This window comes from Schistocerca piceifrons, chromosome 3 (assembly GCF_021461385.2).
Source record: "Schistocerca piceifrons isolate TAMUIC-IGC-003096 chromosome 3, iqSchPice1.1, whole genome shotgun sequence".
NCBI lineage: Eukaryota > Metazoa > Arthropoda > Insecta > Orthoptera > Acrididae > Schistocerca > Schistocerca piceifrons.
Window position 1 is genome coordinate 894,260,292 of NC_060140.1, and position 121,896 is coordinate 894,382,187.

The window sequence follows — 121,896 nt, forward strand, 5'->3', positions numbered from 1 at the left end:
CCCTTTCACTCGCGTTAGCAAGTTTATGGTGTTGCATTTCCCGAAAACGTAATAGCTACAAAAATACTGATTGCTTTTGATTGAGAATGCTCGCCAAATATTAAGTCTGTCGGTACCTAATGCAGTCACAGTTTTTAGCCACCGACCTGCTCAATACGCCACGCGGAATATATCTTTTCTCGTCACAAAATTCACTTAAAAATTCCGAAATTTCTACACGCCCATCGGAATAATTATGCCGTCACTTTACCACACTTTTGATGTAGGAAGCATTGCTCGATCCGGCAACTTATCATTTCCATCGGAACTACTACTACACACCTCCGAACTGTTTCATGTATAGGCTCCGACTCCTCTCTAGAAGTCTTCTCTACCAGCAGAGAAAGGTGCACGAAGAATATTGCTTTATCATTGGTCAGTTTACTCAACAGCCAATAGCAAAACAACAATCTCCCGCGTCAGTCCGCGCTTTTCATCAATAACCAATCGCAAAATGGTAAACCTAACGACTGCACTTTTTACCGACGTAATTATCTAATATGCTGAAGTTTTGTTTATGCATAAAGTTGTTTACTATTGTTATTTATAACTGAATTAACTTTCCCTTTACCATAAACTTACTTTACAAATCTATTCTACAAAAATCCCCTTTGTCCACATCCATACTTCTTCGAAATGTTCCCACACTAAATCCCACTACATAACTCGTTAAGCAGTTATCTTCATATTAACCTTAAACCACACTCACTCATCATTCATACTGCTAAAACATATTTATAACATTTTACATACACAAAAAGACACAATAACACTTTATGAAAATACTAGAACAGTTTATGTAAAACATTCTATTACTTTAGTGCACTCTAGTGGGCACAATAGAAAGTAAATCAGTCCCCTATCCAGTATTGTCCTCTATCGGCTGATACATAAACTACATGCGCGTCCAGTCTCGCGTCACCATATGTCACTATCCAAGCTCTGAGACACATCTCCCACTTAACCGCCTCCAAGGCAGGATCGGTATACGGCGCTACGCCTCACCAGGAGTCGGTTCTCTGTTTAACTGCTCAAGGTATTTTTCAGATAATGTACTTACAAAAAATTTCACTGGATTCTTTGTCCCTGCCACACATTATAAACGTATGAGTCTCCCAGTCTATATCTGGCAAAATAAAGTCTCGCCGGCCGGTGTGGCCGAGCGGTTCTAGGCGCTACAGTCTGGAACCGCGCGACCGCTACGGTCGCAGGTTCGAATCCTGCTTCGGGCATGGATGTGTGTGATGTCCTTAGGTTAGTTAGGTTTAAGTAGTTATAAGTTCTAGGAGACTGATGACCTAAGAAGTTAAGTCCCATAGTGCTCTGGTCGGGAAATCTACTCGAAATACTTTCCAAATTTTGCTTCATGGTGCTCTGCCACAACAGCTGCTGAGCCAGGGGGCCAATAGACACATCCAATTACCATGTTTGCGCCAGCTTTAACCGTGACCTTTACCCAAATTATTTCACACTTCGGATCTCCGTCAATTTCCTTCGATACTATTATACTTTTTATCGCTATAAACATGCCTCCCCCGTCACGGTCCAGCCTGTGTCTGCGGTATACATTCCAATCTGAGTTTAGTATTTCATTACTGTTTATCTGGTTTCAGCCAACTTTCTGTCCCTAGTACTATGTGGGCATTGTGGCCGTTTATTAATGAGAGCAGTTCTGGGACCTTCCTATAGATGCTCCTGCAGTTTACTACGAGGGCTACCCACAAAGTACATTACGTTTTGGAATTAAAAATAAATAAAGTATTGGAAATTTTTTTTATTATATACAGACAAAAGCCACACTTAAATACTACTTTTCTACATAGTTGCCATTTACATTAAGGCACTTATCGTAGCGATGGACGAGCTTGGAAATTCCTTCGTCGTAAAATTCGGCCGCCTGCGCCTTCAACTACGTGGTTACTCTTCTTGAAGCTGTGCGTCGTCATCAAAACGCTGCAAAGCCAACCACTTCTTCATTGCTGGGAATAAGTGGAAGTCACTCGGTGCCAGGTCGGGACTGTACGGCGGATGAGGAAACAACTCCCACTTAAAAGATTCGAGAACTTCACGAGTGGCATTTGCCGTGTGGGCCCGGGCATTGTCGTGAATCAGCAAGATCTTTGAGCCCAACTTTCCCCTGCGCTTGTTTTGTATTGCTCTTCTGAGGTTGATCAGAGTTTGGAAATTACTTTTTAGAGTTTATTGTAGTGCCTCTTTCCAGGAAATCCTCAAAAATCACACCTTTTCTGTCCCAAAAGACATTCATTACGTGGTTGAAGGCGCAGGCGGCCGAATTTTACGACGAAGGAATTTCCAAGCTCGTCCATCGCTGCGATATGTGCCTTAATTTAAATGGCAACTATGTAAAAACGTAGTATTTAAGTGTGGCTTTCATCTGTATATAATAAAAAAATTTCCAATACTTTATTTATTTTTAATTCCAAAACGTAATGTACTTTGTTGATAGCCCTCATATTAGCACATTAATATTGTATTTCCTGTTGCGTTTTGCCTACTACTACCTTGTCGCGTCTCAGGAGGCGTCTTGTCGGGCCTAGGGAGGGAATTCTCTAACCCACATGTGCACTACACACGTACTCCAATACCCTTGTAGCCGCTTCCTGCGTGTAGTGCGCGCCTGACCTATTCAGGGGGACCGTACATTTCTTCACCCGATAGCAGAGGTCGAGAAATTTGCACCTCAGACCGCAGAATCGTCTGAGCCTCTGGTTTAAGCCTTCCACTCGGCTCCAAACCAGAGGACCGCGATCGGTTCTGGGAACGACACTACAAATAGTTAGCTCAGATTCCACTCAGCGAGCGAGGCTCTCCGCCTTCACCAACTCCGCCTGTGTGAACTGAGGATGACCTCTGAACCCAGCCGGCAGGAGTCATTGGTGCCGACATGAGCAACAATTTGCATTTGGGTGCACCCAGCTCTCTATTGCCACCGGCAGGGCCTCCTCCACATCTCAGATGAGACCCCCCGACAAGCAGACAGAGTGAACACTGGCCTTCTTCCCCAACCTTTCCTCTATTTCCGCAAGGGGCTCCATCACCCGCCCAACATTGGAGCTCCCAATCGCTAATAAACCCCTGCCCCTGTGTGCCTGCTCGGACTGTGCTGAAGGTTCGGACACATGTCCACTCACAGGAGAGCGGGCGATGCCACACGGCCAGCCTCCACATTGACCCTCCGCCTCGTGCACCGCGAACGCCGCTGAACCCGCCACTCCCCTTGGGGAGAGGGTGGCCCAACTGCACCCGGTACCCGCGAAGATGTCTCGACAGCAGGGACCGTGGGTGAAGCATGTAACACCTGGGGTGTATCATGCGACGCACCAGACTCCCCACTGCCGCTACACTCCGAGGCAGCAGCCTGAAGACGGCTGACCGCGGCCATAAAGACGTTCAGCTGTTCGCGAACAGTGGCCAGCTCCTCCTGCGTCCTTACGCAGCAGTCACACATCCTATACATCCTAAGAAATCAACAATTTACTCTACAGAGTTAATCAACTTTTAACTAGGCTGCTAATTCACTAAAGGCGGCTGATAGCTGACTAAACTGTGGTTACTAGACACTTCTTGTTGAAAACAATGAAAATAAGCACTACCTGTCTCTGGACTGTATTCAAAACAAACACTTGCACTACAGCTGACTAAATGGACTCTCTCTGACTGTATTCAAAACAAACACGAAATCTATGGACACGTTTACTAGTACTCGAAAATTAAAGCTTCCTAAAAGCAAAAACACACGGAAAAAGAAGTGACAAGTAAAAAAAAAATACAGTTAATACTTAAATTAACGTAGCTCGCTATACAGCAGATGTGAAGCAGACGGCAGTTGCGAAGGTGGAAAATTTGTGCTGGACTGTGACTCAAACCCGGATTTACCAATTCATAAAAGTGGTTGTCTTAAACGTTTCAGCCATCTGAACATGGTCCGTGACCGACTCAAATTTCCAACTTATCGCCCGTTGCAATGCAGTGTACCTCTTCCTTTACGCCCCTGCTCGCAAATTATTTATTCCCGTTGGGGTTCAGATGATATTAGTGGCTCCGCACTGAAACAAACGTCAAGGAGCGGTCGCTCTCTGACAGAAATGTATATATTTGAGTGGTGTCAATACTGTCAGACTTGTTATGCAGTTAAGGCAAGCGCTTATGACGATAGATCCGGGTTCGAGTCCAATTCCAGCACAAATTTTCTACTTTTGCCATTGCATTACCACAATACCCTATGCAGCTGGAAGTCATGAATTCCCACCCACATCTTCCGTTTCTGTCCGCATTTGCTGTTTTATGTAAATATCGATTATTTTGTATTGCTCACTTACTGATATGGTTTTAGATGTGCAACATTTCTCAGTCCATAAATTTTCTTTGTTTTTGGACATACTAATCTGTAGCCATTTTCTAGTATCTCAAGTGGCTCAATATACACGTCAAAAAATTCATATAGTCACTGTTATTTCCTTTAGATTTCTCGTAACTTTCTCCTAGAACAAGGTCATCAATTCCACAACGTGTAACCTTCACTTTATTGCTATGCTTCTGTTTTCTCCTACTATGATACTGTTCCGGGATTTTTCTCTCATCAGCAGTAATGTTTTTATACAAGTTTATTCAGTTAATTCATTCATCTGATTAGGAATTTTCTTATCTGAAAGTAAGTCACATGGAGCAAAATCTATGGTTTACTGCTGTAAATTCTTCAGTATATCTTCAAAGTGATTAATGTATTCCATCCAGTTTGAATGATATTTACTACAGTAAGTCCTACACAACTGACCTATTCCGTCACATACCTCTCACTTGAATTACATGATGAACCATGAACTGAAACTAGTACATGTATTATGTTTCTCTCATCAACAAAATTTTTCATGTTTTTGAGCCAACTGACTCCCATTATCTGAAAGAATTACCTTAGGAACATCTACATTTTGAAAGTAATCTTTAGTGATGAGTACGATTTTATTGCTCATCACTTTTGCAAAATTGTAGTATAAATCTACCATAACAAATATATAACTGCACCTCCCCTTTGCTTTGGGTAGTTGCCTGGACACCTCAGTTCCTATTAAACACGAAAAAGGGATTAGAAGGATTTGTAATCAAATTATAAGGAATAAAAATCATGATGAAAACTGGAAACTAGTGAAAAGCTGTTTAGGAAAGAAGGAGTATGAAAAAGTTCAGCAGTATTATCAGGTATTTAAGAGAATTTCGATGGCATAGCTCACATGGTCACAGCTGGAAAGTTTGTTGGCCAGAGTAACACGCTGATACTCTTGTAAAATGCACACATGAAAGTTTTTTAGATACATGGGTCATTAAAATGTGTTCAGAAGATTCAGGAAAATTTATATTTCTACAGCATTTCTAAGAGAGTTAGAAAGTGATTAGCTACCTGTAACAGGTGACAATGTGTAAAAGTAAGCAACCAAACCTGAAAAGGACATTTACAGAGCATAGCTCCGAAAGAACAGACATATACAGGGTGGTCCATTAATCGTGACTGGGCCAAATATCTCACGAAATAAGCGCCAAACGAGAAAACTACAAAGAACGAAACTCGTCTAGATTGAAGGGGGAAACCAGATGGCGCTCTGGTTGGCACGCTAGATGGCGCTGCCATAGGTCAAACGGGTGTCAACTGCGTTTTACCAATTGGGAACCCCCATTTTTTATTAAATATTCGTGTTGTACATAAAGAAATATGAATATTTTAGTTGGACCACTTTTTTTCGCTTTGTGATAGATGGCACTGTAATAGTCACAAAGTATAAGTGGGATCTCGTAACATTCCGCCAGTGCGGACGGTATTTGCTTCGTGATACATTGCCCGTGTTAAAATGGACCGTTTACCAATTGTGGAAAAGGTCGATATCGTGTTGATGTATGGCTATTGTGATCAAAATGCCCAACGCGCATCTGCTATTTATTCTGCTCGGTATCCTAGACGACATCATCCAAGTGTCCGGACCGTTCGCCGGATAGTTACGTTATTTAAGGAAACAGGAAGTGTTCACCCAGATGTGAAACGTGAACCACGACCTGCAATAAATGATGATGCCCAAGTAGGTGTTTTAGCTGCTGTCGCGGCTAATCCGCACATCAGTAGCAGACAAATTGCGCGAGAATCGGGAATCTCAAAACCGTCGGTGTTGAGAATGCTACATCAACATCGATTGCACCCGTACCATATTTCTATGCACCAGGAATTGCATGGCAACGACTTTGAACGTCGTGTGCAGTTCTGCCACTGGGCACAAGAGAAATTACGGGACGATGACAGATTTTTTGCACACGTTCTATTTAGTGACGAAGCGTCATTTATCAACAGTGGTAACGTAAACCGGAATAATATGCACTATTGGGCAACGGAAAATACACAATGGCTGCGGCAAATGAAACATCGGCGACCTTGGCGGGTTAACGTATGGTCCGGCATTATGGGAGGAAGGATAATTGGCCCCCTTTTCATCGATGGCAATCTAAATGGTGCAATGTATGCTGATTTCCTACGTAATGTTCTACCGACGTTACTACAAGATGTTTCACTGCATGACAGAATGGCGATGTACTTCCAACATGATGGATGTCCGGCACATAGCTCGCGTGCGGTTGAAGCTGTATTGAATAGCATATTTCATGGCAGGTGAATTGGTCGTCGAAGCACCATACCACGGCCTGCATGTTCACCGGACCTGACGTTCCCGGTTTTCTTTCTGTGGGTAAAGTTGAAGGATATTTGCTATCGTGATCCACCGACAGTGCCTGACAACATGCGTCAGCGCATTGTCTATGCATGTGCAAACATTACAGAAGGCGAACTACTCGCTGTTGAGAGGAATGTCGTTACACGTATTGCCAAATGCATTGAGGTTCATGAACATCATTTTGAGCATTTATAGCATTAATGTGGTATTTACAGGTAATCAGCATGCGTTCTCAGAAATGATAAGTTCACAAAGGTACATGTATCACATTGGAACAACCGAAATAAAATGTGCAAACGTACCTACGTTCTGTATTTTAATTTAAAAAACCTACCTGTTACCAACAGTTCGTCTAAAATTGTGAGCCATATGTTTGTGACTATTACAGCACCATCTATCACAAAGCGAAAACAGTGGTCCAACTAAAACATTCATATTTCTTTATGTACTATACGGAGATGTAATAAAATGGGGGTTCCTATTTAAAAAAAACGCAGTTGATATCCGTTTGACCTATGACAGCGCCATCTAGCGGGCCGACCATAGCGCTGTCTGGTTTCCCCCTTCAAGCTAGACATGTTTCGTCCTTTGTAGTTTTTTTCGTTTGACACTTATTTCGTGAGATATTTGGCCTGGTCACGATCAATGGACCACCCTGTATATGTCTGTTCTTTCGGAGCTATGCTCTGTAAATGTCCTTTTCAGGTTTGGTTGCTTACTTTTACACATTGTCACCTGTTACAGGTAGCTAATCACTTTCTAACTCTCTTAGAAATGCTGTAGAAATATGTATTTTCCTGAATCTTTTGAACACATTTTAATGACCCATATGTCTAAAAAACTTTCATGTGTGCATTTTACAAGAGTATCAGCGTGTAACTTGGCCAACAAACTTTCCAGCTGCGACTATGTGAGCTATGCCATCGAAATTCTCTTAAATACCTGATAATACTGCTGAACGTTTTCATACTCCTTCTTTCCTAAATAGCTTTTCACTAGTTTCCAGTTTTCATCATGATTTTTATTCCTTATAATTTGATTACAAATCCTTCTAATCCCTTTTTCGTGTTTTACTCCTATCATGTACATACTTCTGAAACTTTTCTCTCCATCCCCATTACCATTCACACCTTCAACCCCCCCCCCCCCCTCTCCCCGCCAATTCAGATAAACTATCTTCCAATTTCATTTTCCTTCCATTTTATGTATTTTACTGTTTAATCAAACTGTTGCAGGTAGGCCGCCCACCTTGTCATTCTACTGTTATATAACTTACACTCCTGGATACAACATAGAGTTGAAAATAATTGCTGAATTCCACAAACCCAAAACAATAGCCATAATTTCCTTGTCAGTAACTATGCAATTCTTTTCAGGTTTTTAACATATTCAGCCTGCAAAGTAATTGAGTTCGGTTCTGTTTCCCCAACAACTATCTTCTCTTAGCATAGGTGTACTACTAATCTGGAATGACTACTGCCTGCCATCAAACAAAATGGTAATATTGAAACACGTATGTATTCATTACCAGCAATGGCGAGGCATGACAGAATCTCTGACCAGAGAGTTATTTATCGTTGCTAGTCTGCGCTTGACCGCGCGAGAGTTCAGTAGTGTGTGGCGAGTGGGCAGAGAGAGAAGTCAGTTGGAGAGTAGTAGCAGTCTGGAGTAGTTGCATGTAGCGAGTGGACGATTGTACTGAGCGGGCGTCGGCATGCGTCGACGGCGTGCTGTTCTTCCGAATCTGGTTAGGATTGTGATGGACGATGTGTATTATTGTTGAAGGTAATGAAGCAGCATTGCGCTCAGCTAATAATGTATAGTAATTGTAATTAATTTGTTCAAGAAATGCCCCAAAGTAAAGTAAATGCCCCCAAAGTAAAGTAAATGCCCCCAAAGTAAAGTAAATCTTTTAAAGAAAAGTAATCATTTTAATTTAAAGAATTTTTACACCCTTTTGAAGAAAAAGCATTCATTTCAATTTAAAGAATATTTCCTATGCATTTCCTCCAAGAATGAAAATTAAATATACGCCAGCATTGCACGGAGCTGTGCCGAAAAATAAGAGCAGAAATAGATGCAGTTTACTGAGGTAAGAATTTTGGTTTTTGTGTTCAGGTTTAATTATTTCACAGGGCCGAAGGTCAGTGCTGCTGCCCTTATAAAATTTATCAGGTTTAATTATTGCTGTTGAGATGTTACATTCAGTTGATAGATCATTATTTAATTAATATTATTGTGGGTTCAATGATCAATCATCTTAGTGTTAATTTTGTGGGGAGTTTACATTTGGGCCATTATTATTCTTTAATTTTGCAAGGAGGTTACGCTTGGGTCATTTTTATTATTCAGTTTTGTGCGAAGACAACATTTGACACATTTTTTTTCATTAACATTGACTTTCAAATTTCTTGTGGGGAGGTTACACTTGGCGACATCCGGACCAGGATCGTATTTCTTTGTGAATCTTCTGGTAAGTAGTCAGATATCTGCTCTTATTTACTTAAATATAATTAGCAAAGCTTCTACTAACTTTGTCACTTTCTTCCACAGATCATCGGCAATTTGTTGCTCTTTATTGGATTTGTGTTTGTTGCATTTTGTATTGTCTTTGTTTCATTATTGAATAATTGTGATCAGTGTTAAAATGCCGCGAAAAACTGTCAATAGTACATCTCGAGGTATAGTGAGTGAAATAACCGAGTTAAACAACTTGACCGATAGTACTTGCGACATGCAGTATAATGATGACAATCCTCCATTTGCAGACGATCAGTGTGTACCGACCACCAATGTTGATTTTGATCCTAGTGATGAACAGATAAATTCAATTGTGTCGTCTGTTAATTTAACAACAATTGATGACGCGGGGCGTTCTGTTGCAATGAGCGCTGCCCAGCTTAACACAATCGGTTTGTAAAATTCACGTGACGAACAGACAAATTTTTCTAAGAAAATGAACAGAACACTCAAAGTAGGACAGATTTATTTGATTCCGAGGTAGTGACTAACAATGCATGTCCGATTAGCAAACATTTTCAAGAATCACAGAATATCCAAATGGATACACAAAACGTGACAATTGCAGATACGCCATCAAACAGCACAGAGAATAGAGTAGGTAGTATTGGCATGGATCAAATTATGGCAGTATTGCTACAACATAGTGCATATTTCGAACAACTTAACACGAATCTCAGACATGACTTTAGTGAAAATTTCAAACAACAGAAGAAAGAACAAGACGAGAATCTCAAACAACAATTTAGTGAAAATTTCAGACAATTTAGTGAACAGAACAAACAACAACTTAATGAAATTAATAAAAAACGAGACAATCTTAAAGAAGATTTTAAACAACTTAGTGAACAGAACAAACACCTTAATGAAAAATTAGACAACAATTCCAGACAGCTTAGTGAACAGATTAGAGCCGTTGCCGCGCAGTGTCATGATACTAAGGAATAATTACGTGAGGAAATTGAGACTTGTGCTAGGAAAAGTTGTGAAGAAATTAGATCTGTTGCCCAAGAATTAAGGGATATGCAAACAGCTACAACAGAATCACTTAGAGACGAAATTAATGCAGTCGGTAAACAATGCTCTGAAAAGGCAACACAATTACGCGACGAGTTTAAATTAATGACAGCAGAAATTTCGCGCACAATGGATGCAAAGATAGACACGAAATTCGACCAACAGAACACTCAAATTGATGAACGTTTTAATCTTCACCTACAAAACAGTGATACGCGTTTCCGTAAATTCATACAGGAACAGAATAAAGTAAAACGACAAGTCATGGAAACAATTACTGCACAGAGACAGGAAGACAAACGTAAATTGTTTGCGAAAGCAAAAACATACGTAGACAACAATATTGCTACAGTATCGGATAAAATTAATACCATCGAACAGTTGAACACCGAATTGCGTGATGAAATTTCCGATCTTAAAACAAAAACAGATACACACACAGTAGACTTTCAGACAGTGACCGACAGACTTGAACAATTAGAACTAATTCAGGATCCCGATGTCATCAAAGCTGACGTTAAAAAATTGAACGAAACCACACGTAAAATACAAAAACAAATTAATGCTTGTGACACTAAAAACGATGATCAGGTAAAAATACTGACTGAAAAATATGATGAATTGGCCAGTCGTATTGATGTTATCGAAAGTAATAATGATAACAAATCAGACGATACTTCACCGATTTCGTTTAATCAAACACCTGAATTCCAAAATTTACAGCAGACGATCAGTGAGATAGATTCGTCCAATAATACATTACGTAGAAAACTGTCGACTTTACAGCAAGAGGTGACAGAGATAAAAAATATTTCAGTCAATAACACGTCACAGCATACGGCACATTCCGAATATTTGTCACACTCACACAGCCAGTATAATGTAGGTAATTTACAGAGAGTACATGACTTAGATTCGAACAATCACAGACAAATAGATTCTCATACAATTCTGAACCTGTTCAAACGTACAGAGACGATAATTTTGATTACAAACATTTTCTATCAGTGAGAAAATTTAAATTATATAAAAATGACAGAACACAGATTCACCCCTTGGATTGGATACAACAATTTAGCTTTGCTTTTCCACCGACTTGGCCCATAACGCACAAACTTGAATTTATTTGCAGTTTTTTGGAAGGCGAACCGGCAACTCGTATGAGACCGATCACGAGACAATGCTACTCGGTAGAAGAATTTCAGAATGCTTTTCTGTCAGCGTATTGGTCGAAGACGACACAGTGCAGAATTAAGGATCAACTAATTAGTTTACCGAATTATGAGAACTCAAATTTTTCTACTGTCACGCAATTTTTTGAGCACATGGTCCAACAAAACCAGTACCTAAGTGAACCTTACAGTGAGTCTGCACTTATTCAATTATGTATTTCTAAATTACCACGGTCATTAAGAGTGTCACTTTTAACGGGTCAGCAGAAGGAAAATATTTCGGCATTCAGAGATCTGTTACAGCTTTTGGAAATGCAGCAATCGGATTATTCCTTTATAAACAAAAATTTTTCATATAGTAACCAAGGCCAACAAACTTACAATAATTACGATCAGCCACGCAATTTCAATAGCAAAGGTAATAGACTCTTTAGGAACGACAACCACCAGAACTCTAATAACAGAAAAAAATTTAATTATCAATATCGTCAAAATTATCAGCAACAGCAAACACATTTTGGTACAATAGAAGTTTTCCTGCGCAACAGCATGAAAGGCAGCCGGTTAGCATACCTAACCAACAATACAGTGTGCAAGGTCAGCCAGGCTTTAATGTTTCGCCGCGTACGCGTATAGCGTCAGCCCCAACAAATGGTAGCGCACAGCAACAAGGAAATAACTACGTGCAGAAAACACAGTACTTCAATTCCTATCGCAATGCACCGTATAGGAATGACTATCACGACAGACATAAAAACAATGAGCACAATTTTCAGCGTACATTTAATTACAGTCGATCTAATCAGCAGCAAGAACATCTGTCACAGCATATAATCATGAATGAATCAGACAGTAGATATCATCCAAAACGTAATACGTCTGGAAAAAATAATAGAACAGTTCAAATAGTCGAAATGCCACAGCATCTTCCCGAAAATAACAACACGTCAGATAGAATTTGACTAGATACAGTACAGGTTGCACAAGCACTATTTTTGACATGCAGAATGTTGTTCACGAAAATGTTATTACTTTTGACGACATCCGAGACACTCTTTTGCAGGAAAGACCAGTTGTTCAGAAAACCATTTCACATCCTGTCATCGAAATTAAAATTGGTTTATCGAAATTTTCAGCAGTAATCGATTCCGGATCACCTATGTCAGTAATAAATGAAGAAACTTTCAACGAGTGTAACAAAGAGATTACCTATCCTACATTACCATTAGGCAAAACGAAAGTAAAAGGAGCAGTATCTAGTAAAGGAGTAGACGTTAAATTACAGACACATTTATCATTTTGTATTGCAGGTCACACATTTCACTCAAATTTTTGGATTGTTCCCTTATTGACAACAGACGTTATTCTAGGTACGAATTTTCTGGTACAACACGACGCAGTTATTGATTTTCAAAATTCTATTTAATGTTAAAGGATAAAAATGTACAATTGGCTTTAGAATTTCAGCACTCATTATCTGCAGAAGGACAAACAATTAATTGTACTGAGGTCATTTCCGTATCACGTAGCATAGACTGTAATTCCACATTGTTCACAGATACGTACGTACATATTTATAATACTCCAGACTAAGCTGACTATGACGTAATACAGATGATTTCTGATAAAGTTAAACAGAGCAGTGCAAATACAGACGACGAACTCACGCAACTACACAAAATTCTTTTACAGCAAGCTCCAGTTTTCGACAACATTCCTGGTACTATGTCCGGTTTTATGTATGAATTTCAAGTCAAACAGCACGACACATTTAAAGCCAAACATTATCCTATTCCGTATATTCATAGAGAGCAAGTTAAGAAAGAATTGCAAGATATGCTCGACCAAGGAATTATTGAACCAGCAGTTAGTCCGTACATAAACCCGCTCCATATTGTTAATTTTAAAGGATGGCTCACTTCGCCTCGTGCTTGATTCGCGTCACATCAATGACATTATTATTAATGAAACAGATCGACCACAGACACTAGAGGAACTACTACAGAAATTTCACGGTACTGCTATTTATTCTACATTAGATCTGAAATCGGGATTTTGGCAAATTCAGCTCCATCCGAACTGCAGAAAGTACACAGCATTTCTCTGTTTTGGTGACTGTTATCAATTTTGTAAATTACCATTCGGTTAAACTATTTCTTCAGCAGCTTTTATTCGCGGTTTGAATACAATACTTCCGACAGAATTTAAAGACAGAATTACAACGTATGTAGACGACATTCTTATTGCAGAAGCTAACTGGTCTGAACACAATCTGATTCTTGAACAACTGCTGCAAACTTTTCGTGCACAAGGACTCACAGTTAATCTCAGTAAATCGCACTTTGGTAAAACGTCTATAAAATTTCTTGGACATGTAATTTCAGCAGAAGGCATTACGCCTGACCCGGAAAAACTTCAAGCTCTACGTGACATTACTGTTCCTACGACGAAAAAACAACTACGCAGCTTTTTGGGCTTAATTAATTATTTTCGTAAATTTATTCATTACTCTGCTTTAGACACCCCTAGATTATGTCAATTGACAGGTAAAAACACTATTTGGTCCTGGGATAGGCAAGCACATTCTGAATTTGTGAACCTGAAAGAAGCCTTGTTGAATGCACCACTTTTATCACACCCAGATCTTACCAGAAATTTTTCTATTGCCACCGACAGCTCTAACACCGCTTTAGGCGTACATATTTTTCAGGAAATTGAACTGGTCTGAACACAATCTGATTCTTGAACAACTGCTACAAACTTTTCGTGCACAAGGACTCACAGTTAATCTCAGTAAATCGCACTTTGGTAAAACGTCTATAAAATTTCTTGGACATGTAATTTCAGCAGAAGGCATTACGCCTGACCCGGAAAAACTTCAAGCTCTACGTGACATTACTGTTCCTACGACGAAAAAGCAACTACGCAGCTTTTTGGGCTTAATTAATTTTTTTCGTAAATTTATTCATTACTCTGCTTTAGACACCCCTAGATTATGTCAATTGACAGGTAAAAACACTATTTGGTCCTGGGATAGGCAAGCACATTCTGAATTTGTGAACCTGAAAGAAGCCTTGTTGAATGCACCACTTTTATCACACCCAGATCTTACCAGAAATTTTTCTATTGCCACCGACAGCTCTAACACCGCTTTAGGCGTACATATTTTTCAGGAAATTGAAGAAGATGGCTCTACAATAATTAAAAACATCGCATTTGCAAGTCGCATTCTGTCACCTGCTGAAAGAAATTATTCTGTTACAGAACTGGAAACGTTATGTGTTGTTTGGGCTTTTACAAGATTTAGGCATTTTCTTTATGGAAGACATACCACCGTTTACACAGACCACAGAGCGATACAACTTTTGCTTTCGGCTAAATTTACACACGATAGATTAAGCAGATGGAAACTTTATCTACAGGAATTTAATTTTACAATAGTTCACATTCCTGGCACACAAAATGTTCTAGCAGACGCACTGTCTCGTTCTCTCGGCAACAATCAGCAAGACATCGCAACCAACTTCTGCAAAGCAAATTTCAGCGTCATGTACATTCAACAAGTTGCATTTGAAAACTTCATTTCGTCGTCATTACAGGACATAGCACAAGAGCAGAATAAAGACAACGTGTGGAAAGAGATTAAACACCTCTGGCAAGATAGGAATAATGTTACGATTAGAAACCATTACACTGTACGCAATGACATTCTGTTTCGCCGCTCTCATCCTGACAGCAACAATTGGTTATTATGCATTCCTGATGAGCTTGTTAACAAATTAATCTGGTATACTCATTTAAGTTACGCACATTACGGCGCTAGAAAATGTTTTCTTATACTGAGACAGAACTGTTATTTTGCCAACATGGAGAAACGTATAAGACGAGTTTTAGCGTCATGTAAAATCTGCCAGAAAGCTAAGTCAGACACAACTTCTCATATTCCTCCATTACACCCCATTGTACCTGTTAAATTAAGACATATGGCCGCTGTAGACATTTTTGGCCCGATTCCCAGAACTAATAGAGGTTTTTGCTTCATCTTTGTCGCTGTTGAACTCACTTCAAAATTTGTTACCTTCACTCCATTACGCAAAGCTACTGCTAAAACTGTTTCGAAGGCATTTGTAAAACATTTTCTATTTCATGTAGGGCATGTGTTGAAAGTAATTTCCGACAATGGACCACAGTTTCGATCTGCTATATGGACACGTATGTTACGAGCTAGAAACATTTCTCTGATCTATATATCAAGGTACCATGCTTCTTCGAACCCTTGTGAACGATTAATGAAAGAAATTGGTAAACTGTGTAGAATATACTGCCATAAAAGACATATTGATTGGGACACACTCATACACTCATTCCAGGATGTAATTAATTCCATACCAAATGAATCCACTATGCTATCTCCATCTGTTATACTGAAAAATGTTGAACCACATAACAAAATTAAAGAATTAGTAAACTTTCCTACATCTCGTCGACTACGACACCATGAAATAATTGACATTGCGCTGAACAACATCAAACGTGCCGCAGAGCGCCGGAGAAGACAACAAAAACAGGTTTGTATACGCCGTGACTTTCACGTTGAACAGAAGATATTAGTACGTACACACTATTTATCCAACAAAATAAAAGGTAGGTGCAGTAAATTTGAACTTCTATATGCAGGTCCATATCGGATTCGCAGCATTCCTCACCCCAATGTTGTACACTTCGAAACTTTGAGAACCAGAAAATCCAAAGGAAACCACCACATATCGAATATTAAACCTTTTATTGAATGACGATACTTTATGATTTAACATGCTGTAGTGCCATTTCATAATTTTTATGACCACTTATGCAATTATATTCACATGAATACTTACTAATGATTGTCGTATTTTTCTTGGCAAGTGCCCGGCAAAGTAAGGTTAGCAGGTCGCTTTCCTTGTCGTTACACATCAGACCGTGCATATTTTCCAGATGAATTTACACGTTTTATGACCACTTATGCAATTATATTTATATGACTACTTACTGATGATTGTCGTATTTTTCTTGGCAAGTGCCTGGCAAGGTAAGGTTAGCAGGTCGCTTTTCTTTTCGTTTCACATCAGACCGTGCATATTTTTCCAGATAAACTTACGTATCTTATGAATAATTATGCAATTTTGCCTAGTGACATATTAATTTTAATTTTATTAAATTCTCTCTCCATTAAAGTCTTTAATTCTCGCCTCTATTAACTACACAACATACAAGCTGGACACAAAGAAGGTCACATTTCTTGTCATCATTTTTTTATGTATGTACAATTGTTTTCATGTTTTGTTTGTATGCACTATGAAATAGTTAAGATATAACACACACCAGTTGACTTTGACATTTTTGCCCTATGATATCTCAACATCGTGACTATTTTACATTTTTTGCTGCTGCATTGTGATATTCTGTGTACATTTTTGCATCTGAACACTGTCTATTTTTTTGACATATTATGTTTTCTGTCATGGTATGCTGTATGCTCAATTATGGTACTATAAACCAGTTTTTATTTAATGGGTATATGATTTAAATGCAAGACATTGATCTTTGTTCATCATTTTCAGAAAGAAATAACGTGTAAAGGAAATAAATTAAACAGAAATGGAATTTTACCTTCGGAATAAACGAAAGAAGATGCAAAAACCTTATGAGGAAGAGTAAATGGATCAGGATTAAGAAGCATTAACAAGAATATACTATACACATCGTAAAATAGCAGTCTTAACTAATTTTTTCTTTCAGAATACGAAGCGGTTGATGCAGGCTGACAGACAGAACTTCACATCTTAGTTTTAGTGATGAAATATGATAGAAATAAGGAATAGTATAATGAATAATGAAGTGACTTTTTGCAGATGATAATGAATGATGATGAATAATGATGAAGAATATGCTACTATGAATAATGAAGTTTTTCTTTACAGGTGATGATAATAATGGAGTTATGACAATATGGATAATGAAGTGATGGATAATGAAGTTTTTTTCTTTACAGATGAGGATGATGTTGAAGTTTATGTATTTATGCTATGTAGTTATTTAAGTATTTGTTGCAGTTCGTTTTGACAGTATGTGTTATATTGCATACTAGGATGACTGAATGTTTTGGAAAGGACAGCTAGGGAACACATTTTTTATACACATTTCACTACCTGTTAATTCGAAGTTCACTACTTTTCAGCATAAAATGCGTTTCTTCTTTCAGTTTAATAATCCATTTTTGTATATTTTGCAGGAGAAATTATTTATGAAATTGATGTGCTATAAGCAGTTGTTCATTAAACCCATGTCATTCAGGAATGTGATTACATATACTCTACTTGTTTCATAATCTTGCTACAGCTGACTCAAGACGAATGACGTTACACATCTTCATTTGCAGCAGTAATTTAAAAGCAAATATTTTCATTCCCCAGTAATTACCTAACGTAATGCATTGCTAGCAAAAAAATGAATGGCAATGATTACTTTCATTAGATTAATTATGTGCATTATTCTGTAATACTATGATGACTTCTGATGGTTTGCAATTAGGCAATGAGCGCCAATGTTCTCTGTAAAAACAATTCATGAATATTATTATGTAAACATTATTCTGTAATACTATGATAACTTCTGATGGTCCGTAATTAGGCAATGAGTGCTAATGTTCTCTGTAAATGACTTCCGATGGTTTGCAATTAGACAATAAGTGCCAATGTTCTCTGTAAAAACAATTCATGATTATTATTATGTAAACATTATTCTGTAATACTATGATGACTTCTGATGGTTTGTAATTAGGCAATGAGTGCCAATGTTCTCTGTAAATGACATCTGATGGTTTGCAATTAGGCAAAGAGTGCCAATGTTCTCTGTAAAAACAATTAATGAATATTATTATGTAAACATTATTCTGTAATACTATGATGACTTCTGATGGGTTTCAAATAGGCAATGAGTGCCAATGTTCTCTGTAAAGTGCCAATTTTCTCTGTAGATGACTTCTGATGGTTTGTAATTAGGCAATGAGTGCCAATGTTCTCTGTAAATGACTTCTGATGGTTTGTAATTAGGCAATGAGTGCCAATGTTCTCTGTAAATGACTTCTGATGGTTTACAATTAGGCAATGAGTGCCAATGTTCTCTGTAAAGTTACTCATGAACATTATTCTGTAAAACTACATACATGGTACAGAAATGTTCAATAACTGGGCAATGAGTGCCACCCATTACTAGTGTAATTCTCAATGAAGACTAGTATGTGACTTAATGTCCTTCACTTTCTAACCTAATTACCTGGAATTACTGCAATATCCGTTTGTCCTGTATATCCTCATGATCATGGAGCACTATATTTGGTTTTTGCACTAATTCTACGTTGTTGTAACAGACAAGAACGTGGTGTTGACACGACATGCTGTCCACCACCATGAGCGATGAAGATGCTATTATGGTCCCACTGTTTGGTGTACCTAATGTACTACCAAAAGGATAACATGGAATATTACTACAGCATTTCAGTGTCTTGGCTACGCTGATTAATACTTCTGGGAAAAGAACTTTAGATTGCCTCACTTGGTGTTGTGCTTCTGTAGAAAGTTATGGACTTTCAGTGCAGCTGCGTGCTACAACCATGACGCAATCCTTCCCTTTCCTATCCTAATTCTTGTGACATAGTAAAAAAACATCATTTTGCTATCATGACTTGTATTTATGGCCCATACATTTTTTTTGTGATTTGCAAATATGTTCTGAACTACAGTGCATGTGCACTTTTGTCATTTGTAAACATGATTTCTACTCATTGCATATACATTTTTGTGATTTTGCCATTTGTGAATATGTTCTGTACTCATTATATATATATTTTGTCATTACCTGATATGTTCTGTACTCAGTGCATGTGCACTATATTTACTTCATGTTCTACACCTATATATTTGTATATTCTGTGATTGTAAAGTTAGTTAGTTAAGAAAAAATTTGTTGCTCATGGCAAGTCCAAATGACTCACCATCGCTGCCAAATTTTTGCCCCCCCCCCCCCCAGTGGAGGGTTATGAAACACGTATGTATTCATTACCAGCGATGGCGAGGCATGACAGAATCTCTGACCAGAGAGTTATTTATCGTTGGTAGTCTGCACTTGACTGTGCAAGAGTTCAGTAGTGTGTGGCGAGTGGACAGGGAGAGTAGTCAGTTGGAGAGTAGTAGCAGTCTGGAGCAGTTGCATGTAGCGAGTGGACGGTTGTACTGAGCGGGCGTCGGCATGCGTCGACGGCGTGCTGTTCTTCCGAATCTGGTCAGGATTGTGGTGGACGATGTGTATTATTGTTGAAGGTAATGAAGCAGCATTGCGCTAATAATGTATGGTAATTGTAATTAATTTGTTCAAGAAATGCCCCAATAATAATTTTTTTATAAAGTAAATCTTTTAAAGAAAAGTAATCATTTTAATTTAAAGAATTTTTACACCCTTTTGAAGAAAAAGCATTCATTTCAATTTAAAGAATATTTCCTATGCATTTCCTCCAAGTATGAAAATTAAATATACGCCAGCATTGCACGGAGCTGTGCCCAAAAATAAGAGCAGATATAGATGCAGTTTACTGATGTAAGAACTTTGGTTTTTGTGTTCAGGTTTAATTATTTCACAGGGCCGAAGGTCAGCGCTGCTGTCCTTATAAAATTTATCGGGTTTAATTATTGCTGTTGAGATGTTACATTCAGTTGATAGATCATTATTTAATTAGTATTATTGTGGGTTTAATGATCAATCATCTTAACGTTAATTTTGTGGGGAGTTTACATTTGGGCCATTATTATTCTTTAATTTTGCAAGGAGGTTACGCTTGGGTCATTTTTATTATTCAGTTTTGTGCGAAGACAACATTTGGCACATTTTTTTTCATTAACATTGACTTTCAAATTTCTTGCGGGGAGCTTACAATATGAAAGATCAAAAGATCAGGTTTGTGCAGTATTTCACTTTTACAATGTTGTTCCATTATCTCATCGAAAGCTACCTGACAGTCCAAACTCCACACCCATACTGTATTTTTCTGTAAAAACTTGTTCAGATATGTCAGATCCAAGGACTATGTTTTTACATATTTTCTATAAAAATTAGATAACCGAAAAAGACCATAATTCTTTCTTTGATCTTCATTTTGAAAATTTTACTATGGCTAGGATTTGATCACTCTCAGCCAAAATTCACTCTTCAGTAATGCTGTTCCCATGAAAATTTGATAGTCTCACAGTACATTTGCATTGTTCTAGTTGTAATGTCATTCCCCCATTCTTAATTTCTCTCCAACTTAGCTTCAGTTTGGAACATTCTGTTATCATTTACCAAAATGTCATCCATAGAAATAGTCAGTTTTGGAAAAAATTCACTTTCGAAAACAAAGTGCAATGCCTGAATAAATTCTGCCCCAGAAATTTTTAAGTCAAGTGGTACTACACAGTATTGAAAACATTTCCAATTATATGAGAATGGAAAGGATATTCTTGAATCAAATTTTAATGCAATTTGATGGAATCCATAAGCAAATCGAAACTAGTCATATATTTAATATCTTCCAATTTATTTACTAATTCATGTCTCTTTTCAGGGTGATTTGTTTCCCCATCTAAAAATTTATTTTAGTATCTGGAGTCCGAAACAAGCCTTTCTCCCTCACACATTTTTGAGACTACTACTAACAGGTTACCATACCAATTACAACTTCTCTCTATTATTTTCCAAATTTACCTCTTCTGTAGTTCACCTTCCTTTTGCGGATTGGTACACCATAAGGATTGATAAAGAATGGATCATGTGGTCTCAGCTTCAGCTTACATTGGTAATTCCTCACCCTCCATAGTTTTTCATCAAGGATGTCACAATAATCTTACAAAAAATTTGCTGCTTCCTTACTTACATTCTGAACATGCGTCGTATGTACCTAAGCCACCTCCCATCTAAAGCAAGTCATGTTAATTGTGCATGTCATTTCACCAATAAGTGTAGTATGTGACCGACTATTATTGGCTCTTGTATTCTGATCCTTGTGTGGAAGAAGGAACAATTAATCATTTTGAAAGTGAAGTTAACAGAGGATAGTGACATCCTATTGCTTTTGATGCCTCAGGGTTCATATGCACAACACATTTCTGCAGAAAAATCTCTCGAGGGGATAAAATTACCCTAGGTTATATTAATTTTCTACAAGGTTGAGATGTACTGTCCCTAATAGGAACCTAGTACTTTCATCAATGAGAAGTCTATGGGACAAAAAGCTTTGTGCATGTGTAAGCTTTTCTCTTTGCACAAGGTTATTAACTGCTTTGGAGTCACCAGAAGAAATACTTCTGTGCACTTGAAACAATGCCACCTTGTTGACATTGGTCGAAACTACACTGCCAGAACTTTTAGAACTTCCCAATTCACTCAAGATTTATTGTTGCAACAATGCATATGGAGTGCATGAACTGATAACATTTACAAATCAGTAGCACATGTGATTCTGCTGTACCACCTATCAATGCATACTGCAAAACCCATTTTAGTACATAGTGTAGCCTCCATGGATGGCGATTCAGGCGCTGACTCTGGCTTCCAATCGATCAGAAAATGACAAGTACTACCCTGGGATGCATTATCCCACACCTTGTAGCGTTGCTCTTGGGGGACGAAAATAAAAAGAACTGTTACTTTGTTTTTTAATGTCGAAAAAGTGAATATTTTGGTGGGCCACTTGGCAACAGAATCAGGGATTTATTACGCTATTATAGTAACATACGTTGACCATTAAATACCTGAATAAGAGCAGCATATTGATATATATATATATATATATATTTGAGATTGCTCGGAAGAAACATCATTTCTGTGCATTTTTATAGTCGCGATGTAGTCATACCCGGAACAACACTAAGGGACCAGAAGATTTATAGACTTTAAAAGAAATGCAACACTACACGGTTAAAAAAAAGTTGGTTCAGAAATAATAGGAAAACGATAATGTTCCTTCTGCCTCATGCTGCGTTCGGCCCATCAGCGTGATCGTAATTTCTGATGAAGTAACACAAAAATAATTATCATTCAGTTAAATCAGGAGATGGAATCATCAAGGTTAATTTACGAAAATAAGCACACTTATCTTTAACACACTTTTTTTTAATGCTACGTACCTTTTCATATTAAATTACAATAGATGACCATTGTGGTTAAATACTTTATACATAACAGTCAAAATGTCCTCTTGATGCTGTCTGTTCGATATCAGTTACAAGAAACTACATCTTTTCTGATTAAAAAAAAATAACAATTAGCATATTTTCACATCAAATATAAAATACATTTGTGGAACGCAGCAAGTCCGCGTCCGCCTCTCATGGAATACAAACAGTAAAAGGTGAGGCGCGAAAAGCCTCATTTGTCTTGAAACAACAGAATTCTTTTTTTATACCATTAATCGATACATGTACATAGAGATTTACTGGCACCGCGCAAGAACGGCAAAGATAAAGAATAATAGATTCTGTCACTGCTATGCGATGATTCATTTCTTTTACTTTACAATTTTTCGATAACTTTAGGCCATCAGGCGTTTACTATTGAGCGTATATTAATGTTTGTGAGGCGAAAATTACTAATATTACACTGCCTCCCATGAGGAGGGAAGGAATACCGAAGGTATTACTTTCATCCTCATGCCCATTGGAATATTTGTAATTTTCGAGTGTAACATACAGGTTATTAAAAGTTTCATTTTATATTCATTCCATAATAAAAGAATTAACGTTTCAATTTGTAATTACTGACGGTGGATCATTGTGAATTTGTTCTGTTTTCTATCAGTGTTTGCATGGATTCAGTCTTTCTTGGTGATTCTTAAAATTAAGGCTATAAGTACACATATTTACAAAATTTATAAGGAAATAGAGTCACACTTCATTTTTCATCGTTGCAAAAGTAATTTGACTATCACAACTGGTACACAACTTTCTGTTTTGACAGTATTCATTACATTGTCATCGTCTTGTCGATTGATTGCCTTGTCCGTCGTCGCACTTAATTATACATTTATTTTCGTCGCACATACACTATTTATGATAGACTTGGATTGTAGAGCGGCCACTGGTGATGGCTTCGAAAAGGAAGTCCATATCGTTCACTTTCTGGGCTCGAGTGTGGCTCTCCGAATTATTTCACATATGAAACAGATAAAATGTCTTATATTAGAATAGCTTACAAAACTAATTTTATATACATGTGGGATGGGATATAAAAAGGATTGGATCCTTTGACGTATTTTCGTGTGCTTATTTTCATTCGTATCGTGACCTCTCGTCAAAGTTTACATTTCAACAGTGTTCAGAGGTGACCTTGTCACTTGTGTCTGTGTACAATCAGTCATTATAATAATTACGTTAACTTCTCTATCTTAGAGTCTCTCGGAAGGTTTATGATACATACAAAATGTTTTCAGTACTGGGTGTGAATGTTTTTACCACAGAATGTAGCGCACAGCAACTGTGTTGGCGGTTGAACGTTTACATTATTTCGTCACGTGGTGGCTGTCCGCCTCCACTGTTGCGAGCAATCTTGAAATTCAGTCTGTGCGCGCGCACGTGACCGGAGCTTTCTTGCAGAGCGTTGATTTCGCGCTTGAGGTGCCGTGCGTCGCTTTTGTTCGGCGGATCGTGGCTTTGTGATTTTTAGATTGCTGGAGGGAGCTTCTGCCACCGAAACTGCCTCACATCACTTCCTGTCCACTATCCAATTACGGATTCACAGGTAAGTGGTAGCTACCACTGCAACTGCATGTGTGGAATGACACTGATTATTACATACTGCACACATCAACGAAATTGTTCACACATATGGTGCAGTATAATACTGCCACTGAAAACCGTCGAACTTTAAAACTTCACTTGCACTGTGGTGAGCGTCTGCGTGAACGGTGTATTAAAAGAAATTCTCACGTCATAACATCACACGGTGTTTACAAGTTGATTTACATACTAATATTTACAGGAGTTCATTTAAATCGATAAATAATCTAATTGACCACTTTGAATCAAAACAATTGTTTCTCAATTAGTCTTTTTTTTTTATTTATGCCTACGGTCACAGGTAGGCTATTATGAGTCCTTTTTCTTTGACCAAATTCATTCCAATCTCCTTTACAAATTAATTTCATTCATAGTAATCTTTATCACGCTTGCTTATTCATTTTGTAGGCCCAATAAATTTTTTTAGTGCTCATCTTATTTAGTGACTTGTGGGGGGAGCTTCATTTATGTCAAAAGTTTTTCTCGTATGTGCTTGTACTTAAAGAAAGTTCGAGGACAGATTTGAAAATAGCAATTCCGCCTCTGAGTTTCGTGTAGAAATACAAACAGTCGAAAAAAAAAATGGGAAAAGCGGGCCTACTCGCTGATCGTCGACAGAATTTAAATTACTCCTCAACCAGGTCGAAAATTTAATTTACCTTGCGCATTACAAAAGCAATATGCGCGTCGCGAACCTACTCATTTTTATATGTAGTGCCTCACTTCCTAAGCACACGTGCATCTTTACAAGTTGATCCTGAGGAGTGGATAGGATCAAGGATCTTAAAGGATTTGCACTTAGGAAAGGGATTCAATAATCACATAATCACAGAGAAAACAATAAATATTGCAGTGCACACTTAAAATGAAATCTATCACTTCAAGCATGTATATCTAATATGTATCTTGCTGCAGCTTGCTTACTACTCGTTGCTCATTTCTTAGACTAAGCCAAGTTTATGCATTACGCATTTGGGTATTAATTATCATTTGTATATATAAGCCTCTCACTAGCGTGTTGTTGTTTGCTGCTGTCGCTACCTGTGAAGCTTGGGCGAGATCCTTATTCTATGTGCTGCTAGCTTGTGAATTTGCAGTATCGCTAATGCTCAATAGTACCGTGAAGTTGCCATAATAAACCATGTTACTCATATCTTCTTTTACTCAGCTTGTTTATAGTCTGGACTCATCTTACTTTGCGTTATATAATAAACTTCCTTTTTATTCCATCACGCTTTTACTTAAGGTTAACGTCAGGCCTTTTTAGAACAATTGCACTGCGTTATCAATCTGTTCCTGCTTAATCCTACGTATCTGTTCACTTCAAAGAGATGTTATTTTATCGCTGGCACAGCACTGTGCTGGAATTTACAAGTTAAATCTACCGACTGTTTTACGCTAACAGGTGGTGCCTTATTTACGTCACCTTTGAAAATAGGGAATAACCTCATGGAATCGAATCTTTCACACAACTTTCCTCTTTTGTCTGGACGTTTAAGTATTTCCTTTTAAAACAGATCATTAATTTGTCCTCGATTAAATTTCACTTACTAATACTAAGCACAGATAATCATAATTTTCATATTACTATTTAGTGAGAGAAGTGCATTATTCGCTCCTTCCTGCTCATTCTCAAATTACTATTTAGCGAGAGAAGTGCATTATTCGCTCCTTCCTCTTTCCTCATTTTAGTACCTCGGGGCTAATTAATACCTCTCGAGTACATCATTTTCCTTACATACTAACTTATAACTAAAATTGAAAATCGCCTCTAGGACATGTCCTCCTGTTTGCATAAAGATTATTCATGTAAATACTTGTCTACAACTTATTCTGTATTTTATTTTCCAGACGCGTTGTTTTAATACATAAGGTTTCCTTTCAGCACCGGTTAACGTCCGTAGTCAGTTCAGTTCCGTTCTTGTTACTCATTGGTTAATCCTGATCTCCAATACCTTAGAATTTTCATACAGCTTAAATTAACTTAATTCCTGGCGTTATAAAATTTTCTTAAATCCTGATGGTGGAACAATCCTTTGATTTTATTCGTGGCAGGGTCAGATAACAAATAGCTACCAATGTGTGGTTTCCTCATTATCACAAAGGGACCTTCATAAATGTGTTGCCACTTATGATTCTTCTTTAACAACAGGGATGGTTTAAAGTGAGTCCTGACTAATACCTTTTCTCCTTCTTTGAAATCTATAACTCTGTTTACCTTCTTATCAAATGCCTTTTTTCGGAGGTTAGCATACGTTGTCAATGATATGAGAGCTTGCCTGATTTTTGCGTCTAGGTCCAATTCGTTGTCTTGTAACTTTGGAAGGGGGTCTATCCATTCATTCCTCTCTTTTGATCTTGACATTAACTCATGTGGCGTGAATCCGGTCGACAGATGAGGAAGGTGGTTTACAATCTGTTCGAATGGTGTTACGAAGTCTACCCACTTAGATTGCTTATTCGGAATGTACGTCCTTATAAATCTGTTAAATTCTTTGAAGATTCTTTCTGTCGGATTCGATTGCGGTCGAAACAGGGATATCAAAATTTGTTTGATTCCATGGCGAGCAAGAAATGCACGCCACGGGCGTGATGTGAAATTTGAAGCATTATCAGACAAGATTGATTCGGGAACCCCGAATCGTGGGAAATAATCATTTTCAATGCGACGAATTATTGGATTTGCACAAGAAGATTTTACTGCGTACAGTCTTATGTGCTTAGAAAAATTGTCCAGGATTGCTACTAAGTATTTAGCGCCTCCCCTACCGGTGGGTAGTGGACCTGCTAAATCAATACTAAGAAGCTGGTTCGGCCTTTCAACAACTATTGGATTTAGTGGAATTGAAGTGGAAATGTTTAAGGATTTTGCCTTTTGACAGATGACACAGTTTCTCAATAATTTATGAATTCTCTGGTGTAGATTCGGAACATAACAGTAAGTCGAGATTTTCCTTTTACATTTTTCTGGTCCGTAGTGACCCCATGAAATGTGAGTGTACCACAGAAGATGTTCAATGAAATTTCGAGGGATGCAAACACACCACCTCTCAGATGACTCAGACGTCTTATGAAATAGCACTTGGTTATGAACTTTATAAAACTTGGACAACTTGTGGGCTGGATTTTCGTGAAGAATTTGTCTAACCTTTTTCCATTTTGGATCTGTATTTTGAAGAATCTGAATCTGCCTACATAACTGAAGAAAATACTTTCTGTGAATTGGATCTTTCATTAACAAAACTTTATAATTAGACATTTGTTCCACCAGTTCGCTGGTTTCTAGTAAGCCCTCAGGTGAGCGAGAAAGTGCGTCTGCTATAACATTATCTTTACCTTTTATATATACAATGTCAAAGTCATATTCCTGCAGGAATAAGCACCATCGAGTAAGACGAGGGTGTTGCAACTTGCATGTAAGGAGGAATGATAAGGCTTGATGGTCTGAATAGACTTTAATTTTTCTTCTATAGATATAATAGTTAAATCGCCTAAAAGCCCATATTACGGCAAGTGCCTCCAACTCCGTAACCGAATAAGACTTCTCACACTCTGATAACACTCGACTCGCAAAGCTAATCACTTGGATTTGCTCGTGTCCATTTACTAATTGAATCTGGAAAAGACAAGCGCCGATACCCACAAAGGAAGCGTCTGCAGTAATACAAAATTCCTTATCCATCTGAGGATGATGGAGAATGTTACTGTTAACCAGACTGTCTTTAATTTTCTTAAATCCGTCTTGGCATTCCGGCGTCCAATTCCAATGTGAATTCTTTTTTAAAAGGTTGTGAAGAGCGGGATTGTTCAATACCTGCTTGGGAACAAAACGTCTGAAAAATGACGTAAGACCGATAAATCCTCTCAGTTGCCTTTTTGTAACAGGGGTTGGAAAGTTTTTTATAGCAGACAATTTTTCCGGGTCGGGTTTAATTCCTTCAGGGGTGATGATGTGTCCTAAAAATTTAATTTCACTTTTTCCAAACTTGGATTTCTTAAGATTTGCTGTAACACCATACTCTCTGAATCGTTGAAATATCTTTTGCAGAAGGGCCACATGATCTTCCCAATTTTTCGATGCTACAAGAACGTCATCCACATAGACTGTTACCTCATCTAAAAGTTCAGGACCTAGTACATAGTCAAGGGCAGAAATAAAAATTCCGGAACTCACATTTAGTCCAAACGGTACAACTTTGAAATGGTAAGATCTACCTGCAAATATAAACGCAGTGTACTTCCTTGACTCCTGCACAAGTTTTACTTGCCAGTAACTGCTTTTCAAATCAAGGGTACTCAAATACTTAACTCCATGAAACTTCTGCAGATGCTCTTCAAGAGCCTCTAGTCTCGTTCTTATGGGTACTATAATTTTATTGATTAATCTTGCATCTAGGACTAGCCTTACGCTACCATCTGATTTTAGCACAGACAATAAAGGACTCGAATAAGGTGAATGAGATACTTCTATCACATTTCAGCGTAACATTTTCTTGATCTCGCACTTGACAGCTTCGCGTCTCGCATATGGAATGGAATAGCTTGTTCTACAGTAGGTTGAATAGGGCAGGACATCCATTCGATATTCAAAGCCTTTTATTAGTCCAGGTTTCTTAGAAAATACTTGAATGTAATCTCTTAACAAATCGTAAAGCTCATTCTTCTGTTGTTTGGATAATTCAATGGACTCACTAGCTTTACCGTATAATTCATTCTGACCGGGAATTAGGTCTTTATACTCATCGTCATTAACACTTTCAAGATCTGTCATGTCTTCTGTCTGACTGTACTGTTGTCTTTTAGTCCATGGCCGTACTGCTATTTGAAGCACCCCAAAGTTTGTCTTCACCTTACTTCTTAACAAATTTACAGTTACTTGTTGCTGGCTCGCTACTAGAGTACAGATTCCACACTCGATGTCAATTTTAGCTTTCGTCTGCCTCAAGAATTCCATACTCAGGATACATGGCACTGATAGGTTTTTAACAATAAGAAAAATGCACGTTACTGAAATAGACTCTATCTGGATTTGAAGCTGAGTCTGAAGATTTACACGTTGTGTTAGTGGACCAATTGCTCCCGATACGGTGCAACCTTGAATTGGAAGTGATAAAACTTTGCATACAGAGGATATTTCCTTAAATAAACATAAAGATAAGACATTTATATTAGCTCCTGTATCTACAATGGCTGTTACTGGTATGTTGGCAATTGATACTCTTATGGAAGCTTGAACTTGTTCGTCCCATACGTCATCATTGTCTTTCGTCTCAGTGTCTGCTACTAGATCATCCTGTAAGTTTGTCTCTTTGTCATACCTAATTGCTTTAATTTCGTGTGGACTAAGGGACAGGGTGCCCCCATTCAAACCTGCAGCATCCTCTAGGAGGCTCAAAGGTGCTGCTTTTAATTTTCCGCTCGACGCTTACTTTCCTGCTGATTTATATTTCTTAATGTTTCTTCCGTCTGGAACTGGTGTTGGTTTTGTGGTACGAACTCGGTTGGAAACGGATCTTGTTGTCCTGGCGTATTCGCTTGCGCATAATAAATTTCCGTATTATGCGGGCGTTTAGGCTTCAGAGTTCCCGAAGGTCCGTTCGCTTGTTGCGTGAAGTGTATATTTTGTGGCTGAAAGGTATTTTGCTGTGGCTTGTGTTGATTGTAACCGTTACTGAAAGGTGTACATTGGTCTCCACCTTGATTATGCCATTTATTTCTTTTCCACTGACGATTTGAATCGTAAGACTGATCGTTTTGATAATTACCGTTGATCGGTTGCGTGTTTCCATATTGCTGGGGCTGTGTGTTATAATGGGCATTTTCGTACTGAGGTGGTGACGAATTATATATTGGATTGTATCTCTGGCCGTTATTGTACTTATTTTTGTATTTGCTGTTGGAGTACGTAGTGTGTTTATTTTTGAAACCGTTGTGGGGTTGGTACTGGCTGTCGCTGTGACGCGCTTTCGCTCGGCCACCATTGTTGCCTGCGTATTCTGTATTGTGCTGGCCGCCTGCACTGAAGTGGGCGTTGGCAACATCAACTCTAGCGTCCTCGTAAATCAGATCTAACGAGTCTAACACAGATAGGAAAGTGTCCGTATCGTCCTCAGACACGTTTACTAACTTTTCTCTGATCGCAATCGGGAGCTTAGTTTTTAGAATCATAATAACGTCTTTGGCGGTGATCGGCGAATCCCAGAACTTGATTTTCGCTAAATACTTTTCAAAATATTTTCTCAAACTACCGCGCTTACTGTTAAACACTTCGGCGTTGTAAACCTCTTTTCTCAGGCGCTGCTGCACACCAGAACTCCAGAATTTAGCTAAAAACATCTGTTCAAACTCTTTGTAACTCTTACAAGAGTCGACCATTTCGGTTCCCCATAAGGCAGCATCGCCTACGATAAATCCACTAACGAATTGAATTCGCTGGCGGTCACTCCAGCTATTCGGGAAAATTCCTGAAAAATTTCGGAGGAACACGATAGGATGAATTTCTCTTTTCTGTGGGTGAAAGGTCGGAAAAATACGATGATTGATCACGCTTTCCTCCTGCATCAAACTGACAAAAGTGGGTGGGCTGGTACTCTGGTTAGCTTGTGCTTCTATAGAACTATGAGTTTGAGCGTTAACAAATGGTGAACGGTAATGTACCTGCTGTTGTTCATTACTTCGTGGTGAATTATTCCAGTCTCCTGACGTGGGTGGCAGGGAATTTTCAACTTGACATTTTAGTGTACGAACTTCATCAACTATCTGTTGACGCCATTCAGGTAAATCTTGAGCTAACGTTCGTCTTATCTGGCCTAATTCTGACATCACCGTGTCTCCTGTTTTTCCAGGGGCTGCCAATATTTCAAAGGTCACGTTTTTGACAGTTTCCCTGAGTTCGTTCTTGGCCTTGTCTTCTATGAATCCGTCTTTGTTTCTAATCCACTGTTGGTAGTGGTCGGACAATGCTTCAGCATGTGCCTTAACAGTATTCTTTATTTGATCCTCTACATTAAGAGTCTCAATCTGTTTGGAAAGATCATCAACAACATTCTCGATCGTGTCTACTGCGGTTTTAACTCCTTTGACCTCATCAGAGATTGCAGTATAATCTTCTTTTAAGGTCGCAGCTTGTTTTTGATATTGCATCACTTTTGAATTTATTTCTCCCTTGGCTGCTTCGATTTTTTCATCTAACCGTTTTGAAATATCCTCTATTTTTGACTCTACTTGTGTGTTAATTTCTAGCCTCATGGTCGTGATCTGACTACTGATTTGGCTTTGGACATTACCCAACAGGGTATTTAAATCAGCTGTTATGTCTGCCTTTAGTTCGGCCTTTACCGAATTTAACCGTGTATTTAGGTCATTTATCTCCGTTTGCAGATCTGTTTTTACTGAATTTATGTCTGCTTTTACTGAATTGCACAAATTTGTAAGGACCTGATTTTTATTATGCCGTCTTTCGGCCTTCTCTTTTTCCTCGCGGGCCTTTTCATCTAATCTTTCCTGTTTTTGGCTTTCGAACTTGCGTTCCATTATTGCTTCGATCATTGCAGCCAAGTCATTTTTTTCAAAAGCGGGAATAGTTTGCACACTAGGACCAGCTTCTAAAACTTCGGTCGAGGCTGCTTCTGCCTCCGCTCGTGTACCTATCGCGCGTGATCGTAATGGATAGTGAGGTCCATTCGCATCACCGCTGTCGTCTGGTTTTGTTTGTGTCCGCTGTTTACCGTCAGCCATGTTCATGAATTATTTGTCAAACGTCAAAATGCTACAGATATTGTTTGTCACTGCCGTCAGTCGTTTGTCTGTGACGTAGTGCTATGGCTTACTGGGACCTAAGATAAAATTTTAACTCTGGGTAACAACTGACGTTCATTTACGCCAAGAAGACAAGATGGTTCCTACTAATTACAAACAAATGAAATATCACCCGTTTTACCAGTTTTGAGCGTAGTTATCCGCCATATCGTAATTTTTTTTTATGCACTGACAACAATGGTACACTTTCACTGAATTTAACTACATAAGAATGGACTATGGACAAATTGAAATAAAGCTGTTTCAAGGCAAGGAAAGACAGGTTTACGTTCTGATCAACTCGAAAGATGCTACATCACTACGAAAGCTTGGCTACTGCGTATAAAAATTTGACTTACTATGGCTGTCTTGATACAGCTGGATACTCGCGTTTTTTGGTAATTTCATCAATCGTTATCCTGAATTAATTAAAAGGTTTTCCCACTTCTCTTTCTCAGTTGAATTGCATCCACATGAAAAAATGAAACAATTATTAGAACAAGAACTGAAAATTTTTTAAACACAATACATGAAATGATTTTTTGATCAAGTCCCTGTTCGGGCGCCAAGTGTAGCGTTGCTCTTGGGGGACGAAAATAAAAAGAACTGTTACTTTGTTTTTTAATGTCGAAAAAGTGAATATTTTGGTGGGCCACTTGGCAACAGAATCAGGGATTTATTACGCTATTATAGTAACATACGTTGACCATTAAATACCTGAATAAGAGCAGCATATTGATATATATATATATATATATATATTTGAGATTGCTCGGAAGAAACATTATCATTTCTGTGCATTTTTATAGTCGCGATGTAGTCATACCCGGAACAACACTAAGGGACCAGAAGATTTATAGACTTTAAAAGAAATGCAACACTACACGATTAAAAAAAAAGTTGGTTCAGAAATAATAGGAAAACGATAATGTTCCTTCTGCCTCATGCTGCGTTCGGCCCATCAGCGCGATCGTAATTTCTGATGAAGTAACACAAAAATAATTATCATTCAGTTAAATCAGGAGATGGAATCATCAAGGTTAATTTACGAAAATAAGCACACTTATCTTTAACACACTTTTTTTTAATGCTACGTACCTTTTCATATTAAATTACAATAGATGACCATTGTGGTTAAATACTTTATACATAACAGTCAAAATGTCCTCTTGATGCTGTCTGTTCGATATCAGTTACAAGAAACTACATCTTTTCTGATTAAAAAAAATAACAATTAGCATATTTTCACATCAAATATAAAATACATTTGTGGAACGCAGCAAGTCCGCGTCCGCCTCTCATGGAATACAAACAGTAAAAGGTGAGGCGCGAAAAGCCTCATTTGTCTTGAAACAACAGAATTCTTTTTTTATACCATTAATCGATACATGTACATAGAGATTTACTGGCACCGCGCAAGAACGGCAAAGATAAAGAATAATAGATTCTGTCGCTGCTATGCGATGATTCATTTCTTTTACTTTACAATTTTTCGATAACTTTAGGCCATCAGGCGTTTACTATTGAGCGTATATTAATGTTTGTGAGGCGAAAATTACTAATATTACAACCTGCTCAATCTTTTTCACATACTTCCATGCGAGTTGTTGATTGATTAGTCACATGAGTCACTAGTAGTAGGGTGCTGGCAATATAAGTGCAGTTTGTTAATGTAGGTTGCATACATTCTGGGGTAATCATACAATCAGGGCAAACTGGATTGATTTGTGACATCAACCTATTGTTACACTAGTTGATTTATGAAACCCTGAAGGTTGATTTATGACCCCCTGGAGATAATAAGTCCTTCTGAGAAATTCTGACTCTTCCCCCTCCTCCTCCCCCACCCCTAAGGGAAATCCCAAATCCTCCCACCTCCCTCTCGGCGATACAGGCACACTTTTGATATCAAATTAATTGACTAATTGATCAAAGTGATCAATCGATTACCCCTCCTGCTGCTGGGAAATCTCCCAGGCCTCCTCTCCCCTTCCCCACTTCTCACCTAGAAAAAATTGGCAGGATAACCGCTCAATCTATGCAGAGCTGTTGACGTGGAAGGTGCAAGTGATATCATGTCCATCAAGTAAATCTCCTAATTATGTAATTAAACTGCTGCAGATTAGAGGCATCGTTTAATTGGAAAATTTCCTTGTGTGTGCTCATATTGAAGTGCAGGGATCATCTGAGGTAGCGCATAGTGTCACTACCAGAGGATGTCCCACCCATTAGCCCCTCCCTCCCCAACCCTCCCAGAAAAGATTGGCGGTAAAAATCGCTTAGCTGCTGGACTGGAAGGATACCATGACAGGAAATTCAGCTACATTGCAGAGGGTATAATAATATATTGTTTATTTATAAAATGCAATTTGGAGGGATTTGCGAGAAAATCTCATCATTCTCTGTTGTTTTAGAAGATGCAGGTCTTGTAAAATACATCGAAAAGAAGTAATTAAACGCTCATTCTCTGCTAAGTTATTGGACTGGAAGGTGTAATTATTATCTTGTCCAGCGACTTCATGTCCTAATTACATAAATAAACCACTGCAGTTTGGAGGTGTTCGCTTGTTGGAAGATTTTCATATGTGTGTTCACCTTGACATGCAGGGATCGACTGAGCTAGTGCACAGTGCCACCACCAGAGGATGTCTCACCACCACACCACATGTCACCACACTCCCCACATATTCCAGAAAAAACTGGTAGGAAAAATCGCTGAGCCACAAGCTAAGCATCTCATGACACGAAATTCAAATCAGTATCAATAATATATAGATCGATATTCTTTATTTAATCAGTTTCTGGGAGACAGGGCTTCCCCAAGTAGGTAGAGCTCATGTCTGGACCCCCACCTCCGTTTCCCCTAATATAATAACTGTAAGCATCAAGGATTGGAATGAAGTGCGGTATAGTGGCCGTCATTTGGAGTCTCTCGCACGTGTGTCTGCCGCCCGCACGCTGCCAGATAGGTCGAAAACCTCCCAACGTCCTAATTACAGATCAAGATACTAAATACCACCGAACATGGACTGGATATCGGCCTCCTTCGACCTCGTGGCCCCAAACAAAGCATCAAGTGGCGACAATATGTTGATCTGGAAATTCCAGACTCGCTTCCTGTCTCTGTCTCTCTCAAGAGAGAATGTGTATGTGGACCAAAGTCTCAAAAACGTGCAGATGGAAGTTTTCATCTCTCCTTAGAATGCTGTGTCCCTGTCGGACAATGCTGAGGACAATGGAAGAGCAGACGCATATTCGACATCAAATACCTAGAGAAACAGTCCATGTGCACTACCCTATCATATTTCTTGTTTAACAATTTATGGCAGTCAGATAGATCGTTTTAAACACTCACTACCACTTTACACTGATACTTCTTTGTAATAAAAACATTCATCAATGTCTGAGAATCACACACAAACATTTTGCAAATCAAGTAAGTAAATTTCCGCCACAAATAGATCATAGTGCTAAATATATCTGAGGTTTGTATGCACCAATGTTTGATAGCGCAAGCACGCACCTCCACCACAAAGATTCCACTAAAAATGCCTGGTGAAAAAATCGTACCGATCACACACAATGGCAATTACGAAGAGCATACCATCCATCGACTACTGAGAGCCGCGGCCGCACCACTGGCTGGGACAATGTGTCGTTCACAGGCTCCAGTCAGGAGAGACTCGAAAACGCATTGGCAGCTGCACGCCTATCCCCAACATCCACACACTGGCCCTACCAAATATTCAGAGGTCGGAGAGACTGTCACCAGACAGCTAACCTATCAGATTACATGGGGGAATTATCGTCCAATGCAAACACACATCACATTGAATTTCTCACGCAACAGGCACATCTGCTTCTGTTGCCACTCACCCAGCATGTTGGTCACTTCTCCGTGACTTCTGGTCGACCGAAACCTTGTGCCCAGTTATGACAATGGCAGCGGCACATTGCAAGACAAGCAGGCATGGCTAGGACATATAGTTCTAATTGCAATTCCACCCTAACATAGACTCTCCCCAGTTTAAAAAATCAATATCACCCAATCCGAGACAGGGTTGCTGTTGACCAAACACATCGAATCTCTCATGTGAAATGTAGATTTCTCCCTTTTATACGAGTTATTTCCGAAGAAAGAAGAAGTCGGGGTATACACGCGTTTTTCACATCGCTGAAGTATCGTTACATGTTGTGAAAATCCGATAAAATATGGCACAAGGTATATTTCCTCTAAGAATTCTCTCACCAGGTAAAAAAAATCTCTTTGTAATCAGCTTAATATCTGTTATGTCGTGCATCACACGACTAGAATATTAAACTCATTTTTGGCTCATGACCGAGTGCTTAGATCTACCTCTGTCACAGGGTGCTTCCTCACTTTCAAACTCTGTTAAAACAACCACATACTTCGTCACATATGAAGCCTCTTAAGATAGCAGTACCGAGAAATAGTAAATATTAGGTTAATACTACATTTCACTTTATAAATTCGGTAATATAGCTGATTTATTTGATAGTCTTCTCTCCCTGTGTAGGTGGGAGGCTGAAATCTAGGTAAAAGATATCGCTGCAACGAAAAAACGCCTGATTACTGCTGAAACTCTCGAACCACATCCATGGCACTATAGCACTCACTTCCACTCATGCAGCAGTAGATCATTGGCATCAAATTGATAGGCTAATTAATTAAAATAATCATGAGAATTACTTTGCATGACAAGTAATTTTTTCCAGTAGTAAGATCAATTCGCCAGCTAGCTCAAATGGGAATCCCTGGAGGGAAGGCGATGTTCTTTTCGAGGAACACAGTTGAGAACCAACATTTGAAGATGACCACGAAAAGATTCTTCCACTGCCAACATACATTTTGCATAAGGACCACAAGGATAGGATACAAGAAGCTAGCGCTCATAAGGAGGCACATAGGGAGTCTTTTCCCCTTTCTTTATTTGCGAAAGGAATAGAAAAGGGAATGACTAGTAGTGGTACAGGGTACCCTCCACCACACTCTGTACGACAACTTGTGAAGTAAGTATATAGATGTAGATGTGGATTTAGTCTACCTAGTGAGATGTCACTCCATCTATTTACAGGCACACAAAACTCACAGAAGAATGTTGTCCTTTATTTATTGAGAAAACAAAAGATGGAACTTCTGCCACTGATTGTCTCACAGTAAAAATCTTCATATTAGCTCCTAATTTTCTCACTGCAGTCACTTTGCGAGACAAATGTTTGCCTGCAACACTTAGAAGAAGCGGTATAGAGCTCACCTCTTAACTCCCCTTTCATCAGAGTATAGTTTACCTGACATGTCCTACTGGATCTTTCAGTCTTCGACATATAGCATTTGAATCCACATGATTTACACAAGTAAGAGATCTCCCCTGCCAAATGAAAGACCTTTACTAATTCTCTCGAAATCCCATCACGTTCTGACAGCACTGTTCCATTAGTTGGAAGGCTATTACAACGGGAAAAAATGCAATATTTTGTGTAATGTAATATCTTGTACAGACATCTTTTATTAACCTGACACGTTCCACATCATTGCGAAGTGTCGTATTCATGATCTATGGAACAAGTATTAAGCTAATCTAATCTAATCTAATCCAGGAAATATATATTTGCAGCACATGACATCCTCCCAACCTGCAAGTTTTCCATCCCACTCACTATGTTGAGAAACTTTAAGATGGTAAACTACAGCCTTCAACACCAAAGGAAGCAAACATAGAGTCTTTGTGATCCATGGACTGTATTGCTTTCTGGAGGTATATGGCGTCAACTGTTCACATCCAATTATGGTTCGGAAGTTGTGCTATGCTCTCATCAGTCATATGAAATGATTGTCAGCAATGTAAAATGCATTAAACAATAGTATCTTGCGAGGAAATAGACAAATGCATAGCGGTGGTGTTTGATATGTGAAGTTACACACCATACTGCTCTAAACCCATGAATAGAACACAGTCTCTTCCACACACAGCATCTATCAAGCAAATCACAGGGATTTTAGTGCCTCACAAAACCCATCACTAACTTAGAATCACTGCAATTATGAAACCGAAGATTCAATTTACATGCAAGATGTGGCAGGCGAATGGTATACTTTGCATACATCTTCGTTTGTCTAGAGGAGGGTGCCTAAATAGATTTTACATCAGTTTGGTAGACATGATTCATTACAGATGCATCTGAAGTCCTCTGCTTACTGTGGTATGGAGAGGCTTGCTGATACCATCGCAGGTAGATAGTGCTCTAAGTCACACACAGAACAACGATTGCATGCATGTCGAATGTGGGTTGTACCACACAACTGATACATCCAGAAAGGACAGCGAAAAAGAATGGTTAAATGTGTGACAAATGCCCTGCTGAAATGTCTTCCTTTCTCTTGAATGAATCAACAGTCTACCTCAATAGACATACAACAACAACTGTTTTACAAGGTATTTGTTAGCTGACACTACGTGATTGTGATTGGTAGACAATACAGAGAAGCACATTGTAAATACTGTTTTTTAGACTTTAAAACATGTAAACAGTTAAACAGTCTTACAGACGGTCAAATATGTGATCCATTCTGTAGTTGTATGTTGCAGCCCCCAAGCTGGTAATACAATGTTCTTTAGTTAAGAACATTTTATAAAACTCAGTAAGGTGATTGCCGATAACTTTGGGGTCACAGCTAGGCTTGTGATCCGACATATATAAATTTATTTTATTGGTGGTCATCCACTTTAAACAATCTATTCCATCCGTCTCACTGCTGTTCTCGAAAAACTTCAGTTTCCCTGGTTCCTGGTACTTCCATGTGAACTTTTTCTCATGTTCTTCTTAATGTCACATATTCGTTACCATGTACAAGACTTCCTGCACCAAGCAAACATGTGAGTACGCACTCATTCTCCTTCAATTTCCCCACATTTTTGTGTATTTTCCCTCAATTTGTACGTATTTTCCGTCAATTTTTGTAATTTTACCTATTTTATATCACTTCTGCTCATGTGATCGTGACATCACTTCTCGCTACTTGTTCTAAAGTTGCTTAACTGTAATACAGTTGTCAACATCTAGCGCAATAGCACTGTTTTCTGTATATGTGTGCGCCTGTATCAGTTTCACTTGGGGGCTCACAGACCTTGCTCCGAAACCAGCGCCTGTGAATCCACCTTCAGGCACAACCCTCGACATGAATTCAACTCCGAACACTACCCCAACCATAATGCATGATGGATCCACCCTCGGCGCCTATCCCTGGCGTAATGTGTGGTGGATTTACCTTTTGGCTATATCCTGATCCTATCCTGAACCTACCCTGTGCCTTCAGATAACTGTTTGGCAACACTCCACAACGCTGGATACTCTTCCAGTTTCCATATATTGAGATGTCTTTCACGTTTTCCTCTGTCTTTTATTTCAACCATAGTGTGTGTTGTGAGAGCAGCTTAACTTACACAGTGCGATGTCCCGCATTCTGTGAGTGGTGAAACGTGTTAATGCCGGTTCAGCACCTGACACAGACTTCAAGGTCATGTTAGTAAAACAAATTATATGATAGTGTACAAAGCTGTAGTCATATACTGCTTGGATGTGTTACAGCAGAAAAGCAATATACCAAACTGTTTATGAAAGAACAACACAGTTACTCTCTCTTCTAATTGATAGTCTGTGTGATATGGTCCTGCTACACTCAGGTTAGTTTTACTCTGTTGGATGTTATAAAAATAACGAGGAGAGAGGGAGAGGGAGAGAGAGGGAGAGAGACTGTGCTGTCAGCGAAGTCTCTGACACCATTACACTGTCATATTTCTAATGTAGTAATCATAGGATAATAGTAAAGGATATCAGGACATGTAGAGGATGATATGTATAGACCATCAACCGATACTAATGAATTATAGGTGTTATGCTTCTGAATTTCTTTGCGCAGTCTGCGTATACTCTGCATGATTGTGAATTTTCTCCTGTACATTAGTGTGTTATTTAACTCTTTTTGATAGCCCTCTGCCTAGTCAGTGACAGATGAAGGATTAGACAACCTTCTGACTAAGGGAACAGTGCTGTCAGAATGTGACAGGATTTCGAGAGAATTAGCAGGGGGCTGTGATTTGGTATGGGTCAGCTCTTACTCATAGCTCTGACGCATAGTCTTCGAAAATAAGCTGTATAACAGGGAGAAATCTTCATTTTGTGTTAGAAACTCTAGGTGTATGGTCGACAAAATCCCTGTCTCCGATTGGGTGAAGTGAATTTTTTAAACTGGGGAGAGTCTGTATCAGTGTGGAATTGCAATTAGAACTATAAGTACAAGCTATGCCTGCTTGCCTTGCAATGCGCCGTCGCCAGAGGCATGAGTGGGCACGAGGCTTTGTTCTACTGGAAGTCATGGATTAGCTTAGTCTGTGATGAGCACTTAGTTACAAAGAATTCTCTGACCAGTTGGCTATTGACTGCAGCCAAGCCAACAAGTCCCTGTGGCGGCACTCTTTGGATGTCTGACTAGTGAAGTGACCATTATGCTGGGTAAGCAGTGACAGAAGCAGACATGTCTGTTGCGTGCGAAGATTTAATATGATGGGTGTTTGCAGTAGGCGATTATTTCCCCAATGCACTCTCATAGGTTGACTGCTCGGTGACAGACTCTCCCACCTCTGAATGTTTTTTAGTGCCAGTGAATGGATGTCGAGGGTGGGCATTCTGGTCTCTCCTGACTGGCGCCCACTTGGTACCTTCTGGCGGCGCATCTGTCAGCAGTGAAAGGTGGCATGATCTTCACAATTGCGAGTGTGAGATTGGTGGGATTTTTCACCACATATGTTCAGTAGAAACGTTGTGGTGGAGGAGACTGCTTTATAAAATCTGGAGGCACATATTCATCTAAATGTAATAACTTATGTTCTACAGGGTGACACATGGGAGACGGACGGTTTTTAATGAATTAATACTCACCCAACTTTAAAATTACTGCATGTTTATTTACACAAAATCAAAGCTCATTATTTGCCATTTTAGTTAACAAAGTTATTTGTGAAAAATAATGTCGTCGAGGTGATGTCCATCATTTCGAATGCATGACTCAAGTCTCTTCTCAAAATCCTCCATCACATGGACTAAAATCTCTGCAGGGATGGCAGCAATTCCTTGAATGATTGCATTCTTCAACTCGTCCAAATATCGTAGTGTGTGGTTATAGACAGAGTTCTTAAGGTACCTTCACAGAAAAGTCACATACTGACAAGTAGGGTGACCTGGGAGGCCAAGTTACATGGCCAAAACGTGAGATAATCCGGCCGGGAAACATACATCTAAGAACTGTCATTGAAGTGTTTGCAGTGTGTGATGTTGCCCCGTCCTGCTGGAAACAAACGCGTTTTAATGGGATTCGTCGTCTTCTTAGTTCTGGTTTCAAGAATGTTTCAAGCATACAAATGTAACAAACCGAATTAATAGTAACTGTGGTCCAATTCCCTTCAAAAAAATAAGGTCCAATAAGGCCAACAGAGCCAAGAGCCTGACGAAATTTTGAAATTAACATCCTTTTTCGTTTGCACACAGATGTAAAGAAACATGCATATGGGATGAGGGGGTGGTTGTCTATCTGCTAACCTACTAGCATGTCCTCTTCCATACCTGCTACCTGCGGGGCATTTCCCCACCAGTGACTCACACATGTGCTACTTTGTCAACACAGGATGCATCTTCATCCATGTTTGCTCACTTTCTTTGTTTCATTTCAGTCAGTCAGCCAGACTCACTGTGTTGTTGCAGTGCTTGGACGTTGTGTAATAGATAACTCTGAAGGTCACACATTTCCCATCATTTACATGCGTGGTTAAAGGTATGTAAATATATAAAATTTGTTTTAATTCAGGAACAATGTTTAATTAGTCAACATATTAGATCCAAAAGCGACATGTGCATGTGTTATAGTAGGAGTGGCTATATGTGTGGCTACATGTGTACTTGCCTTTAATGGGATTGTACACAAGCTTAATTTCTTCAGCAATGTGTTGCCAGTAATATGGGCATTTGAGTGGGTAATACAGCTGAAAAGGAACTGTCCTGTCTGACTTGTCGAAACCTGCCCTGAAATATTTTGTGTAGGAAGAATACTCTGGAAGAAACAATATGTCAAAATTTTAACAGTGAGACACACTGCAAATATTTTTAAAACGCCTAATTTGCCAAATCCATAGCTTGCCAGGCAGCTGGAAAAATGTATACCCCTACAGTAGCTGTAGCAGACAGCGTATATCCAATGGGGGGGGGGGGGGGAGGGGTGCATATCTTTGGTTCAGGGCACATTGGTAAAGAGATAACACAGCACGATCATGCGATCATGATTTTATGTAGGTTGACTCTTACGTAGAAGATAACAGCAACCATCCACTTTTTACAGTGTTGTTTATTTATTTAAATAGCGCCATTCCCGGTTTCAATCCAACAGGTTTATCATGAGATGGCTAGTTCACGTTAAAATATATTTTACATTATCTTTCGCCATTTGTTTTCCCAACTGATGCAATTTCCTTGGATTGTTGATGCTGATGAAAAATCTTAATGTGAGATAGCTGTCTGAAGATAAACCTGTAGGTTCGAAACCGGTAACGACGCTATTTAAATAAATAAATAGCATTATAAAAAATGGCTGATTGCTGTTGTCTTCTGTTAAGAATCAACCTATATTTCGAACACAGTCACGGGCTCAGAATGTCAGTTTTCAACAAAATAGCGATCATGATTTGTAAAGTGAATTTTAGTTCCTGTTGATAGTTTCTCTGACACAATGGTTCACAGATACTATATGCTCAGATTTGCATTTAATATCTGTAATAATTATCAGTTTCAATTGTGGTATCACTAATTGTTAACTGAATTAATTTTGTTTCTGATTTCCTCATATATACAATATATACAATAATTTTATACACTTGAAGATGGGATTTTAAAATCCCAGAATCAGTCATGGTTTGAATTACAAAGCTGAAATATGAAGAATGTGGTACACAATCAAAATCACCTACTTCTCCAGAAGACCTACATAAATTTAATAAACGTAAACATGGTCCATAGTAAGCTGTAATGCGATGTTTATTTAATTCTGTGATTGGCTAATTTTGACTAACCATAAGCATCATTGTTAAACATATTTGTAACATTTGTATTTCATGTCATTTTAAGATCACTCTTAACTACAAGTAGAAAGTAGCCATATTCTATCATTTTATGAAAGGATCCACATTACTGTGACGCCTTTTAAGATCGATGCCTAGTAGAAATTAGCTAGACACACAACTAAATAAACATTGCATTACAGCCTACTACGGACCATGTTTATGTATATTAAGCATTTGGAGCCTCTAGATCCCCGAAAAAACAAAAACAATCTACATACATAAGTGTTATTTACTCGTTAATTTCTTGGACAATAACTTGAATAGTGTCGACATTTCGTTAGAAATTGTGTAAACATTAGTAGAAACAGGAAATAGATCAGTTGATTAGGTGAATTGTGGTTCGAACAATGATGGCAATGTTAGTTCAAGTTTATAAGGAAAACAGACTACCTTCCAAGCCCAAACAAAACATGTATAGTAATGGCTTTCAATGAAAGACAACAGGTTATAAATTTTTAGTTAAAGAGAGGAGGTAGAAAAAGCTTATACATTAGCAGAATACAAAGCCAGTTTCGTTTTGTAAAATCTGAACGCGAATTGTAAAAACGGAAAAAAATTAAGCGAGGCACAAAATTTGTGCAAAAACAAAACTCTCAAAAGTATTAAAAAAAATTATCCGAAACCTTTAAAATTTCTTTTGAGAATCACTGCATTGTTACTGAGGGAGAGCTAGGAGACTGGGTGCTCTGAATTGTAAGTGAGGTGAACGTTACTGATTTCCTGGTTAAACAGATTCAGAAATTATATGGAAATGGAAGTCGCAAAAATACGAATTTTACCTCGAGTAAGCATATGTAAGAAGTCTGAATAATAGATAGTACTATATAGAAAGTCGTAGCTGACGTAGAAGCGAACCCCTAAAATATTGTGTATAAGGCCAATCAGTCAGGTTTCGTGCAAGACCTGCATACATACCGTATTCTATCATTTTGAGTAGAAAAAGAAAAGAGTTGCTTTGTAGTAGATGAATGCTATGACATACACTAAGTGACGAAAAATATTTGGTCACCACTAAGAACATACGTTTTTTATATAAGGTGCATTGTGCTGCCACCTGTTGCCAAGTCCTAAATATCAGCAACCTCAGTAGTCAGTAACATCGCGAGAGAGCTGAATGGGATGCTGCGCGGAACTCACGAACTTCGAAAGTGGTCAGGTGATTGGGTGTCACTTGTGTCATACATCTATACGCGAGATTTCCACATCCCCAAAAATCCCTAGGTCCAATGTTTCCGATTAGATAGTGAAATGGAAACACGAAGATACATATACTGCACAAAAGCGTACAGGCCGACCTCGTCTGTTGACTGACAGAGACCGCCGACAGTTGAAGAGGGTCGTAATATATATAGGCAGACATCTATCCAGACAATCACACAAGAATTTCAAACTGCATAAGGATCCACTGCAAGCACTATGGGAGTTAGTCAGTTGGTGAGAAAACTTGGATTTCATGGTCGAGCGGCTGCTCATCAGACATACGTTATGTGGGTGAATACCAAACGACGCCTCACTTGGTGTAAGGAGCGAAACATTGGACGATTAAACAGTGGAAAAATTATTGTGTGGAGTGACGAATCATGGTACACCATGTGGTGATCCGATGGCAGGGTGTGGGTATGGCGAATGCCCAGTTAACGACATCTACCAGTATGTGTAGCGCCAACAATAAAAACTGGAAGCAGTGGTGTTATGGTGTGGTCGTGGTTTTCATGGAGCGGGCTTGCACCCCACATTGTTTTGCATGGCACTATCGCAGCACAGGCAGACATTGGTATTTTAAGCACCTTCTTCCTTCCCGCTGTTGAACAGAAATTCAGGGATGGCGGCTGCATCTTTCAACACAATCGAGCACCTGTTCATAATGCACGGCCAGTGGCGGAGTGGTTACACGGCAATAACATCCCTGTAATGGACTGACCTGCACAGAGTCCTGACCTGAACCCTCTAGTACACCTTTGGAATGTTTTGGAAAGCTGACATTGTGCCAGACCTCACCGACCAACATCGATACCTCTCCTCAGTGCAGCACTCCATGAAGAATGGGTTGCCATTTCCCAAGAAACCTCCAGCACCTCATTGAACGTAAGCCTGCGAGAGTGGAAGCTGTCATCAAGGCTAAGGGTGGGACAACACCATATTAAATTCCAGCATTGGCGATAGAGGGCGCCAGGAACTTGTAAGTCATTTTCAGCCAAGTGTTCAGATATGTTTGATCACATACTGTATTTGTATACAACAATATTAGTGGTAAGTAATAGCGGATTACTGTTTCTACAGTTTTATGTCTTTATTCAGGAATTGCAGGACAAATTTTGGAGCAAAAATTTAAGAAAACAACTGTTTCGTTGAAAAATCATGTACTTGACGCAGCAAAATCTGGAAAAATGGGGGAAAATAAGTTACAGTCTTACATCTGATACATCTTCTGACCAGTTGCAGACAATAATTCATTGCTTTTGTTGGACTCTTGGTCTGGATATAGCAATACCTCTGTCTTTAGCAGGACAATGAAAAGACTGTCAATGTAATTTGTATTCCACCAGGAACAAATTGTGTGATTCAGCTTCTTGATAAAGAAAGTCTTCTGCAGTGTGAAGAATTTTTCAGAAAATTGCCAGACAATATAATTTCTCATAGCTCTTTTTCATTTAAGGTTCATCATTCGATCGGTATTGTTAAACTTGAGACATTTGTGCCTTGTCATTTTACGAATTTGATCGAGTATACTTGGTAAGCAGCATAGTGTGCAGAACAATGCCCACGACCATTTCTTACTCGATCCCAGTTTTTTGTAAATAAAACTGGTAATTACTGTGAAGTGTCTGAATGCATTAATTTTTCTTTTATCATGCGTGCCTGGTGTAAGGGAAATGTTTATATTCATCATCCAAGAGACACTTCACATATTTGTGAAGACTGCAACAAATGAACAAGAAACTATTTCACTGTTAGTAAAATATAAATACGTGTTATTTTAAAATTTTCAGGGATTGTTGTAAAATATTTCATATCTACAAATTGAAGTCCCAATTGATTTGGTCTGCAGTGGAACATCATACATTGCTCTGATTCTCTTTCCTCTACTAGTCACTTGTGTAACAAAAATATTTGCAACAGTTTAGATTTCGATATTAGCTGCAAGTTATTCAAACAGTTAATGATTTGCAGCATTTTTTGTGAAGTCTAAGGCTTAAATCTTGCGGATGGGCACTTTGGCTTCGCGCTATGTGCCGCTACATTCTCTAGTCATTGCTACGCCTACTTATTCTCCAATTCGCACTCTCGGCAGGAAGGGCTGAACAAACCATGCGACAAATATGACCAACTTAAGAATTATTTTAAATCCTTGCAGTGCACCTTAGGAGCTAAAATTTTGACAGTGTATTTATTTAGATGAATTCTTCCTACGTGAAAAATTTATACAACCATTCCCTCTTGAGTTGCCCAGATTATGTTTGCAATGTTTCTGGGATTGCTGCAACATACCGAGAAGACGCCTAATATGGCGGTCATGTTGCTAGTGCAATCGCTTGTTTGGTGGACAACTATGGCAACTATTGTTTATTATTCACTCTTTCACATACATTTGTCTCTATCGCACATGTTTCGCATAGACTTTCATGATGTGGTGTTGAATGGATGGCGGCAACGTTGCCTGAAAATGAGGCTTTTGTATGAGCTCCAAACACCCTGAAATTTATTTTGCACTGTAACCTTGTGAACTGATGTCAAATTATACATCCATCTGTCCCTCTCTGAAATTTGTGGAGATAGGAAAGAAAAATTAAATTGTACTGTAATTCAGGTTTATTAAAGAACGAATTCGCCTCTCAACTACTTATTTACCCATACTTTATTTTATGTTTGAATGGTCAATAACTTATGAGAGTATTTATAATTTTGTTCCAGAGGATGTATGCAGTTATGAAGATCAGTATGTTTGTTGGCTGTATTGGCTCTTAATCAGTCAGTGAATCAACATCAGGCAACTACAGGAGTTGGTTGTTCGTAACTATCAGTGCTGTTATCAAGTACTGCTTAGGCAGTGTCAATGATATGATATGAAAAGTGTAATTTATTAATTTTTATGTACACATAAAATACCTCGGACCTTTGGAGGTGACGGAGTCCCACCTCTAATTGAAAAACCAGGGACTCCTAAGATATGACTTGACAAACGAATGGTAACGAGATGGGGAGCTATTAATATCAATGGGGGCTATTCTGGGAAGAAGGTAGAGCTGGCAGAGGCTGCAAGTAAGATGGGGTTGGACGTTTTAGCTGTTAGTGACATTCGGGTAAGGGGTGAGAAAGAAGAGGAAGTGGGAGAATACAAGGTCTACCTGTGAGGTGTCAAAGCAGGAATAGCACAATGGGGTGTAGGGCTTTTCATCAGGAAAGAATTGGAACCCAGCATAGTTGCAACAAGGTATGTAAACGAACGACTGATGTGGATAGATTTGACAGTGTCTAGCAAGAAAATTAGTATTGTGTCAGTATATTCGCATGGTGAAGTGACAGATCAAGATAAGATGGATAGTTTTTATGACGCACTCAGTGATGTAGTTGTTAGAGTAAAGGACAAGGACAGTGTTCTGCTCATGGCTGATTTTAATGCTAGGATTGGAAATCGAACAGAAGGGTATGAAAAGGTTATGGGTAAATTTGGAGAGGATATGGAGGCCAACAGGAACGGGAAAGAACTCCTGGATTTCTGTGCCAGTATGGGCTTAGTAATCACAAACTCCTTTTTTAAACATAAGAACATTCACCGGTATACTTGGGAAGGCAGGGGAACCAGATCTGCCATTGACTATATAATAACAGATCAGGAATTCAGCAAGGCTGTGAGGGACACACGAGTATTCAGGGGTTTCTTTGATGATACTGATCACTATTTAATCTGCAGTGAAATTGGTATTGTGAGGCCGAAAGTGCAAGAGGTCAGGTCCATGTGTAGAAGGATAAGAGTGGAGAAACTTCAGGATAAGGAAATCAGACACAAGTACATAACAGTGATCTCAGAAAGGTACCAGTTAGTTGAATGTAGTCAATTGCAGTCACTGGAAAAGGAATGGACAAGGTACAGGGACACAGTACTAGAAGTGGCCAAAGAATGTCTTGGAACAGTAGTGTGTAAAGGTAGGATGAAACAAACAGCTTGGTGGAATGACACAGTCAAGGCAGCCTGTAAAAGGAAAAAGAAGGCATATCAAAAATGGCTACATACTAGAACTCAGGTAGACAGAGAAAGTTATGTTGCAGAAAGAAACAAAGCCAAACAGATAATTACAGCATCCAAGAAGAAATCTTGGGAAGACTTTGGAAACAGGTTGGAGACCTTGGGTCAAGCTGCTGGAAAACCATTCTGGAGTGTAATTAGCAGTCTGCGAAAGGGAGGTAAGATGGAAATGACAAGTATTTTGGACAGGTCAAGAAAACTACTGGTGAATCCTGTTGATGCCTTGGGCAGATGGAGGGAATATTTTGAAGAGTTGCTCAACGTAGATGAAAATACGATCAGTAATGTTTCAGATTTCGATGTACAATGGGACAGGAATGATGATGGAAATATGAGGAAGTGGAGAAAATGGTCAATAGATTGCGGGGCAACAAAGCGGCTTGCATGGGTGAAATTAAGTCGGAACTCATCAAATACGGTGGAATGTCAGGTCTTAAATGGCTACACAGGATAACTGAAATGGCGTGGGAGTCAGGACAGGTTCCATCAGACTGGACGAAAGCAGTAATCACACCAATCTTTAAACATGGAAACAGAAAACATTGTAACAACTACAGAGGTATCTCTTTGATCAGCGTTGTGGGTAAAATCTTCTCAGGTATTGTTGAAAGGAAAGTGCGAGTATTAGTTGAGGACAAATTGGATGAAAATCAGTGTGGGTTTAGGCCTCTTAGAGGTTGTCAGGACCAGATCTTTGGCTTACGGCAAATAATGGAGAAGTGTTACGAGTGGAACAGGGAATTGTATCTATGTTTTATAGATCTAGAAAAGGCATATGACCATGTTCCTAGGAGGAAGTTATTGTCTGTTCTACGTGATTATGGAATAGGAGGCAAACTTTTGCAAGCAATTAAAGGTCTTTACATAGATAGTCAGGCAGCAGTTAGAGTTGACAGTAAATTGAGTCCATGGTTCAGAGTAGTTTCAGGGGTAAGACAAGGCTGCAACCTGTCTCCACTGTTGTTCATATTATTTATGGATCATATGTTGAAAACAATAGACTGGCTGGGTGAAATTAAGATAGTTGAACACAAAATAAGCAGTCCCGCATATGCAGATGACTTAGTTGTGATGGCAGATTCAATTGAAAGTTTGCAAAGTAATATTTCAGAGCTAGATCAGAAATGTAAGGACTATGGTATGAAGATTAGCATCTCCAAAACAAAAGTAATGTCAGTGGGAAAGATATATGTATATATATGGACTGAGTGCCAAATAGGAGGAACAAAGTTAGAACAGGTGGACGGTTTCAAGTACTTAGAATGCATATTCTCACAGGATAGAAACATAGTGAAAGAACTGGAAGTGAGGTGTAGCAGAGCTAATGCAGTGAGCGCTCAGCTATGATCTACTCTCTTCTGCAAGAAGGAAGTCAGTACCAAGACTAAGTTATCTGTGCACCGTTCAATCTTTCAACCAACTTTGTCGTATGGGAGCGGAAGCTGGGTGGATTCAGGTTACCTTATCAATAAGGTTGAGGTTACGGATATGAAAGTAACTAGGATGATTGCAGGTACTAGTAGATGGGAACAATGGCAGGAGGGTGTGCACAATGAGGAAATCAAAGAAAAACTGGGAATGAACTCTATAGATGTAGCAGTCAGGGCGAACAGGCTTAGATGGTGGGGTCATGTTACATGCATGGGAGAAGCAAGGTTACCCAAGAGACTCATGGGTTCAGCAGTAGAGGGTAGGAGGAGTCGGGGTACACCAAGGAGAAGGTATCTGGATTCGGTTAAGAATGATTTTGAAGTAATAGGCTTAACATCAGAAGAGGCACCAATGTTAGCACTGAATAGGGGATCATGGAGGAATTTTATAAGGGGGACTATGCTCCAGACTGAATGCTGAAAGGCATAATCAGTCTTAAATGATGATGATGATGATGATGTGAGTATAGAGTATTAAATTAAATGTTTCTTATTTCTATCCATTACTGTATATAAACTGTATATTTGACATATTATTGTATTTAATTACTGTATTGTTACAAATTTACATCATATTAACTTTAATTTGTTTGTTTTATATATGTGATAAGGTCTGTTCGCAAACACTACTACATAAGATGCTTTTATTCTTTTTTTTTGTATCAACATGCAACAAATTATATATCACTATATACAATAAAATAGATGCTCAATAAATAATAATAATACTAATAATTGTAGTTGTTAATGCAGTCATGTCATCCATGAAAAAATCGTAAGTTGGCACAGAATGTCATGCATTCAAAAGGAGTTGGTCTGAAGCATATTTTGTGATTGTCAAAATGTAAACATACTGTGTCTCATCTGTTATGAAGGAATATCAGTTTGCATGGAGTACAACATAATACACCATTATTCTACAAAACATACTTCCCACTACAATAAACACAGTAAACAAATAAGACCACTGTATCAGTTCATTGGCTGATCAATGACCGATCAGTAGGCCTTGTTAGAACATATCATAAGAGAACTCAGAAATTGTAAGAAAACTAAGCTTTAAGATAGCAGAAGCTATTGCCAACAAAAGAACACATTTATCTTATGGAGAACCCATCAAAGAATATTTGTAAATATTGGCAGCAGAACTGGTATGATTAGTGAAAAATACAGGCTTGTCACATCAAACCATAGCATGATGAGTTGATGATATGTCAAAAGATATTGTAATTTCAATCAAAGCACAACTAAAGGAATGTATATTTTACAATTCAGTGTGTGGTAACTACTGATGTTTTAGATACAGTCCAGCTGGCAGTCTTTATGAGAGGATGACAGCGAACTATCTTACAATGTAGATATTACTTGACTTGCATTTAGTGAAAGGTACAACAGCAGGATGAGACATGTGGTATATAAATAAGTAAAAAGTTGTATGGAAAAGGTTATTGTTCAAGGCGAAAATCGCTCTGGCATAGCAACAGGCAGTGCACCAGCGATGACATTGAGAACTATGGATTTGTGACTGATGAGTAATAACATGACACATACGATTGTAGAACACCACTACATTATTCACCACCAAGCGGCTGTGTGCCAAAGGTAGCGATTTGTAGAAAGTGGTGGAAAATGTAGTATGGATTGTCAGTTTCATATGCGCAAGACGACTAAATCATAGAGAAAATTTCAGATTTTCCTGTCTGAAGTATTCCCAGTACATGATGATATAAGGTACTCTGGCTGAGTACACTGGGGAGAAATAAAATCCTCTATGACTGGCAACGGACTAAGTTTCAGCTTTTTGGAGAAGGAATATTGGTTGAATGATCTAGCGTTTTAGTTGACATGACTAGGTATCTTGTCGACCTAAATTTGAGTTTCCAAGGTAAAAGTCAAATACATGTAGAAATATATGGACATACTCAAGCACTTTAAAAAAATGTGATCTCGTTCGAGTAACAGTTAGAAGAAAGACAGCTGGGTCATTGGGAGATGTCGTCTACACGAAATCAGTAGACACTGTATCTCGTCAAGTATGTATTTCTGCTGAAAGAAGTAAGAACTGAGTTTGATGAAAGAGTCACAGATTTTTTTTAAAAAAAAAACAAGAACCCTGTGTGAGAATGGTCCAATACCCTTTTGAGGTTAATATTGAAAACGCTATGTTACATGTGCAGATGGAATTGACTGAACTTAAAAGTAGTGAAAGCCTACCATAGTTGCCTGCAGAATGGACTAATTGAATTTTACAAAAAGACATACAAACATCGATCAGTATCTCAGTCTATCCAAGTTAGCACTTCAGCAGGTATCCCTATCCAGAAAGCCACACAGCTGCGAGCAACTCCTATCATGAGTGAAAAATTTAAAATCTAAAATGAGACCTTCGCTAAAGACGGACATCTGAGAGTTATTTCCAGAATTTCGACATTGAACATATCTCAAAATGCCGAGGAACTGTGCTATTAAACTTATGATTTTGTCCTGTCTCAATACGTGTCCGGGAAATGCTAGATTCACCTTAGTAACACTTCTTCTTTACACCATGATGACGCATACATCCCCAGTTCCCACCGTCGGGGATGTCTATCGATTTTCATGCTCGTATGACCGTAGACTGTGGTCATATCACGTTTGAGCACAGTGAGCCTCCTGTGGAGCGGTCATCCCTCTTAAGATCTTATGTTTATAGAGAGCTATCACCGCAGTGAGCCTAAAGTCTGCCAGTTTGACTTGGGAGTCCACACCAACATCTTGTTGATACATGCCATCACCTAGGACATGTTTTTGTAATAGGATTTTAGCGATGGGAAGTAACATGACTGGCTGCTAATTTCAATATGTAATAGTTTCCTAGTATTAAAGTAATGTGTGGATAACGAAGTTACGTTAATTTCAGAAATAATCCGCAAATGCTCAGTTATCATGTGTATCTCATTGGTATTTAAAAAAACTGAAACAGATATATTGGTAGAACACAGAAATGTAGAAGGGTCTTGAACACACAATTCTTCATTAAGCGTTAAGTGTTCCCAAATTTCGTCATCAGTCTGAAGCTGTGGAATTAAGTGTACAAGAAAATTAACGATAGAAAACACAAGTATGCATCTAAGTATTTCAATACACAGAAATTTCAGTTAGTATTGTACTTACATAAAAATCAAACTTTTGTACAAAGCTCACGAAAGCGAGCGCATAGACTGAATACAATATAAGGTTCATCTCATTTATGCATATTTGATAGTGCCATTGTCAATTCGAATAGAAGCAGTGCCAAACTGAGTTTGACAGTTAAACTATCAAAGAGGTAAGTGATGGCCAATAGGTGGCACTAGCATTAACCATGGCAAGCAAGTCAAAGAGTAACTTTACAAACTTATTAAGTACGTACATGCATGCAAGTCGTGAACAACTTGACAAAATACATTTATGCTGCTTTTATGGAAGAGAAAGCCATCCTAACAGTATGAAAAGTGCATCGTTAGGTAACACTGTAAATAACTGAAGACTACATCTGTAACTTCAGATTACATATGTGTGTGTGTGTGTTCAACCGACTTTACTTCGCCCTCACATTGAAAAAGGAGACACATGTACTGCTATGGGAAAACTTATTATCTTCTACTTGCTCCCAGTTAATTAAAGTACCACAGCATAGGAAGATATAGCCTGCATTGTCCCTGGAAGCAACGGAAATTTTTCTATTTCTTTTATTTCATTGCACTCCTGCCTGTATGCTATGCATAATACTGTGATTTTGTTCATAACTTCTTGCTTAGTATGTAGGTGGGAAAGATGTGATATCCCTACCATTTTGGAAACTGTTAGTGCTATTTTATTTTTTCCTTGATCGTAGTTTACATACCGTAGTTATAGTAAATCACAATACAGTCAGGTAAATAGTAATAAAGCAATTTTTCACTAACATATGAGGCGAATCATCGACACAAACAACGTTCTTCGTATTGTCAAACTTTCTGTTAATCAAAATTCCTGTCAACAAGCTCCATGCTTGACAAGTACATCAAACAGTACTATACACATTCAAATATTTGCCAAGCATAGTTAAGTTTGACAAAATGTTTAATCATTTTTAGGGGCCTTAAACATGAGGTGTAGGAAGTGGAAGATTGGAATCTCGTCAAATACCGCAATATTTTTTTGTTTGTAAATCTAATCAAAAGGCTTTGATGATAATTTTTATTGAGTTAATTGGTTTAAATTATTTTTTTATTTCTCATACCTTACCACGAAATTTTCATCATCTTCTTGACTTTTTTATTTGTTTTTATTTTCCTTCTTATCATTCTTTATTTCGTTTGGAATCTGTGTCGTTTATAATCTTCACCCAAGTGCCATCCAGGATTGCTCATTGGCTTGTAATGTGCAGCATAGTTTCAAATAACCAATGACACCGAGAAATTACAGTTTGCTTTTAGTGTTAAAAATGAAATTTTGCTGCGAAAGATGGCTTTGCAAACAAACATATTATGATCTTTTTCTGTCTCGATTTTGCCTGTAGAGACTACCCTTCAACAACAAGATCAAAGCGATCATGACTTTAGTTCTGCTGCAGACTGTTGATCGACGTTTTCTCGGTTACAGTCCCCATCGCGGTGCTGTGGTCATGAGTTTGACTTCAGGGCTAGAAAACCTGCCGTCTGCCACACTTCAGTCATTGTTAACTTAAAATCAGCCGTCGATAGAGCACCTACCATCTCCGTCATACCTCGCGGCGGCTGCTTCCAACATTGCTCTGGATCACACATTAAGAGCATTTCTGAAGTGACCTGCTGGTTTTCTGTGTGGCGTGTAGCCGAGCGGTAGTCGGCAGCGAATGTGCCAACACTGTAGCGGCAAGTAACAGACGTTATCTATCAAGTAATTTTGATCAGACAGGATCATGTTTTTGAAAGGGCTCGCAAAGATTTTGTGTGAGCCGTGCATAGGGTGTCTTTGAAATTATTCATGAAGAAGGACAAGCAATGGAACAGTTCTGAAGCTTCAAGCAGCAGCATGAGAAAATGATCAAAGCTCCCGTAAATTGAAGAGAAATAACAAAATAGATGGTCATTGTGTTGTCCTAATAAAAGAGCAAAGACGTTACATTTGTACCGCCCATTTGCATGACTTTTTATGCCACTGTGCAATGGCTGAGTTTGGGCATTATCAAAATATTTACAGAAGGAAATTTAAGTTTTTTTCATCCTTAAATTTGTAGTTTCTACGAATTTTTTTCGATAGCATATTCCCAGTTTAGACATTTATGCAAGGCCAAAATAAAGACAAAAAGTGAAATATCGTTGATTTCATAAAAACACAAAGTTTGTTAGTACTGTTTCAAAGTATCATAACAGAAATAAAACATACTGTTATTTCCATTGTCATTTCACAATAGTTACCCGTCCATCTGACCCACGACGAGAAAAGTTACAACTTTTCACGACTATGGCTGTAACAACCCATTACGTTTGAAAAAAATCCTCGAAGGCACATTCCTACCTCAAGAACAATTACGGTTTACACATTTATAATGTTGAGGTAAGATAAGGGCAAAATTTACACGGGCCCCTTTTTATATATATACACCATGAGTCCGTGTCTGGATACTAATTGCTTTTTTTTTTCGTTGCCAAGTCTTTAATATGCCGGTGCTTCGAAGAGTTCTGTCTCGCGTAGTTTGAAAAAAAGATGTTCTGTCAGTGTAACGCCCCTGCATTTCTTGAAAACATGAAGTCATCATGACAGTTTACATCAGCGCCCATATATATCGCAGAGGCTATAAACTTATAAAGGGTAAGAAAGAATTACGCATTAGGAAGAACCAGGAAATATGTACCGGTGCATGATTTTGAGCTTTGCATATAAAATTTAGAGTCAATTTAAACGTAGGCCGTCAGTGACAATTGAAGTCCTTCCTACTTTGAAGAAAACACGTTTGGAATAAAAAGCAACAAACAGTAACCCAAACACAACTTTAGTTCGAAGGCAGGTGCACCAATTTCAAGAAGCACTAATTGTGGAAGCAGCATTTTGTGATGGAGATGTTATTACAAATTGTATTTTAATCCCGTGTGTGCTAATACATGCGTTAACCCCCACAATGTTGTACTCGTGCACTTGTATTAAATAGTAAATATGTACTCTTGTTTCTGTACCGAGTTCCGTGAACGTTTTGTTGCATTATTGATCATAGAACAAACAAGAACGTGACAAGAAGCTCTTAATGTAGTTTTGTTACTGAAACACATGAATATATGTCTAAGAAATCAAATAGTTATTCAAAACTTGTTAAGGAGCCACAGTTGTTACAATTGGATTTATACTGTTTATATTAAGAATTGGGTGGTATGTGTGTGTTACAAAAATTTCGTGTGTCCAAAAATGTGAAGTTTTCCATTTGTATTTTCATTTACTTCGAAAACGAATGCCGAAGAAAAATGGGTCCATGAGGCGAAAGTGTTAAACAGAAAAAAATGAATCGAAACAGAAATATAACCCGTACAGTTGGTGCATGAGATTGCTGTCACTTTCGGTTGGTATTGTGATCAAAGAAAAAATATGCACACAGTGCCAAGCAGGTGATTTTCATTATTTACTACCACATACTACATCTTAATCATTATCGGAGTGATTGCATCAAATTTACGGAACAGAAATACTATTAGGAATATACATACAATAAAATAGAAACACATTAATAGAATATATAAGTTAGTGTAAAAATTTATAACAAAGGAATTTAATGTAGGCTATTACTTTTCTGAAACTGGCATCAACTTAAATTACGAAAAAAATCATTACTCATAATGAAACAGCACTTTTTGAGTGGCCTTATATTTTGTCAATTCCACACCTCCATTTTGCAGTAACAGTGTAAAAATATTAAACTAAATACAGAGGTCACAATCTTGGAGTATTAGGAGTTTGGTTCTGAACTTTTTCAGTGGTGAGGATAGTACTTCAGAAGGTAACAAATTAAACATGTTCAGTGCTACCAGAGAAAAGCTGTCACATGTTTTACATAATTAATAGCACAGGATGCGTATGTTGTCATGTTTCCAAATGTTGTAGTTGGGACATTCATTCTTGATTCTAAACGTTTCATGATTTTCTTTCCCATAACAAAGGTTGTTGAAGGCATGTTCACTGAATATTGTAATTATTTCTTGCTGGATGAAGATAGGTCTCCAGGGATTCATTTTCTTGCTTGATACCATAATATTTTTTCTGGAGGAATACACACTCATTCTTCTGAGTAGCCCCACAACTGTAGTTCATAACTAATGTAGTAGTGAATGGGTGTGTGATATGCTATTAAAAATTATTTTGCTGTTGTTATACAAGGTGTATCATAATTAATGGCGTAAATGCATACAGTTGAAATGCCATGATACTAGAAGCAAAAAAGTCTCGGTAAACATAGGGTTGAAAATGTATACCTTAAGAGCTAAGAGCAATTTTTCATCTTCGATACTGTGAAGCAAACCTCTTCTACTGCAAGCAAGCTCTCTGCTTTCCATATTTTGGGAAATGATAGTGTGGACCAAAAAAGAAGAAAAATCCAGTAAACACGTGATCTAAAATGCATACTTTAAGAGTTATGAGCATGTGCTCATCTTTGCTACGTGGAAACACAATTCTTCTAATAAACAATTGCTCATAACTTTTGAGGTATGCATTTTAGAGCAAATGTTGACTGGACATTTTTTCTTGTTTTGGTCCATACTACTACTTCCCAAAATGTGGAAAGCAAAGAGCTTCCAGTAGAAGAGATTGCTGCTAGATACCCTCAAGTCATACAGTTATGTTTGCCTTAACTATGAGCCTACCAGGCAGAATGCCTCCCTAGATAATGTCATATCAAACATTTGCAAAGATGATGTAATCTTAAATGTTGTTAAACCAATGCTCTCTGGCCATGATGGAATTTTGCTAAAATTAATGGCATTCAAAAAATAACAGGCTCAACCAATAGAAACCAGGACAGTGAGGCAGTTAAACCCATCAAGTATAACAAATCTCATACAAAGACTTATGATCATGGACTGGTGTAATGCTGTCATGGAAAATGAGTCATTAAGCGTTGCTTTTAATTATTTCTTAGACACTATTACCACTATCTTTAATGAATATTGCCCCTTCATCATTAAACACAATAGACTAAATGCAAGGAGAAAACAGAAAAGAAAAGTAACTGACTGGTATACACCTTACTTAAATAACTTAAGGATTCTATTAAGAATTTTCTATGATAAATCTTGCTTGAATAATGAGTATATACACGCATATGCCAATTTAAAAAAGAAATCATTTCTGCAAAGAAAAAAGCTAATGAGAACTATATTTATCAGTCCAGCAACAAATATAAAGCAGCATGGAAAACAGTTAAAGCAGAAACAGGGCTAATTGCAGAAAATTTACCTGTTCCTCCAAGTGCAGTTGAACTAAATAATAGTTTCATAAAGTCTGGAGAATTAGCTATGACAGATGAAAGTAATTTAGATGATAGTGAGGACAGACTTCCCAAATTGCAGGAAACAGTGTTGACAGGAGACTTGCGAAAATTTGAATGGAGTACCATTTATAAGGATGTAGTCAGATCACTAAGCAACTCCAGAACTGGGGACATCCATGGTTTTTCTAATTTTACCATAAAGAAAATAATAGACACTATATGCATTCCATTGTCTTACTTAATCAATAGGATGTTTACAGAGGGAACATTTCCAGGCTGCCTTAAACTGACAATTGTATTGTCCACATACAAAAAGAAAGACAGAAATTCACACAAAAACCACAGACACATAGCAATAGTACCAATATTATCTACAATTATTGAAAAATTAATGAAAGACCAATTAAACGACTTTTTGGAGTGTCACAACCTTCTCAATAAGGCTCAGTATGGATTCTGAACTGGGCTATCAACAATAAAAGCAGTTCAGGAAGTTGTCTTATCAATATACAACTTTAGTTGATTTAACCAAGGCATTTGACACTGTCTCACATAGCATTTTAATTAAGAAACTAGACAAATATGGAATAACTGAAACAGAACTATTACTGCTGAAATCATATTTGACAAACAGGAACCAAATGATCTATATAAATTCAAATAACAAATCTGGCCTTCTCAAGGTAAAATATGGAGTCCCACAAGGATCTGTACTGGGACCTTTCTTATTCATTGTGTATGTGAATGACCTGCCCAACACATTACCATATAAATCTGTAATGTATGCGGACGACACACTTTTATCATGTCACATAATGATGTGAATGTTGTCAAACAAATGAACAAATCCATGATGGAAAAGGCAGTTCACTGGTTCCATGAAAATAGGCTGTCATTAAATAAAAAATAAAACTGAACACATCCTCTTTTTCCCTTAGAGATATTAATAATGGACCTAATGAACTCAGACATTCAGTAAAATTGCTAGGCATTTATCTTGTTACCAAATTGTGCTGGAATACCCATACAGAAAATCTGCGCAGTAAGTTGGCAAGAGTTCTATATCTCCTCTGGAAACTGAAGGATTGTGTCAGTAAGGAGTGCATACTTATGGCATACCATGCCTATTTTCATACTCATCTGCATTATGGAATACTTCTTTGGGGAAACTCTGCTGGGGCAAAAGATGTTTTCCTCTGGCAGAAGAAAGCCATTAGATGTATTTTTGATGTGAGCAATTTAACTTCTTGCTGACAGTGCTTCATTGAGCACAAAATTCTTACAGTTCCCAGTCTGTACATACTTAAAGCACTTATGCATGCCACAGAGAATGCCCACATGTATGAAAGCAGGTCAGATGTGCACTCATATGAAACCAGAAATAGGAACTTATTAGACAGTCCTTGGACACATTTGAGTTAAATCCAAAATAATTTTTTACATGCTGGCAAAACATTTTACAACAATACATCACGTGGAATGAGGGAATTGCATGAGAATAGATTTAAAATGGTGGTGGAGACACGGTTGAAAGAGAAAGCATTCTATAGCATAAGTGAATTCCTACATAATGAAAAAATATGATTCTCTATTATTATAAATGTGATTGTGATCAAAGAAACTGTAATTTTTGTCATACAACCATACTGACCTTTTGTATAATCATATACCATATGTTAACATTTGTGTAATCATTTGTCCACAATCTGTAAAACTATGAAACTACTGACCTTATGTATAATCATTTGTATAACCATCTGACAATGCCTATACAACACAACAGTTGTCTACAGGCAAATAAATAAATAAATAAAAGTATCATAGATGAAAAATTGCTCATAGCTCTTAAGGTATGCATATTTGACCCTGTGTTTACTGAGACTTTTGTGCTTCTAGTATCGTGTACTGTCACCTGTATGTGTTTACGTAGTTAATTATGATACACTCTGTATTAAGAGATATGCAACACATGAAGAGTTGAGGATATGTGCGAGCTTTTACAGTCAGGTGACTTCTTGTGGCAGAATGGTTGAAAGGGACAGAAGAGGGATGAAGGAAAAATACTGGCGAGCTTTAGGAAGTGTGGCGAGTCTTGAAAAAGTTGCCCAGAACTCCTGCTCAGGAGAGACTTACTGGACAGGATGAGAAGGAAAGACTGATTGTTAGGGATTGCACTGGATGAGATTTGAAAACCTGAGAGGTCAATTGTGGAAGATAGGGTAATAAGCACGACAGAGATTACTGACAAAACATTGTGCAAAAATTAATAGGAGCGGAAAGCCAAGTACATTATATGCGATAGACATGAGGTGAGCAGGTGGGGGAATGGAGAGTTCAGAAAATGAAAGATAGAGAAAATGAAAAGAGTGTGAAGAAAGAAATAGTTAATTACAATAAATGCTGAGACCAAGAAAATTAATGTAAATTAAGGCCATATGGGTGGTGAGAACTAAGGATATGTTGTAACTCCCGTTCCCACCTGCATAGTTCTGAGAAACTGGTATCGGGGGGGGGGGGGGGTTACGGGTGAACCAGATGGTACAGATGCTTAGTATGTGTGGTGAAAGAGGCACCGAGGTCATGCCTGTCGTGCTATAGAGCATGCTCTGCAACAGGACATTTTGTGTTATCAGTATACATGCTATGTCTGTGCCCGTTCTTGCTGACTGATAACTTGGTGCTAGTCATACCAATGTAGAAGTCCAAACAGTGTTTAAGTAACAGTTCGTACACAGAACACACCTTTTTACAGTTGGGTCCCCCGTTGATAGATTGTTTTGTCAGTTACAGGGCCGTAATAGATGGTGGTAGGAGGGAACATAGGGCACAGTGGGAGCGGGCAATGGTGCAGGAGCCATAGAGTAGGAAAATGGAGAGCAGAAGAAGCATAGGGCGTGACTAGGATATTGAGGAGGAGGAGGAGGGGGGGGGGGTCAGCGAAAAGGTATTCTAAGTGTTGTGAGACAGAATGGACCTCGTTTCAGGACAAGATGTTAGGGAGTCCAGCCTTGTCAAAGTAGCTGATTGATACATTCAAGATCAGGATAGTATTGACTGACAGGAGGTGTACTCCAGAGCTGTTTGTTTAAAGGGATCAGTGAGTATTGTACGTGATGACCCAGATGGTAGTGGATTTAGGCTGGTGGGTTAGCAACGTCCAGTGAAGGTTGAGGTGTGAATAGTGGTGTATTGCTGTAAAGAGTCTGATCCTGAAGAGACATGTTTGCCTTGAATTCCAAGGCTGTGTGGGAGGAAAAATTCGGGATGAAAAGGATGGCAACTACCGAAATGTAAGTACTGTTTTGTCAACAGAAGTGTGTAGCTGACCCTTAGTGTGGATGAGCTCAATCTCAAGGAAAGTGGTTTGGGATTCAGGAAAGGACCATGTGAAATTTAGTTGAGAAGAGTTTATTGAGAGATCCCAAAAATTTTAACAGGTCATTCTCACCAGGAATCCTTATGGCAAAGAAGTTGTCAGTGTATTTAAACCAAAACAGGGTTCAAGGCTAATGATTCCCAGGAAAGTCCCCTCCAAGTGGTCCGTGAAAAGGGTGGCAGAGGAAGAAGCCATCCTGGTTCTCGTGGCCATGCCCCTGATCTTTTGAATGTCTGCCCCTCAAAAAGGTAAAGTAGTTGTTCGTAAGTATAAAGTTGGTTAAGGTATTTGAGGCAAACTTACACCACGGTCACCTTTGCAGAATGATGTGGTACCCATTGATGTGCATATTGATTTTCCATTGTTCTTATTCTGCATTTTGACATGTTCTTGGAGATGGAAATAGGCTTTGTCTTTCTACAGAATATTCTGTGGTCATTCTTTGTCAACTTTTATGTGAGCAAGAAATTCCAGAGGGAATGTTTGTCTTGCTAGCAGGAAGCAGCATCTGAACATGATTAATTTTGTATGGATAGCAATGCAGGATGTTTTGCAGAATTTTATGCAATGTAATGATGTGGCCAAAGCTTCTACAGGTGTCAGATCTTTTGGAATTTTGTTATCATTTTCTATAGATCCTTAAGCAAATCATTTTCTCTACATCCATAGCAGACATCAGACCAATGCCGTTTTTCATACATTCAGTATATGGAACTTATGCAGGTCTACTGGCACACAGTCAATTTTCTTGTAAAAGAGCTATACCAGCAGTGTGTGATCATTCATGGTGACAGTTACGTTTGGTATCTTCGAGTTGAACTCCCAAGGGCTTAAGTCAGGGGAGTGCAGTAGATTGTATAGCACTTAGCAGCCCCATCAGTCAAACAAATCAGTAACAGCTTGCACTGCACGTGCTTGAGCATTGTCCTGCCAATTGATGGTCAGGTCCTGCAGAAAGTGTCATTACTTCTGTCTCTAAGCTGGTTGTCGGTTATGTTCCAAAAATGAACAGTATAGAGACAGAAGTGATGACACTTTGTGCAGAACCTGACCATCATGTTGCATGACAATGCCCAAGCACATATTTTACAAGCTGTTATTGATTTGTGTGACTGATGGGGCAGCTAAATGCTATACCATCTACTGCATTCCCCTGACTTAAGCCCATGTGAATTCAACTCGATTTATAAACTGAAGGAAACACTTCACGGCATTCACTTCAGAACTGCTACAGATTTGTCAGGCAATAGACCACACCACTCTGTCAACACAACTGGCACTGCTAAGAGTATCCTACGACTTCACATCACTGGCAATGGGCTATACTCAGTGCTGGTGACTACTCTGATGGTCAGTAAAACTTTGAAACACCTATCTATTTTGTACAAGCTGTAAATAAATAGTTGCCACTATTAAAGTTCCAACCCTCGTATTTTACAAGTACAAACTGATGCAAGATAAGATAATATGAAACAGGAACCAGTTGATTGCTGTAAGTGTCGTGTCTGTAAGGTGTTTCCAGGTACTCATGAATTTTCTTTTTGTGCAGTCTTGCTAAATGAGGTCCAATGTTTCTTTCATAGTTCCACAGCCACATTGGTCATCGTCGGTCATTGCCATTTATGTAGTGTTGCTTTGGTCATTTCCTGGTCAGTTCTGACACAGCTGAGGGAGTTCCACATTTTTCTTTTCAGATTCACTCCTGGGGCTTGAATGGTCAGATGTGTTTTACATTTCTTCTTTTGACCATGAATTGAAATCCACTGATTTCTCCAGTCTACTCTTAGTTTATATTCTCAGGCAAGTTGGCCACTGTTAACCCATATTGGTTCTCAATACTTTAACTGAGTGCACAGTAATGGACAGTTTACACTAATTGGTATCCAATGCCATGTTGTGTCTGAGTATGGGTTTTGCACTGGATTGAGTGACGTGTGCTCGTGCTAAAAGGAATTCAACCTGTTGACCAAAATGACAGGGAGACTTGCTTGTCCAACTTATATTTCCCAAGGTGGATATGTAGGGTCGGAGGATGAGGAGGAGAATAAGCTTCTCAGAAAATAAAGATAACTTCTAAGTTTTATTCAGAATCTCAGTTACCGAAATGACTTCCCCAGCAGAAGTACTTTCACACTAGTAGCCAAGCCGTTCTCAATAAGACAGTGATTGTTTATCACAGTTTTATCTGGTTAATGAAACCCTCATATAAGTTCTAAGACCAGCAGAGTTCTGCAACTTTTCTATTCCCAGCAAATCCAGATTGTAAATAGGGTCTGTATACTAGTTCTGAACTAGAAGTATCAATGGGGACAATAGGAGGTTGGTGCTTTTAGAGGAGCTAAATGTCAGAACCATAGAAACATACTGCTGTTACTTAAACTGTTTTAGGGAAGAGGCAGCAATTATAAATCAGGCTGATTGGATGATGCTTTGTATATGTGTGCTCCCAAAAGTCAGTCCAATTATTTATCCTTTCTTCAATAATTAGGAGACCAAAAAGCTCAGAAAATGTACAGGTAGTTCCACATAATGTGAATAGCCTAATATTGCATAAACACTTCAATATGCTGAAACAATGTTTTTGACAAGTGGTAGTATGCCAAGGAATTTGCTACTTTTCTTGTCTGTTCTTGTGCTCCATCTTTAATGACCTTGTCACCAATGGGACATTAAACCTCTAATCTTCCATTTCCAGGACTAATATTTTGCTATATCATCAGCAGTGCAACTTTTTTTTATATCTTGTGTGATATTTAATCAATTGTGATTTCACAAATGGAACTTGCATCTTATTTAGCAGCATTCTGAGAGCCACTGAAGATAGTTGCATTTTGCATCACAGGACTTTACTGGAAGAGTGGTGTGAGAGGCCACTTACAAGGGTGTAGGCACAAAGGGGATTCAAAAACTGTGTAGGAAAAAAAATGGTTTAAGAAGTAACCGAGATATAGATGTGGGTTGTCCTGCCTCTTGTGTCCGTAACTTCTGCTAATGAGGAGGCAGCTTTCCCTTAGTTCACAACTCTAAGCACACTCTCTTGTCACAGTATCACTATGTCCATGAAATAATGTGATTTATAAGGTGACAATACACATGGATCACACACCACCACCTGTACATTTTGCTCATGGTCCACAGTTGACTTCTTGCTGTTACTTCACTGTGGTATTGTAACATCTCAGAGGTTGGCAAGGGGTGCAGAAAAAAATTGCTATTTGCCTAAAGGCTTCCAATATCTGCCATCTGAGGAATGGAGGGAGACTTTTGATCTGCTATGGTATAACTAGAGTTCTTCATAGTACACTGGTGTGCAAAACTTAAGGACCAAAGTAACGTTCGCATGATGTGTCACTGCTAAGTAACATAGACTTGATGAAGCTTGAACCATACGTAGAAAACGCTGCTACAGAATAGTACAGAAGGCCATTGAAAGACATACACAATGAGCTGAACAGAAATGGCACTTTTATTCTAAGACAATAATTATTTATTTATTTATTTATTTATTTCTTGTTCCGTAGATCCAGTTAGTGAGTCAATCACAAGGATATGGAACGTGTCAAATTGTACAGGTTTCAATTTTAAACTTACAATAAATACAAGGGCAATTCAATGGCAAATTGTACATAGTTTAAGTAGGACATACTATAAATACAGTAACAGATACAATGTCAGCTAGATAACATAACTACCATTTGACAGAAAAAGGAGTTTCAAATAAAGATTAAAGATAAGAGCACAAAGTTAAATCAGATATTAGGCCTACAAGAGTAAATACATGTTGTTACAAAAAGTGCGCTAATGCCCAAATGCACAATAAAATCAATTGAACTACTTCTAGACACAATAAGTTTAGTGATGGTATACATTTTCTTTCAGGTATTCATCCACAGTATAATAAGATTTCTCTGTCAGGTAATCTTTGAGAACTTGTTTAAATTTTGGCAGTTCTGTATGAACACATTTGATATGTAGTGGTAGAGCATTGAACAGCTTAATGCTGGAGTAGTAAACTCCTTTTTGTACCAGAGTGAGACGTTTCATTTCTAAATGTAGATTGTTTTTGTTTCTGGTGTTATAACCATGGAATTTACTGTTGTCTTGGTAGATGGAATAATTTTTGCACACAAAGGTCAGCAAGGAAAAAATATACTGTGAGGCAGTTGTTAGGATACCTATCTTCCGAAACAAGTGCCTGCAAGAGTGTCTTTGATGGACCCCACACATTATTCTGATTGCTTTTTTTTGGATGATGAAAATTTTTTTTGCAAGTGGTTGGTTCCCCCAAAATATGATAGCATATGACATCAATGAGTGGAAGTAGCCAAAGTAGGCAACCTTAATAGTGTCAACTTCAGCCACTGAAGAAATTACCCGTAACGCAAATGTTGCCGAGCTAAGTTTTTTGCATAGATGAAGAATGTGAACTGACCAATTACATTTACTGTCTATGTAAGCTCCCAGGAATTTTGTGTCTTCAACTTTCTGTATTGGTTGATCTCTACATTTTATGTTAATTTCATCGGGATTACTTTGTGATGTATGGAACCTCATATAATGAGTTTTATCTGCATTGAGCGAGAGACCATTTGAGGAGAACCAATTTAAGATGTCATTAAAAACAGTATTTGTAGTTTTTTCAAGATCATGATCAATCAAATGGTCAATTAGAATTGTGGTATCATCGGCAAACAGGGTAAATTTGCTGTTTGTCTCAGAACAAAGAGGAAGATCATTAATAAAGATGAGGAAAAGCAGTGGGCCCAAAACGGAGCCTTGAGGCACACCACACGTTATCGTGCCCCATTCAGACGAGGCAGGTTCTCCAGAAGAGCCATTTAGCATTACAGTCTGCTTCCGATCATGTAGATATGATTGTAGCCACAAGCCAACAGTACCACCTAAACCATAGTATTCTGCCTTTTTCCAAAGAATTTGGTGGTTTACACAGTCAAAGGCTATCGTAAGATCACAAAAAATACCCACTGGAGACATTTTTTTGTTAATGGCTTCCAAAACTTGGTTGCTGAAAGAGAATATTGCTTGTTCAGTACAAAGACCGGCACGAAACCCAAACTGATTTTTGCTTAAGATACTGTGGAAGTTGAGATGGTCTACAATCCTCCTGTGCATGAGTTTTTCTAGAATTTTCGAGAAGGTAGTTAATAGGGATATTGGGCGATAGTTTGTAACAATGCTTTTATCCCCTTTTTTAAAGAGAGGAATCACTACAGCCAACTTAAGTCTGTCAGGGACAATCCCATCTTGTAGGGATGCATTGTATATGTTGCATAAGACGGGACTAACAAATTTATAACAGTGTTTCAGTATTTTACTAGAAATATTGTCCACACCAGCAGAATTTTTATTTTTTAATGATCTAATTACTCTTATGACTTCGCTTACAGTAACTGGAGATAAGGATAACTGTGGGATTCTGTTGCTAATAGCTTTCTGTAGGAGGGACAATGATTCTTCCATAGAACCATTACAGCCTGTCTTCTCTGCTGCTCTCAAAAAGTGGTTATTAAATATTTCTGCAACCAACTCAGGTTTCTTTACGATACTGTCCCCTGTTTTAATCTCTACCTGAGACATGCTCCCTGTTGTCCTGCCAGTTTCCCTCTTTATTACATTCCATATAGTTTTAATTTTATTTTCTGAGCTTTCAATTTCTGATTTTATGCACATACTTTTAGATTTATTTATAACCTTCTTGAGAATGCTACAGTAAAGTTTGTAGTGTTGTTGTTTCTTTGGATCATTACAAGTCCTGAGAGAACTGTATAACATCCTCTTTGTTCTGCACGATGTTATTATCCCTGTAGTGATCCAAGACTTCTTGGCATTGCCTATATGACTATTTCTAACTACTTTTTTGGGAAAGATGGACTCAAATACAGACATGAATTCACTTAAAAATGAATTGTACTTTTTGTTTACATCAGTTTCCCTATAAACTCGGCTCCAGTCTATCTCTTTTAGGCTATCATTGAATTTTTTAAGGCCCTGTTCATTTATTATCCTAAAAGATTTCCAAGAATGCTCGGAACTGTTGCATACACTGATGTAATTGAGCCTAAGCAATTGACCACCATGATCAGAAAGGCCAAGGATTGGATGTACAGTGATCTCACTGCATTTAGACTTATCTATAAATATATTATCTATCAGACTTTTACTGTTAACAGTAATCCTAGTTGGGAAATCTACTATTGCCATCAGATTATAAGACTCCATTAAATGTACTAAATCAGCTTTACTATTGCTCTCATTTAGGAAATCAACATTAAAGTCACCAGTAATTATTAAGTTCTTGGACTTTGAGTACAGTATGGATAATAAAGAATCTAAGTGCTTAAGAAATACATTCAAATTCCCTGAGGGAGATCTATACAGTGCTAACACTACAGCTGTGAAGTCATTTCCTGTAATCTCAACACCACATACTTCAATTTGTTGCTCTATACAATGGCTCTTTAAATCTAATACACTGATATCACCACAATGTATGGTCCCCTGCCCTTTATAAAAGGCAGGAAACGGTTCTTTGTAGGGTATGTGATCGCCATGGATGGTGAAGTATGCTCTGCAGTGTGCTCCCATGCTGCCAACAAAGTTGGTAAGGAGTTCATGTGGTAGCACGTTCCATTCCTCCACCAGTGCAGTGGACAACTGCTGGGTGGTTGTTGGTACAAATGGAAATACTGCAATACATCTCCCCAAAGCATCCCAAATATGCTTAATGTGATTTAAGTCCAAGGAACCAGCAAGCTAGACCACACACCAAATGTGAGGGTGGTTTGAAAAGTTCTTGGAATGGAATACAAAAAAAGTTCTTAAATCCCTAAACTTTCTTTAATATTTCAATGTAATCTCCTTGTATATTAAATCACTTGGTCCAACGACATTCCAGTGCCTGATCCCATCTCGAAAATGAGTTTTCTCCAGGCCTGCAAAATAGTTGTCAACTCCGGCTATCAATTCTTCGTCTGAAGTGAGTGTTCGTCCTCCAAGAAAAATTTTCAGTTTTGCAAAGAGATGGAAGTCCAACAGAGCCATATCAGATGAATAAGGTGGGTATGGCAACAATTCATTCCTTAGTTCGTGTAATTTTGCCATGGCGACGCCACGTGTGCGGGCACTCATTGTCTTGATGGAAAATGACTTTCTTCCTTGCTAAAATTGGCCCTTTTTTTTGCATATCTTTTGTTGCAAATTGTCCAGGACGTTGGCATAGTATTTTCCAGTAATTGTTTATCCAGTGGGGAGATAATCTACAAACAGAATCCCCTTCACATCCCAGAAGACTGATGCCATGACCTTTCCTGCCGAAGGAATTGTCTTTGCTTTCTTTGGTGCGGAGAATCAGCATATTTTTTCACTGCTTTGCCTCTAGGGTCTAGTAGTGCACCCAAGATTAATCTGTGGTTACAAACCGGCACAAAAATCTTGTTCGTTTCTCCTAAAACAGGCCAAACATTGTTCTGATATGTCCATTCTCATGCATTTTTGATCCAGTGTCAAGAGTCGCAGCACCCGTCTTGCAAATAGTTTCTTCATTTCTAATTCTTCACTTAAAATGTGATATACCCTTTCAGATAAAATCTGGCAAGCGTGATCAATTTCACGCACTTTCAATTGATGATCCTCCATGACCATTTTGTGCACTTTTGCATTGATTTCTGGAGTAGTGGCACATCTTGGCTGACCACTGTGTGGATCATCATCTAAGCTCTCCCGGCCAAATTTAAATTCATTTGTCCAGTTGGCAACAGTTGAATATGAAGGAGCAGAGTCCCCCAGTGTATTCTGGAAATCAGCACGAATGTCCTTTGCTTTCATACCTTTCTTTATGAAGTACTTAATCACTGCTGGAATCTCAATTTTTTCCGTCTTCGCATATCACTATGCGGGAACAACAACAGAGCTACATCACCGCCACAACTCTCTTCCAGGAACACTGACGTGGCACGTGTTTACAGTCAACAGTCCAATGAATATCACGTGAATAACTCATTGCGCTAGCACTGACCTCTCGTGGTGAGTCCAAGAACTTTTCAAACCACCCTCGTATCCTCACGTTTCAAGAGCTTCTCCACATATTTAATTCGATGCATTGTCCTCCACAAAAATGAAGTCAGGGCTGCATACACCCCTGAAAAAATTGCACATGGGGAGGGTGCACAGTGCCATAGTAACATTGAACAGAGAGCATACCATGTCTGATGATTTGGAGGTCAGTACACTCTTGCAATATAGTGCCTCACCACACCACAATACTTGGGCCACCAAAAGAATTATGTTGGACAATGCTGAACGTGGCCTCATAGGGCGAGAGGCGGGATCACATAATGAGCCCAGGAACACTGTTGGACATGATCATTGTGATTGTCAAGGTGTTGTGCTGTAGGGGATACTATGTTACATGGGCATACTGACCTCCAAATTTTTGAGCACAGTACTTCTTCTCCATGTTCATCTTTTGAACAGCGAAGGTGGAGGAGCTCTTGGAAGGAGAGGATACTAAGTGAATGCACTGACCTGCCTGTTCTCCTCAACTTAAAACAATCGAGCAGGTGTGGGATGTGTTGAGGAGACATATTGCAGCATGTCCACCTGCACCAATGACCGTCCAGCAATTGTGGAGGAATGAAATTGCCTACCACAAGAACTCCTTACCAACTTTGTGGCCAGCATGGGAGAAAGTTGCAGAGCATGCATTGCTGCCCATGGTGATCACACACACTATTAAGAATCATGTCCCATCATAAATCGTGGTGACTTCAGTGTAATTTTTGTCTTTGAATAAAAATGTAATTTCTGTTAGTCTCATTGTGTATTTATTTCAGTTATCTTCTGTACTATTTTGCAAATGTCCTTTCTATGTATGGCTCATCAAGCTACGTTACTTGGCAGTGACACATCACGTGAAAATTACTTTCATCCTTAAGTTTTGCATACCAGTTTATCTAATAGAATAATTAGTGAAATGGAAAATATATATCACACTATTTCATCAGACTTTTATTTACTTGTCAGAAATGCCTTAACTGTAAGTTATGAATATCCAACTTATTTTGGTGTCAAATATGCTAGGGTTTTTGATACAGCTGAACTGCTTCCAAGATCCAGGTGATAGAACAGATGAATAGCATTGGCACAGCTTCCCTTTTTCATATTTTGTAGTTTATTTTCAGTGTGTGGGTTAAGAGACGATATTTTAACATTGAAATAGCTTAGAGGATATTTAAGACAATGCCAGTGTCTGCAGCAAATTGTGAACATATGTTCAGATGATAGAAAAATCTACTTAAAGTCAAGTACAAGTGAAAACACATTTTCAGATTTAGCCACGTATCTTGTCAACAGAATACGACTCAGCTGTTAAACTTGACCTCAGCAACATAATAAATGCAAGGGAATTAAAATTAAAAGTATAGCTCTATTAATAACTACCCGAGCAATTAAATAAAAATTCAGAATGTGGTAAAAATTAAACATTCCTTTGAACCAAGAATCAAATCATTACTGCTGCTGTTTGTGTTTAAGTACAGAAGACATAACTTGAATCAATCTAATAATCTTCTCAAGTTAGTTGGGTCCACAGCCACAGTGCAATGAACATGAATGGATGCCTTAGTTGTAAACAGTGTAACAGTCCAGGGAAGCCTACAGAACCAGGGTGATACAAGTAATGCAAATGGTATCACAATAAGGTCATCTGAAAGGGAAACTATATTAAAATCTGACCACACAAGTATTTAATAACAATTCCCTTTGTTCGTAGTGTTGGCTTTTTCCCCTTTAGCACCCTTATCTTAAAACTGTGAACTTAATGTGTTCCCCATTAAGTGTTAGCATTAAACTGTTGAAAGCTGAATTCCTGCCACTAAACCAGATACCAATTAATTAACCAACAATCTAAAAGCTAAACTACACTAACAGTTACAACATTAATCAAATAAAAAAATCTTAAAGGGAAGTAGCGTACTAGATTTCAGCTTCTAGGCACAATTCTCAGTAGCCACTTGCATCTCAGTAATGAACAGTTTGACAAAAGAATGGTGAGATCACTCGGCTTCACTGCAAATAAAGGCTTGGTGTGAGCTTATCTACATCCAAATGCTTGTGTTCACACATAAAGCAGGCCAGCAGTGCTGCCCCCAGTCACCACAGCTGTAGCACATGCTGACCTCTACAAAGTAATATAATTCAAGAACATACAGAAATTAAATCTACTGTTTGAAGACATTTATTACAACAAACACTGACACGCATTAATATGGTAACCTGGTGCTCAAGACAAATTATATGCGGCGGTCTTTCATTGACTAGAATACACAGATTGGCTAACAGGGCCCAGCGAACTACGATAAGCAGCAGTTATGTTTACTAATACCCTCACACATACAGTTTCCACTGCACGTCCAGCTGCACTCCTCAGTTGTGCAGTATCAGAGCTATAAAACATTAGCATCAGTATATCTGTCAGCCAAACCATCATCAGATTTCAGCTATATAAAATGCTACCATCACACACTGTCAACCAGTTCCTTACAGTACTCTTTTAACAACCTTGTATCATGTCATACATGTTGTACCATTCACTGCTGCTGGTCATATGTTTTTCTGACAGGTCGTTTCAATTGACTCCATGTCCACTTCCTCCTGCCACTGCCATCAGATGATGCTCATGTTTGGTCATCCTGCACCGCGCAACAATGTGCCCGTACCCTGACACAAGCAAAGATGTGGCAACTTACAGCACATACTCCCCCCCTCCTGCCCCCCTCACACACACACACACACACACACACACACACACACACACACACACACACGGAGGTCGGGGCCCACATCTGCAAGGTGTGACTGCCCCATTGTTAACTATTTATGGCTGTAGACACTGGCTTCACATGGTAGAGATGAGCTCTAATTGTTTTCTTTCTCCTTTGGTCGAACAATAACAGGATGATAGATATCAAAATTCTTATGATTTCCCAAGATTCAGTCTTCCTTGGTAACAATTTCTTCACAGTGTTATCAGTTGCCTTAGTAGTTACTCCCAGGATATACACAATCACCAATCTGGTCGGGGTATGACTGCCGAATTGTTGTCTCTCTGCTTTTCCATCTGATGGGGTTTTCTTATATTATTTCTGGCTCACCTCCACTGTGTAATGATTTACCGAGTGGTTGTCCTCTCCAGCAACAGGTCATCTATGAACCACAAATTACTCAGTGGGGTTGTAATCTTAAAACTTTAAAACTGAGGAACAACTTTGTGTGTGTGTGTGTGTGAGGGGTTGGGGGGGGGGGGGGGGGCGGTTGGCTCAGTGACTCTTATGTTTTATTGTATTAAAGGCCAACTTTAGCTAGGATTGTGATTAATCTGTCACCCGTTGATCCCTGCTATGTAGCTTATTAAAGCAGAGCACAAATTCCAATTCACTCCTTCGTCATAAGATGGATTGGGATCATATGTGTGGGTTGTATTATGACGGATATCAAAGTCAGTATGAAAATGTGAAACAGGTGGCATTGTCCATTACTATGTTTGGTTGGCCTGCATATTCCTGCTATGTTTTTAAGAGAGGAAATAGTAGAACTGGATGTGGCAGTCCTTGTAGGGAAGAACCACATGAAATGTGAAAATTCATCTACACACATGAGAATATAGCAGTTCCCTTCCCTAGAACTTGGTAACTATCCCACGAAATTGACATAAAGCCTGTCAAATATCCTTTCAGTCAGGTTAGATGCTAATAGCCCGACCTCTGTATTCTGTGCTGGTTTGCTTTCAGCACTTCTTACACACGTAATTCTGTTGTGAATGTCGGCGTCCATCTAATGCCATATAAACTTCTCACATATTTTATTCCTAGTTTCAAATAATTCCAGGTGTACACCTATTGGATATTCATGGTAATATTAAAAAGGCACAGTACCAGATCTTACGGCACAACTATTTAGTGTTCTTGTTGTACATTTCAATACAACACACCACACTCTGCTTCATCAAATACGACCTAACATTCACTCCTTATTGAAGTTTCTCCCTGATGTCGCAGAGCTCCTTATCATTATTCTGGTAATCATTGATACCTTTAAATAACAAGGCGGCATGTCAACAAGAATTATGTTAATAGTTGTGGTAGGTAGTTTATCTGTTTCCCCCAGTTGGCTTCAAACATTCTACTGAACGTATCAGCAATAATGCTCCTCAATGTTAACCACATCAAACTGAAATGCCAGTATCTGCACTGCCCATCTAGCTATGCACCCTTATCTTTTTTGGTCTTCCCAAGACTCAACACCTGTTTTTTTTCCCCTAACCATAAATGAGTATGTTCCAGAGTTCCAGATGTACTTTGATCCTTTCTTAGCCAGACAGAACAGCTAATGATTAGACTTCATATACTGAATATTTCTTTTCCAGGTCACTAAGTGCTCTTGAAACAAAAGCTATTGGTTGCCTTCCTCCCTCCACCTCATGTATCAAAATTTCCTCCCACCCCCTGCATTGAGCCATATGTCTGTAGTATAAATTGTGTATCAAAATTGGGTAATGCTAACACAGGGGCAATACTGTGCACTTGTTTTAGGGCACTAAAGGCCTCTTGTTGCACCTCTCCTCCTTTTAAACTTTTGTTCTTTTTATGTCAATCACTGAGAAGGACTGCTTTTTTGAGAAAATCCTGAACTGAACCTACGAAAATAATTAGCCATTCCTATGACTTGAGCTACTGCTTTAAAATTATTCGAAGGAGGTAATTCAACTTTAGACAGCAGTTTGCTAGGCTTAGTAGTCACTCCTTTCAGTGCTACCTCATGGCCAAAAGACTGTATGGTCAAACAAGCTATATTTATCTTTCCAGAGATAAGAGGGCGTCCCACCTTTCTGAGACTCATAAACACTTTATAGAGATGGTTACAATATTCATCCATATTCTCGCCATGTTATGAGCTCGTCCAAATAATTGTAGTCATACAAAACTTAATATCTAAAAATATCTGACGCATCAGTTGTGTAAGCACGGCAGTCCTGGTGTACAAGCTGAGTGCAAATCCGTTGAACTTGTAAATGTTCCAGTTGGTGGTAAACATTGTTATAGGTTTCAATTTTTCTGGCAGGGATATCTGATTATACGGTGTGTAACAGGTGTAACTGCAGATTTTTTTATACATTGTACCTTAATATATACACACGCCATTGTGTTGTTTGTTTTCTCTCTGTGTCAAACAATCTTCCCACAAACACGTCACACAATTTACGATCTGATATAGTCTGCATGGTTGTAACTGCTCCACTAAGTGGACTATGCATGTCAGTGTAGACTAACTGTTTTGTGTCCACACTTCAACATCTGACCTGCTTCTCATGGGGAAAATAAGCGGCACTGGTGGCTTTCTTGCCACATGAGTTTGGAGGTAATACCCTACCTAAAAACATGTAACTTTTAATAGCTATAATTATTAGTCTGCAAATGATGTAAATATTGTTGTAACATTGTTCAGTACACCATCCTCAGTCACCAATAGAAATATCTGCACTTTTACCCATTACACACTGTTCGGATTGAGAGTGAGAAAGTTCTTGGGTCCCTTGAACCACTCAAAACTAGACTGCAGGTCAGGCAAGGTAACTGATTGTATAATTACCTTCTTACTCAACTCCCTGTAATTAACTACAGGCCTGTGCTCACCATGATATTTCAGCACTATGAAAATAGGTAGAGCATACAGGGATTTTGATGGTGTATCATGTTTTTGTTCAACATATCAACCAGTTCTTTTAGGATCTTCATTCCTGGTGACATGAACTGATATGGTAGCTTGTCCACTGGAATATCATCTGTTACCCTTGTAGTGTACTCAACCAACAATGTAATCCTTAATTCAGCAGTCAACACATCCACAAACCGTTGGCAAATCTGTCTAAGCCTCTCTTTGTCTTCCGTCCTCAAGTGGTTTAAAGGATCAATATTATCCCTTGTGGAGTCATCAATCTGTGCTACTTAATTGTTACCATTTTCATGTTCTGTTTCCTATTATGAGCACAGACTTGTATGACATTATCCATTTTTTCCTGGCCAATCTGATTTCAATCTTATGTAATCAATGAAGTCAGATCCCAATATACATGGGACAGCCAAGCCTTGCACTATCTTAACTGGATATTTTTGTGTGTATTGGCCAATTCTAATCTTAGCAGTAATCTGTCCTATTATTCCTATCATTGTTGTATTGGTGGGCGCGTATTTCTCCTTGGCTAATATATTTCCAGTTGCAATGTACTTGGCTGTCCCTACACCACTGTTCATCAATGATCGTGGCATCACTCTGTGAATTCAACAGTGCACATATTGATTCTTCATTGACTGAAATCCAAATGAATGGTAACCTACTTGTGTCCCTATTTGTTATCCCCCAAATTCCTGTTCGTGGGGTTGCCTTATTTTTTATTACTACCTCCATGCCCCCACTGTCAGTCTTCTTTTTCCTGGTTGTGGTTAGCCTTGCACTCTTACCAATAAAATGACCTCCTTTCCCATAATGCCAACACTGTTTCCATGATCCTGTTTGGTTTGTCCTGTACTATTACCCTACTCTATGTGCACAATCACAGCTAATATGGCCATTCCTACCTGTGTAAAGCATTTTAACTGTTCCTGACTATGCTGCTGTGTGTGTTGCTTTTCCCACCTTCCATCAAAATATTGTATCACTGGCATATGATATATGGTTCTATTCAATTATTTGAAAGTTAATAAGCTTAGTATCAAATACTGCTCTCTGCCTGTTAGCAATGATAAATCCATCTGATAGATGCTGTGCAATATCTACTTCCATATGTGGTAAAAACAATACTCTTGCTTTTTCAAATTCTGTCTACATCATTCCTAATATCTTCTGTTGTTCCTTGTTCCCTACTGTATCTTTTGCATATCAGTTCTTGCAATGCCCTCTGTTCCTTCTCTACAAAGTCCTGCTCATAATTCACTGATGCTCTGCTTTTGCTCTATCACCATTATCATCCATTCTGCTAACGAACTTTTTACAGTGCTTGCACCTACATGTGGCACATTGTATATGGATATGTTGTTGTTGTTGTTGTTCTGTTCTTCAGTCCAAAGATTGGTTTGCTGCAGCTCTTCATGCTACTCTATCCTGTGCAAGCCTCTTCATCTCCAAATAACTAATGCAACCTACATCTTTCTGAATCTGCTTACTACATTCATCTCTTGGTCTCACTCTACGATGTTTACCCCCCACATGCCCTCCAGTACAAAACTGGTGATCCCTTGATGCCTCAGAAAGTGTCCTATTAACCGATCCCTTCTTCTAGTTAGGTTGTACCACAAATTTCTCTTCGTTCTGATTCTACTTAGTACCTCCTCATTGGTTATGTGATCTACCCATCCAATCTTCATCATTCTTCTGTAGCACTACATTTCAAATGCTTCTATTCTCTTCTTGTCTAAACTGTTTATTGCCAGTGTTTCACTCCCATACAAGGCTACACCCCATACAAATACTTTCAGAAAAGACTTCCTGACACTTAAATCTATACTCAATGTTAACAAATTTCTCCTCTTCAGAAATGCTTTTCTTGCCATTGCCAGTCTGCATTTTATATCCTCCCTAATTTGACCATCATCAGTTATTGATTGGTAGTTATTTGGATATACACATTCCTTTTATGCCACCTTGTAATTGTGGTATTACCTCTAAGAACTGAACATACTATGTGTCTGTTCGTGTTGCATCAGCCATCTGTTTTCTACTTCCGACTCACTAAATCCCCTCTCTATAATTTCTAACTGTGCAGTTTCACTAGCTTTAACACTGCTGATTTGCTTTTGCTTACTAGACTATTCATCTAATGATGGGACATCTCTATTATGCCGCACTACAAATCATGACAGTCACTGCCCCTGTGCATGTTAAATAGTTCACTCTCCCCCCCCCCCCCTCCCCCTCCTTCCACTCTAGCCTGTGGTCTAATACTATAGCCAGCCACGGGACTGAGGTGAGTCTTTAAATAACACTTAATTTTGGAACATTTCAGTAAGCACCATGCGAATTGTCATAATCTCTTTGTGTCTCTCTGTCGTCGTCTCCTGTGTCACAGCCACAGTGCCCTTCATTCGGTCCTACTACAACAGTTACCTCTCATTGTCACGTTCTCCCTCTTGCTCTCTCTTACTGCTGGTATCTCATTCCTTCCTTTCTTCTTACTGCTGGTGCCTGCTCTCACTGTCACTAACTCTCTCTTCCTCATTTTGTCATATACTTTGCCTCTCATTATCATGGACTCTCACCCACTCTAACTTTCTCTTTTTCTCTTCCTCCCTCCCCCTCCTCTCGGCACTGTCTGCTCCTCTCTTTTCTTAGCACTATTCCTTCATTGTCCATTGCCAGTGCGTCCCGCTCTTTCTCTCACATTTCCGTTGTTCCCTTCGTTCTTTCTACACTCCTGGAAATTGAAATAAGAACACCGTGAATTCATTGTCCCAGGAAGGGGAAACTTTATTGACACATTCCTGGGGTCAGATACATCACATGATCACACTGACAGAACCACAGGCACATAGACACAGGCAACAGAGCATGCACAGTGTCGGCACTAGTACAGTGTGTATCCACCTTTCGCAGCAATGCAGGCTGCTATTCTCCCATGGAGACGATCGTAGAGATGCTGGATGTAGTCCCGTGGAACGGCTTGCCATGCCATTTCCACCTGGCGCCTCAGTTGGACCAGCGGTCGTGCTGGACGTGCAGACCGCGTGAGACGACGCTTCATCCAGTCCCAAACATGCTCAATGTGGGACAGATCCGGAGATCTTGCTGGCCAGGGTAGTTGACTTACACCTTCTAGAGCACGTTGGGTGGCACGGGATACATGCGGACGTGCATTGTCCTGTTGGAACAGCAAGTTCCCTTGCCGGTCTAGGAATGGTAGAACGATGGGTTCGATGACGGTTTGGATGTACCGTGCACTATTCAGTGTCCCCTCGACGATCACCAGTGGTGTACGGCCAGTGTAGGAGATCGCTCCCCACACCATGATGCCGGGTGTTGGCCCTGTGTGCCTCGGTCGTATGCAGTGCTGATTGTGGCGCTCACCTGCACGGCGCCAAACACGCATACGACCATCATTGGCACCAAGGCAGAAGCGACTCTCATCGCTGAAGACGACACGTCTCCATTCGTCCCTCCATTCACGCCTGTCGCGACACCACTGGAGGCGGGCTGCACGATGTTGGGGCGTGAGCGGAAGACGGCCTAACGGTGTGCAGGACCGTAGCCCAGCTTCATGGAGATGGTTGCGAATGGTCCTCACCGATACCCCAGGAGCAACAGTGTCCCTAATTTGCTGGGAAGTGGCGGTGCGGTCCCCTACGGCACTGCGTAGGATCCTACGGTCTTGGCATGCATCCGTGCGTCGCTGCGGTCCGATCCCAGGTCGACGGGCACGTGCACCTTCCGCCGACCACTGGCGACAACATCGATGTACTGTGGAGACCTCACGCCCCACGTGTTGAGCAATTCGGCGGTACGTCCACCCGGCCTCCCGCATGCCCACTATACGCCCTCGCTCAAAGTCCGTCAACTGCACATACGGTTCACGTCCATGCTGTCGTGGCATGCTACCAGTGTTAAAGACTGCGATGGAGCTCCGTATGCCACGGCAAACTGGCTGACACTGACGGCGGCGGTGCACAAATGCTGCGCAGCTAGCGCCATTCTATGGCCAACACCGCGGTTCCTGGTGTGTCCGCTGTGCCGTGCGTGTGATCATTGCTTGTACAGCCCTCTCGCAGTGTCCGGAGCAAGTATGGTGGGTCTGACACACCGGTGTCAATGTGTTCTTTTTTCCATTTCCAGGAGTGTATAATGAAACCACTGTCTGCTATTTTCCAGTATTTATTACTGAATTAACCAACAATCTAAAACATAAGCTATATTAACAGTTACAACATTCATCAGATAATAAAATCTTAAAGGGAATTGGCAGTGCTAGATTTCGGCTTGTAGGCACAGTTCTCAACAGCCCCTTGCAGCACAGTAGCAAACAATTTCACAAAAGGACCAATAGAAGATCAGGTGAACTCTCTCAGCTTCACTACTAACAAAGGCTTACATCCAAGTCCTTGTGTGCACGCATGCACTGACCCCTTCAAACTAGCATAATACAAGGTCATACAGGCATTAAACCTACTGTCTGAAGGCATTTACAACAAACACTGATGCACCTAATTAATGACAACCTACCTCATAACACAAGTTACATGCAGTGGCCCTTGCATCAATTAGAATACACAGATCATCTAACAAGATGAGAAACAGACATAATGTTCACCAAAACCTTCACGCATACTGTTTCCACTGCATGTTCAACTGCACTTCTCGGTTGTCAGTATCAGAGCTTTAAACTATTAGCTTTAGTATATCAATTGGCCAGACTATCAGATTTCAGCTGACTCTTTGCATGTCTCCTCCTGCCCCCCCTCCCCCCCCCCCCCCCCCCCCCCCCCCCAGAGTGGCGCACTTGTCTTTGGCCAGCCCACACACCACGAGGATGTGCCAATCCCCCAACACAAGTAAAGATGTGACAACTTAGGCACAGCTCATTTGTAATATGTGCGTTATTAAAAGTTTAGGAGGAACAATAAAAATCTTACGTTTATTACACATCATAGATGTTGTACAGTAGTTGCCATAAACAATAACATGTAAATCTGGCCTTCCTTTAAATATTTTTTAGAAAGTCTATTCAACTTGTAATTTATTTAGTACGTTGATTAATTTGTTGTGTGAAATATTTTATAGCAATGTAGTACATTCAAGTAACATTTTTCAGCTATGCTCAGTTTTTGCTAAACCTATGTACAAAATTATAAAATTAGTTAAATTTGCACAAAAAATGGAGTAATGTAGTTTGTGGGGGGGTCAGAATGAGTTTTAAGTGACCTCTCCCTTTTCAGTCTTCTCCAACTGTCCTTCTTTCCTCCATGAAGAAGGAACATTTAGCATAAGAATTTTGATAGGATTAATATTTTTCATTTTAAGTGTTAAATGTTCGCAGCACTAGGAATTTCTTCTCTCGGAAGTATCTGCTGGCCAGTGAGTCTACCCTGTTGTTATTTTAACTGGTTGTAATGGTATAATGGCTTTTTATGTTTACAGTAAACTTCTTTCAAAACATACTGGCTAAGACTTCCAGCACAGTGCAATTTCCGTCTCTTTATCCTGTGTTACAAGTATAAAAGCAAGTGAATCTACACTGTGGTTGCACTTGTGGACACCAGAGCACATTGCCCCCATTTTTACTGCAAACTTGAAGAAGAATTAGACCACTGTACTCATATTCTCAGACTGTCTAGAATCTTCAAAAAGTAGGTAACTGAAAACAATGTAGCATTTGCATGGCTGGGAGACTGGTATGGTTGGTTCACTACCCAAATACTGCAGTTTCCATATCTGATTTTTACACCTTTCATCTTTGGCAACTTTAACTAATCACTCATTGTGGGCCATTTTCTTGTTGGTTGTCATCCTGCTCACAATCTTATGTACACAGACTACCTGTTCTTGCTCTTGTATTTCCATCCTTTTTCCTCATCAGAATACCTTCCTAGGGCTTTAAACTTCTTACATTAGTGGTGTGCTACCTTAATTCTTCCTTTTCCTAACATATTGTAATGATTGTTTTATTGAAACTAATTCTATTGCCCTCATTGTTGTGTTGCATACTTCTGTAGTTTGATCACAGTTTCATAGCGCTGTTGAAGACTGGAGGTATTTGCTACATCACATCAGTTTTTGTCACTTGTCTGCTGCCAATGTGCACATTCTGTACAACCTTTGGAAAAATGAAATATTTGCAGTGCATATTGCACTGAATCATTATGTTTGATCAAAACTATGTGCCAAAATGAGAGTTGAAACTGGATTTTTGTCTACTGTTACATCACTATACGCTTATGGACTTTTGAAATATAGGCCAGAGGTAGTAAGTTGGTTATTTGCCTTTTCCATGAACTGTAATTGTGCTCTGTCACTGTGCTGTGGAACTTGTCAGTTAATTTGCCAATATAATACACTTTCACAGTGAAAAAATAAGGCTGCGTGCCTACTATGTATTGGTCTTAATCTGCATTAGTTATTTTAATTAACACTCCAACAGACACTTATAATATCAAAGTGTCACAAATTCTTCTGTTGAGTACCAGGTGTGATTATTAACATATTATATGTGACAAGTTAAAATTTTGTGCTACAGTTGGACTCGAACCCTGATCCCATCCAAATTTGGGTAATGTGCTACCAGTTGCATAATCTGATGAGAAGCAGGCTCTATAAGCAATGACTGTAAAGTATAGTAACAATCAAGTATGACTAAATGATCTACACATCAGAGGCTGCTACTAAGGTAGCTGACTGTGTGTGGCCTGCATACAGTGGTTTTTTAGATTAGACGACTCTCCATCCAATCCAGGTAACGATAGCTCTAGGAAACCCAGAAATATCATTGTTAGATCGAAAGAAATGCCTCCTATAGCTGAGAGTATTAAAATCCTAATGGTAAACTGCTGAAGCATTCGCAACAAAGTGCCAGAGTTTCAAGTGCTTGTGAAAAACAGTGAGGCTCATGTAATATTTGGTACATAAAGGTGGTTGAAATCTGAAATTGATAGCAGTGAGATTTTTGGGGTAAATTTAATGTTTATTGAAAGGATAGGCAAATGGGAAATGGAGGTGGTGTATTTCTTGCAGTAGACGAGAAACTCAGATCCACTAAGGTAGAAATTGAAGCTGCATGTGAGATTGTGTGGGCCAGACTCAGTATCACGGGTGGCACAAAATGATGATTAGATCCTTTTATCGCATACCTTACTTATTTTCTGATGTAACTAAAAACTTGAGAGGAAACCTCAGTTCACTTGTACATAAGTTCTCCAGTCATAATGTAATCATTGGTGGAGACTTTACTCATCCAACAGTTGATTGGAAACATTACAGTTTTGTTAGTGGTGTCCGTGATAAGACATCTTGTGAAAATTTGTAAAATGCCTTCTTAAAAACTGTGTTGAACTAATAGTTAGGAACCCCACTCATGAATGAAATATATTGAATTTAATGGCAACAACTAGACCTAATGTCTTTGAGGATGTCCATATCGACATTGGTATCAGTGACCATGATGAGGTTGTGGCAACAATAATTACTAAACTTCCTGGCAGATTAAAACTGTGTGCCGGACCGAGACTCGAACTAGGGACCTTTGCCTTTCGCAGGCAAGTGCTCTACCATCTGAGCTACCCAAGCACGACTCACGACCTGTCCTCACAGCTTCAATTCTGCCAATATCTCGTATCCTACCTTCCAAACTTCACAGAAGCTCTCCTGCAAACCTTGCAGAACTAGCACTCCTGGAAGAAAGGATATAGCGGAGACATGGCTTAGCCACAGCCTGGGGGATGTTTCCAGAATGAGATTTTCACTCTGCAGCGGAGTGTGCGCTGATATGAAATTTCCTGGCAGATTAAAACTGTGTGCCGGACCGAGACTCAAACTCGGGACCTTTGCCTTTCACGGGCAAGTGCTCTACCATCTGAGTTACCCAAGCACGACTCACTCCCTATCCTCACATCTTCAGTTCTGCCAGTATCTCGTCTCCTATCTTCCAAACTTCACAGAAGCTCTCCTGCGAACCTTGCAGAACTAGCACTCCTGGAAGAAAGAATCCCCCAGGCTGTGGCTAAGCCCTGTCTCCACTATATCCTTTCTTCCAGGAGTGCTAGTTCTGCAAGGTTCGCAGGAGAGCTTCTGTGAAGTTAGGAAGATAGGAGACGAGATACTGGCAGAACTGAAGCTGTGAGGACGGGAGTGAGTCGTGCTTGGGTAGCTCAGATGGTAGAACAACTAAAACAAGCAGAAAGATATATGTGATCAGTAAACTTGATAAGACATCAGTAGTATCATATCTCAGTGAGGAACTCGAAACTTTCAGCACAGGTCAGGAGCATGGAGAGGAACTTTTGACTCAAGTTTAAAAGAATAGTTGACCCCACACTGAATAGGTATGTACCTAGTAGAACAGTTCATATATGGGAGGGAATCTCTATTGTATATGAAGCTGGTGTCTATACAGATACCATTGGTGATCTTGCAGCTCCTGAAGAATGAAATTACAATGAAATCAGACCTTTAGCTGCTTACATGCATTGATAAATATCAACGGGGGCAGTCGAAAAATGTGCCCCCCGACCGGGACTCAAACCCAGGACCTCCTGCTTAAATGGCAAACGCTCTACCCGACTGAGCCACCGAGGACACAGAGGACAGTGTGGCTGCAGGGACTTATCTCTGGCATGCTCCCCATGAGACCCACACTTTCCAACTTTCTGTCCACTCACTACATTTCTAGTGCCCCTGTCCACCATACTCATTACTCGCGGCAGTCAATCTACTGATTCCCGTAAGAGTTCGGGCAATCTGAGTGCATCCACACTGAAGAAGATCATTGGCCGGTAAGCCTTATCTCTATAAAGGTGATATCTGTTTTTTCAGATATGTCCGAAAAAACAGATACCATCTTCATATAGACAAGGCTTACTGCCAATGATCTTCTGCAGTGGGGCTGCACATAAGTAAAAAATGTCTAGGAAACATGGAACCTTAACTGCATACCTTAAGGGCTATGGGCACTTGATCGCCTTCACTAGTGTAAAGTACATCTCTTATACCGACAAAGTGCTCATAGCTTGTAAGGTATGCATTTTAAAGATCATGTGTACTATTTTTTTTAAATCTATACTACCTTCACCCAAAATATGAAAAGCAAAGAGCTTCCAGTAAACGAGATTTGTTTCATAGTATTGAAGATAAAGAAGTGCCCATGTCTCTTAAAGTACGTGCTTTAGAGCCGTTGTTTACTAGATGCTCTCTTCTTATTTTGTTGTAAGGAACTTGTTCCTAAAGTTGGAGTTTTTTGGGACACAGTGTATATATGCTATGAGAGGTATGGGATTTAACCCAAGTATTTGGAGGATCCTAGTCTAGTGGTGAGGTACTTTGTGCTACATATGCTCCTCTCTTTCCCACCCTTATATTGGTGGTAAGCTAGGACCACCAATCTCGAATCAAACACCACTGCACTAACATAGTTACCTCAGCTACATAAGCTGGTCATCAGTTTCAAATGCTTTCTATTTTCCTCCTTTTGCTTCATTCACTACATTACTACACTTTTGTTTGTATCTCTTTAATGGAATATTGTAACAAATAGAATAATATTTTAGTTGTTCTGTTTTACAAGGCAGTTCTACTATCATTCAAGTTGTATTTCATATTTTTGTAGTATCAGTAGTCTTATAAGAAAGATGAAATGAAACTTCCTGGCAGATTAAAACTGTGTGCCAGACCGTGACTTGAACACAGGACCTTTGCCTTTTGTGGGCAAGTGCTCTACCATTTAAGCTACCCAATCACGTCTCATGACCTGTCCTCACAGCTTCAATTCTGCCAGTACCTTGTTTCCTACCTTCCAAGCCGCAAAAGGCAAAGGACCTGAGTTCGAGTCCAGGTCTGGCACACAGTTTTAATCCATCAAGAAGTTTCATATCAGTGCACACTCTGCTGCAGAGTGAAAATTTCATCCTGGAAACATCCTCCCAGTTGTGGCTAGGCCATGTTTCTGCAGTATCCTTTCTTTCAGGAGGGCTAGTTCTGCTAGGTTTGCAGAAGAGCCTCTGTGAATTCAGAAGGTAGGAGCCGAGGTACTGGAAGAACTGAAACTGTGAGGACAGATTGCGAGTCGTGCTTGGGTAGCTCAGTTGGTAGAGCGCTTGCCTGTGAAAGGCAAAGGTCTCAAGTTCAAGTCTTGGTCCAGCACACAGTTTTAATGCTTCAGGAAATTTCATATCGGTGCACACTCTGCTGCAGAGTGAAAATTTCATTGTGGAAAGATGAAATGAGTTAAGCAAAAATTGATCATTGTGCAGTAGTGTTTATGTATAATAACAGAATGATTTATAGTTCATCTGTTAATATGCAACACATTATATACATTCTTATTTTCTTCTGATGCTTGGTGGTTTGTTACAGGTGCTGTTTATAGATTGTTTCTCCATAAAGCACCTGAGGTGTGAAGAATGAGCCAAAAATGTTTCTTAAGAAAGAGAAGGTGCCAAGGCAGAACTACTTATAGTTATGGGGCAACTGGTTTAATTTAATAATGTAGAAATGAAGTTTACTGATACCATTATCTTGCCAAATGTAGCATAGCTCACATTTTAGAAAGATTTATCTAGTGCCTTATTTTGTATCATACTTTAAGAAACTAGTCATGTTGAATGTATCAGATTAACTATGTTGTAATTTACTTGTTTGAATTTACAATTTTGAAGAACAGATGCTTGTCATATTAGCCAAAGAACACAGTTTATTTTAATTCTGTACTGAATTTTTACTTTTAAATGTTATTTATACAAAGCTTTTGCTATTTTTATGCCATATCATCTCCTCCTTAGAGGTGTAAAGCTAAACCAAATGTGCCAGTACCAAACACCAATGAGTTTAGAAATTAAGAATTTCAGTGATATCAGACAAGTGCTTTAAATGTGTCAGTTATATGTGCAGGTACAAAACTGCACGCATAGCGTACTATTCTTGTACTTCCTGCTTGGCAGTCGATGTGTGTGTTGTAAAAGTTACAATTGTATATTCAATACCCACCAGAGCAATAAAATGTGACAAGCTGCACAGGCACAAGTAGCCATATTGTTCCTAAAAATAATCTGAGAGGAAAATTTTTATTCTATTGCCACACTGAAAAACTGAGAATAGCATTAAACTGGCAATCTGCATTCTTTTTGTGACATTTTTCTTGATTACTGTGTAATCTTCTCTGTAAGCCATAATACAAGACACTCTGCCAGCAGTTGCTTGTTATAATTTTTGTGCAGTTTAAGATTTTGAATTGTCATGGGTAAATTGATTAAGATGAACATGAAGAAAGAAAAAGGCAAGAAACGTAACAAGAATCACAAATGCCAGTATTGCAGAAAGAACTTCGCAGCAGCAGGTGATTTAACAAAGCATTTGAGAACTCACACAGGAGAGAGACCTTATGAGTGTGCAGACTGTGGTGCACGGTTTGCACAGGGTGGTGGTTTGAAGAACCATATTGTGGCCAAACATACATATCCTGAACCATTTACTTGCCACCACTGTGGACGGACATTTCCCATCAAGGAACGCTTAAGGCTGCATCTGCGTACACACACTGGTGAGCGACCATATGCCTGTCCACAGTGTCCACGCCGCTTTGCTCGTGGGGGCCAGCTGCTGCAACATACCATAACCCATACAGGTGATAAACCATACCATTGCACACGTTGCCCAAGGCAATTTGCCTCCCAGAAGAATCTCAGTATGCATCTGAAACGACACGATGGGACACGTGATCAGACATGTGAAATTTGTGGTAAATCATTTGTTCGGCGTGATAGTCTCATGAAACATGTTGCTTGTATCCACAGTGGAATCCGTGCTTTCCGTTGTGACATCTGTGGAAAAGAGTTGAAAGGTCATATTGTCCAGCATTTACGTATCCACATGAGTGAAAAGCCATTCAGCTGTAAGACATGTGGAATGGCATTCACACAAGCCTCTCATTTAAAGGTTAGTTTCTCTTCAATGAAATATATTTATGGCCAGTTTACAAATAGTAAGTTGTGAAAATAGTTACTTTTGTGGGAATTACTGTTCCCTCTCTTTTTATTTTAGTACTTTAGTGTTAAATTTGAAGAAATTTTAAAGAAAACAACAGCCCAAAGTAATGAAATTGAGTTAAAAAAGGCTGTTTACCAGTTGGAAGCAAATTAACAGATACATATCTGTGAAATTGTTGTCACTTTATTTTCTATTCTTTTGCTTTGGTTTCTGAAATGGTTAGAAATAATGCACATTTAAACATGGCAGCAAAAATTGTCACAATTATAAATGTGTTGTCATTGGCACATTTTCAAATACTGAGTGATAATTGTAGGGTTTCTAGTTGTGGAAGTAACAGTACACTGAAACTTATCTTGCCATATTTGCTCTTAATGGAATTATCATTACAGAAATAACAAAAGATGTCCTGTTAATGAGTGATTAATGCTGTACAAATGTTGAATTAATGTTTTTTTTTTCTTTGAAAAATTACTTCTGCAGTGAGGAAGAACGTCTTTCACCAGAAATTTCTAAAAGGTGTTATTTTGATGCTCTGTTCAAAGAAGAGGAACTTCAAGATATGAATATGAAATTTTTATAAAGTTTTAAGTCTCATTTTTATGAAGTCTTTATACAGTCCGGTCAGCAGCCAAAGACAGTGGTCATGTTATGTGTGAGGTGCATTTGTGTCAGTGTGTGTGTGTGTGTGTGTGTGTGTGTGTGTGTGTGTGTGCACGTATGTTGTCTATTTCAGGAGAACTACTTCTGGCTGAAAGCTTACGTGTTTAGTAGTCTTTTTTGTTGTGTCTGACTACAACTCAACATCTCTGCTATGTGGTGAGTAACAATCTATCCTTTTCATAATATTGTCATTATTCAATCCTGGATATTCCATTGTTAAATTTTTAAAATGTTTCAGTCAAAGGCCCCTTCCTCAATTATGGCATTAGAATGGTCAGTATAATGTGCAAAGTATTTATTTTGGAAGTAGTGGGTGATTTTAAACTAATAAATATTGAAATTTTAGTATTCTATTGTTTGTTAATGTTCAGTAAAAGTGTGGGTATTCACTCTGTATCAGGAGACCTTTGTTTCTACAGCAGTAGAAAACTTATGAGGTAAAATCAAACAATGGAAAATCCAGAATGGAATAAACACAATTTGAAAGCATTAAATTGCTATTCACCATAGAGAGGAGATGTTGAGTGCCAGACAAGCAAATTGAAAAAAGACTGCTAGATATTATGAAGGAGATCTCCTGTTCCTTGCCTTCCCTGTCAACTATCATCCCCCACATAGCTTTCTGTGCCAATAAAGGAGCTTTCCTCTTTCGATTCTATACCACCCAGGACTGAGCAACTGAATCATGTTCTCTGCCAGGGATCTGGCTACCTCTTGTTGTGTTCTGAAATTAGAAGTATCCTCCCTACTATACTCCTCACTCCTCCCATAGTGCTGTTGTGCCTCCCACCCAACCTAAACAATAATATTGTCTGTCCCTATTCACCCCTGCTCCCAACCCTGTGCCACATGGCTCTCACCTTTCAATAGGCTTAGATACAAGATCAGCCCCATCCTCCCACTGCCAACTACTACAGTCCTGTCACAGATATCTCCTACCCCACATGAGGCAGGACAACATATGAAAGTAGTCTTGTGATCTATCAACTTAGCTGCAACCACTGTGCTCCATTTTATGTTGGCTTGACCACTAACAAGCTGTCTATTCATGATGATGGCCACTGCAAATCTGTGGCCAAGAGAGAAGAGCTGGACAACCTAGTTGTGAGCATGCTGTCCAACATGACGTGCTCGACTTCAGTGACTGCTTCATAGTCTGTGGCATCTTGATTCTTCCCACCAACATCATCTTTTCTTAATTGCACAGGAGGGAGCTCTCCCTACTACATACCCTTCATTCCCATAATCTCCCTGGCCTCACCCTTCGCTAGTCCCTATCCTTCGCCTCCCTATCCCCTTCCCTGCTCTCACTCCAGCCTTACACATGCGTTTTAACCTGCCAATGCACCTGCATAGTCCTTTCCACTTCTCTCCTCTCCCTTTTGCATCCCTCTCTCCTCCCCCTCCCCCATTTTCCTCAGCACAGCCTTCTGATTCAGCACCTATCATTGTCTGTCCCCACCAAAACCCTGCATGCTCCAAAAGGCAGCACTAACATCTTACTCTGTTCCAACCCTGCTATGGTGGTGTAAGAATGAAATTTTAAATTTTCCGTTACACTGTTTAGACGTAATACTTTAGCCTGAAACTAACAAATTATTTAAGAACACACACACACACACACACACACACACACACACACACACACACACACACACACGCGCGCGCACTTGTCTCCCTACATCGTATCCAACTGCCAGCTCTTTTCTGGCCCACAGTGAGTGTAATAGGGTGTGATGGGGTGCAGGATGGGGTGGGGTGGGGTGGGGTGAGGGATAGAGAGAGGCGGGAGGCAGCGAGGGGGTTGGGGGAGAAGCATCTAGTGGCTCAAGGGAGAGTGGGGAGCTGTCTGTGGATTCGCTAGGGGTGCACATAGAGGGGGCAGGTGGCAGACAGCTGCGCATGCGATTTCACAGATTAGGTCGTGAGACTGCAACACACAACTAGCTGACACATATTGGGTGGCATTTCAGGGCATGATGATAGATAATCAAAACCCTGATGAACGACGTGGTTCAGTCGTTCTAGTCCTGGGTGGTGTTGGGTGAAAGTGGGATACTTCTTTCTCATTTGTTCTTGGGATGGATGTGAGGATCAGATGCGTGTGAGTATATGGCACGGGAGATCTGTTTTTGTGCTAGATATGGTGGTTATTGCCTGTCTCCGAAGACCTTTGTGAGGCCTTCAGCATACTGGGTGAAGGAGTTCATATCACTGCAGATGAGTCTGCCACAGTTGGCCAGGCTGTATGGGAGGGATTTTTAGGTGTGGAATTGGTGGCAGCTGTCAAAGTGCAGATACTTTCCGTGATTGGTGGGTTTGATGTGGACTGAGCTGTGGATGGAGCCATCTGAGAGGAGGAGATCAACATCTAGGAAGGTGGCATGATGGTTGGAGGAGGACCAAGTGAAGTGGATGGAGGAGGTGGTGTTAGAGATTGTGGGGGAATTAGGATAAGGTGTCCCTGTCTTGGGTCCCCATTAAAAATATGTCATCAATAAACCTGAACCAGACCAGGAGTCTGGTTTTTTGGGAGGCTAGGAATGTTTTCTCTAGGTAGCCCATGAAGAGATTGGCATAGGAGTGTCCCATGCAGGTGCCCATGGCTATGCCACGAATTTGTTTGCATACATTTCCTTCAAAGTAGTTATGGGTTAGGATGTAGTTGGTTAGTTGTATGGGGAATGAAGGGGGATTTTGAGTCTGCATGGTGTTGGGCAGGGTGTTGGGAGAGGTAATGTTCAGTTGCGGCAAGGCCATGGTCATGAGCAATGTTGGTGTATGTGTAGCTTTCATCTAAACTGACAAGTAGAGACCTGGAAGGTAAGGGCGTGGAGATGGTGGAGAGCTAGTGCAGGAAGTGGTTGGTATCTTTAATAGGCTAGGTTTTGGACCATTGGTTGCAGATGTTGATCAACAAGGGCTGAGATTCTTTTGGTGGGGACACTGTAACCAGCCCTAATGGGGTGCCAAGGATTTTTAGGTTGTTGGACTTTGGGGAGGGTGTAGAAAGTGATTGTGTGGGCTGTTGTAGTGGTGATCAGGGAAATGGATTCAGGGGAGAGGTTCTGGAAAAGCCTAAGGATTTTAGCAGGGTTGGAGATTATGTTGGACGTCTGGGATGGGGTCACTTTATCAGAGCTTGTAGGTAGAGGTGTTGGACAGCTGGGGGAGGCCCTCCCCCCCCCTACTCACTCTGGTTCATCACAACAGTTGTAGAAACCTTTGTGTGCCGGGAGAATGATCAGATGAGGATCCGTTTTTAGGTTGTGTAGGGCAGTCCTTTCTTCTGCTGAAAGACATGTTCTTAGGGAGGGACCTGAGGGAGGATGGTGTGGCCAGGTTGGAAGTTAGGAAATCCTAGAAGGTGACCGGGGGATAGTTAGGTGAAGTGTGGGAGGGTCACGGCTGGATGGTGGTACGAATTGGGACAGGCAGGGTCCAGTATTAGGATTGGACAGGAGGACCTCTGCCAGCTGTCCGACACCTCCACCTACAAGCTCTGCCAAAGCGACTCCATCCCAGAAGTCCAACATAGCCTTCAATCTCTGCTGAAATCTGTAGGACCTTCCCAGAACTTCTCCTCAGAATCCATTTACCTGCTCACCCCAACAACAGCCTGCACACCCACCTTCTACATGTTCCCCAAAATCCACAAAACTAACAATCCTGGGTGCCTCATTGTGGCTGGTTATAGTGCCCCACTGAAAGAATCTCGGCCCTTGTTGACGAACATCTGCATCCAATTGTCCAAAACCTAGCTTACCACATTAAAAATACTAACCACTTCCTGCACCAGCTTTCCACCATCCCCACATCCTTACCTCCTGGGTCCCTACTCATCACTGTAAATGCAACCTCCTTATGCACTAACATCCCTGAGGCTCATGGCCTTGCCGCAATTGAATACTACCTCTCCCAAGCAGACTCCAAACCCATGACTTCATTCCTCGTACACCTAACGAACTACACCCTAACCCATACGTACTTCACCTTTGAAGGGAAGGTATACAAACAAATTCATGGCACAGCCATGGACACCTGCATGGGACACTCCTATGCCAATCTCTCCATGGCCCACCTAGAAGGAACATACCTAGCCTCCCAAAACCCCAAACCCCTGGTCTGGTTCAGGTTTATTGATGACGTCTTTATAATGTGGAACCAAGGCCAGGAAACCTTACTCTCATTCCTCATCATGCTACATTTCAGTGGCTGCTTCACAACCCATGCCATCTGGATCCTCCCAACCACCACCAGCATTCTGAGCTGCACAGATGGGAGCTATCCTCACAGCATATCCTTCACTCCTATAACCTCCCTGGCCTCTCAGTCTACACAAAACCCACCAGTCATCAAAAGTATCTGCACTTTGACAGCTGCCACTTCTTCCACACCAAAAAAATCCCTCCTATGCAGCCTGGTCACCCGTGGCAGACCCATCTGCAGTGATGAAAACTCCCTCGTCTAGTAAGCTGAACGCCTCACAAAAGCCTACGCAGACAGGCGATACCAACCCCCACCACCACCCCCCCCCGCCCCCAACCTAATACAAAAACAGATCTATACCATATCCCCATACACACCTGATCCTCAAATCCATCCCCAGAACCAACCACAAAGAACTGCCACCTTGTCACCCAATACCACTTGAGACTGGAACAACTGAACCGCGTCCTTTATCAGGACTTTGATTATCTATCGTCATGCCCTGAAATGAGGGACATCCTATACAAGATACTTCCATGCCCTCTGAAAGTGGTGTTCCACCGCAAACCCAACATCCACAACATCCTAGTCCACCCATATGCCACTCTCATCCCAATGCCCTGCCACAGGGGTTATACCATTGTGGAAGACCCAGATCTGCCCTATCCACCGACCCAGCATCTCCTACTCCCATCCCATCACAGGCTTATCCTACCCGATCAGAGGCCGGGCCACCTGTGAAAGGAGCCATGTTATATACCAGCTCTGCTGCAACCACTGCACAGTGTTTACATTGGTATGACAATCAGCCAGCTGTCAACCAGAATGAATGGCCACCATCAAACTGTTCCCAAAAACAACATGGACCACCCAGTGGCACAACATGCAGCAGAGCACAACGTTTAAGATTTCAGTGGCTGCTGCCCCCAACTGTGTCATCTGGATCTTCCCAACCACCACCAATTTTTCTGAACTGCGCATATGGGAGCTATTCTTACGGCACATACTTCGCTCCTGTAAACTCCCTGGCCTAAAGCTAAGGTAACTCACTGTTTCCCCAGCACCCACCCCAGAGAGAGGGGGGGGGGGAGGGAGTGGGTGTGGGGGTGGGAGTGTTTGTACGCACCATCCCTTTCAAATTACACCCACCCAATACATGTCAGCTAGTTGTGCAGTGCAATCTCATGCCCTAATCTGTTAATCGTGCGTTCAGCCATCTACCACCTGTTCCCTTCTACATACACCCCTAGCTAGCCCATGGACAGCTCCCCATTCTCCCATAAGCCGCTAGACGCTCCCTCCTCCCCCCCCCCCCCCCCAATCCCCCGTACACACACACCAATCCCCACCCTGCCTCCCACCTCTCTCCATCCCTCACCCCACCATACTCTGCACACCCACCTCACCCCAGTACACTCAACGAGGACTAGGAAAGAGCTGGCAGTTGAATTAGCACAATTCAGTGAGATAAGCGTGTGTGTGTGTGTGTGTGTGTGTGTGTGTGTGTGTCCTACAGCTTTAGAAAGGAATTTCATTGTGAAAGCTAGCAAAGCAAAGCTCTGTACCTTTTGTTCGTGTATCTGTAAACGCCGCAGCAATTCTGCCTTTCGATGAATCATCTCTTTATTCCTTAATAATTCATTATTCTCAGTCAGAACCTCTAGCCAGAAACTAGGTAGTACATCCTATTTGTTGCTATTGCTACCGCACCATTCTGTTTTAACTGTTGGTTTGATACTTTGAGCCATTGGTGCTTTGTCATCAGCGTCTAGTACTCTATTACTAGGCAGTGTGTAGGACAGATTGTTCACATTTACTGTACCGTAGGCAGAGAGAGTTGTAGAACAAAGCCTTCTGGGACACCTTCTGTAACAAATAAGGTATATGGTTTTTGAACATGTCAGCCTGGAGTTTCCACTGTTAGAATATAGCTTTAGGTTATTTACACATACTAAATGTTCACTGTTGCTCAGGAATGACTGCAGCAGGAGGAAAGCATTCTCTTCTATTCCATAGTACCGTACTTTTCTGATTAGGACACTGGGAGAGTCTGTATCAAAGAATTTCCATAGGTCTAGTAAAGTCACTTTTAATCTTATACTTTTGCTATAAGGCTCTCTACTTTCCTCATGTTAGAGACATTAGATCTGAAGACATAGTATGCAGGACAAAGTAGGTTGTTGTGTCTTGAATATTGACTCATCTGTTGGTGCATACAGTATGCCATTAGATGCTGTTTGGGGCTGGCAAAATGGCCTGAAATTTATCCAGTGATTCTATTTTACTGTCTTGATAAACATGTTTGAGTATCAATATTTTTTAGCATTCTAGAACACCTCAGTTAATCTTTCATTGATTATTTTTGTTAAGTTTTTAGTGGCAACATTTGGAAGGTTATAGTGACCTTCAGTTTAGTAATTACTGCTGTTGTTTCACTTATTTGTCTATGAGTTATATAACTTGATCTAAAACTGTCAGTTATTTTGCTGTGTAGTCTCAATGTTAATGTTTCTGCTTTGCTTACATTATGTGCAATCTTGGTCTCTGAGACAGATCAGCAAAGTATGTATGACATGTGTCAGGAAAAACTGGAATGCTCTGATTTTTTTGATAATGTAACCTTTTTTATGGCTTTCCGCAGGGCTTTAGATTTATTTTCAGAGTTAAATATGTATCCATCATTAGCCTTAGCTTTTGTTGCATATTTGCAGTGCTTTTTCATGATTGTGTATTTGTCTTTATCTTCTTTCCTGTGATGTGATCTATCATAGTACAGGAGCATAACAATTCTATTTTATTAAGTACTGGTTTGTACCAGTATTTCAGAATTTCTGGTTTGGAGTGGGTGTTTTGCTTACAATATTTTTTTAAATACCTATGCCATATTTCTTCAAAGATTTCAGTTAGCTCTTCTGAAATTTTGTTTTGGAGACCAGTCACTGAGTAGTGGAAATGTTGAGCAGTTGACAGGTGCACAAAAAGAATGAAAATTTACTAGCATTCACACAAGTCCTTTTATGAGTTAATATTGTGTTTGATTAGTTTGTTACAGTCTATTAAGTTTAACATAGATGTTAGTTGGTTTTGCTTCTGTTCATTGGTGGTAGAGGGTGACGATTTTCAGTATTCATTATATCTCTTGTCAATTACAACACTTGTTTCAGTTTGAAAGGCTGTTTCCAAGTTTGTCAGAGGGATGTGTCTTACACAAGAAAATACAGAAAATTTACATGATGTGCTAACATTATTTGTGCTACTGTTATTTTCATGTGTATGGCACCTTGCACTGGGTAAACACTAAAAATGGATTCTTAAACTGAAAGATAGAAGTTGTTAGATTCTTTGGGTGAGACTCAGTATCAAAGGTGGGCAAAAAATTTATAATAGAATTGGGCAAAAAATTGTAATAGGATTGGGCAAAAAATTATAATAAGGTCCATCTATTGACCATCAGATTCTCCTCCTGATGTAATTGAAAACTTAAAAGACAGCCCTAATTCATGTGTATATAAGTTCCCTAATGATACTGTAATCATTGGGGGAGACTTTAAACCTCCAACAATTGGTTTAGATAGTTTCATTGGTGGTGGGCGTGATGAGACATGCTGTGAAATGTTACTAAATGCCTTCTCAGAAAATTACCTGAAACACAGTTCAGAATTCCACTTATGATGGAAATACATTAGATCTAATGAGAACAAACAGACTTGATCTCTTTGAGGAAGTCCACATTGAAAATGGTATCAGTGGCCACATTGACTACCAAAATGCAAAGGACAACTAAAACAAGCAGAAAGATTTATATGTTCAGCAAACTAGACAGAGAAACAATAGTGTCATACCTTAATGAGGAACTTGAAACTCTTAGCTCAGGACAGGAGCCTGTAGATGAACTATGGTTCAAGTTTAAAAGAATAGTTGACCATGCACTGGATAGATATGTATGCATTAGAACAGTTCATAGAGGGAGGGACCATCCATGAGTGAAAGAGAGATTAGTGTTAGTTGTGTTAAGAAACAGCTGAGACTGTTAAAACTGAAAAGCCTCAGGGCCTGATGGAACTCCTATCAGGTTCTGTACCCAGTTTGTAACTGAGTTAACCCCCCTGTTAACAGTAAGCAACAAAAACTGTGCCCAGTAGTTGGAAGAAAGCACAGATCACACCTGTGTACGAGAAAGGTAGCAGAAGTGATCCACAAAACTACCAATATCCTTGACATCTATTTGTTGTTGAATCTTAGAACATAGCCTGAACTGAAACATATTGATGTATCTCAAACAGAATGACCTCCTTCATGCCAACCAGCTTTGATGTCAAAAACATACATCTTTCATCACATGACATCCTAAAAGCCATGAATCAAGGCAGTCAGATAGATGCAGTATTCCTTGATTTCCAAAAAGCATTTGACTCGGTATCACACTGATGATGCTTATTATCAAATGTATGACCATGTGGTGTATCAGACAAAATATGTGACTGGATTGATGATTTCTTGACAGGGAGGACACAGCATTTTATCTTGGGTAGTGAGTGCTTGACAGATGTAGAAGTAACTACAGGTGTACCCCAAGGAAACATGTTGCATCCTTTCACATTATACATTAACGATCTTGCAGACAACATTAATAGTAACCTCAGATTTTTTGCAAATGATATAGTTACCTACAACAAAATACAACCTGAACCTGAACGAAACTGTACAAATATTCAGCCAGACTTTGATAAGATTTTAAAGTGATGCAGTGATTGGCAACTTGCTTTAAATGTTCAAAAATGTAAAACTGTGCACTTCACAAAACAAAACATAAATATAATATTAGTGAGTCACAGTTGGAATCTATGAACTAATATTAATATCTTGGTGTAACACCTTGTAGGGGCACGAAATGGAATGATCAAATGGGCTCAGTTGTGGGCCAAGCAGGTAGCAGACTCTCGTTTATTAGTAGAATACTAGGGAAATACAATCAGTATTAAAGGAGACAGCTTAAAAATCATATGTGTTACTCATCCTAGAATACTGCTCAAGTGTGTGGGGCCCATACCAAATAGGACTGGCACAGGATATTTAACATTATACAGAGAAGGGCAGCACAAATGGTCACATGTTTGTTTAATCCATGGGAAACTGTCACAGAAATACTGAAGGAATTGAATTAGCAGACACTTGGAGACAGACGTAAACTATCCCAAGAAAGTCTATTAGCAAAGTTTTAAGAACCGGCTTTAAATGATGACTGTAGAAAGATAGTACAACCCCCCAACATATCGCTCTCATAAGGATCATGAGGATAAGATTAGATTAATTACAGCATGCACAGAGGCATTTAAACATTTTTCCCATGCTCTGTATATGAATGAAACAAAAAAAAAAAGCCATAATAACTGGTACAGTGGGATGTACCCTGTGCCATGCACTTCATAGTTGTACACAGAGTATAGAATCAGATGTACAAAGTAATTCACTAAATGAGAAGAGGTGTGAGAAGTATTACAACCGAAGAGGGAAGATGCCTTCATTCAACAAACTTATGGCTGTGGTACCCATTATGAAGAAAATGTTCATTTATGGAGCTAATTACTACATTATTATTTAAGGCAGTTCAAAACCACAGCCCTCCTTGTTCAGTGGTTTAATTTTATTAAATTGCATTCCGTTAAATGAAAATTACAAATTATATTGACATGCAGTCTGCCTGATAGTTTTTCATTTGTACAACAAAACTGTAGAGATTTTAAGTAAATGTGTACAGTTCTGCTTTTGAACATATTGTCCCATATAGAAACACTCTGTACTGTTTAATCTTGAGGTGTAAGATTATCTGTTTTCCAAGACTTCCTGTGGACACATCTTCATCAAATATAAACACAACTATAATTTCTCAGCTTGAAAATGATGCAGCCGCAGCTTCAGCATTTGATTCTTTACTAAGCTCATTTACATCAATAATTTAATTTAATTATTTTGGTGTTGTAGATAATTTCCTAGTCACATCCATTGAGATATCCATTGTTCATTTACCAAAAATATTGTAGTTTTAACTTTTTTAGCCAATATTTGAGTTAAAAAATTATTTTTTTGTTTTCATTAATTTTCAGGAAAAGTATCCAAATCGTGATCACATACTGTAGTTGTCTGTTCTAGTGGATGTACACGATTTTCTTTGAGACAGTGTGTTAGTTCTGGACCAGTCATAAAATCATCAAATCCTTTCCTTCAGTTTCAGTTTTTGTGCTTTTCTTTTTGCTGTGTTATTTGCTGTGTATTTTAATTATAAATATTAGGTTGGTGCTTAAGTTTATTGCGTTTTTGTTTTGCATGTTGGTATTCCGGTTGCTATGGGTTTACGTATCAGTTGTCATTTTTTATTAATAATTCATTGTTGCTGTTTGAGTTTACATATTGTCTTTCTGTCATTTGGGACAGTGGGTGGAGCTTTGGATGCTAGAAAATGGAATGCCAAGTGAAGAAATCAGAACATTTCTGACTCATTCTTCTCTCTGAGTTCAGTAGAGGGGTGACAGCAGTGGACATAGCCAGAAACATTTGTGCTGTGTATGGGGATAATGCCATAGAAAAGAACATGGCTAGAAAATAGTTTTCTTATTTTAAGGAGGATCCTTTTGACATCAGTGACTCTCCAAGTTCGTAGGATTGATGAAGATCATTTAAACACATTAATACACAATGATCCTCAGCTGTGAACTTGAAAACTGGCAAATTTGATGAACTGTGATTATTCCACCTTTGCGCAACATTTGCGTGCAATGGGAAAGTTTAAAAAATTAAGTGTATGGTACTGCATGCTCAAAGTCAAAATTCCAAAAATCAGCAAATGGCCGTATGTGCATCTGTGCTTACTCATTATCAGTTGGCTTGTGAACAACCCTGAGCATTCCTATCCTGCACCAGTACTGGTGACAATAAATATAGTCTTAAGGAAAAGAAAGGAATAATTGAGCCCAAACAAAGCAGCACCTCCCTGTACCAAGACTTGCACACATCCGCAAAAGACCATGTTATGCATGTGGTGGAACAGCAACGAGGTGGGGCATTACAAATTGCTTTCCCAAGATGTAACCATCGTTGCTGACATTTATTGTCAACAACTGAGACATCTTGCAGACACATTCCAATAAACACCAACCAGGAAGATTGCACGAAGTGATTTTACTCTACAATTACATCCACCTGCATTCTGCTAGACTCACAAAGAACTCCACACAGGAGTTGGGTTAGGAAGTCATTCCACACCCACTGTATTCATCTGTTCTTATGCCCTCCCATTTCCACCTTTTCTGCTCTCTATTGAATAACTTTCAAGGAAGTTCCTTTCTGGATGAAAATGTGCTCTGAACATGACTTGACGAGTTATTCGCCTCAGAACCACATGATTTCTACAGCTGCAGAATGGAAAAGTTATGTCAGTGTTGGCAAACTTGTAAATAGCGGAGGAGAATGTATTATTGATGACTTAGAGTCCCTGTTACACCTATCAGATGATTTTATTAAACTAATTGAAAAATGCTACAGATTTATGCACCAACTTGATGTTAAATGTTATTTGTTTCTTACCACTAATATTGACATGATTGTACAATCTCCTTTGTTCAGGTTACCTGTATTTGAAAACATCACTTTTTTTCGAGTAATTAGTCATCTGAATGGTTTGATAATGCATGCAACCATTTTAACTCCTGTGCCATTCTCTTCGTCTCAGTACTTAACTTCCCACATCCTTAATTATTTTTTTGGTAGATTTCCAACCTCTGTCTTCTTCAACTTTTGCCCTCTACAGCTCCCTCCAGTACCGAGTAAGTTATCCTCTGATGTCTTAACACACACCATATCGTCCTATCTCTGCTTCTAGTCAGTGTTTCCCACATATTCCATTTCTCATTGATCTTGTGGGGAACCTCCTCAATTTTTATCTTGTCAGTCCACTTGTTTTTCAACATTCCAAATTCTTCAGTTCTCTTCTTTTCCATTTTTTCACAGTACAAGATTCATTGCCATGCAATGCTGTGCTCCAGACATTCTCAGAAATCCCTTTCTCAAATTAAGGCCTATGTTTGATACTTGTACGCTTATTTCAGCAAGAAACATTTGCTTAGACTGAGCTAGTCCACTTCTTAAGCGATCTTTGCTTTGTCTGTCATGTGTTATTTTCCTTCCAAGGTGACTGAAATCCTTCACTTTGCTTACTGTGCGGTCCCCAATTTTCCTACTATGTTTGTTGCAAATCTCATTTCTGTGATTCCTCAGTACTTTAGTCTTTCTTTGATACACACTCTATTATGTGGCATACCATTATTTTCCTGCAACAAACACAGGACACCTGAAAATTTTCAAATTTCGTCCGCAGATGCATCTACATGCTCATCCTCATTTGTAGATGTCTTCTTAGTTTTTATTGCTTTGTAGAATTTGTGATAAATGGGTGGTATCCAGTTCAGTGCACATATGAGGTCTTGTTTCTTCTTCGAGTCAATTGGAACTGACGCAGGATACTTCTTTTGAAGACTGGTTCCTTATAAGGTTATAGGGCGACCTTGTTTGTGTAAACTGACTTTCCACCAGTCTTTCCGATGAAATGTATTTGATATGAACAAGATTCCTGGATCATTTGCATCGAAGAGGAGCCTTACAGCATCTCGCAATAACACCTTGTTGCCTTCTACTGCGATATTCTTTTGACTAAATGTAGAACTCATGTCACTGATGCATACAAAATCTTCTGATGACAGAACATGGACCCAAACTGGTCGCTTTTGGTCACACTTCTTCAGGATTTCCAACCATTCTTGACGGGCATATACAAACTGCACAAGCCTGCGAACATACTGCTCCACAACAGAAAAATCTCTTTCGCTTGGCAACAGGGAATGTCCAGGAAGTGGGAAGTGGTGCTCAATGGTGGAAAATCTTCTTTTTGATACAAGCAGCATCCGAACAAACACAATTCCAGTTTTTGTTTTGCCCAATGCAGTTGCCTGAAATTGCAATCAACTTATTCCCTCGTATATTGTTATCTTCAGAATACTTCAGTAAGCAGCTGCCTATTTCCTCCGAACCCCTTGATGCTACTGTTTCATCCCATACAAAGAAATGACCTGGTGACAAATTACAAGGATGAATGCTGAAGTTATATGTCCACAGTTAACTCTTATAGAACATTGGACCTTAGAGAGTTTAGGAGTGGGCAATGCCTGTTGTAGATCAAAAGTTATTACATGAATGTCTTTATCTTGACGTGCCTGGACGTTTCTGAGATGTAACTTCTTCTGTATATTTATTTCTCTTAATTTTTCCAGGTCATTTTTTGCTTCTATCAGTTGAATTTCATTTGAATCGCACGTTGGGCAAGTATCTGATTTGCTGATTTTGGCAGTTTGAATTAAATGTAGAAATCTTGAATCAAAATGTGATGATACTTAACCAAAAGATAGAGGCTTCACTTTGATATCGGGACAGTATTCATCTTTATAATGGTTGTAGCAACTTTGTATGGAATATTCCATCGACACACAGGATTTTTCACCATTATCTTTCCTACTGTAGTGACTTTTGTATTTTGGGATACCTTCTATATGTTTTTTGACTAATTGCACATCTTCCTCTGAGTAGGCACGTCGTTTGTTCTTGTTTTTGCCTCTTCTATCTTCTGGTCGAGTAGTATCCCCTGTTCGCATTTTGGATTGTATGTTTTCTACTCTACCTCTGTTGTGCTACAAATCATAGATGCTTAAAAATGCAACTTTACAGACATCAGTGCTTCAACCATCTTTTATAACACTGAATCGTACAGCGTTGTTACGCCTGCTAATTTCATTGCCTCTGTATCTTCTTTTTATGGGTTCTAGCCGCATGGAACCAAAGAAATAAGCATTTTGTTTATTGAAGACCCCAGTGTTCCAGAATGACTTGTTTATACTCTGTATAAGCTTCTCCCCAATCCGTTCAAAACATCTACAGGAAGTGCCAACTAAATTTCTCACCTGGATCACTGTACCTTCTTTTGTAGTATATTCAAGTCCACTATTCCTTGCAAGTTTCTTCTGTTGTTGTTTGTTCACTAGCTTTTTTTTCTTTTTCTCAGTGTTTTCATTATGATGTCTTTATTCCCAGTGTCAGTTTGGTTCGATCCTCTTCATTCTATGAAAAAAAAAATTTATATGGTTAGTGTAATATTAAAAAAGTGCTGTTAACCAATAAAATGGTAACCTCATTAATGATAAGATGAGTAAAATAGTAACCTGCAAATACGAGAATATTTCTTTTTGTAAACATCGCATGATTTACAGAACACAATGTAGTTGCGTTAAGACGTGTTGACTCTATCTTCATATCAAGATCTTGTAAAAAGGTTGAATATGGAAATAAAATACGTAGCCTAACTAGCTAGCACAAAGGTAATGGTAACCAGCAAATAACAACATGATGTGGAAAACAAAACTTACTTGACTTGCAGTAGAATTAATATAAGTAGAATCTTCTATCTCCTCATTTAAATTGAAATCTGGATCATTAATTTCATCATCAAAATAATCAGAATCAATGGAATCTCCACACAATTCCCTTAAAATTATAAAAAAATATCATAACTTCCCTCACTGCAATGTGCTGCTGCCTCCATTTTGAATTTGTGGGTTACTATTGTTTCTCACCAGCGTTTGTGGGCTCCCACAGAAAGAAATCAACATAGCGCTGCCATCTGTCATCAATAAGATGAACTCGTTACACCACCTAGCGTAGGTCATGGTTACCATTGCCTTACCATACTTGCTTTGAAAAATTCAAGTTTGAGGTTTACCATTGTCTTTCCCCATACCCTTCATTTGTCATCTGCAAATTTTGTCATTGGTATCCTGGCACCCTGTTTTAATCCCATTCTTGGACACTTCTTTTATTTCTGTTTTGCTGCTTTGGTTTACAGGTTGAACAGTAGGAGATAGAGAGAGACTGCATTACTGCCTTACACACTTTTTAATCCAAGAGCTTCTCTCTTAGTTTGGCATTCATGTTATTTCCTATTGTTTTCTTGTACTTACTTTATATTACTCTTTTGTTCTTATAGTGTACACTCATTTTTCTGAGAATTATCAACATCTTACACCACATTACATCATCAAATGCTTTTTCTAGGGTGACAAATCCTACAAAACATTTTTGAGTTTTCAAGTGTAATGCCAGAACTACCTCTCTGGTGACTTTACCTTTCCTAAAGGCAAACTGATCATTGTGTTACAGTTTCCCAATTACTTTTTCCGTTTTTTTGTATATTGATGTAGTCAGCAACTTGGATGCATGAGCTCTCAAACTTATTGTGCAATAATTCTCACGCTGATTGGATGACAGTTTTCAGTTCTCTCTAAGCCATTATTAAATTTATGTACAGGACCTGGTGAGGAGGTCATTTCTTTTATTGGTGTTCTGAACAATTAGATTAGTGTGGTACAAATTGTCTTTTCAAAAATTTTTGCTGTCTCTTACCTATTGCTACAGTAAATGTTATTGAAACTCCCCAAGAGCATCACTTTGTCTTTAGAACTCACTGCCATTTTTTTTGGCCTGAACTACACCAAGTGCAAATCATACTTCCAATGGAAATGTGCACTTAATAATACTGGCTCTCATCTTCCATTGCACAATAGTATTTTGTCACCACCTTACTGTGTTATTGCACTGCTTTATATAACTTTGGGAAAAAATGTTATACCAATATATCAGTCCAATTACGGGTCTTCTTTTGCAAACCAATTCGCTTATATTTACTTTTTCAAGCATATTATGGAAGTGAAATCCATTTTGCACAGGCCTACAAATTTCAGTGCCACTGCCGCCCACCTTTATATATATAACGAGTGCGCCTTTGTACCTGTCCCCGCGTGCTCTGAGCGTGTTTACGTGCACCACCAGTCCTTCTACCTGGTACTCTGAACGTGTCTACGAGTAGACAGGTTCAGAGTACCAGGTAGAAGGACTGGAGGTGTGCCTAAACACGTTCAGAGCACACAGGGACAGGTACAAAGGCGCGCACGTTAACATGTCCAGAGCAGTTAAAGGGTTAATGTTTACACATCAGAGATATAACTTCTTAGAATTCTAATTTGGTAGTTTTACTACATGTCCCAGCAGATAATCAATTTCTGTAGTTAGAAACACATTTTCAGGAAGAGCATGATAACTCTCATATGCATTTCAAGCCTCTCAGCACATTCATGAGACAACATTGTGCACTTTTCCAGTCTTGTACAAGGAAAATGAAACTCCTGCAGTTTACCCTTGAAGTGCTATTCTTAACAACTTACTAGCACATTTGTACATTTTTCGCTCACCACAAGGGATTATCTAGTTGTGGAGTATGTTTGGTTTGCGTTTCATATAAAATCTGCACCTTTTTTGTCCCCTGTCAATGAGTAGCACTTATATTTTAAAACATCAAACTGGAAATATTTCTTTTCTAACAGTAAAATTTATGTTTTAATGTTCCCAATATTATCTAGTAACTTTAACTTCGTTTTCACATTCTGTGTATGATTTAGGTTATACTGGTCTGTAATCAAACACACCCCCCCCCCCCCAAAAAAAAAAAAAAAAAAAAAAAAAAAAAAAAAAAAAAAAAAAAAAAAAAGATTGCCTGGCACAAGAAAGGAATTCATGAGTAAGTGAGACATTAAATAAGCAAAGAATAACAAAATTAATGGGAAGGCAGGTTAAGGTTTAATGACAATGCCATTGTAGACAGGGAACATGCTCTGACTGGACAATGATGGATCAAGATATTGTCCACTTAAATCCACATTTAGCAGTTCGAGAAACAACTATAAACCTAATCTAGATGTATGGATGGGGATTTGACACTTGTTCCTTCTGAATGTAAGGTTGATATCTTAAATACTAGGGACTTGCTTTGGCTTCACACAGGCAGATGACTTCTCTGACATAGTGGTAAAAAGTAATACACAAACATTTTTCATAAATCAGTCATCTGTTAGCACAAACCATATCTAAATCCCTGTTGTAGTTTCTGAGTTTAGCTTTCACACACAGCCCGAAAAACATGGTGGGGGAATTCAGTATTATGTGTAGATTGTGCCACTTTCCTCAGTGTAGTTAACAGGGTTAGAAATTAAGTATAAGAGGATACAAACAATGAATCTAATGATTTGATTGATTTTATTTTATATGTTGTTCCAGGAGTCAGACTGTGTTGGGCCCACAAGGAATGTTGTTGACTGTTGATTATTAAGAGATGACTGAACTGTCACTTTTTTTATCTTTCTATTACATGGAGAGACTATAAAATCAGATTGAGAGGATTATTTTCCTTTAAGTGTAAATGTTTTGTCACCAGTTAACATGTAGCCTACTGAATTAAAACAAGATTGCTGGGGTGAGACACACTTCTGTTGGCAATTATTACAGGATTTTTGAGATGGCAGGTGTGGGCAGCTGTTCTCTACCAAAGATGGATACAGGAGCAAGCAAAGAAGACAGTTCATAGATAAAGTATTTCTTTATTACTGTTTGTTTGCAGTCGTTGGACTTTGAAGCTGCTAATGTCAGTGTCACAGCATCTCTGGCCTGGTGTCAATAGGTGACAGTGCTGAGTGTGTGTCTCTCCAATGTGGCTGCTACGTCAAGGGAAGTTCTTTTTTGATACCTCAGCAGTAGGGGGGAGGGGGGGGATGAATGGCTCGGATGCCCCTTTTCAGAGTTCTGTAAAAGTGGTGGAATGCTGAGGTGCCTGTTTACCTGAATGCTCTAAGTGGCAGGCAGAGGTTTAAAGCCTGGTGATTGCAGAGTTGGCCACACCATCGATATGGCATTTTGAACAACACAGGCTGGACATCACATTACTGCACAGCTGTTCAATGATGAGGGTTGGTCAGGAGGGGTTTAAATGCATCTGTTCTTGGCTGACTTCTTGGTAGTGGTTGCATTTGTGTGTTGCATGCAATGTTCTTGGAAAAGAGGCAATGACCAAAGCAGCTGTTGTCATGTGGCAGTGAGTCAATCCGTAGAACATTCCTGATGGCCAGCCTGAGCGCATTGACATGCGGAAGTTTGATGAAACGGGGGTGACAACTTCTGCTGGGGTGATGCGCCTGCACGTTGGCAACCGGCTGCAGTTGATACTCATTTCCTTGTTGATGTTCATGGTTCCGAGCTATGGTATGGTCTGTCCTGTTAGATTATCATGTGACCTTTGTATCATATAGATGCTTGTGATTGCACACACACAATATTTCATTAGTCACAGTTTCTGTGCAGCCTTGCTTCTTATTTTCTTGTTTATTGCATAGGACTTGTTTTAAGTACATTCCAGGTCCAGGATAATTTGAATGGACTTAGTTTTTGATGAGATATTAAACCCTTACGTTCTGCCCTTTCTTTCCATTTGAGTTGCCCCTGGATATAAGTACTGATATTCACTCCCCATGAACCATGGACCTTGCCGTTGGTGGGGAGGCTTGCGTGCCTCAGCGATACAGATAGCCGTACCGTAGGTACAACCACAACGGAGGGGTATCCGTTGAGAGGCCAGACAAACGTGTGGTTCCTGAAGAGGGGCAGCAGCCTTTTCAGTAGTTGCAAGAGCAACAATCTGGTTGATTGACTGATCTGGCCTTGTAACAATAACCAAAACGGCCTTGCTGTGCTGGTACTGCGAACGGCTGAAAGCAAGGGGAAACTACGGCCGTAATTTTTCCCGAGGGCATGCAGCTTTACTGTATGATTAAATGATGATGGCGTCCTCTTGGGTAAAATATTCCGGAGGTAAAATAGTCCCCCATTCGGATCTCCGGGCAGGGACTACTCACGAGGATGTCATTATCAGGAGAAAGAAAACTGGCGTTCTACGGATCGGAGCGTGGAATGTCAGATCCCTTAATCGGGCAGGTAGGTTCGAAAATTTAAAGAGGGAAATGGATAGGTTAAAGTTAGATATAGTGGGAATTAGTGAAGTTCGGTGGCAGGAGGAACAAGACTTCTGGTCGGGTGACTACAGGGTTATAAACACAAAGTCAAATAGGGGTAATGCAGCAGTAGGTTTAATAATGAATAGGAAAATAGGAATGCGGGTAAGCTACTACAAACAGCATAGTGAACGCATTATTGTGGCCAAGATAGATACGAAGCCCACACCTACTACAGTAGTACAAGTTTATATGCCAACTAGCTCTGCAGATGATGAAGAAATTGAAGAAATGTATGATGAAATAAAAGAAATTATTCAGATAGCGAAGGGAGACGAAAATTTAATAGTCACGGGTGACTGGAATTCGAGTGTAGGAAAAGGGAGAGAAGGAAACGTAGTAGGTGAATATGGATTGGGGCTAAGAAATGAAAGAGGAAGCCGCCTGCTAGAATTTTGCACAGAGCACAACTTAATCATAGCTAACACTTGGTTTAAGAATCATGAAAGAAGGTTGTATACATGGAAGAAACCTGGAGACACGAAAAGGTATCAGATAGATTATATAATGGTAAGACAGAGATTTAGGAACCAGGTTTTAAATTGTAAGACATTTCCGGGGGCAGATGTGGATTCGGACCACAATCTATTGGTTATGACCTGTAGATTAAAACTGAAGAAACTGCAAAAAGGTGGGAATTTAAGGAGATGGGACCTGGATAAACTGAAAGAACCAGAGATTGTACAGAGTTTCAGGGAGAGCATAAGGGAACAATTGACAGGAATGGGGGAAAGAAATACAGTAGAAGAAGAATGGGTAGCTTTGAGGGATGAAGTAGTGAAGGCAGCAGAGGATCAAGTAGGTAAAAAGACGAGGGCTAGTAGAAATCCTTGGGTAACAGAAGAAATATTGAATTTAATTGATGAAAGGAGAAAAGATAAAAATGCAGTAAATGAAGTAGGCAAAAAGGAATATAAACGTCTCAAAAATGAGATCGACAGGAAGTGCAAAATGGTTAAGCAGGGATGGCTAGAGGACAAATGTAAGGATGTAGAGGCGTATCTCACGAGGGGTAAGATAGATACTGCCTACAGGAAAATTAAAGAGACCTTTGGAGATAAGAGAACGACTTGTATGAACATCAAGAGCTCAGATGGAAACCCAGTTCTAAGCAAAGAAGGGAAAGCAGAAAGGTGGAAGGAGTATATAGATGGTCTATACAAGGGTGATGCAATTGAGGACAATATTATGGAAATGGAAGAGGATGTAGATGAAGATGAAATGGGAGATACGATACTGCGTGAAGAGTTTCACAGAGCACTGAAAGACCTGAGTCGAAACAAGGCCCCCGGAGTAGACAACATTCCATTGGAACTACTGATGTCCTTGGGAGAGCCAGTCCTGTCAAAACTCGACCATCTGGTGAGCAAGATGTATGAAACAGGCGAAATACCCTCAGACTTCAAGAAGAATATAATAATTCCAATCCCAAAGAAAGCAGGTGTTGACAGATGTGAAAATTACCGAACAATCAGTTTAATAAGCCACAGCTGCAAAATACTAACACGAATTCTTTACAGACGAATGGAAAAACTAGTAGAAGCCGACCTCGGGGAAGACCAGTTTGGATTCCGTAGATATACTGGAACACGTGAGGCAATACTGACCTTACGACTTATCTTAGTAGAAGAAAGATTAAGGAAAGGCAAACCTACATTTCTAGCATTTGTAGACTTAGAGAAAGCTTTTGACAATGTTGACTGGAATACTCTCTTTCAAATTCTAAAGGTGGCAGGGGTAAAATACAGGGAGCGAAAGGCTATTTACAATTTGTACAGAAACCAGATGGCAGTTATAAGAGTCGAGGGACATGAAAGGGAAGCAGTGGTTGGGAAGGGAGTAAGACAGGGTTGTAGCCTCTCCTCGATGTTATTCAATCTGTATATTGAGCAAGCAGTAAAGGAAACAAAAGAAAAATTCAGAGTAGGTATTAAAATCCATGGAGAAGAAATAAAAACTTTGAGGTTCACCGATGACATTGTAATTCTGTCAGGGACAGCAATGGACTTGGAAAAGCAGTTGAACGGAATGGATGGTGTCTTGAAGGGAGGATATAAGATGAACATAAAAAAAAAAAAACAAGGATAATGGAATGTAGTCGAATTAAGTCGGGTGATATTGAGGGTATTAGATTAGGAAATGAGACACTTAAAGTAGTAAAGGAGTTTTGCTATTTGGGGAGCAAAATAACTGACGATGGTTGAAGTAGAGAGGATATAAAATGTAGACTGGCAATGGCAAGGAAAGCGTTTCTGAAGAAGAGAAATTTGTTAACATCGAGTATAGATTTAAGTGTCAGGAAGTCATTTCTGAAAGTATTTGTATGGAGTGTAGCCATGTATGGAAGTGAAACATGGATGGTAAATAGTTTGGACAAGAAGAGAATAGAAGCTTTCGAAATGTGGTGCTACAGAAGAATGCTGAAGATTAGATGGGTAGATCACATAACTAATGAGGAAGTATTGAATAGGATTGGGGAGAAGAGAAGTTTGTGGCACAACTTGACCAGAAGAAGGGATCGGTTGGTAGGACATGTTCTGAGGCATCAAGGGATCACCAATTTAGTATTGGAGGGCAGCGTGGAGGGTAAAAATCGTAGGGGGAGACCAAGAGATGAATACACTAAGCAGATTCAGAAGGATGTAGGTTGCAGTAGGTACTGGGAGATGAAGAAGCTTGCACAGGATAGAGTAGCATGGAGAGCTGCATCAAACCAGTCTCAGGACTGATGACCACAACAACAACAAAATTCACTTGCGACTGAGTTTTCTAAAAAGTGTTTGCTGTCTTGGTTCTTTATTCAGTCAGTCACTGTCATTTGATAAAGTAAATACAAATAAGCATGAAGGTGTGTGTGTGTGTGTGTGTGTGTGTGTGTGTGTGTGTGTGTGTGTGTGTGTGTGTGTGCATGTGTGTGTGTGTGTGTGTGTGTGTGTGTGTGTGTGTCCGTCCAAGAATAATGGGACAAAAAATAATCTTGTAACTGTAATAGCTTCATTTCTGAACAGTTCTTTGCTGAATATCTATTATGAATTTAGTATTTTTTAATGTGACACCACCATAAAGCTGCTAAAAATTTTTGTTTTTCTGTGGCTAGCTTTGACATTTATGGTTGTTTCTCATCAAAATGCATGTTATAAAAGCTGTGGAGCAGAACTTAAAAGAAAATGTTATGAATGTATGTGTTAAATTATTAGTTTTGAGTTATTGATTTAAATCACTGCAATCTTATGAACTACTTGACTACAAAAATAGCATGTTTTTAGTCTTCTATTATTTAGTTGTTTAATTGTTATAGACATAAAGGTAATAATTGAAAAAGGAATTTAATATTTATCTAAAATAGTGTAGTTTGGTGTCGTTCACATTTTCAGCGATACACGAGGTCTGTTCAAAAAATTCTGGAACTTTGTCCACAAAATTTTTCTGCACTTACCTTCTACTTATTGTGCATGGCCTCTTTCGAAATACTCTCCTCCACAATTGATGCACCACTCTTGATGCAGTCTTCATTTCTAGAAGCAGGCTTGGTATGACTCTTGCTGGAATGTGCAAAGTCCCGTCTGCAGATTTTCTGTTATCTCGTCTATCATTGCAAATCTTCAGCCTTTCAAAGGGGTTTTCATGGAAATTAAAAAAAAAAAAAGGTCCTCAGGGTCCACGTCTGGAGGGTACAGAGGATGAGGCAGTACAGTGATTTCATTTTTTTGTGCAGTAGTCAAATGCCAAAGGGATGAATGTGTGGGTACATCATTGTGACACAAGAGCCATGACTTGTCTCACTACATTTTAGGCCATTTCCTTCTCATATTTTCTCGCAGGCATCGCAACATTCCCGATAGTACCATTGATTAACACTTTGTCCTTGTGCAATGGTTCTTTATGAACTAATCCTTCAAAGTCACAGAAAACTATCAGCGTGACTTTGGCATTTGACCTGACCTGCTGAGATTTTTTTTTTTTTTTCCTTGAAGAACCTTTCTTGATCCATTGTGGAGATTGAATCTTTGTCTCAACATCAATAACTGTAGACCCACATCTCATCACCATTTACAATTCTCTTAAGGAACATCTCATTCTCATTTGCATGATCCAAAAGCTCTTCACAGATTGTGAGGCAGTATTTCTGGTCTTGACTCATGAGCTGTGGGAGGAACTTGGTGGCAGTGTGATGCATTCCAAGATGCTGTGTCACAATTTCATGACATGATACAACTGAAATGCTACATTCTAGTGCAGTCTCTTGGACAATCAGTCTTCGATTGGCACACACAATTTCATTGACGTTCCTGACATGAGCATTGTTGGTAGATGTTGAAGGGCGTCCTGAAGGCTGGTCATCTTTAACTTCTGCGCAGCCATTTTTAAGCCATGTGAACCATTTGTAACACCCAGTACAGCTTCAGCACTCATCACTGTTGGCTTCCTGCATCAGTTTGTCTCTCTCTGTGAAGGTTTTATTGAGTTTCGTGCAAAACTTAATGCAGTTGTGTTGCTCCTGCAACTCTGCCACCTCGAAATTTGCGAGCTGTGCGACTCAATGTTGTATTCAATAGAGCACTGAACAATACCTAATAGACATACAATAATGAAACTTCTGGCAGTTACACATTAAACATAGGTGTATGCAGGGATGCCAACTGCATTTCGCTCCAACACACCATTGGCACAAAATTACAAATATTCCAGAATTTTTTGAACAGACCTTGTATGTCTTTTGCTGCTCCAGCCTCTCTTTTTGTCCCTAGGAAGTATGGTATCTGAAAAGGGGGTATTTTGAAATAATGCATTGCAGAATATTCAGGCAATGTTTGTGTATTAATTATTATTCGTACTTTCAAATGAACTTAGTTATGCTAATGTGCAATATATATTCACATTATGCTAATGTGCAATATATATTCACATTTTCTCTCTGCCGCCCCCCCCCCCCCTGCCCTCTCTCTCTCTCTCTCTCTCTCTCTCTCTCTCTCTCTATCTATCTATCTAGCTCCTAGAAATAGGAGATAGCGCTACAATAACTGTACCTTCTAATGTGTTACTTCAAAGAACTATTGTATTTTTTTTTTTATTTTAGTCTTTTTATTTGTTGAATTACATGGCTCTTACAAAAGAAATTTCTTTTCAGCAGACATAGGATTATGGGGATGTGGATATGAAACTTTGCATTCATGACTGCTGTTGGCTATGCAGTAGTGATATTACCACAAATCATCATTATTAGGAAATGACATCACGTCATGTGAGTAATGTGACCACAGAGAACTCACAGAAGATGAACATTTTCACAATATGGGTTTGGTGGTTTAACTGTGGTGTTCCACTCAATCTTCATACATAACAGTATTCGCTAAGTGGTGGAGGTCAATTTAGATGAGTTTTAGGCATAGTTTGGTCTTTCAGAAGGGTCATCACGGGAACTTCCAGCATGATTTCTATTTCAGCTTTGTCTTCAACTAATAACCCACATGGTTTTTTGTACCGGAAATTTGGGCTTCTTCACATTTTATTGAAAGAGAATTCAGATGTCTCCATATAATAGTTTCTCAGTAACAATCACATAAGTTACTTTTTTCTGTAGGATATATGCATGTTAATAGCACATTTTAACACAGGTAATTAAGTCCTGCTTAGTGTAATACTTTGGATAACTTGTCTGCACACTTAGTAAATATATAAGAAATGTACTTGAAGCTGTTTTTACTACGGTGAAGGTTTAACATATCCACATCTGTGATTCAAGTAAAGTCTTTATGTGTAAAAATTTGTTAAATAATATTGAAAAACTGTATTTAATGCACAAAGATATGTTTTATTGGGTCAGTTAATTATGTTAGATACCATTAAGTGTCAGACAGTTTCATGAAACTAATTACACTAATTAATAAATAACCAATTTTTGAAGTTATATTTGAATAGATAAAAAAAAAATCTGCCCACACATGTAAAAGTTAAGGAAGTATGCAAGCTCAAATGGCTCTGAGCACTATGGGACTCAACTGCTGAGGTTATTAGTCAAGTATGCAAGCATTTGGAGCCAGTGGCTCCTTCTGACAGAAGGGCTGAAGGGGAAAGAAGAGGGATGATGAGAAAGACTGGTGAGATTTAGGGAATAAGAGAGCTGCAGAAATGTTGTCCAGAAGCCTGTTCTCACTCCAGGCCTTTCCCAGAGCGGGCCGTCCTCACCCAGCCAAATTCTGACGTTGTTTGATATTTGCAAAAGCTGCTTATTTGTTGAAAAGCATTTAATATTATAAAGAGCTGAATCATCCATCTCTAACACAATTGGTCCCTCAGCGTGGACTTCCTAGTGATAATAGACAAGGTTGTGAAAGGGCCTAGTCTGAGACAGTATTGAGTCGAACAGTGTTCGCATTAGTGGGGTGGTGCATGGTTGGTTCTCCCCATGGGTCTGGCCCATAAGAGCAGCCCTTCATGTCTTCCTAAATGTTGACATTGTTACAGATTCTGAAAAAAAGCTGCAAATTATTTCCACAAGATACCATCATAGTAACATTGCTTATAAAGAAAGACTTCTTTGCTCGGTTTATAAATTGCATTTTCAACTAAGGCACTGATAACCATACTGTTGAGTGCCCAAGACTGCCACCATCATACTTAACAACAGTTGCTTTGAATGGATGGAAAAGGGCAACATTTTATAGTTTGATATAGAATCATAAATAATAGGTGTATTTGAATATCCTGTTTGTCAGGTATGTAATAAATTACACTATTACACTGAATATTTGATGTAATGGCTGACCATTTAGAGTTGCTGAATATTTGCAAAAGATTTCTCGTACTTTGTTTTACCAGATGAAAATACACAAAATTGGTTAGCAGCTAACATTAGAGTGTTAAGTTTAAATTCTTGTAGGCTGTATTGGGGCTAACCAAGTTGGGTACTACCCCAGAGTTCGTCCTTCAGTGCCAGATATTTTATTTACTTCCTTGGTGACATCAGCTTATTGGGACATTGGCCAAAACCCAAAAACCAAGATTATCACGAGGAAATCAACCACTGGCCTCGACTCTACAATTTCACATGTCACATATAATTTCACATGTCACAATATATTTTGTACAGTTATATTGGAGACCACTCAGGTGCAACTGTAACAGTTCATTTGGATGCATCTTTGACTGGACAGACCATATGAGACCAAGTTCCTCCATATGTGGCTGATCTTTATCTGCAATAAGGGTTGAAAATAGTGGTGTGATATAATCTACATGGCAGGAAACATGCGACACCTGTAGAATTTGTCAAGCAAGACAAGTGATTCTTGATGCACTCTGATTTTAGAGGCAGCTTTATGTGCTGTGCAAATGGGCTTATAATGCATCTAACATTACTTGACCCATATACACAAGAGTATTGCATGTATTTTAGTAAGCTTCATGGCCTTCTCTGCAGTACCATAAAAACTGATCATAAAATTTTGAAAATCCGTCTTCACAGAACATACTGATCTTCTATACCTATAAATTGTGCAGAGGTTCTGATTGTAAAATTAGAAGGATTGGACCAAGAACAGAAGTGTCACAGCAATCCCTTTCATCTCCACAGCATCTGTGAATGGAATGTGGACAATGACAAGTAATAATTTATGACACTCCCCATTGCAACTGTTTGACACATAGGTGTAAATATAGAGGTACAAGTGTGGATTTTGATCAGATTTCACTCTAGTAGCTCTTTGTGACTATGTAACACCAGAATATTCAAAATATGGAAGTAGCATCTTACAATAATGATAATTTCAGGATATAATTTTTTTTTCAAAGACATGTTTAATTATTGTTAAAGATAAAACTTATGGGAATAGGAGCAGAAGTTATTCTTCAAAACAATAATGTTCAAGCACCCACAGAAGGTCAGTTTGGACACTATTTGAAGGATTATAATAACTATGGAATGGATTGGCCAGTGAGATCACTGGACTTTCGTTCTACTGAGTGCTCCATTTTTATGCGTCTTTGCGTGTTCCTCCTTGAACAAACTGTGCAAGAATTGTGAAGTTCTGTTGAAAGACAGTGTAACGAAAATAAGGAATCTCATATCAAAATGTATGAAAGAAATTTGATTCAAAATCAGAATGATATTCAGTATTCTTAGAGAGACTAAAATGGGTGTGCATTACATTGCTACTGAGATTCTAAATGTAAATAAAATTAGTGCAAATATTTGGAAAGAAGTTTTGGCTAATTATCAAAGCATATGAAAATTGGACCCAGTTTTCTTCAGTGAATAATAATCACAGTGAAATCTGGGTACTCATGTGCAACCCAAAAACAAAAAGGAATAGTTAATAGTGGCACACTGCAGCTTCACCAAACTGGAAAAGAAGTGAAAGAATGTAGAAAATGTATTATCACTGTATTTAATTGTAGAAGAGCCATTGACAAGGTGTTTGTGCTGATGAAATGTGCATATTGCATTCAGGTACTCAGTCATGTGGGACTAAAGCTTAGCTCATCTACATGAAATCCATCATGCATTGTTCAACATGATGACCTGTCAAACAACACTGTGTTATTGACGAGGAAGTTTTTGAGTACCAGAAACACTCATACCTTCCTAAGCCACCCTATCATACAAGTGTGGCTTTATGTGATTTCATTTAGGTCTCTCATACAAGGGCCGGGATAGTCTCTGTGAAAAGGCATGGCCAACTTCCTCCCCTTATCCAATGGGACCTCACTGTTTGGTCCCCTCACCACAAATAAACCAAACAACCTACCAATCAACCAACCTCATGCAATGTTTTACCATAAAGGCAACCAGTTTAGGCCCATCAAAAATGTCCCAGCAGCTGCAACAAGTATCTTGATTCAGTGTCTCCACTGAAGACTGATAGCACTGTTATGGAGAGTGGCAGTAACATTGTAGACACTTAAACGGCCTAATTTGAATCCTACGTACTGTCTTTGAATTTGATTTCAGTTTTATAATAGTGTTTCATCTTGAAGCAATATTTGATACTACTATCTTTTAGAGACATATATGTGGGATACACCTGTTCTTATTTCATGTCAGAAAAAGGGTACTGTTCTGTCAGTATCTTGAATTTTGAGTGATTAATCAGTTCAATTATTAAATGTTCTTGATAACAACATGTTTATAGGCAAGCCATTCTGCTTGTTGCATTCATTTAATTGCTGCTATCATTTTTTTTCTCCCTCCCCTCTCCACTGCCACCATTTCTGCTATCTGCTCCAGGCAAATATGGAAATCATATCTGACCCCTTCAGTATTCCTCAAATAATTTATGAGAAATATTCGGGAAAAACTTAATGGAAATGTAACTGATTAACTGTGAGTTTTTGCTGTGATTAATGTGCTACAATGTCTACGAAATTAAGATACATATAGGCATTTATGTTTTCTGTGAAAAACTGTACTGTGTGGGCAACAGCATAGTTATTAAATATCACTTTCTTTTTGCAGCTGGACAGTTGGAAATATTGCCACTTTTTGAACAGATTGTTTTGAAACCATTTTGGTAACAATGTTTCCAATTGAAAAATTGCAACTCTTTAACTTCTCATACAACAATTTCACCTTTTTTTCTACATTTTCTCATTACAAGGTCCATGGACGTGTTCATAGCGGGGAGAAGCCGTATCAGTGCAAAGTGTGTAAAAAGGCCTTTGCACACTCAGCTGCTCTGAAGATGCATGTTCGAAGACATACAGGTGAGAAACCATTCAAATGCCTTCTCTGCCCATCAGCAGCATTTGCTCAGTTGCCTCATCTCAAAAAGCACATGCTGTGTATTCATAAAACAGCAAAACCTTACTTATGTATTCGCTGCCGAGAGTTTTTCAAGACAAAAAATGACTTGGAAACACATGAACAGACATGCAAAGCAGAAGAAGTTAACCATGCATGTGAGGACGGTGGTGACTCTCTGGATAAAGTAAAAGACAGTGACGATAAGGACAAATCACTTGTACCTCCCATGCCGATAGCAAAAATGAGAATGTTATTGGCAATACTTCTAAAAAGGATCTCAACATCTGAAAGGCTTGAGCAGTTAGGTTTCGGGGAGCGCCTCATTGATGACGTACTGTGTGAATCAATTGAAATGTCAGGTAGAAAACCCTGTTCTGACAAAGGTATGGATGAAGGCGAGAGGTTGAAAAAAAATGTTGAGATTCTTTTGGAATGGACAGTACCAAAACGATTCATGGATAGGTTTCAGAAGGAGGGTAGATCTGCAGAAGCACTCTTAGAAGAACTCACATCGTAATGTATCAGGTTGGTTAGGTATTTATACACGATCACAGAAATAAAGAGGAAATTTTTTTTATGAAATGAAACCAAACATTGTTATTGTGACTGAAATGTTTATTTTTCAATGTCCAATACAAAGATAAATACATATAAATAATCTTTTTATACTAAAATATATCCTATTATTTTTAATCTTGTTTTATTTTTATATTATTTTCATAAAGTCAGAGAATGTCAAGAAAATGATTTTAGCCATCAGCTTGCCTATTTTGTGTATTAAAACAAATTTTATAAATGATTGCCTAGAATACATATGATTATTGTGATGGTAGTGCTGTGTGCTGATTCGTATATCAGCTGCTTATTGTGTTCAATATCTTTAGGGTCAGATATTTTGTATTTAATCTAACATAAAAGCTGCCTGTAGACTTTGTGGATTTGCCTGCTGCAGTGTGCATTCAAGATGTTTATTCTTCTCTTAATTTTTCTCAAAGTTGGCTACGCGCATAAAAATATGCTTGATAAAATAAAAAAGAACCAGCACGTCATGTTTTTACCTTAAACTGGGACTGTACTGTGTGGCAGAATTCATTGTTATGTTGAACAAGTGAAATAGTTCAATTTTTAATGTAAGATATAATTATTATTTGTGTACAGTTTCAGGACAACATTTAATGTAAGACAGTAATTACAAAAATAGTTTTGTGATAACCATCTCTTTACTAGAGGAAGATAATGCAGAAAGGTGAGGATCAATTATATTCTCTCAGGAATTGCTTTATTTAGATAGTGATATTATTATTTTTTTTCTTCTCCCCCCCCCCCCCCCTTCTTCCTAACTTAAAATACAACACGAAGCCTGTACTGGAATTTCCAGTTTTTTATGATAATCAAATTTGCTGCAGATAATAGTATCTCTGTGCAAAGATTAGGCATTTGAAACCTATTTTTTTAAGGACATCATATTTGCCATTGACTGTAGAAATTATGTATTTCATAATTGCAGTTTAGCCCTTAAGGCCATTATCAAATGGTGCTGCAAAAGATTTTGTGTCAATACATGTCACAGTTTAAAACCCTCTGAGGTACTATATGTTTGCAGCTGAAAAGTCACTGACGTGGAAGACAGATACAAATTTGTAGTTCGTGCTGTGGTGAAAGATAGTCAAAAACAACTGATAAATACAAAACCATGTATTTATCTGTTAGGACCACCACAATGGGAGGCTTTCTCCTCCTATAACTCCTCCTGAACTAATTGAGAACGTTCACACCTCTCACAGGCAACATACCAATTTGCACTGCACGTACCTCATGCTGTCAAACTGAAATAATTGCCATCAGTGCATAGCTGCAGGCAGTGAGGGGAATGACCAAAAAAAAAAAGAAAGAAAAAAAAAAAAAAAAGAAAAGAAAAATCAGGAACACAAACAGCACTCCCCAAACACTCACACAGGCAAAAAATTCTTATGTGTGATATTTTGTGTTGAAAATGGAGGAAAAAATTATGAAACATTTGCTCTTCCTGCATTGTTCTGTTTAAAAATTTGGTCCAATTGTCAAGAATTAACACTATGTCCAGCTCACACAATGTATTTTTGAACTATTGTCATAGTAGATCGTATAATAATGTTCAGTTGTACTGACCGAAGAAAGACAATGTGTGAATTTTTTGCCCCTTCTCCCTAATCAAGTTTTTAACTTGCAGATGGGAATGACTTTTGATGTTGATTGTGTAGAATTTTCTGTGTGTTTATTTAATATTTTAATGTGTTTACTATCTTGCCAGACAAGTCAATGTACCATTATCGTCATCTTGTATGCATATGACAAAATATTTTGGTGTTTTAAAAAAAAAAAAGAATGTGTGTGTGTATGTGTGAGGGGGGGGGTGGGGGGGGGTGGAGGGGGAAGGAAGGAAGGAAGGGGGGGGGAGAGGGAAGACAACTTTACAAAACAATTGAGCTTTAAAGTATGGTACCATTATAGTTTTTGTATAAAAAAAATAAATATTTATGCAACATAAGTAAAAGAAAAGAGTGGAACTGTAATAAATGAAAAAAATCAACTGTTTCAGCATTGCTGGCAGGTTCTGTACATTAGTACTTGTAATTGAAATACTGTAACAAATTTTACCAAAGATTTTAATTGTCAGATGATGAAGTTACAGATGAAACTTTTGTTAACAGAAATAAACTATTAAAAATACTGCTTTCCAATGCAGTCAGATACTATTGTGTCAGCAATATTGTTTTAATTAGTACCGTAAAATGCAAGCTGAGAACAAAGATGAGTTCTGTCTCAGGAGCCAATGGAAAAAAAAGAGTGGATGGATCAGAATGAAGTGAGCGAAGAAGTTTCCCTATGTGCAGAGTGGAATCGTCGATTTTTGCAAATGTGTCTCTCTCTTGGCAAGGCCACAATATTCCTTATGGTGTGACTCATTGCTGTTTGTTGATTTTTATTTTTATTTTCCTTTCCATTGTCTGAAAGGTAATTAATTGTGTAGTTTTATATTTTGACTATGCAACTTGCAATTCTAGTAACATTAGCAATAATGTGACCATAATATCTTGTTAGTATGCACTCAAACTCTTACATTCTGTTAGCTTGAGTACACTCATGTTTAGCCATTGAACTGCAGTTTTTCTGAATGTGCTATAAATTAAGGGTTATAACTTTTAAAGGTCACTGCCTTGTTACCAACAACAAACTTTCACCTGTAAGATATTTTTTGTTTTGAAGTTTTCACAGCTGTAATGTAAGCATTTTTCTGTAATGATGATTGAAAAGCTTATTTTTGAGGTGTCTTAAATCCATTAAATGGCAAACAACAGAAACCACAACTTTATTTTTGAAAGGTGTAATTCAGATATAACTTCAGAATGTTATGTTTTGCTACCGTTTGGTAAAGTTTCACACTGAGTTACAAAAACTGTAAACCTATGGAATTGTTGAAAATGGTGACATGACCTCGAGACGTTTTGGGAAGAAGGACTTGTTTAAAAATGTCATTAAATTTCATTTAATAAAGTCAGATATCAAATAATTAACACAAATGCAGTATTTGTTTTTATCTTGAAAGACAGGCTCTGCTGAAGACAGAACTGTCAGAATAACATTGCAGTATGCTGCTTCAAGATATCTGTAAACTTAAAAAATTTGATATCTTCAGACTCCTGTTCCTTAAGAGTATGAAGTATGAGGAGGTCTGAATAGGTGGTTGTGTGATCTACTTCACTGGCTGTTATCTCAATGTATTTCATTCCTGCTATATTGAAGTCCATTTTGGACTTCTGTAAGTCACTTAGTGGATTCTCTCCAGTCACTGGGAAACCATTTCTCACTTAGTACATGTAGGCAGCTAAATTTCTGATTATCTTATGGTTTAATTAGTAGCAAACTTTGTTCCATTTTCCACAGTTGTTTTCTGCTTTTCTGGAACCTAAGCAACTGGTAAAATGTTTTTGTAATGGGAAAAGAATGTTGGCTGTTGTATCAAACACTTCGGCCAATACTCAACTTTGGTACAATAATTGTATGGAAACAGTTGCAGACAGCACAAGTAAATAAAGTAGTTCAAAATTTCTCAACGTAATGTTTAGGCTACCAGCTAGTCATTGCAGTGAGCCATCGCTGGCATATTTATGTACTTTGCCTTTCTTATATTGCTTATTCTAGATGTGTTTGAAATCTCTTTCTGCTGGAACAACCCTTCTGGCAATACTTCAAAACAGATCTTTTGTATCTATACAGATAAACAGGCGAATTAATCCATCAGCACCAAATTGCCATCATTTTACTGTATGTAGCGATGAGAGCATGGGAGAATCTATGTCATCACATGATGTGTTTGCATCCATGGATTGGCCAGGAAGAGTTAATATATTGGAAACAAAACAGCAGGCATGTAACAGGATTAAAATAATAAATTTTCAAACCATCTGTAACATGACAAATAAGGCAGTCTGCCAGAGAACAACTGAGTAATACAGAAAGAACATAAGAAAGATAAAATTTTAGATTTGAGACACTTCAGAAATAAACTCTTTAGCTGTTCAATAATTAGACAGCTCATAATTCTTTATTTAAATATTGTACTGTTTTGTTCCCTTTTTTGCTGTTCTCACTAGTAGTTAATTCTTAATTTGTGTGCCAAATGTTATTCGTTTTCCTCATAAGATAGACTGATTCTATTTTATTTTGGTATATAAAAATGTGTTGACAGTTAA

The 121,896-nt window shown here is 39.0% G+C and overlaps 1 protein-coding gene across 4 annotated transcripts; it reads left to right on the plus strand.

Moving 5' to 3' along the window:
• The first annotated feature begins 55,446 nt into the window (after positions 1-55,446).
• LOC124788334 (zinc finger protein OZF-like) lies at positions 55,447-119,533 on the plus strand. Of its 4 annotated transcripts, XM_047255587.1 has the most exons (4): positions 55,621-55,772; positions 82,104-82,319; positions 85,931-87,508; positions 117,018-119,533. In XM_047255587.1, exons 3-4 carry the CDS (start codon positions 86,810-86,812, stop codon positions 117,678-117,680), a joined length of 1,362 nt encoding a protein of 453 aa, XP_047111543.1. In that variant the 5' UTR covers positions 55,621-55,772; positions 82,104-82,319; positions 85,931-86,809; the 3' UTR covers positions 117,681-119,533. The 4 variants fall into 4 exon arrangements, with proteins under 4 accessions (XP_047111544.1, XP_047111543.1, XP_047111542.1 ...); XM_047255588.1 differs by lacking the exons at positions 55,621-55,772; positions 82,104-82,319 and adding an exon at positions 55,447-55,517; XM_047255586.1 differs by lacking the exon at positions 82,104-82,319 and having other exon boundaries at positions 55,621-56,557.
• The last annotated feature ends 2,363 nt before the right edge of the window (positions 119,534-121,896 follow it).

Coding starts and splice junctions, on each gene's coding strand:
- LOC124788334 (XM_047255588.1), top strand. CDS start 86,810: ATGGGTAAATTGATTAAGATGAACATGAAGAAAGAAAAAGGCAAGAAA. Junction 87,509..117,017: donor CACAAGCCTCTCATTTAAAG/GTTAGTTTCTCT, acceptor TCTCATTACAAG/GTCCATGGACGTGTTCATAG.